At 38.0% G+C, this 140,333-nt stretch overlaps 5 protein-coding genes across 9 annotated transcripts; 3 read left to right on the top strand and 2 right to left on the bottom strand.

Moving 5' to 3' along the window:
• Positions 1–1,098: 1,098 nt before the first annotated feature.
• On the bottom strand, positions 1,099–2,237 carry LOC109011457 (protein N-lysine methyltransferase METTL21A-like). Its single transcript, XM_035687839.1, has one exon. The coding sequence runs from the start codon at positions 1,869–1,871 to the stop codon at positions 1,173–1,175; it is 699 nt and encodes a 232-aa protein (XP_035543732.1). The 5' UTR covers positions 1,872–2,237; the 3' UTR covers positions 1,099–1,172.
• A 19,176-nt stretch (positions 2,238–21,413) lies between these two features.
• Positions 21,414–87,933, top strand: LOC109004816. 3 transcript variants are annotated; one of them, XM_035686898.1, is made up of 23 exons: positions 21,414–21,524; positions 23,542–24,564; positions 31,369–31,484; positions 33,611–33,819; positions 42,325–42,444; positions 47,075–47,203; positions 47,311–47,436; positions 47,964–48,019; positions 48,116–48,215; positions 61,587–61,704; positions 61,904–62,113; positions 62,327–62,651; positions 69,428–69,521; positions 80,003–80,111; positions 80,200–80,465; positions 80,578–80,702; positions 81,054–81,288; positions 81,703–81,891; positions 81,998–82,284; positions 83,389–83,590; positions 83,683–83,922; positions 86,852–86,937; positions 87,415–87,933. In XM_035686898.1, exons 2-23 carry the CDS (start codon positions 23,717–23,719, stop codon positions 87,572–87,574), a joined length of 4,350 nt encoding a protein of 1,449 aa, XP_035542791.1. In that variant the 5' UTR covers positions 21,414–21,524; positions 23,542–23,716; the 3' UTR covers positions 87,575–87,933. The 3 variants fall into 3 exon arrangements, with proteins under 3 accessions (XP_035542791.1, XP_035542790.1, XP_035542795.1); XM_035686897.1 differs by having other exon boundaries at positions 21,414–21,627; XM_035686902.1 differs by lacking the exon at positions 21,414–21,524 and adding an exon at positions 21,688–21,936.
• Positions 87,934–99,704: 11,771 nt separating this feature from the next.
• LOC109004818 lies at positions 99,705–100,610 on the top strand. The gene has a single exon (XM_018983518.2). It carries the CDS (start codon positions 99,705–99,707, stop codon positions 100,608–100,610), a length of 906 nt encoding a protein of 301 aa, XP_018839063.2.
• Positions 100,611–104,176: 3,566 nt separating this feature from the next.
• Positions 104,177–108,760, top strand: LOC109004819. Its single transcript, XM_018983519.2, has 4 exons — positions 104,177–105,670; positions 106,277–106,465; positions 107,668–107,756; positions 108,622–108,760. The coding sequence occupies exons 1-4, from the start codon at positions 104,177–104,179 to the stop codon at positions 108,758–108,760; spliced, it is 1,911 nt and encodes a 636-aa protein (XP_018839064.2).
• Positions 108,761–112,555: 3,795 nt separating this feature from the next.
• Positions 112,556–135,205, bottom strand: LOC109004820 (lon protease homolog 2, peroxisomal-like). Of its 3 annotated transcripts, none has more exons than XR_004798370.1 (18): positions 134,989–135,198; positions 134,288–134,403; positions 134,071–134,179; positions 133,772–133,941; positions 132,489–132,580; positions 126,690–126,869; positions 126,504–126,587; positions 123,686–123,813; positions 120,180–120,381; positions 119,870–120,076; positions 118,327–118,457; positions 117,526–117,739; positions 117,015–117,317; positions 116,125–116,319; positions 115,011–115,256; positions 114,022–114,123; positions 113,361–113,725; positions 112,556–113,151 (listed from the first exon to the last, which is right to left on the bottom strand). XR_004798370.1 is itself a non-coding variant. In XM_035685606.1 (17 exons), the coding sequence occupies exons 1-17, from the start codon at positions 135,093–135,095 to the stop codon at positions 113,642–113,644; spliced, it is 2,670 nt and encodes an 889-aa protein (XP_035541499.1). In that variant the 5' UTR covers positions 135,096–135,205; the 3' UTR covers positions 113,205–113,641. The 3 variants fall into 3 exon arrangements, 1 of the variants encoding a protein (XP_035541499.1); XR_004798371.1 differs by having other exon boundaries at positions 112,556–113,139; XM_035685606.1 differs by lacking the exon at positions 112,556–113,151 and having other exon boundaries at positions 113,205–113,725; positions 134,989–135,205.
• Between the last annotated feature and the right edge of the window lie 5,128 nt (positions 135,206–140,333).

Here is a 140,333-nt window from a genome sequence, read left to right as displayed (position 1 = left end):
AAAATAAGAGAAAAAATTTAATAAAAATATTATAAAGTTATAATATTATTAGAATATTATTTTTTATTTTGAGATTTGAAAATGTTGAACTGTTTTTTATATATTTTTTTTAAGTTTGAAATAGTTATAATGATTAAATGAAAAAGTTAAAAAGTTAAAATTTTAAAATTTAACATTATCTGCAAGATTTTTTCAATAATAATTTGGTGCTTTTAAAAAAGTGGATTTTCATGTGCACTTTTAACATTATACTTTTTCTTTAAAAAAGTTTTAAGATGTTAAAAGTACTATTTAAGGTCTCATTTGATTATACAAATGAGATGAAATGAGATGATATAATAAATATATGAATGATAATAAGATAGTTTATGAATAGTAGTGAAATAGTTTGAGTTAAGATATTTTATGAGCTTTTAAAAAATAAGAGAAAAAATTTAATAAAAATATTATAAAATTATAATATTATTAGAATATTATTTTTTATTTTGAGATTTGAAAATGTTGAACTGTTTTTTATATATTTTTTTTAAGTTTGAAATAGTTATAATGATTAAATGAAAAAGTTAAAAAGTTAAAATTTTAAAATTTAAAATTGAAAAATATTTATATTTGAATGGTGTTTAGATATTGAGATAAGATGAGATGTATTGAGACCAAACGGAGCCTATAAATCTCCAAACTTTTTTTTTTTTTTTTTTGGAAGTATATTTCTCCAAACTTAAACTCAAACAGAAACGTTAGTCCTATAAAAGATACTGCAGTGTTAATTTCACGCAATGAATTTCTTTACCTTCTAACACTCTCCTTTCTCCTTTTATTTTTCTCTATTTTTGCGTGGGAGAATTTCTAGAAGGTAAATGCCACTCTCATCGAGAGATTGCCTACCGAAGAAAGCTACCGAAATTTTTATTTATTTTTATTTTTTATTTTTAGTTAAGGAAATATTTTTTTAATAATTTTGTTATTTTTTTTAAAATCAGATGGGTATAACTTTGTCTCGGCTATTGTTATATACAATCTTATAATGCTTTGCTTACTGCATTTGAAAAAATTGGAAAAATAATTTCTTTTTACGAGTATGATTAATTTGTGCTACCGCAAGAAGTGCAAAAAGGTTTTTTTCATTCTTTCGAACTGTAGGGAAGAGAGAAGCAAAATTACTGTAGTGAAAACTACAGAAATGAATAGGGAGCGGCAGCTTCAACGTCGGTCTCTTGGTTCGGTGGTATTAGTTGGAAAATGGCGAACATGTCAAAACTCTCTTCTTCCAGCGAATTGGAGGTGTTGGAGGGATTGAACTGACTCGACAACTCAATGACCCCAAAGCCCTGAGTCGCCAACGCATTCAGGCACTCAGCGGTCCATGGACGAACCTCGCATGCCGCCCAAACCACGGTATCTTTCCTTTCCCCACATACCCTTTTCAGCGTTTTCGCCAGGGCAGCCGTTTCCTCCGTGTCGAAAAACACGTCCGACATCAAGACCAGGTTGAACTCGTCCAAGTCCCCGGACTGACTCGTTGACTTGTCCGATCCCCAAACGTATTCCTTCACCTCGACTCGGTCCTGCAGCCCGTTGGCTTCCACATTCCTTATCAGCCCAGGAAGTAATGGCCCAATGTCGGTGAGCACGACTCGCCTGGCACCGAGAAGAGCAGCCGTTAAGCCGGGGAGTCCAGCCCCGGCGCCAAGCTCGAGGACGGTCTTCTCATGGAAATCAAAGTTCTGAGTAGCTATCCAATCGGACAACACCAGGGCAGAATCCCAAACCCACGACCCGGTGAGTGCTCGGCCGGTGACTGAGTCGCAGACGTCCTCGAGTTCGTGGATTGTAAGGGTTTTGCCTGCCACTTGGATTTCTCTGACGCCCATTTTCTCCGGAAGAGCTCCTTCCGTATCATGTTAGATGAGCTTCTGTGAACTTCTAGACGATTTTTATAAGCACCGAGTGTTTTGGGTATGCTGTAAAAATAAGAACCAAAAATGCAAGAAAAGCATAAACGAGAGAATATAGGCGATGAAAAGCTGGAGTCTTGTCTTGTATGCTGAAATTATTTCCAAGATTCTCTCTGTAGCTTAATGCAGCCTTTCATCTACTTCATTGAAATGGCATATGCATTACCAGGCCACTGCTTGAACATGTGGGATCAAAGTCTTGGAATGAGAATAAATACGAGAAGGAAAAGGAGTTCGAACATATTAAAGAGATGCTGGTTGGGGTTATGGAAAGGATTCTTACACCACTGTAAGGATGTAGTAGTGGCCAAAAAAAGCTTTCATCTCTGCTCTCTCACCTAACCCCGACCGACCCCACCCCACCCCATCTGTAATCTCGAAAGGTCAATCGAGCTTCGGGGCGTCCCCTCCCGCCGGTACAAGGGAGGCCAAGCGTCTCCCCTCATTTGAAGTCCCTTCCTTTTGTGCAGGTCTTTATTGGAAGTATTTTCATGGGAGCTGCTCTCTCTCTCTCTCTCTCATTCATCGAGCATGTGGGTCCGTGGGAGAGGTCTTTCCTCCTGGTCCTAGATTTGGCTCCATCTTAAAACCCTTTTGCCGATAGGATTTGCTTCTTGTCGATGTTGGTCGTTGGCTTTTTTTTTTTTTTTTTTTGGTTTTTAAACTTTGAAATTCAATATTGTTATGCGAAAACAACAAGAGTTCCCTTGTACAGAACTCAACAAAGGGCCAAGATTTGATAATAAAGTAAACGGACAGAACCAACAAGATTCAAGAATTAGCAACTCAGAACAGTATCTAAGATAACAAATAGAAACAGAAAATATCAAGAACAATATTAGCAAGAAATAAGAGAGTAAAGAATCAACACAGGAGATTTACGTGGTTCGACCCTAATGGTCTACGTCCACGGCAGGAATGGCCTCAGAGCTTTATTTATAATCAGCCCTCCACAGAGAAGTCTCAGTAACCATACATATTTACACAGCTTTCATCTCACCACAAGAAATCGTACAGATTTCCTTCACCAGTGAAACCCTAAGTCATGACAACAGTATAACCCTCTCTGCTCTCTCTCTCTCGAAGCCTCTCTCTATCTCAGAAGATAAAAATGATACACCACCCTTAGGATTCCAGAAAGTTAGCAATGAATATATAATACAAAACAGATGCCAACACGTGTCAAGATCCTGCGGCATGAGAGTGAATCGACTCTGGTGTAGAAAGCAAGTCATGTGCAGACCACGTGAGTAACCAGCTCAGTGTAATAAACCCCAAGGCTTTCAGACTTAGCCACTTGTCCATCATTCAGAGTCACAAGAGAAAGGATTAGAGATTAAACCGACAGATAATAATAAATGAATTGACATAGCATTTACAAATATCATGCCGGGTTGGCAATTTGTACTGTTTGTATGAATATTAGATTATGTAGATCAATTCAAATTCGATCCGTTTAATCAAACGGGTTAGATTTTAAAACTCAAACCCGACTTGTTTAATTAACAGGCTACACAACATACCAGTTTAACCGATTTAGTAATTAATTTTTATTGTGTTAAAATAAATACCGTTCATTTATATGTTTCATACAAATATGATAAGCTCACCTGCATCTTCATTTTTTAATATAATTAATGTAATTTCATATATTCTACAATGATAACTATATAAAAAATTTAAAATTATAATTGGATTCATGATAAAATATTTTATTATCAATTAATAATATAAAAAAGACATATAAAATTAAATATTTATAAAATTTAAAATTAAAATTTATTCATATTATATAAAATTGCAAATTTTACCAATTCGCGGCAATGAATTTTTTTATTAGTCATATTTTATCAAATCAAGCTTATATCACATATCGAAAATGATACCCTTATTACTAAGTTATACTACCGGTCTACTATCCCGTTTATTTTTTTAATTTCTTTCGCCTTTGCACGGTAGATTTTACTTCAGAATTTTGATGTCAGCTTTATCATTTCTTCTGTCTCACACTTATGTAAGATTTTGACACGAATAATGATAGAGCTACCGCTGGGCTCCCACTTCTGCTGGGGGCTCTGTATTTTTTTATATGTTTTTAATAATTTTAAATATTTTAAAAAATTTATTAAATTATTAAAAAATACTTTCTTAATTATGTCGTGATTAAATAAGTGTTTTTAATTTTTTTTTTTTTTTTTTTTTTACTTTCTGGTTAAGAAAGTATTTTTTTATGATGTTTTAAATTTATTTTATTTTTTTAAAATATTTTTAAAAGTTATTAAAAACATCTATATAAAAAATAACTTAAAAAAACACATGAAAAAACACTATGTTAGAGCCAGCAGGAGCTCCAACGGTGGCTCTAGCATCATCCTTTATAAAAAAATTCATAATATTATTAAACAATACTTTTTTAATCACAAAATAAAATAAAAAATATTTTTTATAATTTTTATTTTATTGTGCTTACTTATTTATTGTGGTTTTAGGAGAAAACCCCGTGATGAATTTTACAAGAAAACTTATCAAAAACATTTTTCTAAATCATTTCCTAAGAAAAAGAATTTCAAAAATTTCAAAGAATTTTCTCAAGGAAAATGTTTTAATTGCGGCGAAACTAGACATTTTGCAGATAAATGTCCCAAAAAAGCCCAAAAAATTAAAAAGAAACTTAATCAGTTGGACATTGGTAACCATGATAAAGAAGAACTATTTCGACTCCTAGAAATAGACTCGTCTTCATCATCGGATACCCTTGAGCTCAGTTCTAGTGATTCCGAATATCACTCTGACACTGAGACTCTTGAGCCTTCTGATCCAAAGCTGGGTTGCAACTGTAATTCTACTTGTTGTAAGCCTCCTAGTAAGACAATTAATGTCTTAACTAAGGCTGAGGAATAAGAAAATCTCTTACTAACCCTTATTTCCCAAATTACCAATCCTGAGCTTAAATAATAATACATTCTAAAGCTAAAGAAGACGATGGTTCGTCAAGAACCAGAAACGTCTAGACAAAGGATTAATTTTCAAGAAACCTTGGAAAGATTTCAAAAGAAAAAATCCAAGGATATTTCTACTTCTAATTTACAACATGAAATAAATTCTGTTAAAAAAGAACTTGTTGAACTCAGATCTGAAGTTAACAACCTCAAATCTGAAAATGAAGTTTTAAAACAAGAATTTTTATTATTCAAAATTGATAAACAACTTGATCAAGACATTCCTTCGGATAATGAGCAAACAGATGAGGCTAGTTCCAGCCAACATGAGAACAACCAAATTTGTTTGATTAAACACACTATTCCTCCAAAATGGTTTTCACGTGTTACTATTGTTATTTCTCATGATTTCCAATTTTCTGTGGTTGCTATGATTGATTCCGGATCAGACCTGAATTGCATTCAGGAAGGACTCATCCCTAGCAAATATTTTGAAAAATCTACAGAAAGACTATTCTCGGCAAATGGATCAGAGATGACCATTAATTATGAACTCAATAATGCTCATGTTTGCCAGGATAATGTTTGTTTTCAGATTCCTTCTGTTTTAGTAAAAAACATGTCTGACAAAGTGATTTTGGGAATCCCTTTTATTTCTTCTTTATATCCTTTCATGACTGAAAAAGACGGTATCACTACCGACCCTTTCGGACAAAAGGTAAAATTTCACTTTACTTCCCGTCTTGAAATTGATTCGGATAAGAGCAAGAAATCTTTACTTTTAGTAAAAGAAAAACATTTGAATTTCCTTCAACAGGAAATTAAATACAAAAAGATTTCTGAACAATTATCCTCTTCTCTGTTGCTTTCAAAAATTAATGATTTTAACAAACGTCTAGTAACGGATGTTTGTTCTGATTTACCCAATGCTTTCTGGTATAGGAAGAAACACATAGTTTCTCTCCCATACATTAAAAGTTTTGATGAAAAAGATATTCCAACAAAAGCCACCTCTGTTCAAATGAACAGACAAACTTTGGAATATTGTCAAAAAGAAATTTCTGATCTTCGTAAAAAGGGCATTATTAGGGATAGCAAATCCCCTTGGTCTTGTTCTACCTTCTATGTCCAGAAAAATGCTGAACTAGAAAGAGGAACTCCTCGTCTAGTTATTAATTACAAACCCTTGAACAAAGTCTTAGAGTGGATTAGGTACCCTATTCCAAATAAGAATGACTTAATTCATAGGTTAAGTGATGCAGTAGTCTTCTCCAAGTTTGACAGTAAAATAATTTTTATTTTACTTCGTGATTAAGGAAGTATTTTTTTCATAATTTTTTTTTTACTTTTTGATTAAGAAAGTACTTTTAATAATGTTCTAAATTTATTTTATATTTTAAAAATATTAAAAAAATCTATATAAAAAATAACTTAAAAAATATATATATAAATAGTAAATACATGTTGTAGCCCTAGCGGGAGCTGTAGCACTACCCTTTTGACATAAATGAAACGACCAGATTTAAACTCTATTTTTTTCAATTTTTTTTTTATTATTAATTATTCACATTTTGCAGCCACAATATCTATATGTTATCCCAACATTTAGATACGATTTGAATAATGAGTTGAGTTAAAATGAGATGAATTGAGATAAAGTTAAATAAAATATTATTATAATATTATTTTTTAATATTATTATTCTTTTGAGATTTTAAAAACTTGAATTATTTATTATATTTTATGTATGAATTTAAAAAAATTGTAATGATGAAATGAGATGAAATGAAATGAAACACTTCTTGTATCCAAAAATGAACTTAATTAAATTGTCAATTTTTGTGTTAGCTTTCTTTCTTAACAAGAGAGAGAAAGCACAAGAGAGAGTTCGGGATATTGGCTAGCCGTTGACAAGGATGCGAGGAGGACAAAACCACAGGGTGTTTTGAGCGAGAGTGGAAATGAGACCGGTTTGAATATTGACACAAAGGAATTGGATAATGATAGGTTACTACCTCCTACCACTTATTTATTATTATTATTTTTATTTAATAGTTAAGGAAATGACTATTACTAAAATTGTATATTTTTTTTAATTTTTTTAATAATTAAAGATATTAAAAATAATTAAAAAAAAATAAAGTTTCAAATAAATTATAGAATAATAAATAGGTACGAGGAATACCTATCATTATTTCAAATGAAATTTGTTTTTTTTGTTTTTTGGAATCGGACACTTCAAATCTTTGACAGAATGTGATGTGTCATGTGAGTAGAAAGTATAAAATGAGCTTATGAAGTTCTGACTACAGAGGAAAACATTTTAAAAAATAAATGAATAATAGACAGGTAGTATGACGTGGTAAGGGTATCCACTATGGAAAATGCTATGGAACCCGCTCCCCCTTCCCGCTCCCTCTTCCCGCTTGACGTGGAATGCCATGTTGTAGGTGTTTTAAAATTAAAAACTAAACAAACTAAACACAACACGCTTCGTCTTCCGTCTTCTTCGCACCTACGCAGCTGTGAGACTCATCCCCAACCTTCCTTCCCGTTCCCTCTGAGACCCATCCCGCATTTCATCTTCAGTCTTCATTTTGAGAGATCGAACCCATCCCGCCTTCCGTCTTCTGCGCACCTACGCAGCTCTGAGATTGCTGAACATTCATCTTCAACCTGTCATCCCGTTCCCTCTAATACCCATCCCTCATTTCTAGGGGTGTAACCGGTCCGGTCTGGTCCGGTTTTGGACAAAATCTAGGACCGAACCAGTATGTACCGGTTTTGTATTTTTTTAAATCGATTACGCACCGGTTACTCTCCTAAACCGGTACTTCCGGTTTTACCTGTTTCCGGTCCGGTCCGTTCCAATTTTTCGATTTTTTTAAAATGTAAGTTTCACAATTTGTTATTATAAATTTGTTTATATATAAAAAAAAAACTAATTTAAAAAATATTTTTTTTTTACTTTTATTATAAGTTATATATTAGTATTAGTTATAAATTATATATTTAATATTAGTATTAGTTATAAACTTTTAGTGATTTAGTATTAAAATTTTATGTAATAATTTATAAATTATAATAAGAAATTATTTCATATATAAATATATATAATTATATATAAAACTTTCACATAAAAAATTATAATTATACATAATATATAAAACTTATATATATTAATATATATATATATATATAATATTTTGTATAAAACTTATATATACAATAATATAAATATTTTTTTTTATATATTTTTTTATCAACCGGTCCGGTCCGAAAAATCCTAAAACCGAAACCGGCCGGTTTTCACATTCTAAGAACCGGTCTCGGACCGGACCGGTTCAAAATCGGTAAAACCGGTCCGGTCCGGACCGATTTTCTAGTTTCAACTTACATCCCTACTCATTTCATCTTCAGTCTTCGTTCTGGAGAGATCGACGGCAGCCTGCACCCACCATTTCATCTTCAACCTGTTGAGAGAACTGGGTATCGGGTACCATTGCCCATTTCGAGATCGAACCCATCCCGTACTCTATATTTTATCGTCAACCTACCTTCTTCAAGATCGAAAGCATCCCACACCCACCATTTCATCTTCAACCTTCTGAGAAACCCATCCCCCTTAAAGAGACCCATTTTGAGAAATTGTTGTCTTCCCGTCGCCTCTCCTTCAAGAATCTATCACAGTTCGAGAAACCCACCCTTCCGTCGAAGCAATTCAGTCTCCTCCGCTTCAAGCTTTCGTCGACTCACCATTTTCACGTCTGGTTTCCGGTAAGGACATTACCCATTCTATTTCTGCTAACAATAAATTTGGTTAAATTGGTTACGGTTTTGGAATATTGGTTGTAATATTGGTTGAAATATTGGTTGTAAATATTGGTTTGAAATATTGGTTGTGAGTTGCTCTTCCAATATTTGGTTGTAATATTGTTAGCAATATGCTCTACATAACTTGGTTAATTATGGAGTTTAATTGTTAGCAATCAGCCTAGTATAAATTTGGTTAAATTGGTTACGTGTTTGGAGAGAATGGCTGATATGGATTTTGTAGATGGGTGGCTGATATGCCTTTTGTAGATTGGAGGGTGATATGCCTTTTGTTTATGGGTTTATGGGACTATCCCTGGTTTTGGATAAATTTGGAGGTAATTTTAAGCTGATGCAAGGGGAGACATGGGTGGCCTACATTAATGGAAAGTGGGTAAAATTGTCCAATTTTATAGTTAATTGCCCAGCAAAACGAAAAGAAATAGTTGTATATTTCTTTAATTATTGAGAATGAAAAATAATATGTAGTTTCAACTCTTGGACTTTTCTTTTCAATGTTGGACTCTTCTTTTATGAGAATGTCTTTGTGTGGCTAGGATGTGGCCTTAACCACTGATGGTCCAAATTTTTAAGACTTTGAAAAATGGTCAAATGGTAAGAGTAATTTTGGATCGAGCAAATGGTTGGTTCCTGTATATGTTCTGGTCCCTATTTACTTCCACTGTTAAATCAATACCCATATGTTTAATACTTTGTTGGTTCTTAAATTTATATGAGGCCACTAATCAATCATTTGGTAGTTTAGAAATAGAGGCTGTTAATATTGACACAATGTCTGAAACACGTAGTAGCACTAGCAATATGTCACGCTCAAGAAACTCTTGTCAAAATGAATACCCAATATGCTTTTGTGGTATTAAAGCATGTCGGCGAACCGCGCATACGGAAGATAATGAGGGTCGTCGATTTTTCAGTTGCCAAAACTTTAAAGTATCTATTTTACTTGCATCTTTACTTGCATCTTTTATCTATTTTTGAAAAATCAATTGGGTAATTTTTGTAAAGTAATATATGTTGGTTGATTTTGTAGGCTGGGCATTCTTGCGGTTTTTTTTGTTGGTATGACCCGGAAATACCACCATATGGCGAGAAGAGAATCAACCGTTTAAAAACCGAAATTCAAAAGATACAACTTGCAATAGATATCCAAACAACTCGACATCAATTAGAAATAGAGACTGAAATGCGCAATCGAAAGTTTGAGAGGTTTAGTGTAGTTGTAGCAATTTCAATGTCATGGGTACTTTGTTTAGGCATGCTTTTTGAAAAATTCTGAAAAAGAATTTGTTGGTTGGTACATTGATGTAATATATGACTCTGCTTGATTGGTTGGTTACTTTTTGTAATAGGGCAAAGTGAAGGATGTATAAATTTGAATGTATAAATGGTTACTCTTCTTGGTTGGTTACTTATTGCACAAATTTTGCACTACCAAATTTTCTTCCTGAAAATCATTTCAAAATTAATAAAAAGAAACTAAAACAAGACACTAATCATTAATCAACCAGAATTAGACCATGTTGTCTCTCCCTTCATTAATCAACCATAAAACTGTGCCTTCATTACAAGATTTATGAGCAAATATACAATTGCTCCCTTCCAAAACATACAAAATATATCATTGGTTCATCCCAAAATATACCATTGGTCCCTCCCAAAATATACAAAATATAAAGGAACCAAAAATCTGCTATTACATTACAAAATATACAAAAGTTGTGTGGTATCTTCCAGAAGCATATCGTCTTCCAATCACCACATCTACATTATGTATGATTAATTTCTCGCATCATTATCATCTTCCGAAATATGCAATCCTCTCAATTGCGCCTAAAGTCACAAAAAGTCACAAGTATATACTTGACCAGTTCTTGCAAAAATGTTAAGATACACTTTTAAAAAAATAATATCAAAATAATATAATCAGTTGTGTGAATTACCTATGAAGGAGGAGCAGTCTGTCCAATACCAAAAAAATCCATAGTGTATATTTGATGAGGCGTATACTGGTCATAGCATAAAATTGTTAAATGAACAGTGTTAAAAAATGTGTTCATCATAATGTAGTTTTAATTACCTGTAAGGGAGGAGCAATCTGTCCAATACCAAATAAATTCGGCGCATATACTTGATGAAGCGTGTACTGTGAGTGGAAGAAGAGTTATTAAATGAACCGTGCTAACAATTTCTACATTATAATGTTTTTTGAATTACCTATGAGGGAGGAGCAGTCCATCCAATGCCAGAATAATTCGTAACAGTTGAAAGTGTAGCAAAAAAATCCGGCGCATGTGTCCAAACTTGACTTTGTTGATCCTACATCAAAAGTACATTGTTTTTAACTTGTTTATATGCATCACAAATCTAGGAATTGTGAAAGATAAAAAGTACCTGGGTTTGAGGAGCCTCATGATGTGTGCCGCTGACAGTGCATTCATCTGGAGCGTGACTACTCCGCTGTTCATTGGAATGAAATTATTATCATAAAAAAATATAATATTTTATTTACACCATAAAATAAATAAATAAACCTCAGTCGTGGTGTAATCGTCTCCTCGTACTAGATTTTTTAAGATTCTTCTCAGCAGGATGCACTTTTCTCTTAGACGGTGGTCTTCTCTTACTTCGAACTACCAACGGACTAAGAACTCTACCTGTCATGCCTCCCATAGACGTAACTGGATCAACTGTCATGCCCCTTATGGAAGTATCTCGATCAACTGTCGTGCCCCCCGTGGAAGTAACTGGATCAGCGATACCTGGCTACTGTACCTTCAACTGTTCTATCTGATTAATCAATTTCACACAACTACTCTCGGACTTTGAAGCATTGGAACACAGTTCATAGAAGCAATTCTGGATCCTATCGTACCTTCAGGCATCATCGATGCTACAAGTGTTGTAATTAGTTTTCACAAAAGTGTATTTACGCTTTATATCATTCCTCCACCGATCTAAGATGTATTTCGATGGTACTATATGCTTACCCAGCTAAGTGAAGATATGTAGAGTGTGCCTACATAATATGCCCTTAAACTCAAACAACTTACAACTGCATTTAACATCAAAGGGATCTTCATCAATTTTGACAGTGAAGGTTGCATGCTTTAACAAGTCATCACTAACTTGAATCTCATCAGCAACTTCGAATGTACTTCTACCACCCTCACATCCCAATAATGAAGTAGTTATATAAAGAAATCCTTGCAATTCCTCTTGTACTTCTTTAAATTAAGTAATTGTATATGCCTTTTGAAATTGCTTCTCAAGAAGATAGCGAGTGATGCACGGAATCTCCGTGTTAAATGAATTAAAATCCGCAATTGCTTCATTCTCTACCTTCCTCCTAAGGGCTGAATCGTACTGCTCAACAAATTATTTCAAAGTTGTTTTAGAGTTAACGTAATCATCAAAAAATGCATTCATGCCTTCACTCTACTGTGTAGTTGACATACCTGCCCAAAATGTGTCTCTAATGTACGTCGGCACCCAAAAATGGCGATCAGTATATAGTGATATCAACCATGCATTCTCATGTAAATCATAGGTATCGAGCATATCAAGCCACTGTGATTCAAATTCAAGCTCACTCAAAGAGTCATAAATGCACCTATGCAGAGTACTCTTGATTTCCTCATATCGAGAATGTGATCCAAACTTTTTAGGAAGATTTTTTATTATATGCCACAAGCAGAAGCGATGTCTAGACGTTGGAAACACCCTCGAAATTACAATTTTCATGGCCTTATCTTGGTCTGTGATGATTGCATTTGGTGGTTAGTCATTCACACACTTCAAACATGACTCAAACAACCACTCGAATGTAGTAGCATCCATATTGGATATCAATCCGCACCCCAATAAAATTGACTGACCATGATGGTTCACACCCACAAATGGTGCAAAAGGCATCTTATACACATTAGTCAAATATGTTGTGTCAAAGACGATGACATCCCCAAATGATTCATACGCAGCTTTACTGAGGGCATCTGCTCACATTTATTAACCGCATGTCATTGTCAACGTCTATTTTATAAAAAAGAAATCCGGATTTCTTTTTTGCATATCTTGAAAATAGTTACATAGAGCTGTAGAACCTCCAACCCCTAGGCGAAGTTGTCTAGCTTTGTCAATGTAGTTTCGACACTCCTTTTCCCCGAATGGCACATTCTCGTAACCAACAACCACAGCCTTGAAATTTTTTGACAATCTTATTCCTGCCTTATCATTTATTTCAAGTCTCTTTGTCACACGAGCATCAACCTTCTTAAAGCATCTGAAATGCCTTGCCTTTTTCGGACTGCAAACATGTGTATGATCCAAGATCACATTAGATAGGGTATATCCACCTTCATCATTCAATACTACTGCATTAATCCTAGCCATACATCCTATCTTCTCTTTTTGTCTTAGTTTCATAATATTGGCAGCCTTACTCTTTGATGTGCCTCCACGCACACATGCCAAGCAAATCCATCTGACATTTCCATCGTCATCTTGTCTAGAATTCCTTTTACACACTTCAAAACCCGTCTGCTTACCATACTTCTTATAATAAGACCAAACTTCTTCTATAGATGAAAAATTCATTCCAACCATAGGTTGTTCAATAGTTTCATCACATTCAATGTTTGTATCCTCAACAACCTCATCACACTCATGAGCTGAAGTACAATTTGTGTTGGCATCCATTGTACATCTGTTTGAATTGCCTACAATGATACAAAAAGATATAGGGTCAGAAATCAACTTCTTATATAAACCATAAAAGAAAACAAGTAATGGTCTTCTAGGAGTTACAAATTTGCTGAGAAAAAATCCACATCTAAAGTACAATCTATTTATAAAAAGTCAAAAGCAATCTGTCCAATTTTTGTATATAGTTTACAACTCTCTGTGTTGGCATGAATAAGTTGGAATCAACTTGGTTCGATTCATTGAACCAATTATATATATATATATATATACATGTGCGTGTGTGGAAGAAGAGTTTAGTGAGCTGCATATATATATATATATATATATATATATATATTAGTACTGGTTTCATAATATATATATACATGTGCGTGTGTGTGTAAGAAGAGTTTAGTGAGTTGTACATATATATATAACTACTGGTTCCATAATATATATATATATATATATATATATGTGCGTGTGTGTGGAAGAAGAGTTTAGTGAGTTGTACATATATATATATATATATATATATAACTACTGGTTCCATAATATATATATATATATATATACATATATATATATATATACATGTGCGTGTGTGTGGAAGAAGAGTTTAGTGAGTTGTATATATATATATACAAGTACTGGTTCCATTAAATATATATATATACACATGTGCGTGTGTGGAAGAAGAGTTTAGTGAGTTGTACATATATATATATATATATATATATATATATATAACTACTAGTTCCATAATATATATATATATATACATGTGCATGTGTGTGGAAGAAGAGTTTAGTGAGTTGTACATATATATATATATATATATAACTACTGGTTCCATAATATATATATATACACACACATGTGCATGTGTGTGGAAGAAGAGTTTAGTGAGTTGTATATATATATACAAGTATTGGCTTTACACACTATTGGAAATACTTGTTTTGTATATTTTAAATAGTACTATTACAAGTTTTACACTTTATACTCAGAATTATTAATACTGATACATTACATTCCTATATATATATATATATATTTATAGGAAAACATCAATGCCATATGTAGCATAATGTAAAATAATTTATTTCTCATCATGTTCCTTATACTGTAACAGAATAAGAGGTAGGAAATATTGCAGTATTTTCATGATGAATTTGTAATCTGGTTTTCTTTATGAAATAGGCTATTCATGTGGTTGTCAATCTAGTTGAAACTATAGGACAAGTATTCAGTTCAAAACAGTTATATTTATCAAGTTCGGCTTTCAAGAATTCAGTTCAAAACATTAATATGCATATTGTAAAACTTCACTTGAGCATCAATGCACTAGTGCTGAAAAAATAACACTATACAAAAATTAAAATGAGACTTTTTACTTTGCTTTAAGGCTTTTACATTGCTTTTAGGCTTTTAGCATTCCTGAACATGTACACTATACACTCTTGGAAGGTATTGCAACTCAAGGTATTGCAACTAGACAAGTCAGAACAGAAAATCAAAGACATTCTTGGCTTTTACCTTGCTTTTTTTTTTGGATCAAATTCACATAATCATGTCAGAATAGAAAATCAAGATATTGCAACTCAAAACCCGGTATTGCAAAATTAAGGAAAAAACATGAATCCAGGCATGACCTCATGAAAGGATGATCAAATAGCAAAAGTGAACTCCACCTAGGTAATGCTCTAAAACTATAATTGATAAATAATACTGATCAAGCAGCAGTGATAGGTTGGCTTTCAAGCAAAAGTGAACTCATGACCAAGGGCATCCTATATGTGAACTGTTTCAAAGCTTCCCTTTTGCTTCCATCAGTCACCATGACAACATTCCCAACATCAAACTTGATGAAAATATACAATTTTGTTGGCTTTCAAGTTCAGCTTGATGGTGTCATTGGCCTTGATAACTGGGTATCGGGTAGTTGGCCTTAATAGTTCAATACATGAACACCTAGCTGATGGCTATCCATCTCCCTCCCAACATAAGAAAATTATATTCTCCATTATATAATTTAGTTGTGTGTGTTGGAAATCAACGGCAGGTCATGCTTTCATTTTTTTATTTATTTTTTCTCAATTGCATCCCCACAAGAGATTTCTCTTTTAGTTCCTAAAGAGAATATTAATCCAATGTGAATTATGAAAGTAACAACCCATTGGGATGTGTAACCAAATTCAAGAGATAACAGTCAGGTCTTTCATTCCCCAATCCGCAAATGAACAGATTAAAAGCTGAAAAATCATCAAGTGTCGACTCAGCTCAGCATGTAAAGTAATGTGATAATCGGTATGTTGAAATAATCTCACCACCTGGGTGTGAATGCTTTCCTTCATAGCCCCTTTTAGCTATTTTTGGATATTTTTAAATCTACAAATTTCTAGTTTTACAGGAAAAATCCTATGATGTTCCAGTTTATAGGTTTTAACTTTAAGCATGAATAAACAAATTGCACGGTGCTCTGTTATCACATGCATCATAGGATTTTCATTCAAAAAAAAAAAAAACCCCAGAGCTTGTCCCAATATCACATAACACTAACACTAATTAGCTAAGAGCACTAAAGGTGAAGGCCATGGCTGAATGCCCTCTCAGTCAATCACCAAACCATGAAAAAAATTATTAGGAAATGTACCTCACGTATTGGAGGTTGGACAGAGGAGAGCAGGAAGACGGCGGCAGAAAGAAAGTGGCTAGCTTTCTTGGTTTTAAAACACGGTCAAGGTCTTCAGTCTAACTCGGAGGATGAATGTCTTCGTTTGGGATTTTCACTTCTGAACGTGAAAGAGCAGGGGAGGGAGGGGGGGTGGGTGGGTTGGATGGGAGAGATTGCTGTCTCTTCTTTTCTTTTTTTTCTAACAAAACGATTTTAAACAGCGTGGCATGCCACGTACAGTGGGAGACACTAACGGGAGAAAGGAGCGGTAACTGTAGCACTATCCATCTACTATATATTGTCCCGACAATGTGAATTGGGTCGGCTTCATCATCACACGCAGTTGATCTGTGCCCTGCGAAAGGTACCTGATCAAAGTCCATTTCTGATATGCTTTTCCAGTCAACCACTCATCATCATTTTTTCAAGGCACGTGGACCACTTGCATTTTTGTCGGCTCTCGTGGCTTCAATGCCTCACTGCATCCATCCCTTCATCTACGAATATGCTTTCTGACATCAACGCTCTTTTTTATAGGTTTAATTATTTTAAGCTCTTGAAAATAATCTAGGTAGTTTTCTGCAGAAAATAATGGAATAATTGAAACCAATTTGTACTGGATATTCGCTAAATAAAAGAATAATAATATCTATTCCCATCCCTTCACAAATTGAAATCAGTATTCTCATTCTCTTAAAAATGATAATACTCTCCTCGCAAACTAAACATGCCTTATAATTTTAATTGCGTATTATACGTGTAGTAAATGGGCACTCATAGTGGCCACCCATAGTAGGCACCCATTCTCCTTTTCATGGAGTTATGAAGTGGCTAATAATGATGCTTGATGGACTGGCTAGCCAGAGTTACACTTAGAGGGGCTATTTACACTATCCCATTTGGATGAATAACTTGTTACAACACAAATAGAAAATCTCTTTCTCATGTATGGTTCTCTCTAATTTTGATTTTTAGACTGCGGAATATATGAGTGTTTTGATTATTAGCGAAATTCTCAGAATCCATGTAGCTTGTATCCTGCGCGCAACAGAGGGTTGTGCTCAATGTAGCAACTCTGTTTCGTCCACAACGGAGTGGGGCGCTGTGCAACCAGCGCAAGAGCAAAGCTACCATCGTGAACAACGCTGCGAGATGACCTATGGGTTACCTTCTGCATAACAGCGTGCACCGCGATGGCACTATGTGCCCACAAGGATGTTGTGAGCACTGCAGCTGCTATGCACAGTGCTTCGAACACCGCAAATGATGCTATGTGCACTATAGCGTGTGCCGCATGGGTGATGAGCTTAGTGTGTTGCACGCCCAAAGTGATTGATATGAATCATTGCAGAGGGCTACGCTGCCCAGGAAGCAGCGGCAACCATTGCCTAGCACCATGCCTAGTTGCAGTTTCTGCCATGCAGGATGACTTATGGTGTGACGTGCACCGATGGTTTGTGCAAGCTTGCATGGCAGTCCCAGGCACCAATCGTGTTCTGTAGAGCTGCCATGAAACAATGTACACTGGAAGTTATGTCTGGCAGAGGTGCTGTCCTCTGTTGTGGGCAGAGCAGCGCGCACCATGCTGCGAGCTTTGCTGCAAACACGCGGGTGCAACGTTGACTACCATGCAATCCATGTAGCAAAACACCTATAAGCTACATGGTTACCCACAATTTATGTAGCATGTGGCTTAGTTAGATGCGAGATTCTCTTTGGTGCTTCAGATAGCGAGCAAATAGAGAGACTCGGGTTAGGCGCTGAAATAACAACTAGACTAAGATCTGTATGGTGTATTGAGATTAGATATATGTTTTTTTTTAAAAAAAGAATTTTATCGTAGCATGTATTTCATACTATATGTTCTTTTACTATCAATAGTAGAGGTGAGTAAATAGGTCCATGCTTCCTCACCGTGTGAGTCTTATATGTCATAATTGATGATTTTAATTTATCTATGCCTTTAAGAGACCTTTGACTATATCATGAAGTTGATGTTTTGGTGTCTGTTACTTTGGCATGTTATCTATGACCATAAATGATGCGATCTAAAGAGGCATTATTGGGAAAATAACTGGACTGAAACTGAATGACATGAGGGTGACGGGAAGACTATTTGGTAACACATGGATATTGGTATGTACTCATTGCCGGCAATTTGTGTTGTTTCTTGGGAGTTGCGACATAACTGTAAGTCCATCATATTTTATGGAAATTGAGCAACACTTTGAGTTATTTAGACTCAAGACGGATTATGGATGCTTAATCTGATGTGACCAAATGAGTTGGGGCATAACGAGACACTTTTAGGGAAGTTGCTATGATGGTCTTCTCTAAGAGATTTTGTATAGTGCTCTAATTTTTTTCTTTTACAGGTGTGTATTTGCTAGTATGAATAAGATTGAGAACATATTGAGAGATGCAGACCTGTGGGCTTGCCCACCATGTGCAAGCGGGAGATGTAGTAAAAAGGTATCCATAGTGGGCATCCCTTCCTCTTCTCATGGGGTTATGAAAGTGGCTTAATAGCCACTTCATGAGGCTCGATGGCTGGTCCTTAATGGCCAACCGGGGGTTACAATTAGATGGGCTATTTACATAGCCCCTTCTCCATTTGGATGAGTAACTTGGAACAACACAAGTAGAAAATCTCTCTCACGTATAGTTCTCTCTAGTCTCGATTTTTAGGCTGTGGAATATGTGAGTGTTACTTTGGTATATTACCACGTACCACACTCTAGAGGATTTCAAATGAACAGCGACGACGACAAAAATCTGTAGAACAACCGCACTGGATCTAAGATTTGCTGAGGAGGTAAAGTCACTTCCGCTGTATATTCTGATATAGTATTTCTAACTGTATGAGTTCTGATATACATGTAGCATTTTTTATAATTATATTTAAAATTGAGGATATTTCTATAAAAATAATATTACTTTTATAAATACTTATCAGTTATTATTCCTACACCACACATTTGTTAAGGAAAAAAAATCATTTATAAATGAGTTTATAAAAGTGATCAACATTTAAAACATAATTATATAAAGGATTATGAAAAAGGGATTGTATGTGTATCTTTTTCCTTCTCATAATTACAGGTCATGATGTTTCTCGTCAAAATTTAACTACAATAGTTTGATAAATAAGTAGTAAACCAGTTCTTTTTGCCACAAAATAGATAAATTTTTCTGATATGGTTTTATTTTATTTTTTACTTTTACTTTTTTTAATTTCTATTATTTTTATTTTTATTTTATCTTAATATAATTTTATGTTTTTATATTTTTCTAACAATTATATCTATTTTGTTTCAAATATTACATATCAATAATAATAATAAAAAGCAGTAAAACCAATTCTTTTTGCGACAAATGTGAAATTTACACATATTGAATCATGGATTCATTTACTATGAAAGCGATCTACAAGAAATGTTAACTTCAAGGAGCAGTTTTATATCATCATAAATTTCTTCTGTGTAAGATCTTTATTCTTTTTTTAAAAAATTATACAGTACTTACGAGTGTAAATATTATTTTTTTATATAATAAAAATAATTAATACAGGTGTCCCATGAATGATAATATAATCCGAGCGACCATGGCCCACCAATGTAATAAAAAAAAAACGGTCGTGATGATGTTGAGTGCGCAAAGACCCAAAGACTCATGTCCCTATCTTCCTCTAAGCATCTTTTTTAACCTCATACCCTTTTGAAAGGGGGAAAGAGATCTTATCGCATTATTCTAAAGTTGTTCACTATTTAATTTTGAGAATGATATTTATAATTTTGGAATTTGTAAGTGTCGTATAATTTTTTTTAAAAATAAATAAATATAAAATTTATATAAAAAAATAATAATTTTTTAATAATAATTTTTATTATTTTTAAAAACGATCGCGCGATATTTGTATATTCTACGACTGTATATGACATTACTTTTATACTTTTATAAACTATATGTCATTTTGTATATCACGTCCAAACCATTAATTTGAACCATATTATTGTTCATCTATTAAAAGCTCATAAAATGTACTTTTTTTCTTAGAATCAAACAATCATGTGTTAGGTAATCTATTTTTATATGCAAGTGAGACGGATGACCACTTTTTAAATGGATTAGAAGAAGTTTCCAATCCTCCAACCCAATATGTGATAAACTTTTTTTTTTTTTAAAGTAATGTTAAAAATATGTTAATCACGTGCCCAATAGATATGTGACAAATTTAAAGAGTTTCCCCTAACCTAAAACTTTGTCTAAGATTTAATACATTACAAGTGGGACAAAGTTTTCCTCTAAGATGAGTCGAAGGAAGTTTCCTCCAACTCGTTTATAAATATACAAGTTTTCATTAAGCACGTGATTAGTACATGTTTTTTTAGGTTTTAATTTAAAAAATTATTATCTGCCCATTCATTTTAAAAAAATAAAAATCTCTATCATTTGATTTTGAAGAAAAATTATAAAATTTAAATATTACAAATTAAATTTTATCATTTAAATGATATAAATATTAAAATTTTACTATGTATAAGCAAGTTTGTATACCAATCTGCGTATTAATATTATTGTCTTTATATTTTAAATTTAAATTATTACTGTTTTCAATAAAATCTACTTTCTGACCAATCATATTGAATATATATACGTATTAATATACAAAATCGTTTACAATTAGATTTTTCTTAAATATTGTGTTCTACCCACGACTTGCAAATAGAAGAATTCACACGTGTCATTTTTTTTAAATGTTTAAATGAATTGGAAGAAACTCTATCCTTAAATACGCTAGTTTAGATGTGACATTTGCAGTATAAGATTATAAATAATATTTAAAAAGTGTAAAATGTATTTTATTTTAAAAACTAGTTTTGCACTTGAAGGTAGTAGTACTAACTACTAATTTATAGGAGTTAAATTACTAAAACAGTAACGAATTTTACACTTTAATTTGTTTTGCTCCATTAATTTTTAATTTCTCCGTTTTAAACCTCAGATTTTAGCGTATCCGGCGTGGCCCGTTAGATTTTTTAGTAAAAATATGATAAAAAATACCTAATTAACAAAAATTCCAAGCCCGATAAATAAAACTATAAAATCAAAAATAACATAAAAGAACAGAATGAACGTATGCAAATTATTAATTTACCAATGAGGGTTTCACTCAAATCCAAGAAGAATGGTAATCCCGAAATATCTGGCAAGAAGGGAGGGTTAATGATATGAAGAGTTCTGTTTCCGAAAAAACACGCGCGTCAATCTCTATCGGTGTCCAGCTATTATGCGATATGCGAACGTAACTTGGACTTGTACAGACTCCCTCTCTCTCCCACGCACTTCAGTGGCTTTTCTCCGCTCAATCAATGGTGTTTTTATATGTATATGACAACGAAAAGCTAAGAGACAAAGCGCAGACCATTTCTGGCCCAGGTAGAGTCTTAAAGTTTCACGCAGATCGAAATTTCCCATACATTCTGCTGGAAATTTCCACTTTTTTCCCTTCCTTCTCTCTCGCTTTCTCGCCAGCCAAACGGTAAAGTTCTCTAACTCCCTGTCCGAGTATTTCATTTGAGCTTTTGCGCTGGAAGCTGTGTCATTTGTAAATTGCTCTAGATTTTGGTGTTTTTTCATCCTAATTCCGTGGCTGAAATGTGATTTTCTCTCTAGTTTTAATTTTGTTGTTGAACTTCGATGTCAGCTTTCGGTGAGGAGTTTTTTAACTGAGGGCATACGAGCGCGCGCACGCACGCAAATGTGTGCTTTTGAAAAGATCGGCAGTGGCATTTGCATGACTGATTGACTAATGTTTTGATATGGTTACACATAATTTTCTTCTCCTCTGGTGAATGTTCTTTCTCTGTCTCTTCATATGAGTAATCTGTGGACCATGAAACGGAAACTTGTATCAATAAATGATCATTTCAAATATCGTTTTGCATATGGAATTGTGGTTGATTCTTGTAAGAGATGGCTGAAGAGTAAAGGAAATGCTTTCAATTTACTTCGTTTAGTTGTGCTTGGAAATTTCATCGTGAAGTTTTCCTTAATAAAAGTCACTCGGCAAAACGTTTTATAATATGGAGTAAAAATTATTCCGCTGTGGATGTTTGATGTAAGCTTGATTAGCGTACTGTGGGTTAAGACAGGTGTAATGTAAACACTATGTGCCTTTTAGTTGATCCAGGATTTTTCAATGCAGCTTTGCAATCGTTGCATCTAGTACTAGTACTTCTCAGGTCCTTTGTGTACTAGATTTGTTGAAACATGCCTCTAAAGGCTGAGATACCACACTAGTAACTTATAGCATTGGGGTGGCAGTCTTGAGACAGGGCTAAAATGACAAGTGCACTTTAGTTTCACTCATGTCCATAGACTAGTTTGGATAGTGCTTGCAGTATGAGGCATTGCCTAAGTTAGTCCAAATCGGACGTATAACTGCTAGGCACGCAAAAATAAAATTGCTAGTGCCTCTAAACTTCCCTACAATGTTTATTATTTCCATTTCGTTTTTACCTAACTAGTGACTGAACTGAGTCTTGAAGTACTAGCTGTTACATACATCATGGTACTGAAAAGTTTCTTGTTCTCACCTTTTCCTCTTTACTTTCTATATTCACATATACTTCTACAAAGAAGCCTCCTTTGTTTTGTCCAAGGAATGGATGGTGTTCCTAATATTCCAAAAAAGTTCTGGATTTGGTTTGGCTTGGGTCATGCCCAGTAGAGTTGTGGATCAATTTTATGCGTGGAGAGGATTAGGGGGCAACCTGCAAATCGTGGATGTGTTGAAGATGGTTCCTACTTGCCTCGTTGGGTGCATTTGAAATGAAAGGAATGATAGAATCTTTGAGAACTGTCAAAGAACGGTGGAGGGTCTCAAATTTTTTTATTTATTTATTATCGATACTCTTCTATCTTGGACTCCTTCATAGATTTTAATGGCTCAATTCTACGTTATTTTCTTGTATCTTTAGCCTCTATCTAGCATTTCTTTTGAATTCTTCCCATGTACTTGAGTTGTGCCTTAGCTCTTATTAATAAAGAATTATTAATTATAAAAAATATCCAAAAAAAGGAAGTTGCCTCTTTACTGCAGTGCTACCATGTTCTTAGGAGATCTTTCATTTTTTTTTTTTTTACATATAGCACCATTGTTGTTTAGTTGTTCCTTGATTTGTGTATCATTTTGTTCAACATGTTACATGTTAGCTGCACATATGTCACTGATGCTGTTCAGAAAACTTATTTATTCTTATAATCTTCTCAAAAGTTCATTTCCCCATTGATTGCCAACTTTGGACCTTAAAACTTGATTCGCAAGCTCATTTTTGTTCTGGTTGCAAGTTACATTCTCCAGATTCCCACATTGGGAGATTTTTTATGTTTAAGTTCCTGCTTGTTCATATTCTCATTTGCCGAGTTATTTCTTGTTTATGGTATTATTCAGGATTCGGAACATCTGGCTATAGGATTGCATGAATGCTGAAGATGGTTTAAAGCAACTTGATATTTTTCTGATAAGTGTACGACATACGACCTGTTGATATTGAGTTGGAACCCATAATTTATGTGAAGTTTTATGAGAGTCTGACAGAAAATCTTATTATTACTTGTCTTGAGGGATGATGCATCTTATGCTAATGCACGGTTACCTTTGTTGGGGCATTCTGTTGGGGCATCCTTTTGTATCTGGGCTTAGTCTTGGCTCAGGGCAGCATAGAGGCAGAGGATCTGGGACAGAAGACTGGTCAAGTGACTTTGGTTCAGCTTTACGTAATGGTTCTGAAACCAGCATCTACAAACATGTCAAAAGATCAGGCTTTTCATCCCAGCCTAATAATTCAGTATCTTGTGAGGATCTGGAAGGTGTTGGCTCATTTAATACCACCTGCTTGCTAAACTCAAATTTTCAGTTGAATTCTGATCTTTACATCTATGGTACTGGAAACCTAGAGATTCTCCCACACGTTTCGATTGAGTGTCCTATTCAAGGCTGCATTATTGTTTTTAACATGTCTGGAAATGTTAATGTTGGTCAACATGCAACTATTAGTGCTGGTTCTATAATATTTTCTGCTGCAAATCTGACCCTTGAAAGCAATTCGTCGATTAACTCTACGTCCTTGGGTGGACCACCACCTTCTCAAACTAGTGGTACACCAGTTGGCTATGATGGTGCTGGTGGAGGGCATGGTGGCCGAGGTGCTTCCTGCTTGAAAAATAATGTGACAAAATTCTGGGGTGGTGATGTTTATGCTTGGTCATCTTTATCTGAACCTTGGAGTTATGGGAGTAAGGGTGGTGGCACATCTGCTGAAAAGCCATTTGGTGGGAATGGCGGAGGACGTGTTAAGCTTCTCGTCAAGGATATTCTATATTTAAATGGATCTATAACTGCAGAAGGTGGGGATGGAGGACAAAAAGGGGGAGGTGGATCTGGTGGAAGTATCTTTGTACATGCTGTAAAGCTGTGAGTACAAAATTGGTGCTCTTGAAAAGCATCACATAATTTATAAAATTGTATTATTGGTTCTCACACACTTACCACACATGCACACACACCACAGATAAGATTCATTTGTCAAAGGTAGAGATCAAATATTTGGATAGAACCTTAGTTTATGTTGTTACTAATAACTACTAGCTATAAAGGCACTTTTTCTTTTTTTTTTTGACAAGTAATAGGTAAATTTTATTGATACGAATGAAATATGCATAGCCCGTGTACACAGGGAGTATACAAAAGAACATCTAAATACATTCTAGAAATGATAGATTAAGGACAAGAAGTCATGAGCATTGTTCCCATTAAGTACAATAGCTGAAAATCAAAGCAATAGTGTGTGTACAAAAAAAATTCTGAAGCTCCGCCATTGTGCGCTCCCTATCTTCAAAGCACCGCTCATTCATTTCCGTGCAAATACACCACATAATGCACAGCGGAATCATCTTCAACACTGCCGCCACTTGAGGACAACCTTGAATCTCCTTCCAGCAAGTTAGTAAATCAACCACCCTCAATCGCATTACCCAAGCGACATCAAATCTTCTAAAGATCTCATCCCACATCACCCTTGTCACCTCACAATGCAATAATAAGTGATCCACTGATTCTCCTTGCTTTTTACACAAGTAGCACCAATTTCTCACGATGAGTCCCCTTTTCCTCAAGCTGTCCGTGGTCAAAATCTTTTCAAGAGCAGCAGTCCATACGAAGAAAATTACTTTAGAAGGCACACGAGACCTCCAAATATTCTTCCAAGGGAATGGAGCATTACCTTGTGATGCCAATATTTTGTAATACTCCCTGGCTGTAAACTTCCTGCTGCCTTTGGACCTCCACTACATCCTATCCCCCTGTGCCGTAGTGTTTCCCATGGAGTATATCAACCTGAAAAATTCTGAAAGTGTGCAATTCCCAATCATGAATATCCCTACTAAATAGGACATTCCACTGGTGAGAACCATGAGAAAATACCTGTAGATCCGCCACAGAAGCATCCCTGTTGGCTGCAATACGATAGATATCTGGAAAGCCCTATCAAGAGCGCAATCTCTACACCAAACATTATGCCAAAACCTGATTCTGGTGCCCTCTCCAGCCACAAAGCGGATATGGTTTTCGAAACTCTGCCATCCCCTCCTAATAAATTTCCATAAGCCCACACCATATCCCCCCACTTCGTTGGAGCACCAGCCCCCCCAAGCACTACCGTGTCTAGAGTCTATAACTTTCTTCCACAGTGAATCCCCCTCCAAGTGGTACCTCCATAATCATTTCCCCAATAAATCTTTATTGAAAGTCCTCAAGTTGCACACTCCCAAGCCACCATTCGAAATTGGAGAACAAATTTTCTTCCATTAAACACGATGGATTTTCGGTTCCTCCCCCATTCCCCCCACAAAAAAGCCCGAAATAATTTCTCAATCCTATTTGCCACCCCTGCAGGCAAAGGAAATAGAGATAAGAAGTAAGTGGGGAGGTTAGTTAACGTGCTCTTAATTAAAGTGAGTCGACCCCCTTTCGATAAATATAACCGTTTCCAACAAGCCAGCATTTTCTCTACTTTCTCCACAACCCCATCCCAAATAGCTTTAGCCTTAAAGGTTGCCCCCAATGGTAGGCCCAAATATTTCATAGGCAAGGATGACACTTTACAATCTAGAAGGCTTTCCAGGCTATTGATACTAGGCACCACACCCACTTCAATCATCTCGGACTTACCAAGGTTCACTTTAAGCCCCGACACGACTTCAAAACATAACAAAAGTGCTCATAAATTTGAATCTGGCCATGATCTGCTTCAAAAAAGGAGAGTATCATCTACAAATAAGAGATGCGAGATTATGATAGAGCCATTAGTACCATTACCCACTGAAAATCCAGATAAAAATCCACCACCCACAGTAGCCTTCACCATTCGGCCACCCACAGTAGCCTTCACCATTCGGCCAAGTGCCTCCATAACGATAACAAAAAGTAGAGGAGACAATGGGTTCCCTTGCCTCAATCCATGAGAGCATTTAAAAAAATCAGCAGGGGTGCCATTAACTAACACTGAGAAGTGAGCGGTAGAGACACAATGTCGAATCCATGAAATTCACCTATCGCCAAAGCCACACCTCCCGAGCAAGTATAATAGAAATTCTCAATTTATATGATCATAAGCCTTTTCCATGTAATGCTTGCATAGAATACCTAGAATTCCCTCCCACAACCTATGATCCAAGCACTCATTGGCAATAAGAACCGAATCAAGGATTTGTCTTCCCGAACAAATGCATTTTGAGGCTTAGAAATAATTTGTTCCAATACTGGGCTAAGCCGATTTGCAAGAACCTTCGAAATGATTTTGAGGGCAATGAACGTCACATTGAGGCATTTCTCAAATTTCTTAAAAGAGTGGAATTCAAGGAAAACCTGCATTACATCACATTTCACAATATCCCAACAAGCTTGAAAGAACCCCATCGAAAAGCCATCCGGACCCGGTGCTTTATCCTTTGCCATGCCGCAAATGACCTTATGAATCTCGTCTTCGTCAAATGGTCTTTCCAACCAACTTGCACTTTGCGGATCGATAGACTCAAATAAAAACCATCAAGCTTCAGCCTCCAGCACAATATGGTTTTCTAATTCAGAAGGGGAAGAGAGCACTTGAGTACATGAGTGAAGTGTCTCAATAACATTGTTGCGCCTATGTGAATTAGCCACTTTATGGAAGAATTTCGTACATTTATCACATTCTTTTAGCCACAGTGCTCTTGATTTTTGGCGCCACGAAGTCTCCTCCATCAACAACACCCTCTCCAGTTCTGTCACAACCGAACTCTTCCTCAATAATACCTCCTTCGAGGAGTGTCCCAACAATTCCCTCCCCTTTAACTCCTGTAACTCCTCCATAAGGGTAGTCTTCCGGTCATCAATGTTGTCAAAAATTTTCAAGTTCCACTTCTTTAGATCTTATCTTGCTTCAAAGTCTTAAGCTTACTTGCAAGAATGAAACGAGGAGTGCCAGTGAACTGATAAGAAGACCACCAAGAGGCAAGAACGCACATTCTCTGTAAAACCATTAGCTGCTAGCCAAATATTTTCAAACTTGAAATACTGGCATCTTCCATGAACACCTCCACAGTCTAACAAAATAGGAAAATGGTCTGAGCAAACTCGGGGTAATCGTTTTTGACACAGCTTCGGAAAGTGGGCCTCCCACGATGGGGAGACGAGGAACCTATCCAATCTGGATCAACCCCGGCTATTTGATCATGTGAACTCGCCTCCGACAAGGGGAAGGTCCATGAGGTCCAAATCAAATATGAACTCAGAGAACTCCTCCATGGCCAAGGAGTTGTGATAGCTCCCCGATCGCTCATTGGGAAAACGGGTAATATTGAAATCCTCACCCATACACCACGGCACATCCCATAAATAATATAGACCCCTTCCAACTCCTCCCAAAGTCTTCTCCTATCTCCATCTATGTTTGGCCCATAGGTGCCTACAAAAGCCCACTCCCACCCATCTTCAACATTTTTAAATTAACTAGCGACTGAGAAATTCCCAATACATTCCTCAACCGCCTTTACCACTCTTTTATCCCACATTAAAAGAACACCGCCTGAAGCTCCCCTAGTAGCCAAATAAGACCAGCCCACAAAAAGACACCCCCACAAACTATGAATGATTCTTCTATCAATAACATGCAATTTTGTTTATTGGAAACACAAAACATCAACCTTCCACGCCCGCAATAAAGATTTTATGCGAAGGCGCTTGTTGCGATCATTAAGCCCCTGCACGTTCGAAAAAAGGATCTTAGGTTTCATTCACAAAAAGAGCACCCCTCCCTTTCAATCTATCCCTTCTGCCACTCCCCTCCTTCGCTACATAATTAATGCTACATTTGAGTCTTTTGAGTTCTTTATCTCTCTTTGTGACTAGTTTCAGATGACCCTCTTCAATAGCTACAAGGAGGGCCCTAAACTACTCTTTGAAGCCTACACAAGAAATCCCAATACAAGTTTGTATCTCCTCAACCTTCTTACAAACCCACTCTGATATAAACCTCTCCGAGTTTGGGCTGGGTGGTATCGTGCATAGTGGGGTTGGTTCAGTAGTTCCCCCATCAATGCACTCTCCATCACAGGGAATCAATTGCAGGTTCGATTCATCTAACACCATAAAAAACTCCTCCATTCTCGGGTCCTTGGTAGAAGAGTTGGGACCATGACTAGATGCCATGGTCAAGCCAACACTGTTATGAAGCTGTGTATTACTTATAGGCACTAGTCTGGATAAAGAGCTTGTATTTAGCAAAAGTAGTAGGTTTATGAAAGTTTAGCTTATACTTGATACATTATACAATCAATTATTTTTACCAATTTGGATTAAAATATGTGGTTTAAATTTTTACCTAAATTAGAAATCGCATTGGCCATATTTGATTTTTTTTTCTTATTATGCTTTTCTTTTCCTATTTTTACCATGGGAACAGGAGTCTCTACACTTTCAAGCTGCATATGCATAATTGGAGTAGATACAATTGTCTATGTTAGCAAGAATTCATTTTTACTCAATTGGCCCTCCTCTGCCTCTGCCGTCTTTATTTTAGAATTGCCCCTCTAATTTTAGAATTGTCTTTATTTTTTCTGTTTTGGTGTCACAAAGCTTGGCCAGTTCCCAGTAAAGAGAGGCCCTAATCTGTCAAGGGAACATCCATCCTAGTGAATTCAATTCTTTAGATAATGGTAATCCCTAGGGGTTGGCTTAAGTGGTAAAGGCTTTGGGCTTGAGGGTATGCTCCCCCTAGGTAGGTCTAAGGTTCAAATTACCTTGGGTGCAAACAATCGGGGCCATCAGACTGGATGATTTTTTCCTTGAATTACTTGACGTGCACTTGCGAGAAACTCGATGCCGAGGGTCTGTGCATCTCTGAGATTAGTCGGGACGCTGTTCTTGGACACCAAGTGCCAATAAAAAAAAATTTAGATAATGGTAAAAAGACTGCATTAAAAGTGATCTCATCCATACTTACATGCAAATTTAATGAACCAATAGGTTTTCCTTGGTTGAGGTTTGGGAGTGCCAGCACTTACTTTGTTTTTAAGAATGAAAATGTTACTTGTTACAACTACAAAACAACTAACGAACTACCAAACCAACTACCAGAGGTAATGTATCTGTGTCTAAACACACAACCTTAAGCCTCCTAAGAACTTGAAACTCGCTAGTTATTGAAGTTTCCCAGGTCTGTGTCTTCACTTTTGTTAAAAAGTTTCTATGAGATCTCTATGCATGCACACAAAAATTCCAAATCTAGATAAAAGAAATTTATATATATATATATATATATATATATATATGAATGTAGGTATCCCATAGATCTACACATGAAGCTTTCAACAAACCTCTAGTTTGGTGGCACAAAACGTTCCAATTATGGTACATATATGACTTTTGGAGAGCTAAGGTATCTTTTCCTTTCAGCTCGATGACACTCTTGAGTTTTTGGCCTAGTTCATCTAAGTTGTCTCACAAAGATGCGAGCAGTCTAATAAACTGGAATATGCACGAATAGCAGACCCTACGGAACTGTGAATTATTTGCGTAGGGCAGTGCTTGTGCTGTGCGTGTGAGTCATCATTGACTAATCCTTACCAGCTAAGTGACACCGGATCAGAATAGAAGATTATTCTGATGGCTAGTTAAACAACGGAAACTAAAGATTGAGATTGAGAAAAATCGCAAACAGAGAGAAACTCTGAGATAAACTCTTAGATTTAAGGTTTTACTATAAAATAAATCAATCATCCCCTTTGAAACCCACAATCCGGGTTTAAATAGCTAACAAAAATGGCAAAACTGTAATTAAGGCGAAACAATAGAATTTAGAATAAGATAACTATGATTAAAATCTAGCCTAAGAATCCGGAATAAAATCGTTACTAAATATAAACATTGCCATAAAAGAAAATTAACCAAACTGAAATTGACGCTTTGGAGGTAAAAACAGCTGATTTTGGGGTCGACAAAGGGGCCCACCAGGCGAAGGATGGTGACCACAATGTGTGCGCCGAAGAAAGCTTTCCAGATTGGGGTCATACGTGCGATTCTGACACCTGTAGGCAAAGTTATAGTTAAAATACGGATTTCACCACTTCTCCTCGCCCAACTGAGGGATAAGTCTCCTCGCCCATCCGAGAGATAAGTCTCCTTGTCCAAATCTGCCGCTCCTTGCCCAAATCTTTATCTCTTTCCCCCTCTTTTGCGCTGGTCTACCTTCTCTAAGAAGTCCAATGCTTTTAATGTCTCATATGTCAGCTGAGCCTCATCGGCCCTAGATTCGGACTCGGAGCCCCCTGCATCACTAACTAATTTGGGTCACATGAATTTTGTTCTTGCTTCCACCAAATGATAGTTTTTGATAGGTTGTGAAATTCTCTTGAAAACTAGAGGAACAAGTACATCAGGAGGCTTACAAAGTATCTCAAAGCTTGTAAGCTTCTAAAACTACAAAACATTCTTGGTGCGAACAGACTAAGATACATTTTTGTCCCAGATCCTTGGAATATGTTTCTTTTTTCATATTTTCAAAACTATTTTATATATATTCTTTAATAAAGTTGCCATAGGTGAATGGTGTACTAGTTGTATTGTGCTCATTTCATTACAATGGACCTATGTTTTAGTCATGGATAAAGTATAGAAGTAATAAGTTCTGTCAATACTTACACAATTTGTGTTTGACTGTTTGTGTCATGTCTGATCGGCTAGGAAGGGATATGGAAGAATAAGTGCAGCAGGTGGGAGGGGATGGGGAGGAGGTGGTGGTGGAAGAATCTCTCTGGATTGTTACAGCATACAAGAAGATGTCAAAGTTACTGTGCATGGTTTGTACTGCTCACAAATCTGTATCTGGTAGTAGAATGCAATGATTAGTCAACTGCTAAATATAGATTTTTTACATGAGTCTTGACTTATAGATCTGAATTGTTACACAAAAAATTATTATAATGAGCCATCGAAGTTTTTTTTGAAACCAATATGTTTTGGCTGCATAATCATCCATAATTATATTTGATAATTAATAAGTTAGTGGGGTTAATACTCACTTTGCCACAATATGGAAGGGTGACCCTTATAGGGCAGCATGGAGTTGTTGCAATTGTGTTAGGCTGTTGTGGTGTCTTCAAGATTTGAATCTTAATGATTGAGATGCATCACTGTTAGTTGGTTTTTCAATGTTGGTGTTCTATACTTGAAACAAAGAGCTAATGTTAAGCATTTTCTGCATATTGGTTTTTGAAACCTTTAATGCTAACCATTGATAAATATATTACTAGTCATAATTCTTCAAGGCTTATTCTTGTCCGAATTGTCACATTTCTGGAAAAAAGTATGCAACTTTAGAACTATTATTTGCTTGAATAATTATTGTGCTAAACTAATAAGATGACTTTTTTTCCCCCTTTTCTGCAACCTTCCTTTACCCTATTATGTCATAACTTGGACTATATCATTTGTTGCGGTGGTATATTCTGTAGTTGGTTTAAGCATATTTGTGGATTCACATACATGCATGCACGCGTATTGACATACTGGCTACACGCACACACATACAGACAGATACAATAAAAAAACTTCATTGCACAGAGTGACAAACAACTGAAGGCCGTATAATTCTTGCAAGAATGACCAACAAAAAAAAAGGAAGTTGAGATGCTATATCTACAATTTGCTGGTGTAGATGCCAAGTTCTCCACGACCATCCTGACCAGTCTGCCCAAAAGTGAACAATTAGGTGGACTACCCAGACCCATTTTCTCTACACTGCTACAACCCATTTAAAGTTTCAAAGTTTTGCATATCACCTGTACCTGTGGTGAGCTACCCTAAGCTTTAGTCCACAGGTCAGATGTCTCATTCGACCTGCCTATGACTTTGATGCGGTGAAGATCTTCCATTCTGCCTACTTCATCTTGTGGTTTTCATAAGGCACGACATTTAAATTAGGATGGGGGGAGTAGATTTTAATACATTTAGTTACAGACAATTTAAAAACAACTAGCCAGTCAAAGCCTCTTTGTTGCGAGATAATTCATTTTTATGATTTACCATTGGCATCTTATATATAATCTTGCCAATCTAATGAATCTTTAGGATTTTTTTTATTGTGGGGACCTTGACTGATGGAAAACATACCTAAAAGCAAACCATTACATCATATTAGACATTAAAACTGAAGTATTATGATCTTAGCATCCGAGGTTTAGATAGAGAAATATAAGTTTTGGAAGAACTATGCGACCAATGTCAGGTGGCTTGGGTTGGTACTTGTCAAATCAGATAAATGATTGTTCATAGCTTGATTTTACTGGATTGAAGTTCTCTTGTTACTTAATAAAAAAAAAAAAAAAAAAAATTGCAGGATGAAGTATTTGATATTGGTGCAAAGATTGAGCATAAGCTTGCACAAGAAGCTGGAACATGCCCAGCAATTTTGTTTTTGGATCGGTAAACAAGATTATATCGATAGTAAGAATAGGTAAAAGCCCAAGTACACAAAACATATTCAAGAGCATCACATATGCATGATAATCTAGTGATCTAAGAAATTATGAAGTTCATGCTGTTAAAATCAATTATAATTGACCAATGAAAATGAAGTACTAAGAAAAGAAAATTCTAAACTCATCCATTGACCACTCATGATATTCAAAACCTCTTTCATTCCTCTCCCTCTAGAGCCACCACCATAGGCATATCGGAACCATCTGCCAGATTCCTGCATTTTGTGACTTGCCTTGAAGACCTCTCCAAGATGCTAGGTTCTGACCAATGGTATATCCATTTTCCACACCTCAAGTATATATTTATCGATTCCTAAACAGCTTGCAGATGTTTACAGTCAAAACATAATTGCAATTTATTTTTGATCGGGAATTGCAATCTGTAAATATTAGATTTTGAAACATGAGACTTCTAGAGTATATATATATACGTTGTTTGGTTTCAGGTGGTATGAGTATTGGCTGTCCAAGGAATTCTGGCGCAGCTGGCACGTACTTCAATGCAGATCTACTGAGTTTAAGGGTTGGCAATGACAATGTCACAACAGAAACTGAAACCCCTTTGCTTGATTTTCCGACCACCCCTCTATGGTCACATGTTTTCGTAGAGAACAACGCAAAAGTTTTAGTCCCTTTGCTTTGGACCAGAATTCAGGTTTCCATTTCTCCTTCAAATAATTACATATTTGTGAATTTTTTTGATAAGTACATATTTGTGACTTTTTAAATGTCTTTGTTCTCTTTACATTCCACTAAAAATTGGTGGTGAAAGGTGTGGTTGGATGTTCATATTACATTTGTATTTTTATGCCAATTTTTTTGTCATTTCTGCAGCAAATGAGTGCTTTCTTATACAGTTAAAAAATGCACATTGGAGAAAATTTTGCTATAGTCCTATGTGGGATACCTCTGTGTGCTTGGAGACATTATGATTGGATTTTTGCCTTTATTTTCTTCTTCCATCGTTAACCAAAACACTAAAGCATCTGAACTTAATATTTTTGGTTGAGCTTAGCTCAATCAGTTAAGATGTAACGACACAGGGAAAGACCAAGCCAAATATGGACTTATACTCCAAAAGAACTAGTCAATGTGACAATTAGAGCTCCTTGAAATCATTACAAAAGGCAATAACTTCTCATTCCCAAGCAATGTGAGATCTCATCCCATTCACCACACTCTCTTGCTAAACCTATGGAATTACAATCTTCTCTGCTTAAATCTCTGACATTCTCATCATAGGTGGCATGGTTCAAGTCCTATACTTCTCGTTGGGATTGGCTTTGGTACTATTTTTAACAACACAAGAAGACCTGAGTCAAATCTGAGCCTATACTCCAAAAGGATCAATCAATGCTACGATTGAAACTTCTTGAAATCATTATAAAGGATAAGAACTTCTCTGTACCAAGCAATGTGGATCCCTTTCATCACCCTGCCATACTAAACCCGGGCCATTTCATAAGGTTCCTATCACAACATGGGGACAACGATGATAGATTGCCTCAGCTCTATGGATAATTGAGGAGCTTGCTAAATGCTCACTAGCTCAACTGGTTTCTGGTTGAGCCTTGCTTGGGCACTTAAGGTTCCCATCACTGACATGGTGGTACTTTCTCCAATGAAGCATCAACCCTTTTGTTGGGCTAAGTCTTGGGAACCAAGCATTAATGGAAAACTATGACAATTCGGGAACATTTAATCAAGTGGAAATTCCTCTAATATGAGAGCTTGAAAACACTAAAATTTTTATTATGATAAAAGGTGAGGTCGATAAACTGCTTGTAGCCAAATTGATGCCTAGAATCCCATATTCGAAACGTATATTAATTAAAAGACATCTATCACCCGAGTAATTTTTTTCCGAGTAATATATAGAGCTTCTACATATAACTTATGAGACAAGTTGGCGACAAGCTTGATCAGCTGAGCTGAAGTGAGTATGGGCTTCATTGTTGTGATGAGCAACGGCTTGTTATTTCTATATAATGCAGGGCAGTATCGAGCTTGTCTCATTTGCAACCATAGTTGTTTCTATATACAAGGAACATACAGTGAGAATGGACATAATTTTGCTCTCACATCACTATCTTGTGGGATTTGAATATGAAGTTTATTCAATGTATTTGTAACAACAATATTGCAAATGTGTGCATGACGACCTTGATTTTCCTAAAATCCATTGTCTGCTATGTCAGTGTTCTGGCATGAGAATGAATAATGGGACCTTGTGTTTTTAACAACCAATTTAGATTATTTGGAGAAGATAGAAGTTATTAGTGCTATTGGGTATACTAACTTCAACCTTGGTTATCTGGTCAGAACAGAATTATTAGGATTTTCAAAGAGGCATATTGACCTTTGGACCATTTCTTGATGTGGTCCAATGAGTGTATTCCCTGAATCTGTCTCTGAGGGATTTTATGGCTTGGTTTCTTCTTGGCTCTGTTAGATTTTTGCGAGAGTTGATAATATATATTTTTTTTAATTCGGTAAGAATAATAATTTGATTGATGATAGAAAGTGGGCATAGCCCAAGTAGACAGGCCTGGGGATACAAGGAAGTCATGAATACTCATGCTGTTGAAATCTATTACGATCAACCAATAGAATAAAGTATTAAAGACATTCTAAGCTCGTCCGTTAACCACTTGTGATCTCCAGAGCTTCTTTCATTCCTCTCCCTCCAAACGCACCACCAAAGAAAAGTCGGGATCACCAAATTGCTATGATTTGTGAGTTAACATCAACAATACTGAATTTCGCTTCTGAATCAAAACTTTGTTTCGGAAGTCTGGATGAGTAAGAGCTGGTGTCTGCATGTAAGAGCTTAACTTAATCATGAGAAGGATTGCAATTGAATCGAAGGTGTTTGAGATAAGGATGGAGGGGCGTGAAGTGCTTATCATGGAGAGGGGTTGGAAAGGATTGCAAACATTGAAGTTGGGCTGGGATATAGCACGTTGGGTCTTAAGGGCTTTGGAGGAATGTTCTCAGCATGGAAGGAAGGTGTATTATTCTGCTTACAGGGATGGTAACAGGGGATACATCGCACAGAAGAGCTTCAATTCCCGTGGCTGTTTCTTGGCCATAGTGGAGTATAGTGGAGAGGGGCGTCGGAGCTTCATCTTTATCCCTGGGGAAAGGGAAGGAATGGGGTGGATGAGGCTTGCAGCAGTCGTGAGGGAGGTGAGTAACAAAGGTGCTCAGGGGAGAAGTCTTCCATCTTCGTCGTCGACAGTAGCTCGATCTTACTTGGAGGTTCTAAAGACACCTCGAGAGGGGAGAAACTTTGCTTCGGCAGGCTTGAATAGAGTAGGGGAAGCTCCTGTTGTGGTAGGTGCACAGAGGCGGGAGGGTGATGGCAGAGGCGTGTCTGGGCAAAATGATATTTTGAAGGATTTGCGGGATATGCATGCAGCTTTGGAAGAGATGGCTGTTAAAGTCAACGAGTACGGTGCGTCTTGGGTAAAGGAATTATGGGTTCGAATTTGGGCCTGGGGAGTGGGCTAGAGTCTGAGAATGAAGGTAAGGCTCAGTCCAAACATAATTTTGGATCCAAGCCCAACCAGCCGAAAGCTTTGGTGTGGAGGAAGAAGCCGCAGGTCGGGGCGGACTCAGAGGTGGGTGGGTCAGTGCCTCTGACGTCGGCGATGCCTCAAATGGTGATGACGCAGGCTCTCGAAGCTTCGTTGGAAGAAATGCTGCCAGTAGCAGAGTCCGTTAAGCAGGGAGGGGCGAAACCAGGCAGTTCTTCCGTAAGATCAGAATCAAACGACTCGGCTCCTGCACAGACTTAGTCGACGGTAGTAGTGAAGGAGATCCCGAAGTCAATCGTGAGGAGTAAAGTTGTTTCTCTCGGGAGCAAAGGCAAAACAGTTTCGGCTCAAGCCCGAGACTATGTATCGGACCCGATATCAGCACAAACGCTTCCACTATTGGCACAGAATATGTCGATAGACACAATGGAAGCTTCGGAGGAGCTTCTGGTGGTCCACCATGTTCTAGAAAGGGAGGCAGGGGAAATTGTTGAGGATGTTGAGGGACATTGTGAGGTTTTGACTTCTATGGTCACCCATACGAGGGAGGTTGGGGAAAATGGCGAGGCTGCTGAGGGACAAAATGAGATTCTGACCTCTATGGTGGAAAGGGGTAATTGTTTAGAAGATAGTAGGTAGATTGAGTTTGAAAGGTCTGAAAGAGAAGAATTGGAAGAGCTGGAAGAGCAAGTTAGGATGGCCTCGGTGCTAGAACTCGAAGTAGCTGTTTATGAGGAGGAGATGGATAGTTCATCTCCATTACAGATGACTCCTCTTCAGATTGTGTCGGAGGAAACCTCAGATTGGGTCTTTAAACAAGTGGAGAAAATTCAAAGCTGTGTGGGTCTCTTATATGAGGGTTATGAAGAACAATTGAGGGCACTTTTAGTTGCTATTGAAGCTGGTCGATCCACGGTAGAGCAGTCATCTGTGAAAAAGAAGCGGGAGTTGAGAAGATTACATTGTTCCATTAATTACGACAATAAGGAGGGTACCTCAGGGAGGAACATATTTAAGGGGAGGGATGCCATATCTATTAATGAAGCCTAAAATTATGTCGTGGAATGTAAGGGGGATCAATAATGTCAATAAACGCCTTCGCATAAGGTCTATTATTCATAGTTGGAAGATTGATGTTGTTTGTCTTCAAGAAACAGTGGACAAAAATGTTATTAGTAGCTTGTGGAGAGGTTCGTTTGTAGGCTGGTCTTACCTAGCCTCTTCTGGTGGAGTTCTAGTCATGTGGGATAGTAGAGTTGTCAAGATGGTAGAAGAGTGTATTGGAAATTACTTGGTGGCATGTGTTTTAAGGAACATGGAAGATGGGTGGTCGTGGGCATTAGCAAGTGTCTATGGTCCCAATAGGGATCGGGATAGGAACCTGATGTGGGATGAAGTATCAGGGTTATATTCTATGTGGGATCTTCCTTGGTGCATATGTGGGGATTTCAATATAGTTCGATTCCCAAGTGAGAGGGCGGGTCTTTCTTCTATAATTGCAGCAACGGAGGCTTTCTCACAGTTGATTTTCGACTTGGAATTGCTGGATTTGCCGTTGGTGGGGGGTGAATATACGTGGTCCAATTCTAGAGGCAGTTCAAGATTGGACAGATTTTTAGTTTCATCATTGTGGGAAGCTCATTATCCGAAGTTGTGCCAAAAACGGTTCCCAAGGATAGGATCGGATCACTTCCCCATTATTCTTGAGTGTGGGGGTATTCATGAGGGCAAACGGTACTTTAAATTCGAGAATATGTGGCTAGAAGTGGAGGGCTTCGTCGATATGGTAAAAAATTGGTGGCTTTTGTACCAATTTGAGGGGACTCCTAGTTTTGTTTTGGCTAGTAAACTTAAAGCTTTAAAAGCTGATATGAAGATTTGGAATAAGGAGGTTTTTGGGAATGTTGAGCAGCAGAAAAAAGTCCTTTGGGATGAGCTCCAATCCTTGGAAGCTGATGGGGATAGAGAGGAGAGTTTGTCTAGGATGAATGAAGTAAAAATAGAATTTGAGAGGGGACTCCTAGTTTTGTTTTGGCTAGTAAACTTAAAGCTTTAAAAGCTGATATGAAGATTTGGAATAAGGAGGTTTTTGGGAATGTTGAGCAGCAGAAAAAAGTCCTTTGGGATGAGCTCCAATCCTTGGAAGCTGATGGGGATAGAGAGGAGAGTTTGTCTAAATAGACTTGAGAGGGTTCTTTTGAGGGAAGAAATATCATGGAGGCAAAAGTCGTGAGTTCTTTGGCTCAAAGAGGGGGATAAGTGTACTAGCTTCTTCCACAAAATGGCCAATTCTCATAGACGAAACAACGCCATCGAGATGTTAAGAGCTGAAAATAATCTGCTTACATCACCGGCTGAGATCCAAGAGCATGCTGAGCAGTATTTTAGTTCCCTCCTTAGTGAGACGGAAGATTGGAGACCTAAGATATATGGATTGAACTTTGCAGCGGTGGATGGTTCTTCAAAAAGTTGGCTAGAAAGGCCGTTCGAAGAGCTTGAGGTGCATCGGGTGGTGTGTGGAATGAGGAGAGACAAAGCTCCCGGGCCGGATGGCTTTTCTATGGCATTTTTTCAGGATTGTTGGGATTTTGTGCGGGAGGATGTGATGAAAGTTTTTCATGAATTCTATGAGTTTCAGAAGTTTGAGAAGAGTTTGAATGCCACTTTTATTGCCTTAATTCCAAAAAGAGTGGGTGCTTCGGAGTTGAAGGAGTTTCGCCCAATTAGCTTGGTAAGTAGTGTCTATAAGATTATTTCAAAGGTGTTAGCAAATAGAATGAGCAAAGTGATGGGGAAGATCATTTCCAAATCTCAAAACGCTTTTGTTAAAGGATGACAAATTATAGATTCGGTGTTGATTGCAAATGAATGTGTAGATAGCCGCATGCGGGAAGGGGCTCCGGGGGTCCTTTGTAAGTTGGACATGGAAAAAGCATATGATCATGTAAACTGGAATTTTCTTTTGTATATGCTTAGAAGATGCGGTTTTGGTGATAAGTGGTGTGGCTGGATAAGTCACTGCATTTCAACAGTCCGCTTTTCTATTCTTGTTAATGGGCAGCCTTGTGGGTATTTTCCGAGTTTTAGAGGTTTGAGGCAGGGGGATCCCTTATCTCCCTTCTTGTTTGACATTGTTATGGAAGCCTTGAGTTGAATGGTGGAGGCAGTGGTAGGAGCAGGATTTATCTCGGGATTTTCAGTGGGAACCAATTCTAGTGGCCCCTCTACTATATCACACTTGCTTTTCGCTGATGATACCCTCATTTTTTGTGAGGCTGTTGGGGAACAAATTCAAATTTTGAGGGCTGTCCTGCTATGTTTTCAAGCCATCTCGGGATTAAAAGTGAACTTAAGTAAATCGGAATTGGTACCGGTGGGAGAGGTTCGTAATATTCATCACTTGGCTGAATTTCTGGGGTGTAAAGTTGCATTTCTGCCCATAAAATATTTGGGACTACCGTTAGGGGCATCTTTTAAGGCCAAACACATTTGGGACGGGGTGATCGAGAAGATAGAGAGGAAGTTGGCAGCTTGGAAAAGGACTTACTTATCTAAAGGGGGTAGGATTACTCTTATAAAGAGTACTCTCTCTAATATCCCTACTTACTTCCTATCTTTATTCCCTTTACCAGTTGGTGTGGCCAACCGTATTGAAAAATTATATAGAGATTTTCCTTGGGGAGGCTTGGGAAAGGAGACCAAATTCCTTTAGTAAGCTGGAAAAAAATCTGCTGTCCAATTGCTGATGGAGGTCTGGGTATTCATAGTCTATGTAGTTTTAATAAGGCGTTGTTGGAGAAGTGGCTATGGAGATATCATGGGGAAGAGGAAGCATTGTGGAGGGGGGTGATTGATCGCAAGTATGGTAGTGATTGGGGAGGATGGTGTACCATGGAGAGCAGGGATTCGTATGGAGCGAGTCTATGGAAGTTTATTAGGAAAGGTTGGGGTCGCTTCCTAAAACAAGTTAACTTCTCGGTTGGTGATGGTTCAAAAATCAGATTTTGGTCTGATGTTTGGTGTGGGGATATTGAATTGTATCGAGCATTTCCGGTTGTTTTCAGGTTGGCAACTAATAAGCAAGCTTCAGTTTCCGACGTGATGGTATCTTCCAATGGAGTGATGCTTTGGAATGTAGGCTTCTCCAGATCTGTCCAGGATTGGGAAGTAGAGGAGGTTACTGATTTTTTTAGACAGTTGTATTCAGTGGAGTTAAGAAGACAGGGCAGGGACCAACTTTGTTGGAATCAAACAGCCTCTAAGAAGTTTACAGTTCGGTCTTTTTATAAAGTGATACTAAATCAGCACCATATTGGCTTTCCTTGGAAGAGGATTTGGAAGGCTCATGTTCCGTCAAGGGTGGCTTTTTTTGTATGGACAGCAGTAATAGGGAATATTCAGACGATTGACAACCTGAGGAAGCGCGGAATGATTGTTGTGGATTGGTGCTTTATGTGCAAGAAAGAAGCGGAATCAGCGAACCACCTACTACTTCATTGTGAAATGGCTAAAGTGCTATGGGATGGTGTGTTTGGAAGGGTTGGGCTGTGCTGGGTTATGCCAGAAGCAGTGGTCGATTTCCTAACATGCTGGACCAACTTTCAAATGCATACTTGTTCCCAAGTGGCAGCTGCTTGGAAAATGTTGCCTTTGTGTATTATGTGGTGTATTTGGTGGGAGAGAAATGAGCGGTGCTTTAATGATCTGGAACGCAATAGAGATGCATTTTGGAAGTTTTTTATAAGCACTCTACTTAGCTGGTTCTCTGCTATTGTACTGAAGGGAGGGGCTATAAACGCGTTCTTGTCTTCGTTTTTCTAAGTTCTAGAATGTATTAGGTGTTTCTTGTGTATACTTCCTGTGTACTTGGGCTATGCCTATTATATTGATATTAATAAAGTTATTACTTATAAAAAAAAAAACATGAAGGCCTCTCCAATTTGCTAGAAACTCAATCACCCTTCTTGGCATCACCCAAGCTATTCCGACTCTAGCAAAGATTTCGTTCCATAGGGTCATGGCAACTTCACAATGAAGTAATAAATAATTAATGGACTCCCCATTCTTTTTGCAGGAGAGTTGATAATTCAACATCTCTTGATGGGTAAATAGTGTGATGTTGAAGGTTATTTTGTTTGGAGCTCATGTCAGCCTAGTACTTAATGATGTTTATTCAAATCACATTTGAGAGAAGATTTGGAAGGAGACTTTTAGGGTATAAATTAATGAAAAATAATGTAGTGTTATTTTGGGTACTTGAAATAGTTTCACATTTGACTAGAGATTCATACATTGTTTTCTGTACTAGGCAATAATAACATTGCAGAACTTGGAACTGAATTTCTTCCTTATAGGGGTGTTATCCTTTATCCTTTTGAATACAGTGGCATTCTCCTTTCCTATCATTGGCCTGGGCTTGACTTATTGCTGAATTCTTATCATTTTGTCTTTTAAGTTATAAAAATCATAGTTCAATAGTCTCTTTGGTCAGATATATTCATGTAGTTGTTTCTAAAGTTTATACTTTATATTCTGCATGAATCTTGTTGATTTTGTCTTTTTGGTTCAGTTGCTCCTCCAAACTAAATTCGTGATATCATTTTATTTCTTTGGTTGTGAAGGTGAGGGGCCAAATTAGTCTCTATTGTGGGGGGACAATTGTCTTTGGACTGTCTGAGTATCCAGTCTCTGAATTTGAGCTCGTCGCCGAGGAACTTTTGATGAGTGATTCCATCATTAAGGTATGTTACTTTGGCAGATTTTTGTGCCTTTGTTTTGATCAGTAAATAATAATTTTACTAAAATAGGCATAGCCAAGTACACGGGACATATACCAGAGCAACACCTATGCACGAGGGTCTAAAGATACAAGGAAATCATGTCTGTTCATGCCATTAAAGTCTATTACAATCAACCAATGAAGTAAAGTGTTAGAAAGAATTTTCTAATCTTGTCCATTGTCCATTCACAATCTTCAAAACTCTGACCATTCCTTCATCCATATGCACCATCATAAATAGATCGGAATCATCTTCCACAAAGCTGCTATTTGAGAGTTTTTTTTATTTTTAAAGTAAGATAGAATTTTATTCAACGAATGTAATAGGCGAGTCCATGTACACAGGAAGTATACAAAAGCAAACACATAATTGCATTCTATAAAGAGGAAAATGAAAAACAGAAAATCATCAGCTGAAGCTCCATTAAGCACTATTGCAGAAAACCTTTGAAATAAAGAAAATATAAAGAATTTCCAAATTTCCTCCATAGTGCTCTTCTTAATATTAAAGCATTGCTCATTCCTTTCCCACCAAATACACCACATGAGACACAAATGAACCATCTTCCACACAGCAGCTACTTGAGAACTTTGAAGCCCCATCCAGCAAGCAAGTAAATCTACTACTTTATAGGCATCACCCAAACCAGCCCAACTCTACTGAAAATACCTCCCACAATGCCTTTGCCACCTTGCAGTGCAGAAGTAAATGATCCACAGATTCACCATGTTTCTTACACATGAAACACCACTCCATAACAACAAAACCACACTTTCTCAAATTATTGATCGTCAAAATGTTTCCAATTGATGCTGTCCATGTGAAAAAATTTGAGAGTTACCTTGGATGCCTTGCCAGCTGGCCAGAAAATCAACAACCCTTCGTGGCATCACCCAATGGAGCCCCACTCTAGGAAAGATATCATTCCACAAGCTCATGGCTACATCACAATGCAATAATAGGTGATCCACAGACTCTCCACTTTTTTACACATATAACACAAATCCAACACAATGATTCGTTGTTTCCTTAGATTATCTAAAGTGAGAATCTTCCCCAATGAAGCTGTCCATACAAAAATGAAGCTTTTAAGGGGGCCTTAGTCTTCCATATGTTCTTCCATGGGAATGGACTTGTGGAGTGTGTCATAAGGGACTTATAGTACGACTGTACTGTAAATCTCCACTTCTTGGACTGTGACCACAAAATCTTATCAGCTCCTCCATTCACTCTACAATTATACACAAGATTGAAGAAAACTGTAAATGTATCAATTTTCCAATCTTGGGCATCTCTATGGAAAATGAGATTCCATTGAGGAGGGCCACTAGATAGATTTATGAGCTCTGCTTATCATACCTTTTTCCCCTGAACTATAACCATAAAATTTATATAGAATATAACTGAAAAATAATTTACTTGGAAATGAACCATTTAATTAAGATGTTTTACTTCTTTACATTTTGTTTGGTTAGCCACCCTTGCTTTTATATTTTTTTTGGGGGGTGTAAACTGTCTTGGTTTATATTCATCTGGTTTGAGTGCTTGCATTCCAAAGAATCCTTTAGAATAACAAAAGGTTACTGCTGATCTAGCGGTCTTAAAATTTTCAATATATTTTATAACTGCAACTTAAATTAGTAACAAACCGAAGGAGGGGTTGTTTAGTACACGGTTGGTATGCTAGAGAACTCTCGAATGGTCTGATATTATTGTCTGACCATTCTGTGCCACTAGGGAGATAAAATATTTGGGGTCCTATTTTGAGAGTTTCAGATAATGGAAATATGTTCTATTTATGGTTGTGAAACATATATGACACATAATAAATTATCTGTACACACACATTTGAGTGTTTTTGGCGGTCTTTGAGAAGTATTTGTTTTAAATTTGTACATCAGATATTGTCCTATCTGCCTTTGAAGCTTGTTTTCAGATTGAAAGGAAACATACCATCTCTTTATTTCATTTGCCAAAGAAGTAAAATAATTCTGCATATGGTGCTCAAATTTTAATGCAATTTTTCTGTGTGCTTGGATCCAATAGCTCCTTTTTTTGATAAATAATAATCTCAATTAAATCCAAGTACACAGGATGTATACAAGAGAGCACTTATCTAGAAGTAAAAAAAGAAAAAAAAAATCGTGAAAAATAAGCTTATCAAAGTCTATAGAGGCTGTCGACTTATAAAAAGAAAGGTCTATAGAGGCTGTCCAGAGGAGTAGGATATTAAAAAGTGAAGTTTTGAGTTCCTCCAACATTTGTACATGATCCTCAAAATTCTTGCCATTACTTTCCCTCAAAATACACCCATATTGGCAATTAGGACCACCTTCCACACACTGCTGAAATTTGTGGGCTTCCTCCTAATTCTGTCCAACAGTGAAAAAGGTCCACTACTTTTTTATGCATGACCCTAGCACTAGCTATCTTGCAATGAAGTAAAAGGTGTTCAATGGACCCCCAACTCCTTTTGCATATGTCTGTCTTAGATTATCCATGGTGACAATCTTTCTTGGAGAGGCTGTCCATGCGAAGAAGGCTGCTCTCGAAGTGGCCTTAGTGCACCAATTACTTTTCCATGGGAAGAATCTTTCACCATAGTTGTTACGATGCTTAATTTTTATAGTGTTTATTTGTCAACTTGGGGCACAATTGTTATTTATTTTTTTCTCGATGGCATGTTTTTTGGAATTGGGGAATTCATACTTGAAAACTAGAAGGTGTCTTAATACACATATATGTTATGCCTTTTGAAAAGGCATGTTTCAAAAGGCGTATCATTTTTTTTTTCCGATCGAAAAATGATATGCCTTTTGAAAACTAGAAGGTTAAGACACATATGGATATGCCTTTGCCAGAGTATGTTCATTTACTTCTGTTGGATTTGTCTCTGTTTGGAAGATGGGTTCCCAATTTGATAAGCTTTATGGTTTGGAAAGCCATGTGAGGTATTGACAACCCATGAAGCTTTAATAAAGGAATGCTGTATCTAGTTGACATGAAGGAAGGCGACATAGTCACATAATGAGTTCAAATTAGTTCTGTTTTGCCACTTTGCCTTAGAATCTCATAGGTTGTGTCAGAATGTAGTTGGAGAGATTCAGGGAATGATTTGATAAAAAAGAATTTTGACAGGGTTTCCCCTGGTGGATAAAAGTATGATAGTATCGGTGTGCTTTCTTATCCTCTAGGATAAGAGTGGTCACTTGGCAGCTATGGCAGTGAAGGCAGCTTAATTTAATTGGGCAAAGCAAGTTGAATCTCTTGCAGTTAGTGAGGGAATAAATATTTTGATATTGGCTATATGCAGATTTGGTTTGAAAGAGTTGCTTGGGATATTATAAGAAGCTTGCATGAATTAGATGATGGCTTCATTGCCATGGGTTCTAGGGCAACCCTTTGCTAAGCAAGGCTTTTCACAAGGTTGCAAATTATGCTCTTGGTTGAATCCTCGTGGCATGGAGGCAACCCTCTATGCCTGACATCTTATCTGTGTATGTCAAACACCATATAATAGTCTTTTCTTTCTTCATCAATAAAACTCTTTATCTTCGATATAGTGCGAAGATTGCCACTTCGAATAAATACATCTCTCTCTCTCTCTCTCTCTCTCTCTCACACACACACACTCCCTGTGAGTGTGTCTCTGCTCTAAAGTCTAACATCCTGGTCTAATCTTTCTTAACTTGACATTCAGCTGCTCTTCCCATTATTCTCCCACGCATCCATTTTCCTCTTGCCCCTCGGGCGGGGGAAACAAGGTGCTAGAGTTTGCAAGGGTTTTTCCGAAAACTATTTGTTCCAAACCTTGGCTGTGATGAATGAAAAAAAATCGCATGCTAGTTCTTTTCTATTTTTTAGTAATTCCGGCGCAACCATTTTATTAAAAAAATTGCATTTTAATTCTGCCATCGTTATTTTCTGTTAGTACTTTTTTCATCATTATAAGGCAAAGCAAAGTGAGCTGTGAAAATCAGTGAGGAAAAATAAGATTCTAACTTCAAATCAGTGTATGGGACGAATAGGTTGGATGGGGAGATATTATATATCCAGGCTTTTGGAAGCTCTTGAATTTGTCTGAAGGGGAAGAATTAGAAAAAGAAAAAAGGACAACTTTGTTTGGCTATTCATATGGAATCATCTATAGTGAAAAGGAGTGGTATTATGTGGAGCTAATGCTAACCTCCACAAAGAATGGTGAAGGTTTGACTTCTCCTTGTATTACCATCTAGTTCTTGTCTGTGGTGATAGGTATAGGATGTTATAGGGATCTCATTGCCTTGTAATTTAAATGTCCAAGCATTGTTTGTCACTATTCTTCATTTGATAGTAGAGATGTCATTACCTTGATGACAGACTATATGATATTAGGGCTAGATATGATACGTGCTTTTTTCTTGAAAATAATTTCTTTCTCCTTCTGTGCTTTTAAGAAAACCCGAAGGCTGCCTTATTTATTTCCTTTTTTGTTTTGCAAGGAAACTCCCAAGTATATCATATATAGTTTTTAGAAGTAAATTATTGCTTTTAGAAAGTATGTGTCGCAGTTAGTGTTGAAGTCTGAAGTACTTCCAATTTGTAACTGAAGGTTTTTGGCGCATTTAGAGTTGCCATCAAAATGCTGCTCATGTGGAACTCCAAGATTGAAATTGACGGTGGTGGAAATACTGTTGTTACTGCTTCTGTCCTTGAAGTCAGGAATCTGGTTGTTCTGAGGGTAAAATGGTCTAGACTTCAGACAAAATTGTGCTGCCTGTTAACTGATATTCTTATTTGTGGGTGAATTAAAATAGAGGGCCAACGATCATCCATTGTTTTTTGCAGGAATACTCTGTTATTAGTTCAAATGCAAACTTGGGTGTATATGGTCAGGGACTGCTGAAGTTGTCTGGTCGTGGTGATGCAATCCAAGGCCAGCGACTTTCCTTGTCTCTTTTTTATAACATAACTGTAAGCCGCCAACAAAAAATCTTACTCAGTATATTTATTTATGAGGTTGATTATATATATATTTTTATTTTTATAAAAGACTTTTCATAATTGGAAAGTGTTCTGGTTTGTGATAGAGACACCAACACCAAACATACACTTAAAATAAAATGATTTCTCCAACCCACCCCCCAAGAAAAAAGAAGAAAGAAAAAAAGCCCCAGATCTCCTTCTTGTTATATGTTTAACGATGAAATTCCTTGACCTTCTCATCTTTACAAACTCCTTGCCAATTTTGTACATGGGTTCACTAGTACTCGAGTCAACCAATGTGGGAAATTGTGGCAATCAACTAATGTTTCGAGATAATATGCGGAAAAAAAGTAGTTTTTTTCCTCAGAATGTTATTGTTCTTCATTTCAATCTAATATTTACTGTCATTTATAAACTTGTGATCTTTGGCATGCCTTTACTTGAACTTCTTGCATGCGAGATGTTTATGTTTGTTGTATGTGAGAAGCCATTTTGAATCTTTGTGCTCGTGACAGGTTGGCCAGGGTTCTTTACTTCAAGCTCCACTTGATGATGATGGAAGTAGAAGCCTGTGAGAATAAATTGTGATTATTAGGACTTTTAAGGTTGTTTCATGGATTCAGTGTTGGAATATCTTAATTTTATAAATCTGAATGCTTTTTTGTAGGGTAACAAACTCCCTTTGTGAGAGTCAGACATGCCCAGTGGATCTGATAACTCCACCAGATGACTGCCATGTCAATTATACACTCTCCTTTTCCCTTCAAGTAAGGGTCAGATTTTAATCATGGTTAATGATGATACTCTTTCCTCTTCTGTCATCAGTTGTGATCTGTTGTATAGCTCATGCACTTGGGTGGTATCCCCTTTCTTCAGTGAAATTTCTTACGAAACATAGGCACTTTGGTTTGAAGTGTTAGTGATACTTACAAAAAAGTGGTCGTCATAATACCTATCAAAAAATGGTAGTCATAATGTTGATACCACACATTGAGTAAAGGTGATGAGTGGGATCCCACATTACTTGGGAGGGAGAATCTCATGCTCTTTATAATGGTTTCTAAGGGTTTTAATTGTACCATTGACTAGTCCTTTTGGAATACGTGGAAGATGGCTTATGTGTGGCTTGGGCCTTACTTGGATAATTACAAATTGTAGGTATCAAAGCCAATCCTAACCAGATTTGTGGGACTTCAGCTGTGCCGCATATAATGCCTGACACATTGAGAATTTATGGGGTGGGAGATTGTGATACCCCATATTGAGTATAGGCGGTGAATGGGGTCCCACATTGCCATTGACTACTACTTTTGGAGTATGACTTAGATGTGGCGTAAGCCTTCCTTGGGTTGTTACATAGGGTCTCTCATAGTAAATATTTCTATCCAACTTGTATATGTCCCATGTACTTGGTCTCTTGCCAATTATTTTTTCAATAAACTGATGTAAAGCAATTATTTCTTATTCAACTTGTTTGTGAGGGATTTATCATTGGTGTTCACTAAGAGTGTTTCATTTTCTACCTAGTGTCTTCTGACCCTTGGGAACTTATTGAGTATTCCTTGAGAAGTAATTAAATTCTATTAGGGAAAAGGATGTAATTTAGTAGAATGGGAATGTACAAGAGAAGTGCTGGAAACACAGAATTAAACAATATCTAAAAATAAGTAGATCTAGTAATTCCATAAAGTTTGAACGGCCATTTGAAGAGATGGAGGTCAAGGGAGTATTGAAAACCATGGCTGGTGACAAAGCTCCAGGCCCGAATGGATTCTCTATGGCTTTTTTCCAAACATGTTGGGAAGTGCTCAAAGAAGACATAATGGGGATCTTTCATGAATTTCATGAAAGTGGGAGGTTTGAAAAAAGCCTTAATGCAACTTTTGTCGTGCTCATTCCAAAAAAATCGGGAGTTGTGGAAGTTAGTGATTATCGTCCCATTAGCTTGGTGGGCAGGGTGTACAAGATTCTTTCCAAAGTTTTGGCAAATTGATTAAGGTGATGGGTAAGTTAATATCACAGCCTCAAAATGCTTTTGTCAAGGGTAGGCAAATTCTTGACTCGGTGCTTATTGCTAACGAATATCTGGATAGTAGACTCAAGTCGGGAGAGTTGGGGCTATTGTGCAAGGAAAAAGCTTATGATCATGTTAGTTGGAGATTCTTGCTTCACATGCTCGAGAGATGTGGTTTGGTGTGAAATGGTGTACTTGGATCTATCATTATATTTCTACGCCTGCTTCTTGGCTTTAGTGAATGGCTCACCGAAAGGCTTTTTTAAAAGCTCACGAGGCTTGAGACAAGGTGACCCTCATCTCTGTTACTTTTTGTTTTTCTAATGGAAGCATTTAGCAAGATGATATCAGGCATTGTGGAGGGGGTTTCATATATGGATTCTCAATGGGGGGGAAGCCACTACTGGCACTCTCATTTTGTCCCATCTATTATTCGCCGATGACACTCTAATTTTTTGTAGGGCTCGACATGATGAAATTCGAGCCTTGAGGGCTCTTCTTTTATGCTTTGAAGGGTTGAAAGTGAACTTGGCCAAATCATAAGTAGTGTCGGTGGGGGATGTTCCTAATGTGGAGTGTATGGCTTCCATTTTGGGATGCAAGATATCTCAGCTGCCAATGAAATACCTTGGCCTTCCGTTGGGTGCTCTGTTCAACTCAATATCTATTTGGGATAATGTTCTAGAAAAAATGGAGAGGAAATTGGCTAGATGAAAAATGATGTATTTATTCAAAGGTGGGAGGGTCACCCTAACCAAAAGCACTCTTTCCAACTTGCCAACTTATTTCCTATCACTATTCCCGCTCCCCATCAAAGTGGCTCATCGCATGGAGAAACTTCAACGTGACTTCTTATGGGGGAATCAATGATGAGTTTAAATTTCACTTGATGAAATGGGCCAAAATCTGCTCTTCTATTCAAGGAGGAGGTTTGGGTATTCGGAACTTGCAGTTTTTCAGCAAAGCTTTGCTTGGTAAGTGGCTATGGAGATATCACAATTAGAGGGGGGGCTTTGTGGAGAAGCGTCATTGAAGTGAAGCATGGGGAGGATGGTGTACCAAGGAGGTGAGTGGACCTCATGGGGTGGTGCTATGGAAGCACATAAGAAGAGGTTGGGACACATATTCCAGATATACCCGCTTTAAAGTTGGTGATGGATCAAAAATTAAATTTTGGCATAATGTATGGTGTGGCGATATGGCACTCGAGGGAAACTTTTCCACAAGTTTATGGCTTAGCAAGCATGAAAGAAGCCTCGATTGCGGACCTCTTCATACTCTCTAACGGCACTCCACAATGGAATGTCACATTTCTTAGAGATGCACAAGATTGGGAAATTGAAGAGGTCCGCAATGAATCACCTCTTGAGATTCACGATCTTATAGTGCATTATTATGAAGAACTTCTCTCCGAATCTGCTTCTTGGAGGCCTAGAATTGATGGGTTGGTTTTTTATGAACCCCTTAGTGCAAGTTGGTTGGAGAGACAATTTGGTGAAGATGAGGTATTTTAGGTGGTTAGTGAGATGGTCAAAGACAAAGCTCTTAGACCGGATGGTTTTTCAATGGCCTTCTTTCAAGTTTGTTGGGAGATTGTGAAAGTAGATTTGATGCCGGTTTTTCAGGAGTTTTTTCTCCTTTAAGAAGTTTGAAAAATCTCTCAATGCCACTTTCATTGCCCTAATCCCCATGAAACCTGGGGCTTCTGAGCTCAAGGATTTTCGACATATTAGTCTTGTGAGTGAGGTTTACAAGATATATCGAAGGTCCTTGCTAATCGTATGAGCAAGGTGATGGAGCAAATTATCTCTAAACCCCAAAATGCATTTGTTTGGGGTAGAAAAATCCTTGATTCGGTGCTTATTGCTAATGAATGCCTAGACAATTGTTTGAGGGAGGGCGCTCCTGGTGTTCTTTGTAAACTTGATATGGAAAAGGCTTTTGATCATATGAATTGGGACTTCATTTTCTATATGCTTGGGAGATGCGGTTTTGGGGCAAGATGATGTTCATGGATTAGGCACTGTGTTTCTACTGCCCGATTTCGGTATTGGTTAATGGTAACCCTGTTGGTTTTTTCCATAACTCGTGTGGCTTGAGATAAGGGACCCCTTATCTCCCTTCCCTTTTGTCATTATTATGGAGGCGTTGGGTCGGATGGTGGAGACCGCTGTTTGGGGGGGGGGGTTTCTTTCTGGCTTTTCGGTTGGTATCCCATTAATGTGTCTATTACTCTTTCGCATCTTCTTTTTGCAGATGATACCCTCATTTTTTGTGATGCAGATCGTGGTCATATTCAAGCCTTAAGGGCTGTATTATTATATTTTGAAGTTGTTTCGGGCCTAAAAGTGAATCTTGGTAAGTTTGAGTTGGTTCCGGTGGGGGAGGTGTGTAACATCAATAGTTTGGCAAGCTCGTTGGGCTGTAAAATTGTCTCTCTTGAAATATTTGGGTCTCTCGTTGGGGGTGCCTTTCAAGGCTCTTGCTATTTGGGATGGGGTTGTTGAGAAAGTTGACAGAAGGCTGGCTGGTTGGAAGCGACTATATTTACCTAAAGGGGGTAGACTTACTCTTGTTATGAGTACTCTTTCTAATCTTGCTACTTATTTTCTGTCGATGTTTCCACTACCTGTAGGGGTGGCCAACCGGATTGAAAAGTTGTTTCGTGCTTTTCTATGGGGTGGTATGGGCGAGGAAACTAAGTTTCACCTTGTTAGTTGGAATAAAGTTTGTTCTCTATTTTGGTTGGAGGGCTAGGAGTTCGTAATTTGAGGATTTTCAATAATTCATTATTGGAAAACTAGCTATGGAGATATCAATTGGAGGGGAGTCGCTTTGGAGGGAGGTCATTGATCGGAAATATGGTGGTGCTTGGGGGGGTTGGTGCTCTAACATAGTTCGGGGGGGCTTTTGGTGTGGGGCTTTGGAAGTTCATTAGAAAGGGCTAGGAGAGCTTTGTTAGTTATGTGAGCTTTGCTGTTGGTGAGAGATCTAGGATCCGTTTCTAATTTGACGTTTGGTGTGGTGATCGGGCCCTCACTAGTGTGTTTCTGGCCATTTTTCGATTGGCTTCAGATCAGTTTGCTGCCGTTTCGGATTTGCTTTGTCGTTCTAATGGTGCGATTTAGTGGGATATTTGTTTAACTCGAGCTGTTCAGGATTGTGAGATTGATGAGTTTCAACTTTCTTTAGCTTTTTATATTCCTTGAGGCTTGGTGGTAATGTTGTGGATAGGATGTTGTGGACGTCGAAGGGGTGTAAAAAGCTCACTGTCCATTCGTACTATAAGCTATTGTCTTTTCAGGATAGTCCTTTTCCTTGGAAGCGTATTTGGAGGTCCCATATACCTTCCAAATTGGCTTTTTTCATTTGGACTGCATCCCTCGGGAAAATCTTAACGCTAGATAATTTAATGAAGTGAGGAATTATAGTTATGGAATGGTGCTTCATGTGCAAAAAGAATGGGGAAACCGTGGATCATCTTCTCTTGCATTGTGAGGTGGCAAGGGCTTTGTGTAATGGCATCTTTCGTAGAATCGGCTTGGCTTGGGTGATGCCGTTGAGAGTGGTTGTGTTAGGGACCCTAGTCTTAACACTAAGGACTACAAGCTTGCCTTGGTGAAGATGATGACAGAGTGACCTTGCCAACTTGCTTGGCCTTCAACAAAGGGTTGATGCTTGAGTGATGGAATTATGAGGATGATGATGGAATTGGGTAGGCAAGTGTTTAGTGGAGGCAAATCAATGTGGGCGGTTAGACTTGTCCTTGAGTGGGGCGTCAAGATGATGGCCTAGGGTTGGATGAGTGAGGTGATTCAAGGGATGAATATGGGTGTTTGATGCTAAGTAGAATGGCTTGAAGGTTGCCCTTGATGTTGGGGCCACTTGGAAGATGATTATGGTTGGTATGGTGAAGTGTAGCTAGGGTTTTATGTGGTGGCCAAGGATGATTTCGAGATTGGGAAGAGATGGGTTAGGGTTGGAGTCTTGGATGAGATGCTAGGGTTTGGAAATGATGTGGAAGAGTGAGACTAGGGTTTGGAAGGTGTTTGAATGAGTCTAGGGTTGCTCCTTGACTTTAGGGATTGGTTAGGATAAGATAAGGAAGTTATGATTTGAATATGGGTAAGGTGGCTAGGGTTGATTGTAGATGGTAAGATGCATGAGAGTTGTTAGGAATTGGGAGTTTGACTAGGGCAATGGATGTATTTCGAATTTGGAGGAATTGGAAGATAGAGGTGATTGAGGGAAGATTCCTAAGTGGTAGGAATCTATCAAGGAAAGATATGGTTTCGGTTTTGGTAAGTGAAGAAGGTCTTTGTTGACTAGAGTGATTCTAGGGAATGAGAGATTTAAGGGATTGGTTGAGTGATTGGAGTGATGAAGTGATTCTAGGGAAGTTCCTAGAATTAGGGGATGAGATTGGATTGAGTCAACTTTCCTTGAATTAAGGAAGTTGCCAAAGAGGTCTCTTGATTGGACGGCTAGGGTTTGAGTGGGTGGAGGCTGTGTATTTCGGCTAGGGCTTAGTTGGATGAGGAAACAATTCATGGAAAGTTGACAAACTTATGGAAAGAATGACAAACAATATGGTGGTCGAGTATGTGGTATGGAATGGATTGAATGAGCAATGGAATGATGAACATCGAGAACAAAATGATGAACACGATGAACAAGTGATGAAGACTCAAGAACAAAGTGAACAAAAGATAGCCAATTCAACTATGATTCACGAATTGCGCATAGATGAAATAAACCTCTTTATTGATAAACTTGAAAATAACAAAGATAACAACTTGGATTCACGAATTGCACCAAGTTGCAAGAACAAGATAAGTGAATCACGCCTATTCACGAATTGCAAGGTGATGATTCTCTACTAGGGATTCACGAATTGCACCCAAGTAGCCCAAGTGCCAAGCATCGAAGGATGATTTCAAGAACAAGTCTACCCACTTAGGGAATTTGCCAAAGGTTCAAAAGATATAAACTAATGTGCTAAGGGTCCTATTTATAGAGAATACAAAGTGGAAACCCTAATTGGTCAATTGATAAATAAAATAAATAAATAAATAAGTGATAGTGGTGTGGAGCCCATGGGGGCCCACTGCATTGGCCCTTGGTGGCCTTGGCTGGCCCATGGGCATGGTTGGCGTGTGGCTGGCATGGCCCAGGTAAGGGCCTTGGCACTGGGCCGTGCGTGCTGCGCGCGCAGGGCGTGTGCGTGCTGTGTTGTGTGTGGGCTTGTCTTGACATGGCCCTGGCGTGCTGATGGCCAGGCTATGTGCTGCTGGTGCGCGCTGAGGCATGTCACTAGCCTCACATTGGGCTGTCAAGGGCATGTCATGGCAGGGGCCATGGCATGTCAGTGGGGCTGTCTTGGGCATGTCATGGCAGGGGCCATGGCATGCCTGTGGGGCTGTCTTGGTGCTGTCAGGTGGGCGCCATGGCATGTCTGTGGGCCTGTCCTGGGCATGCCATAGCAGGGGCCATGGCATGCCTGTGGGCGTGCTGATGGGCGTTGGGGCTGACTGCTGGGCGCACTGGTGGGCGTTGGGCTGCTGCTGGGCGTGCTAGGGCATGTCAGGGACAGTGTCAAGGCATGTGCCATAGGGCTATCAAGGCATGTCAACGACAGTGTCAAGGGGCTGTCATGGCATGTCAGCGGCAGTGTCAAGGTGCTGTCATGGCATGTCATTGGCTGTGTCAAGGGGCAGTCAAGGCTGAACCATGGCATGGTCAAGTGGGCAAAAGTGAGCCATGTTCTATGACCCATGCCATTCTTGCAATCTTCCTAGGGCATTCACTAGACCCCTAAGGAAGTCCTCCAAAGCTAGGCTTGACCCTGGAAGTGGCCCATTCTTGGTTGTCCATGCATGCCTAGGACCATATTGGGTCTTAACAGGTTGACCTTCTTACGTGTTGGAACGAGCTTCATGGTTGTTCTCAAGTGGGCGTGGCTTGGAAGATACTCCTTTGTGTCTTATGTGGTGCATTTGGATCGTGTTAACAGCAATGCGGAAAGCATAAAAATGCAGAAACAGAAGATGGAGAAAATAAGAAGACTACGGAAATCCAAGAAGGAACAAATTAATTGTATTGGAATTGTTGATTCTGTATTGGTAGTGTACTGCTATTTATAGACTACTAAAAATAGAATGAAATAACAATAACAAATAAGAGGTAATTAATAGTGCATAACAGAACGCATAACAGAACGTATAACACAATGGCCTCATGTGATTGCTGCATTTCTATCAGGTGGAACCGTGGGCACTATATGCTCAGTTGCACCCTTTAATCTTGATAGCCCCCCGCAAGATGGAGAGTAGACGTTCAAAACTCCCATCTTGGACAAACATCTAGTAAGCGCTGGAGAGTGCACTGGTTTGGTAAGAAGATCAGCTAACTGATCAGAAGAAGGGACGTGTGCAGTAACTATTTGGCCAGCTGAAACTTTATCACGAACTAGATGACAATCTAGTTCGATGTGCTTGGTGCGCTCATGGAATACGGGGTTAGCAGCTATGTGTAACGTAGCCAAGTTATCACAATATAGAGTAGCTGGATTATGAATTGGAATGCAGAGGTCGTTGAGAAAGTATCGAAGCCATGTGAGCTCACAAACAACAGCAGCCATGGCTCTATATTCTGATTCAGCCGAGGATCGTGAAATTGTGTTCTGCTTTTTTGATTTCCAGGCGATAAGAGATTGACCAAGAAATATGCAGAAACCAGTAGTTGATCGCCGAGTATCGAGACAGTTGGCCCAATTGGCATCTGAGTAAGCTGTAAGTGTCAATGGCGAATTGGTTGAAAAAAAAAGTCCTTGGCCTGGTGCATTTTTGAGATACCGAATAACTTTAAGGAGAGCATCATAGTGTGGTATCCGTGGGGCTTCCATGAACTGACTTAGAAAGTTTACGCTGTAACTGATGTCTGGTCGCGTATTAGTTAGATAGAGTAACTTACCAACCAGCTTCCTATACAGAGTTGGATCATGAAAAACTGCTCCTTCCTTTTGAAGCTTGATATTTGGTTCCATTGGTATAGGCGAAGGCTTGGCAGCAAGCATACCTGTTTCGGATAAAATATCCAAAGTGTATTTGCGTTGGCAAATCTTAATTCCAGCCCGTGATCTAGCGATCTCCATGCCGAGAAAAAATTTGAGTGCACCCAGATCCGTTATTTTGAATTTAGTGGACAAGAAGTGCTTGACTTCATTAGCGGATTTATGGTCTGAACTCATTAGAATAATGTCGTCAACGTAGATCAACAAAGCTGTAAAGGATGAGACCGTGTGTTTGATGAATAGACTGTAGTCAGATTTAGACTGCATGAAACCAAATTCTGCAAGGGTGGATGAAAGCTTTGTGTTCCACTGACGAGATGCCTGTCGCAGACCATAAATACTCTTGTGTAATTTGCACACTTTGTTTGCATGGGGCAAAGCAAGACTAGGTGGAGGTCGCATATACAATTCTTCATTAAGCTCTCCATATAAAAATGCGTTGTTCACGTCTAATTGCTGTAAGTCCCATCCCTTTATGGCAGCCACAACAAGAAGAGTTCGGATGGATACCATTTTAGCAACCGGTGAGAAAGTATCATGAAAATCAACTCCCTCACGCTGAGTAAAGCCCTTTGCAACCAATCTTGCTTTTGCACGTTCAATGGAGCCGTCAGCTTTGAATTTGTATTGGTACACCCACCTGCAATCAATCGGCTTCTTGTTTGGGGGTAAATCAACAATGGACCATGTCTCATTTAGCTCTAAAGCAGTGAGCTCTTGATCCATTGCCTTACACCAAATGGGATCTTTAAGAGCTTGGATGTGCGATGTTGGTTCGGTGTGAATGGAAATGGAAGCTGTAAAAGCTTTGAATGATGGTGATAAAGAGTCGTAGGATAACACAGAAGAGAGAGGAAACATAATGTTCTTACCTGTGCTTTTGCTTGATTCAGTAGCTTTCAACCCAGAATAGGACAGAGATGGAGATAATGCATTGCAATGGAACTCTTTGAGGTATCTGGGAGCAGTTCGAGTTCTGATGGATCGACGCAAGGGTAATTCATTTGATGCAAGGTTTTGATTATCAAGTGAGAGTATAGAAGGTGCTTGATGAGAGATATCAGGAATTGGTGGGGATGGGTGAATTGGAGAGGTGTCACAAACATTTTGGTTGTGAATGAGGGGTGTAGGACTGAGTTGCGTGGAAGGTGTTTGATGGTTGTGAATGAGAGGTATGGAGTTGAGCTGCACAGGAGGTGTTTGATGGTTGGTTTCAAAAAATGCCGTAGGTGAAGGAGTAGGAGATGAGACTTGCAATTCTTGAGATTCATTGTTGGTTTGTTTCAAGGGAAAGATATCTTCATGAAAGATGACGTTGCGAGAAAGAAATATTTGGTTTGTGGTGATGTCAAGGAGTTTGTATCCCTTAACTCCATAGGGATAACCAAGAAACAAGCATTGTCTGGCCCAAGCATCGAACTTGGAACGTCCATGTGTCAATGTTGAAGCAAAACAGAGACATCCAAACGTTTTGAGGTGAAGATATGATGGTTTCTTGTTATAGAGCACTTCAAATGGAGACTTTCCTTGAAGATTTGGAGATGGAGTGCGATTGATTAAGTAGACAGCAGTGTTGATGAATTCGGTCCAGTATTTCATAGGTAGGCCTGACTGAAACTTCAAAGCTCTTGCAATGTTTAATATGTGTTGATGTTTGCGTTCAGCAAGAGCATTTTGTTGGGGAGTGGCCACACAAGTGAGTTGATGCAATGTTCCTTTGGAGGCATAGAATGAGGGCATATTGAACTCGGCACCATTATCAGATCTGATGGTTTTGATCTGTGTATTGAATTGGGTAGTCACAAGAGAAAAGAAGTTTTGAATGGATGTGCGAGCCTCAGATTTATTTTGGAGTAAATATATCCAGGTGCATCTAGTAAATTGATCCACTATTGTGAGAAAATATTTGACATTATTGTATGCTTGGATTGGATTAGGACCCCAAATATCAACATAAATTAATTCAAATGGATTTGAAGCTGTGGTGTGGGATTGAGGAAAAGGTAGTTGACGTTGCTTTGCAAGTGGACAAATTTCACAAGGAGTGGTTGACGGAATTATGGACTTTGAATCTGAATTTTGAATATCATTCAACACATGCTGTGTCATGGAACTATGCCCAAGTCTGTAATGCCATAGTGTGAATTCATCAAATTTTGAAGCATTTACAGTGTTAACATAGCTTGAACAGAAAATGGAAAAAAAAGAGTGTAAAGCCGTGGGATCTGGTTTGATATTTTGAAGATGATAGAGTCCATTATGCAGTGTCCCCATGCCAATCGTCTTCCAAGAGGAAAGGTCCTGAATGTAGCAAAAATTAGAAGAAAAAATGAGACAACAATTGGAATGAATTGATAAGGATTTGGCAGAGAGTAAGTTGAGTGAAAAAGCAGGCACATAAAGCACGTTTTTGAGAATAAGTTGATCAGAAAGGTGAATGTCACCAATGTGTGTGGCAGGTGTTGTGGTGCCGTTTGGTAACTTGATTGTGTGTGAGATGAGGGTGATATTATGAGTAAAAAGATTAGGAGTACAGATCATGTGATCTGTAGCCCCAGTATCTATGATCCACGAGTGAGTGGATTTTGTGATGGTGTGTGATGTGTTTGTGGAGTTATGACAAGTAGTACCAGAAACGGGAGAAGTTCCAGAAGAAGATGAATCTGAACAAGTGTGATTTGCAGCAGATGTAGGAACTGAGAGTTGAGGAGATTGGAGTAAGGCAAGGAGACGAGTGTACTGCTCTTGAGTAATTGGTGAGCCATTGCCGATTTGTTCCTGTTCAAGTGAAGATTGATTAGCATGTGATTTAATTTTGGAATTATTTTTGTAACCTGGAGGAAATCCATGTAGCTTGTAGCATTTTTCTCTGGTATGTCCTGGTATGCAACAGTGAGAACACACAGGGAGATCAGGATTTGCTTTGAAGCATCGTTCCAACGAGTGTCCTTGGATGTTGCAATGAGTACAGAACAGTCTATCTTTACGTGAAGAGGAATGGTTGCGTTGGTCAGGTCCTCTTGCTGCCATTGCAAGAGGTGCAGGAGGTGAATTAAGTTGGCGTCGCCTTTCCTCTTGTTGTATAAGAGACAAAACGCGATTTAATGCTGGGAGAGGATCATGGAGTAATATTTGAGCACGAATGGCATCAAATGATTCATGCAGTCCATTGAGAAACTGCATAACCTTGCTTCGGTGAGTGTAGTCCAGCAGAATCTTCACTGCTCCACACGTACAGGATGGCATAGGCTCATATATTTCTAACTCATCCCAGAGACTTTTGAGTTTGTTATAATATTGACTAATCGATTCCTCATCTTGAGTAAGTGCTGAGATCGATTTAGTAAGCTGAAAAATCCGTGGGGCATTTTGGATTGAAAAACGCTCACGTAGATCATTCCAAACAGCTGCTGCAGTGTTTGCATGAGCAATGCTTGCTCGATGTTCAAAGCCAACGGAGTGTTGAATCCAAGCTATCACCATATCATTGCAACGTTCCCAAGCAATATATAGAGGATCAGAATCAGTGGATGGTTTAAGAATCTTGCCATCGATGAATCCTAATTTGTTTTTGATATTCAAGGCTCGGCGCATGGTCCTTGCCCAGGTGACATAGTTTTCAGTTGTTAGAAGATCAGGAACCAATGGAGAAGAGGCTCCTTCACCGGGTTGGATATAGAAAGGACTGGCTGGGTGGTGTGGGTTATTTTCTGGATTGGAGAACATATTGTTATCTTTGGTTGGAGGTGTTTCTGTCATGGCTCATGATACCATGTTAACAGCAATGCGGAAAGCATAAAAATGCAGAAACAGAAGATGGAGAAAATAAGAAGACTACGGAAATCCAAGAAGGAACAAATTAATTGTATTGGAATTGTTGATTCTGTATTGGTAGTGTACTGCTATTTATAGACTACTAAAAATAGAATGAAATAACAATAACAAATAAGAGGTAATTAATAGTGCATAACAGAACGCATAACAGAACGTATAACACAATGGCCTCATGTGATTGCTGCATTTCTATCAGGTGGAACCGTGGGCACTATATGCTCAGTTGCACCCTTTAATCTTGATAGATCGAAAGGAATGAGCGGTGTTTTAATGATAAAGAGCGCTCTCTCGAACAAATCTGGAATTTTTTTGACATTCCTTGCTTTTTTGTTTTCAGCTTTAGCGAATAACAGATCCTCTGTTCATGATTTTCTGATGTCGCTTTCCGTATTCTAGAATGTAGTTAGGTGTTTTCTTTTGTATACTTCCTGTGTACATGGGCTTTGCCTATACATTCGTTTATAATAAAATTTCTTATTACTTATAAAAAAAATCTTGAAATGACAGCAATGATAAGCTAGTAAAAAAAGGTCCTCACAACATGACCATCAATCTAATGAGTGGGATTTCAATGCCCTAATGTCTTCGCATTTTGTTCTACCCAATTGTAGTCATATGGCATTAAGAACTAAATTATGAATTCTTCTATTTTGGAGCCTATGAAAAAAACCTTTCCAGCAAGCAAGTCAACAGATTATTATTGGAAACTCTAAACAGATTTATGGTTTTCATAGTCTGATTTCCAATTTTTTTAGTTCGGTGCATAATCTTGAAATCCTTTATTCATTTGTCTCAAGCCATCTGGCTTGGGCCCTTGATTCATTGACATTACCTTATCTTCTGCATCTTCTATTCGAACTCATATTCTACTCCCTTCAGTATTTCCATGATAACTTGTTCACATTTTGGCTCGGCAACATATTCTGCTGTGTCTACCAAACTAGGGGTATTTTGTTTGTGTCTAATCAAGAGACTGGTGATATTTTCATTCAAGTGTGGATATCTTTAAACAAGTTATGGTCCATGGTTTTGGGCCTACATCTATCATTTGGGTCCTGGTCTTTTTCTGTTCTTAATTAGGCTTTGTTTTTTCGCTTGTTGAGTCTTTGACATCTTGGATGGAAACTGTTTTTTATGACAGCTTACCATGAGAAGAACAATTTTTAGTCTTACCTGTAGTATTATATAAAAGAAATGGCTTCTGCTGACCCTTGGCAGATATGTCGTGTTGAGGATCTTCTCGTGAATGGACTTATCAGAGGCAGTATAATTCACATCCACAGGGCAAGGACTGTCATTATTGATACTGGTGGTGTGATTACTGCTTCAGAATTAGGTAAAAGAGTCTCATTATTACTGTCTTTAGATTGCTGTCTTGTTTCCATTTTGTTTCCCTTGTTGCAAGATTGGAATGCTAACAATTTTTCATTTTCTCTTGATGAAATTTATTAACTATAAAAAACAATTTGTCTATTTCTTGGAAAACGAATCACCTTATGTTTAAGGCTTCTAATAGTCAGAGATCCCTTTTTCAGGTTGCAGTGAAGGTATTGGAAGGGGAAATTATTCCAATGGAGCAGGTAGTGGTGCTGGACATGGGGGCAGAGGGGGCTCTGGGAATTTCAACGGGAGGGTGAGCAATGGGGGTGACAAATATGGTAATGCTGATCTCCCCTGTGAATTGGGTAGTGGAACTGTAGGCCCTAATCAATCATATGGGCATGTGGTTGGAGGTGGGATGATAGGTAATGTTTATACAATGAAACCGGTGTTTATCAACCAAAACGTTCTCCTTTGGTTTTGATTATTTACCTATGAATGCTCTCTGATGTTGAACTTAATGAGCAGCCAACTTTTTGCCCTTTTCTTTTGCTTTATGGGTTTTACATCAATCAACCTGTATCTCTGTAAGATTATTCCTAGATAATGTTTACAAATTCATGTATCATTTTTACTAGTAATGGGATCAATCCAGTGGCCACTCGTAAAGCTTGATGTTTATGGATCTTTGAGGGCTGATGGTCAAAGCTTTGGTCGAGCAGTGAGATATGGCAACGGTTCTTTGATTGGTGGACTTGGTGGAGGTTCTGGTGGGACGGTCCTCCTTTTCCTTCAAGAGCTTAGGCTTTCAAAGATGTCGTCTTTATCTATTGTTGGGGGCAATGGTGGCCCTCTAGGTGGGGGTGGAGGTGGCGGTGGGAGAGTTCATTTTCACTGGTCTGAGATAGATGTTGGTGATGAATATGCTCCAGTTGCAAGTATAAATGGCTCCATAAACAATAGGTATCCCTATTATTCTGAGAAATAGCTTTCAATTTCAGTAGATACATTTTCGGTACGTGTACTTATTGTTCTAGCAAATCTGAGATTTCCTTTTTCCCTTATTAGCTGAAATTGTAATATGCATGGGTGGATACCCTGTTTCAATGTATTATTCATCGTATCCTGATACTAACCCAAAATAGGATGCATGTATATGAGATTTTATAGGTTCTCCATAAAGTGAGCATTCTCATTTAACAAGTGATAGAGTGGGTGAAATCAAAATGATATTTCCATATTTTCTGTACATGCTAGTGATCTCTATTTAAGATACAAGAGAAATATAAAAGAAGGAAAGAATTTCCTAGAATAAGAGCAGGAAAATCTGCCTAACTAATTGACAGGAAAACAGAAACTTCCTAAATAGAAACTTCCTAAACAATATCTACCATAAATTACTCCACTAATTTCTCTACTAATACAATATCTCAATATCTACCACTAATTACTCCATCTCCATATTTATCGGGATTTCCACACTCCCCCTCAAGTTGGATCATAAATGTTGATCATATCCAACTTGCAGAGGAAATCATCAAAACTTTGTCTAGATAGCCCTTTGGTGAAGATGTCTGCTGTTTGCTCTTTTGTAGGAACATAAGTCATACATATGGTTCCTTCTTCAACCTTTTTCTTGATAAAATGTCTATCCACTTCTACATGCTTGGTCCTGTCATGCTGAACTGGATTGAGAGAGATGTTTATGGCTGCTTTGTTATCACAGTAGAGCTTGATAGGGAATTTCATTGTGATATGTAGTTCTTCCAAGAGTTTCCGTAACCACAGTCCTTCACACATCCCTTGTGCAACTGCTCTAAACTCAGCTTCAGCACTACTTCTGGCCACTACATTCTGTTTTTTGCTTCTCCAAGTTACCAAATTTCCCCATACAAAGGTGCAGTACCCTGTGGTGGACCTTCTATCCTCTGCTGAACCTGCCCAATCAGCATCTGTGAAGACTTCTACTTCCTTGTTTTCAAATTTTTTGAAGAATAGTCCTTTGCCCGGAGAACCCTTGAGATATCTGAGGATCTTGTACACAGCTTCCAAGTGTGTTTCCTTTGGTGAATGCATGTGTTGGCTCACCACACTTACTGCGAATGCAATGTCAGGTCTGGTATGTGATAGATAGATTAGTTTGCCAACTAATATTTGATATCTCTCTTTTTCAATAGGTCTTCCAAAGTCTCCTGCTCTTTTTCCTGCTTCGATGGGAGTGTCACTTGGTTTACAACCAAGCATGCCAGTTTCGGTTAGGAGATCAAGAACATACTTGCGCTCAGAAACACTAATTCCCTTCTTTGATATGGTAACTTCCATTCCCAAGAAGTACCTCATTTGTCCCAGGTCTTTTACTTCAAACTCAGTGGATAAGACTTTCTTCAACCTCTCCATCTCCACTAGATTATATCTTGTTAGGATTATATCATCAACATATACAATTAGAATTGTTTTCTTTCCATCTTTGGATTGCTGGAAAAACATAGTATGGTCTGATTGTCCTTGCCGATATCCTTGACCCTTTATCACCTTTGCAAATCTATCAAACCATGCTCTTGGAGACTGTTTGAGTCCATACAAGGTTTCTTGAGTTTACATACTCTATTTTCTTCATCCTTCTTACAAAAACCTAGTGGTACTGTCATGAAAACTTATTCTTCTACTTCGCCATTCAAAAACGCATTCTTAATGTCAAGTTGTTGAAGTGGCCAATCCAAGTTGGCTGCCAAAGACAAGAGTACCCGAATTGTATTTAACTTTGCCACAGGTGCACACGTCTCGGTGTAGTCAATGCCATAGGTTTGTGTAAAGCCCTTTGCAACAAGACGGGCTTTGTACCGTTCTACTGTCCCATCTGCTTTATATTTCACAGTGAAAACCCATTTGCAGCCCACTGGTTTCTTCCCTCTTGGCAAATTCATCACCTCCCAAGTTTCATTTTTTTCCAAGGCCAGCATTTCTTCCATAACTGCCTCCCTCCATTTTGGAATCTCCAAGGCTTCCTGAATATTCTTTGGAATTTTTATACTATCAAGGTTAGAAGTAAAGGCCCGACACCCTGTAGACAAAGTATTGTAAGACATGAATTTTGAAATAGGATAGAGAGTACATGATCGAGTTTGTTTCCTGAGAGCAATAGGTAACTCAATATCAGTAGGCTCAGATTTATTAGAGGACTCGTGACAATTTTGAGCTATTACCTGGTTGGGATTGGAAAGAGACTCATGGTTGCTTGGATCTATCATCGGTTCTAACTCTCTTGGTGCCTCCGGTGTGAGATTCTCCTTGTACCTTAATTTTGGCTTCCTTGAATAAACAAGTATTTCCTTGTCATTTTGTTTTTCTGCATGTCCCCCTGAGTTTAACAGGCAGCTTAGAAAAGGTTGGGACAGATTCAACAATAGGGACAGATTGAGCAAAAATGGTTGGGACAGATTCAGCAATAGGGATATTAAAGTCAGAAAATCCCAAGGCCGAGTTTCACTCAAATTCTCCCCCTGAAGAGAAGGCTCTTGGAAATAAGGAGTGGTCTCAAAGGAAGTAACATCAAGGCTAACAAACATTTTTTGTGTGGCTGGATCATAGCATTTGTAGCCTTGTTTGGTAGGAGAATAGCCAATAAAAACACACTTGAGAGCTCTAGGGTCCAGTTTATTCCGATGGTTATCATGAACATGGACAAAGGCTGTACAACCAAACACTTTGAGAGATAGACTTGAGCTGAGCCGAGAGGTAGGAAAAAATTCCTAGAATTTTTTTAGAGGTGTTGTAAAAGAAAGGACACGGCTAGGCATTCTATTAATGAGATATGTAGCTGTTAAGATGGCATATCCCCAGAATATTTTTGGCATGTTTGTAGTGAACATCAATGCACGAGCAACTTCAAGAATATGACTATTTTTTCGTTCGGCAACCCCATTTTGTTGGGGGGTGTCGACACATGAACTTTGATGAATTATCCCATGCTATTGAAGATAATTTCTCAAGATACTATTGAAATATTCTGTGCCATTATCAATACGAAGAATTTGAATTTTTGTTTGGAACTGTGTTTGAATCATGGAATGAAAATTGATAAACACAGAACGAACTTCAGTTTTGTCTTTCAACAGGTAAACCCAACAAATACGAGTATGATCATCAATAAAAGTAACAAACCATCTTGTGTGGGAATGATTAAGAGTACGAGAAGGTCCCCATAAATCGCTGTGAATCATAGTGAAAGGTTTGGATGGTTTGTATTTGGATTTTGGGAAAGAAGTACGCTGATGTTTAACAAGTTCACAAATTTCACATTGAAAATCAAGAGGCGTTTTATTCAAACAAATGGAAGGAAATAAAAGTCTAAAATACTGAAAATTGGGATGACCCATTCTAGAATGCCATAACAAAAGTTCACTATGCTTAGGAATAGATGCAAAATCATAAATAGCAATTTGACTTTGCTTGGTCACATTAGCTTCCTCAAAGTAGTAGAGCCCCTCACACTCCTTAGCACTGCCAATCGTCTTCCCCGATAATAGGTCCTGAAAGACACAATGAGAGGGAAGAAATTTAGCTGAGCAATTGGAATTTTTTGTCAACTGGCTAATGGATAACAAATTGCATGATAACTTAGGGACATGAAGAACAGATTCTAGTGTTATAGAGTCAGAAATTTGGATACTCCCTTTGCCTGCAACAGATGAGAGTGAGCCATCTGCAATTTTAATTTTCAGATTTCCAGCACAAGGTGAGTATGAGGAGAAAAGATAATAAGAATTAGTCATATGATCAGAGGCACCAGAATCAATTATCCAAGGAGTTTTGTGCCGAGAGGTGATACTTAAGGTTTTCAAAAAATTACCTCTGTGTGCTAAAGAACCAGAAGAGACACTTGTGGAGGACTGACCCGATGCATGAAGGGTAGAAATCGTTTTATAAAGTTGCTCCAACTGTTCAGCGTTAAATGCACTGCTTGGAGTGGGATTTTGGCTCTTTTCTCCTTGAGGTTGCTCAATTTGATGATCAACAACAACTTGGTAACCACGGTTTCGGTTGTTCTGCCTTGGTTTCCAATCAGATGGTTTTCCGTGTATCTCCCAATAATTGTCTTTTGTGTGTCCAGGTTTTCGGCAATGCTCACACCAAGGACTTCCCTTCTGTTATCTTGAACCTGATCCAACAAGAGTGCCCCGAGACACCATGGCAGACATTTCAGGTCCAGTATGTCCAGCAGAGACAATCTCCTTCAGCATTACCTTACGCCTATTTTCTTCTCGCCTCACCTCCGAGACGACTTCGTGTGTTGAAGGCAGGGGACGTCGGCCAAGAATTCTTCCGCGAACATCATCTAGGTCTCGGTTAAGACCTGCAAGAAACTCAAAAACTCTTTCATTTTCGAGTCGCTTCTTGTATCGCACACTATCGCCAGTGCACTCCCATTCTTCTTCGAAACTCAGATCGAGTTCTTGCCAAAGGGTTGTCATTTCCATGTAATAATCCATGACCTCCCTCTCCCCTTGCTTCATTTGCCATAGCCGAGTCTTAATCTCAAATATGTGAGAGGAGTTTTCAACATCAAAATATGTTTCACGGACAGCTTCCCACACATCTTTTGCTGATGGCAAGAATAGATAGGTCTTGCCGATGGAGGGCTTCATGGAATTTACAAGCCAAGCAGTCACTATTGAATTTTCTGACTTCCATTTTTTGAGGGAGGAAGCATCGGTTGAGGCTGGCTTTTTTGTCTCCACGGTAAGGTATCCCAGTTTGCCTTTGCCGTCAATTATGAGCTTAATCGATTGGGCCCATTCACGAAAATTCTTCCCATTTAACTTCTCCACCATGAGTTGAAAGGATGAATTATCAAGTCCAGTTGAACCCATGGTGGAAATAGCTTCTGATTCACTATCGTGAGTTTTAGAGGTCATCGACCAGTTGCTGTTGACGGCAGTTTCCGTCATTGATAGCTAGGTTTAGGAAAAAAACACTAGCTCTGATACCATGAAATCAGAATGATATTTCTATATTTTCTGTACATGCTAGTGATCTCTATTTAAGATACAAGAGAAATATCAAAGAAGGAAAGAATTTCCTAGAATAAGAGCAGGAAAATCTGCCCAACTAATTGACAGGAAAACAGAAACTTCCTAAACAATATCTACCATAAATTACTCCACTAATTACTCTACTAATACAATATCTCAATATCTACCACTAATTACTCCATCTCCATATTTATCGGGATTTCCACAGTGGGTACTTTTATTTAGAGAGCCTTAACTAGAAGTCTAGAATGCCAGTTTTTACTTCTAAAAAATTTGTCTACCATTTTTTAGTGGAGCATTATTTGATATAACCTATATTCTTATAGTAGTTTCCTAGCACATATGGCTCTGATACCAAAAGGCACATATGTACTAGGGTGAAAAGAGTTGGACTAGAGGGAAAGAGAGTTAGTATATTAAGAGAAGGCAAGAGAATGGTTGAAAAGGAGAGAAATGGATTGTAGAATAACACATTAAGAGACTGCCACTCTCTTTCCATTGCTTCTTACACTGGGGTGAGGCCCCTATTTATAGATTGATGGGGTTTAGGCTTAACATACTTTGATGTCTGCATTGACAGTGCGCATATTGAATTATTGCCTTGACAACACCCTTTTTATTGAATGTGAAGATCCCAGCTGCTGTGGGGGCATGGAAGACTTGCCTATGTCAGAACATGACACAGGGAACAACAATATACACCGTTCCGAACTTTAGTTTAGCCAGTAGTAACATTATTTTGAGCCAAACTGATCTATTAAAGTATTTTTTTTGGTAATTAAATAATGCATGGCAGAATATATACTCAACCTCAAAACCACCACATATCTGTGGGGTTTGGAAGTGCTGTTAGCCACAAAGGCAATTGGCAAAAAAAAAAAAAAAAAAAAAGGAAAATATATCACACACACACATAAGAAAGGTTGATTCTCATAAGAAAAGAAAATAGTTGTTAAATGAATACTTCATGATTTTTTTAAGGGTGAAATAATGTTAGTAATTACTTTTATGATATTGTCTACTATTTGTCATCCAAATAATATCATAATAGAATGTAAGATCATGGGATGATTTTTGAAGTGAACTTTTCACGTGGACCAAAATTGACATATTACTCATTGAGTTGCTTCAGTATGAGTTCATTTAAGAATTTCATATTTGATACTTCTGCAAGAAGTCTATATAAGTTACTAAATCAATTGGGTTAAGGCTTGCTTGAATTTAGTCGAGTGTGCGACATATGCCCAGCCAATATTTGGCTTTACTGTCTTGCAACTTCGCAAGTACCCAAACTAGAAACCTTAGAATCATCACAAATATCTGCGACATATAGAATAGTAAAGAAAAATGGATCCACTTTTGAGAAAGTGAAGGATTAGTCAATGAATAAGATGAATGGGAAAAACAGATATGGTTTTCAGCATAGATTTTGAAGAAATTAGCTGCTTTCAAGATGCTTGAATTTCTTTCATGTATTTATGCATTTTTTCTTGAAAATGAAAAACTGCTCATCATGTCTCTGTGTTAATCGTTTCTTTTAGGTCTGAATGTGTCATCTTAGGACTCTTTAGTACAATAAACAAACTTAAATTTTTGTTTTATTTTAAATAGCTCTTAAGAAGATGGATTTAGGACCTGTTCATGTAATTACTGCACGATACTTGTGCCTATGAAAAAAAATAACCGCATGATACTTGTGACTAACAGCGGAGGTGCTGGGCACAATGGTGGTCTTCGTGGAGAGGAAGGCACAGTTACTGGAAGAAAATGCCCTAAGGGCCTCTATGGTACTTTCTGCAAGGTATGCCCCCATTCAATTTTATAGTCTTACATTGACACCTTAATACTTGACATATGCATCTACCTTGCCCTACTAAAAGGATCAGTGTTGCCTGTATAGCATCATGTCTTAGAAAGCATTGGGTGTTTTTCCATTACATTCTATGAATAGCTGTAAGTTTGAGATTATTCCAAATTTGTGGAGGGTCATAAATTTGAAACCTGTCTACCATCACAATACAGATCTCTTACATCAGAAAGCTACACTCCCTTGTTCTCTTTTTTCAATTTCAAATTATAAATTTTTCGAGAAACTTGGGTATATTTCCGATGGATTAGAATCCTTAGAGTTCCTACCCAAACTCTAGACCCTAGAGTAAGAGAGAGAAAGAGAGACACATGAAGTGGGTCCTGAAACATTTATTGTTACATTTTTTGGTAGGACCTACATCATGTCTCTCTCTCTTTTCACTCTAAACCTTAGGTAAGAACCTTTGGGAATCTTGATCTATTTTATGTGTACATGACTTCCCTCCTTTTTGGGTAAAGATTAAAAGGCAAAAAATCGGGTAACCCCTAGGGTTGGTTCAAGTGGTAAGAGCCTTGGTCTTGGTGGTATTCTCCTTGCAGGTGGTGTAAACAATTTTTAGAGGCCATCGGATTGGGAGAGTGTCTCATTGAATTACCCAAGGTAAACTTGCGAGGAACTCCTTGCGGAGGGCCTTTGAACCCCATGATTATTCAAGAATTTGTTCTGGACACCCAGTGCCAATGAAAAAAAAAGGCAAAAATTGGGTGAGATTAGTAGCAATTTCCATGTTGTATTCAAGGAAGTTTTAATGTTACCTAATTCCCTAGTGAAAATCGAGTGAGGCTCATTTGCTTCCACCAGTGGCAGAGTTTTCAGGCTCGTTTGCTTCCTTCAGTGGCAGAGTTTTCAGACTTCAGTTTTGAGGAACCTTCTTGATATCCCACCAGTGGGAGGAGGCTTTTACATGGTCGAATAATGGGTATGTCCCTGCGTACTCTAGATTGAATTGCTTTCTCATCTTCTCAAAGTGGGAAGTTCACATTTCTGGTGTGTCTTAGAAGCAGATGGTTAGAGCTTGCTCTGATCATTTCCCCATTCTTCTTTACTGTGAGCAGTTTTAGGGTGGCCAATGATATTTGAAGTTAAAAAATATGTGGCTAGAACTAGAAGGTTTCATGGAATAAGTTAAGCAGTGATGGGATTCTTGTAGTCTTCTAGGCTTTCCAAGCTATAATTGGCACATAAACTAAAAGCTCTTAAAGTGGATTTACGAGTTTGGAATGCGGAGGTGTTCTGTGTAGGGCTGAGCACCAACAATGTCGGAATCGGAGTGCCCTACCTCCGACTCCGACTTTGACTTTGTCGGAGGTCGAATATGACCTTTGACTCCGATTCCGATTCCGATTTGCATAGCCTCTAATCCGACTCTGACTCCGACTTGTCGGAGCAGAGTCGGATTTAAGCTTTTTTATTGGGCTTTTTTTCTTTGCCCATTTGAAATTTCAATTTGACAATCTTGGACTCTCACTAATCGGATTTGGGCTTCCAGATTTTAGTTTTTTTTAAAAAAATATTTTTTCAATTTCAATTTTATTAAAACATAACCAAAATTGAAAAAATAAATCATTGTACAAATTAATGTTATTATACATTAGTATTAGATGTTATTATATGTTAATGTTTATATATTAGTATTATATGTTATTATAAATTTATATATTTGTGTTTATACATAATACATTAGTATTAAATGTTATTATACATTAGTTATTATATAATTAGCATTACATGTTATTATACATTAGTGTTTATGCATTAGTTGTTATTATACATTAGTCTTACATGGTAGTAATAGTTAATAGTATGGTATTTACATATACTAAACTATTATTAGTGAATTTAGTCTATTTATGTTATAGTATAAGCATATTATTTTATAATAATTTGATCATACTAGTATATTATTGAATTTTATTAACTATATAAGTTATAGTTATATAAAATATATATGATTAATATATAAAAAAATACATATATTTTTATAAGATATGTACAATATCGGAGTTGGTACATCGCCACCTCCGACTCTGAGTCCGACTTATTGGAGTTAGAGCGGAGTCGGTGCGAAGTTAGAGGCGGAGTTGGATTTTTGCTCAGCTCTAGTTCTGTGATGTTAGTAAAAGAAAGAAGCTTCTCTTTGAAGAGTTATAGGTCTTTGAAGTGATTGCAGGGAAGTTGAGGAAAGAAATGCGTATTGGTCATTTGGAAAGGACATTAGGGATGGTATTATAGAGAAGAGGGAACGTCACTTGGCAGGTTGGAAATGGTTGTACTTGTCAAAGTTGGTAGAAGGACATTGTTCAAGAGTATGGAATCCAACTTGCCTACCTATTATATGTCGTCATTCCCACCGCCGTTTGGAGTTCCAAACCAACTTGAGATGTGATTTTGTCTGGCAGGAATGGATGGGGGCAGAACATAAGCTACATCTTGTCAAATGGAGAAAAAGAGTATTTGCCAACTCCCCACCCAAGGTGGGGGGTAGGCCTGTAACCCGACCCGCCCATACTGGTTTTGGACCCGACCCATCCAGGTTGGGTCAGACCCGAGTTTTTTTTTTGGGGGGCGTATACTGAATTGGATGCTGATTTCCAGACAGCCTAGCAACAAAGAATTAATTTACAAAGCTTATATCAACTCTTTATTACTAATGATTACACTCATTATCTCACAAACCTAATCTTTTTTCATATAAGATATGCAGAAGATAAGAAGATTGTTTGCAAAAGTGATTTTCTGAATTATGACTTACAAATAAAGTTTCCATGTACTTAGCCAGCTCTGATAATTCTGATTTAAACATATTGAACATTTTTTTTTTATAAGTAAAAATATTATATATATATATATATCAAAAGGAGTAACCAAGTACACTGATGTATACAAGAGAACACCTTGCCTATAATAGAAAACCCCTAATAACTAAAATGTCCGTAAAAAACAACCCAAAATACACCAAGCTTGACCCTAACCCCTTGTTTCCCGTCTTCACAATGCTCTCCCTTTAGACTTCCCTTTGGTTGAGCTACCACCCTTAGTGTCGTAGTTGATTGTCGAAAAAAGACACTGTAACTCCCTGCTTTTCTTGAAACTTGATTTGGTTTCAAGCGAGTGGCTTGCCTCAATCGCAGTAATTAATTCTTTAAATTGGTCTTCACATCCTCCATGTGAAATTCCCACGAACTGCTGAATCTCGTTAACTTTAGGCAGAATCCAATCTACTATTGGAGGAAGAGAGACCAAGGGAGGCACAATATCCCCAGACATAGTATCCAGCTGCACTCTCGACTCTCCAACGCCAAATCCATGTTCAAATCCCGTACTTCCTCAGCAACTCCATTGGTTATCTCCAATGGTATGACATCAAGTCCCTTCACCTCTGGTGACCCTTTATGTGCAACTTCAGCGGGTCCCTTCACCAATGGTATGACACCATTTTCCTTCAACTCTGACGAGGGAGCCATAGTCTCTACGCCGATGCCCGATGTAGAACTCACTTCAAATAACCCAGACTTCCTTTTGACCCGCCATACTCTTCTAAATTTAGTTATAGGAGTAGGGCCGAATCCGATTTTCCGAAACTTATTGAACATGGAAACAATGTCTCAAATTCCTTGCATATTAGCATCTCCTTTTCAGAATGTAGCATAACCATGCAAAGACAAACACATGGATAGGGGCACAAAGACACAAAAGCAGGCGTACACATGATACAAACATATTACTATCAACTTTACAATCTTTAAAAGTATTTGCAGCATCATTGATTACCCAATACAACTACATAGCCAGATCCTTTACCTAACTGAAAAGTTTCCACCATTTGTACTGTATCAATGTGTCACACTCCTCCACATGGCAAGTCATAAGGTTATGGCCTTGCAGGTCATGCTCTTCATGTAAGCATGATCCAGCACATAGAATATGTTCAATTCTTGTGCCATAATTAAACACTTCAGCACCTGTATTTTACGGCCAGCATGTGTATGCTTCTCTTCTGTGTGAAAACTCAAGGTGGACAAACAAAGGACAAATCAAGAAAGGTCAAAAGTCAGATTCTAACAACAATGATGAAAGTGCCCACTCACCACAAAATATGTGATAGCTGTCTAAAGAGAGAATAAATTGTGAAAAGGATGAAAAAAACCAATGAAAATGAGATACAAACTACACACTACAAGAACTCAAATATATTGTACTTCTACATTTTTCTGACAAAACAAAACTTAACAGTCAGATCAAGATTCAGTTTTTTGTTAGGAAACTAGTAGTCATTGATCAACTACCGATGTGGAGTTCTTACCTGTCAGGATGTTTTGTTCTAAAAACATCAGAGAAAGTGCCTCCACATTCCACTAGTATGCAAGGCTGAAAACTCTTCCAAACAATGAAGAGTTTGGAACGACATAACAATGAAGTATTAGTAACTCCTAAAAATGCATTAAGTGCAATCTATACCTTAGTCTTAATTTGATTCTTCATTTTTTTTTATAAGTAAATAAATTATATTAATCAAAGAATAGACAAAGCCTGATACATGTATAGTTTGTCCTATCTAAGTAGGAGCAATAAAGATAAGGAAATCATGAAAATCTAGGCCATTAAAGTCAACAACAATGACCCAAGTGCAAAGAGTTCTAATAAAGAAAGCTTTCAATTCCTCCATCAATCTCTCTTTGTCCTCAAATGTCCGTTCATTGAGCTCCTGCCACAAACACCACATGATGCATATAGGGATCATCTTCCACACAGCTTTAATATGTCGAATACCTCTAAAGTTTGTCCAGCTGGCCAAAACCGCCACAACTGTCTCAGGCATAACCCAAACCAAATCTACTCTACCAAGAACCTCATTCCATAACCCTCTAGCTAACTCACAATGTTGTTGGAGATGGTCCACAGATTCACCCCCCTTCCGACACATACAACACCAATTTGCGATGATCACCCCATGTTTCCTCAAATAATCAGTTGAGGATCTTACCCAAGGAAGCAGTCCACACAAAAAACGCCGCTTTGGGTGGCGCCTTATGTCTCCATAGCTTTCTCCATGGGAACTGAGTATGAGGCTCTTGAGTGATAGACTTATAAAAAGAGCGAATCGAGAAGGAACCTTTAGCTGCAGGTATCCACTACAGCCTATCATGTGTGTTGCCCGGGTTTATGGAATACAAAAGGCTGTAAAAGGCTTCAGAACTGCTCATTTCCCAATCTTGTGCAGCCCTACTGAAATTGATGTTCCATTGAATTTGCTCCTCCGATCTCCCCATGACTTCTACAACTGAAGCATCTTTATCACTTGCAACCTGGAATAATGAGGGAAATGTATCTTTTAGAGCACCGTTGCCACACCAAGTATCATACCAAAATTTAATTCTAGTTCCTTCTCCTAGGCAAAATCTAGTGTGACGAGAAAAGACCTCCCACCCTCTTCTTATATGTTTCCACAACCCCACTCCATACGCTCCTCTCACTTCTTTTGTGCACCAAACCCCCCAAACCCCCATATTTTCTCTCAATCACCATCTTCCAAAGAGCTTCGGATTCCTTATGGTATCTCCACAACCATTTTCCAAGTAACGCCCGATTGGAAGATCTCATATTTCTAATGCCCAAACCACCATTCGAGAAAGGGCTACATACCTTCTCCCACTTGATGAGGTGAAATTTGAATTCCTCTCCTATTCCACCCCACAAGAAGTCTCTTTGAAGTTTCTCAAGACGAAGTGCCACACTTGCTAGAATAGGGAACAAGGACAAAAAATAGGTCGTTAGATTAGATAAAGTACTCTTGGTCAGGGTAATCCTACCACCTTTTGACAGGTACAATATCTTCCATCCTGCTAGTCGGCGCTCTACTTTCTCAATCACTATGTCCCATAATGTAACCGCTCTTGAGGCGGCTCCCAATGGAAGTCCAAGATAAGTCATAGGTAGCGAGGTAATCTGACACCCCAGAGTACTAGCCAACTGTCTGATACGCTGTACCCCTCCAATAGGCACCATCTCTTATTTGTCCAAGTTAACTTTCAACCCAGATGCTACTTCAAAACAAAGGAGAAGGGCCTTTAGAGCTCGAACCTAGTTATGATCTGCCTCATAGAAGAAAAGTGTCATTTGCAAATAACAAATGCAAAATGTTAATAAGTCCCCTATCCGGAGATCCAATTGAGAAACCCACCACAAAACCATTCGCAACCAAAGCCGAGGTCATTCTGCTCAACGTCTCCATTACGATAACAAAGAGTAATGGGGATAACGGATCTCCTTGCCTTAAATCTCGTGTGCTCTTAAAGAAACCAGTTGGGCTTCCATTTATCAGTATTGAAAATTTCACCGTTTTTATGCACCACCGAATCCATGAACACCATTTGTCCCCAAAACCACATCTTCCCAGAAGATCAAGAAGAAAGTCCCAATTAACGTGGTCATACGCATTTTCCATGTCTAGCTTGCAAATAATCCCTGCAATGCTGGCTTTTTGTCTACTATTTATGCATTCATTTGCGATAAGAACTGCATCTAGAATCTATCTATCATTTACAAATGCATTTTGAGGTTTTGAAATTATCTTCCCCACAACCTCACTTAGGTGGTTTGCTAGCACCCTAGAGATAATCTTGTATACCCCATTCACTAAGGTAATGGGCTGAAACTCCTTAATCACCGAAGCCCCCACCTTCTTTGGTATCAAAGCAAGAAAAGTGGCATTAATGCTTTTCTCAAACTTGCTAGCCAAGTAAAATTCCTGGAACACCTTCATAAGATCATCTTTTAATACACCCCAAGATATTTGAAAGAAGCCCATAGTAAAACCATCAGGACCCGAAGCCTTGTCTTTAACCATTTTCCTCACAACCTCATAAACCTCCATCTCCTCAAAAGGCCTCTCCAACCGATGGACATCATTAAGCCCAATGGAGTCAAAATCAAGCCCTTCCAGTTTAGGTCTCCAACCCACCTGCTGGAAAAGTAATTGCTCGAAGAAGTCAACTATATGATTGTTTATCGCTTGCTCTTCTCGACACTCAACACCATCAATTTGCAGCATCTCAATGTTGTTGGATCTCTTGTGTGAATTAGCTACCCTGTGAAAGAACTTAGTGCTTCGGTCTCCTTCCTTCTACCATAGCGCTCTTGACTTTTGACGCCAAGAAGTCTCTTCTAATAAAATAATCATTTCTAGATCTGCTTCCAGCACTAACTTTTCTACTAATTCTTCCTGGGTTAAAGTCCTCGCCTCTTGTATCCTTTCTACCTCTTGGATCTCCATAACCATCATTTTCTTGTGTTCCCCTATGTCTCCAAAAGACTGCCTATTCCAAAGCTTGAAACCTTTTTTAAAGCTTTCAATTTACCCGCAAAGATGAAGCTAGGGGTTCCTTGTATTTGATATGATGACCACCACTGCTAGACCTTGTCCTCAAAGTCTTCTGATCTCAACCACGTGTTTTCAAATTTGAAGTACCGTTGCCTCCTTTAGAGCCCACCACAATCCAACATGACAGGCCAATGATCCGAACACAAACGAGGCAACCTCTTTTGCCACACATCCGAAAAATGACTTTCCAACTCCGGAGAAATTAAGAATCTATCTAATCTTGACCACGTACAAGAACCCCCCCGCAAGTGGTAAATCCACTAGATTCAAATCAAAGATGCACTCTGGAAATTCTGTCATAGCTGGCCGTACTCTTCTATTTCCAAAGCCTTCACTTGGGAATCTTATCACATTAAAATCTCCGCCAATGCACCATCGAAGGTCCCACCAACTATGTACTCCAGCTAGTTCATCCCACAATAATCTTCTATCATTGTTTACATTAGGTCCATATACACCTGCAAAAGCCAGCATAAAATCATCTGACACGCTTCTAAAAGAGCATGCTGCCATGTATACCCCAATAAAATCCTCTCTTTTCTCCACCACCCGTCTATCCCACATCACCAAGACACCGCCTGATGCCCATTTAAGCAAAAAAGGCAAAAAAGCAAAAAACAACATAGTTAGCCATCCCACATAAAAAAAGCCTTAATAACATAGTTAGCTTTTTTGTTCTTATATCCCACATCACCAAGACACCGCTTTTTTGCTCAAATATAAGAACAAAAAATATGCAAAACAGGCATACTGCAGTACAGAAGTTATTAGGATACATGTTTCATGAACAAAACAACATCCCTAATGCTTATGAATTTTATGAAACTACTCATATAAGGCAGATTAGTAGTGATTTTTCTCATGATTCTTAACAAATGTATAAAGACATAGCAAATCAGAGACCAGCAATCAAACTTTCCAGTACTCAAGTTAAGATTAAATTTTTAAACAAAAGATATCTAACAATAACCCCATACTCAAGCCATTATATAAGTAGCAAAACAATGCCCAATGGTTTTATATATGATAAAGATATACAGCTTCTTACTGAAGCTAGTTAAACTTTGGTTGCGGCCATAAAATCCTCTGTCCTCCCTCCCATACAAGATACGATTTACACTCGGTCAATTTTCACGTCTATGCATTCTCTAGCTAAAGCCCGATCTGAGAATGTGGCTGTAGAAAAATATTGACATCATTACTCATAAAAAGAGTCAAAGCAAGCAATCCTAGAACTATAATAGAATACCCATTTTTAGTAGATCGATCATGTGATCCACCACCTTCATTGTTTCCTACTTTTAAAATTGCTAAAAAAAGACAAAAAGAAAGATATACCCATCTGTCACCACCATCCATACACCACTTGGGAGTACGATTTCTTGATCCACCTAAAGCTCTTCCTCAAAGACCCCTTCATCTTGCCCTCCACATAATAGATCTTGTATCCAGCAATCCTCTTCTTCCTCTGCAATTCTGGGTCATCGAAGCTCCATCTTTTAGAAATAGACCCAAGTCAGCTTTTCTCTTTCTTAATCTCCACTTTCTTTCCTATCTCATTCAGCTATGCAGATGAACCGGCATAATTAACACAAAAAGTCAGAACCTATGAGCGCCTCCACTAGCCCCCTTGGCGTCGGCAAGAGTTGCTTTGAGAACATCAGGATGTGCAAACTCGCCTGGAGATCCAATGGCAATCTGAGAAGGAATAAGGCGGTGACAAACGGAGGGGAAGGAATAAGTGATGATGAACGGAGGGGAATAGAGGCGATAGGAAACGGAGGTGACAACGAATGGAGGTGATGATGATGACGAAGAGAAGTGGGGAGGGCTAGCCGGCTAGGGTTTGATCTGCAAGCTTAAGGTTAAAATGCATCACTGCCAGGTTGCTTGAGTTGAAACCAACATTTAGTGGGTTCTACCCAAAAGTTAGTTCAAACTGATTTTAACAGGTGAATCGGGTTTGGTCTCTCAGACAGACCGGGTCTACGGTTTTTCTGCATAGGCCTGGGGTGGGTGTAGGCGGTTAGGAACTTTGTACTTTTTAACTGAGCTCTTTTGGGGAAATGGCTATGGCAATATGCTTATGAAGGAGAGCCTTTGGAGGGTGCTTGTGGACACAAAGTATGGTAGGTTGGGTGGCAGTTGGTGTGCTCTTGAAGTAAATGGGTCTTTCAGGGTTGAGCTTTGGAAGTTAGAAGGAGCTGGGGGAGTTTTTTTTCATCTTACTAAATTTGTGGTGGGTGATGGGTCCAAGATCTACTTTTGGCATGATGTGTTTGTTGTGTGGGGGTCAATCAATGAAAGACGCATGTCGGAGTTATCTTGGATCACACGTTTTAAGGATGGTTTTGTGGTGAATCACTATCACCATAGCCTACTTTACCTTGACCTTGTGTTTCTGCAGCATTTTGATTCTTACTCTTCCATGTCACATGATAACACGCAATGATGGTATATCTTGATTTATACCTCTAACTCTTGTCGCCACAAATCTAATCTGCACTACAGTGTTTACTACTACATAATGTGTCTTGGCAGTCCAAAATGCTGTGCACCATTTTGGAGAATTCCTTGTGTTCAAAAAAATCCATTGAGTTGACCCCACTGCAAACTCAAACTTAGTTGCAGCCTTATTGACAGAATCATGCACCTAGGGTTCATTTTTTTCTGTGAAAATACCATTGTTTACATCCAAGGCCTGTTTCTTAGTTTTGTTGTAGGTTCTTAAAAGATTCCTAGAATGCGGGCTGCTACTTATGTTTATACCAAATGGCAGTTACTATGTAATGATCTTGTCTGTTTCAAATACTTGAAAACACTTGGATTTTTGTGTATACAGATGTGCATGTAAGACATCCATTCCCATTTGTTAGTGTCATTGGGTAATTATAAATGTTCACTTCTTACTCCTTATATGATGTTTCAATATGGCCTTTGAGTGTACATCATGTTTATTATTGTTATTATGCATTTGAACATTGTGAGCTAGTCTTGGTATGTTAAAGGAATTTTGGACAATGTCATATAGGAATGCCCTATTGGAACTTACAAAGATGTTGAGGGCTCTGATGAACATCTTTGCACGCCATGTTCTATTGAACTTCTTCCCAATCGTGCTAATTTCATATACGTGCGAGGTAATATTTATATGTATGATTCTACTCTAAACTCTCTCTCTTATGTTTCTTTGAGCTTATATCTCACTTGTGGGTTCACTTTCTTCAGGAGGAGTTAGTCAGCCATCTTGTCCGTATAAATGCCTTTCTGACAAATATAGGATGCCAAGTTGCTACACGCCTTTTGAGGAGCTCATATATACTTTTGGGGGGCTCTGGCCTTTTGCACTTGCGTTGTCATGCATATTGGTCCTTCTAGCTTTTCTCTTAAATACTTTGAGAATAAAAGTGGTTGGATCAAGAACTTATCATCGGGAAAATACAATTGAACACCAGAGTCATAGCCATTTTCCGTACCTTCTTTCTTTATCAGAGGTACATTGGTGATTATAACAAGCATTCCTTCCTTTTTATCGGAGAGGAAAAAGCTTTCCTTCGTTTCAGCTTATGTATTTTATGAGCCTGATCATATACCACTTAAACCTAGGTGCGGGGAACAAGAGCCGAGGAAACTCAAAGCCATGTTCACAGAATGTATTTCATGGGTCCCAATACTTTTAGAGAACCATGGCATCTTCCTTACTCTCCTCCCAATGCAATTATTGAAATTGTGTAAGACAACCTCTCAACTTCTAAGGGATTATGATGGCCTAATCTACTTTTAATTTCATATTGTGATGTTTCAGAATATTTATTCCTGATAATCTCCAACTTCTTGGTACGTACTATATGAGTCGAACTGTTATTTTGGTGATATCGACACCAAAAGAAACTATTTTCTTTATGCATTACCGTATTGGAGTAGTTTTCATCCTGATATACACTTAGTGACAGCATTTTATTGAACATCCATACGAAATATAACGTCCATAAGATTACATTGCACTTGTAAATCTGCACCAACTTGTTACATCTCATGTCTCACAAATTTATCTATCATGTGCAACGCTTCTTGGCCTGCAGATATGAAGATGCTTTTAACAGATTTATTGATGAGATTAACTCTGTTGCTGCATATGATTGGTGGGAAGGGTCAGTTCACATCATACTTTCAATTCTTGCATATCCTTGCGCCTGGTCTTGGAAGCAGTGGCGAAGGAGAAATAAAATTCATCGCCTTCAGGAATATGTCAAGTCTGAATATGACCACTCGTGTCTGCGCTCATGCAGATCCCGAGCTCTGTACAAGGGGATGAAGGTTTGACTTTTCATGTAGAGCCATTTTTTTGTATAATTCACTCGGATATTCCAAAATCATATCAGGGGATCTGATATTAACTAAGAACTACAACAATACTACTGGTATGTTAGTGTTCACAACCCCGGCTCATAACCTCATTTCTGTCTGTAAGCTCTGCTGGTTCACGTAGTGTATTGAGTTTTAGCGTTGAAATGCTGGGAGTTTCTTCCTTGAATGATTTTTAGCAAGTTATCTCCGTCCCTCTGACCTGGAATGTCGGAAATGAGATGCGGGCATTTCTACTACTACTCGCTGCTTTATTAAGAAAATAGCATTTAGAAATCCCTTAAAGCATTCATTTCCTTTCAGATTTGAATGTTCTACCAGTTCATTTACTTTATCATGTCTTTTTAAGCATGGACATTGATACAGGTTGGGGCAACACCAGACTTGATGGTGGCATATATTGATTTTTTTCTTGGTGGCGACGAGAAGCGTTTGGACATGGTGTCAATTATACAGAAGAGATTCCCTATGTGTATAATTTTTGGTGGTGGTGGAAGTTATATGTCACCTTACAATCTTCACAGTGATACATTGTTGACAAATCTTCTTGGCCAGGTCTCTTGGTTGTTTATGATCTTTTAATGTAGCTTCAAAACACTTCTTTCTCTTGTAATTATGTTGGTAGCTCTAAATACAAAGACAAATGTACTTTTTTAAACAGCATGTCCCAGCAACTGTTTGGACTCGTTTGGTGGCTGGTTTGAATGCTCAGTTAAGGACAGTGAGGCATGGATCCATCCGCTCTGCACTTATTCCGGTTATTAACTGGATAAATAGCCATGCAAACTCACAACTGGACTTCCATGGGGTTAAAATTGAGCTGGGATGGTTCCAAGCAACAGCTTCGGGTTACTATCAGCTGGGTGTTTTGGTAGCTGTCGGTGATTATTCTATCCACAATTTGCACCCACCGGATTTGTTGGGCAGAAGTGCTGATGAATCTCCAAGGTGAATTTAAATTGTAGTGCCTACAAAATTGCTGAACCACAGTGTTTTCTATTTCTTACAAATCCTGCAGTGCCAATTCTATTCATTTCATGACTAATATGACATAAGCCGTTAATCTTCTATTTAAATTTTATAGTGCCATATGTTAGATGGATGTAGATTTAAATTTTATACTGCCATATGGCATAAGCCGTCAATCTTCTTTCCCGGATGAAGTGTACTTCGACCTTCTGTACTATGCCATGCATGTAGCCGGATAAGGATCCCTTATACATATGGTATTCTACCACGTAGGACTCTTACATCCCAACCATTGCTCTCAAATCAAAGGACAGATTTTAACACATTAGCATCCATTAATTATGTCAACCTAACATTTATCATCTTAGTACTTACCATATTTAACATATTTGAAAATGATAAATGTTGATGTTGTAAATCCCAAAAATTTAGTTTGAAAGGAAAATATTAGGATTTCTTCTAAATCTATTTGGTAAAATACCCAAAAACATTCTAGAGGATCTTAACAATTGTGTACCCTACCTTTGAAACAAATTAATTTTTTATTTTTTATTTTCCTGAGGATGGAAAAGCTGATAAATATGATCTGTCATTCTGATGGACAAATGAGGAAAAAAGAGAGAGAAAAGAAGAAATGAAATAAGCTGCACTCTGCAAAGCGAAATTATTAACAAGTGTTGTCTGGATAATGCTATAAATTAGTCTAATTGTCATGATTTGGATACTAGTTTCATCACTAGTTACCTGCGTAGCACAAGATTTTGCAGAATGGTTCAGGATCTAGTTGGTCCACCCTTGCATGTCGGAATAGGGCACTTCCATTGGTCTACAGCAATAGTATCCTTAGACATAGGCCTTTAACTGGAACATGTGGTTTGGGTAAATGATAATCAGACTTCTAACTTAATTATTATCTTATGCAGTTAGGATATGTAAAAATTTAGCTCTCATTCTAGACCCTAGAGAATGTGATGGCGATTATCATAGGACATAGTTGCTGATTATTTAGTCTTGTTCATATCGTTGTTGGTCAAAAAAAATCTATAGTTGACTTGTTTGGTCATTTATTGGTTAATATTTCAGGCAAAAGGTTGCATGCCCAAGAAAAAGTCTTAAGCAGCAAACTTGGGCATGTACAAGCCATGCATTATCTCTCAAAACAGTCACTGGGGGAATTAATGGAGGACTTGTAAATGATACTACATTGAAATTTCTGGATTATAAGAGGGACTTTGCCTTTCCCCTTCATCTCTTACTGCACAATTCAAGACCCGTTGGTCGTGAGGTACTCTAATGATGATTCATATATCGCCTTAACTGTTTGGTGAGTAATTATTTTATTGTTCATTATCTAATACTTTAATTTCTGGGTTCCAGGACAGCCTGCAGCTGCTGATCACTATCATGATTTTGGCAGATCTTTCTGTCACTCTACTTATGTTGCTTCAATTCTATTGGATTTCTCTTGGGGCTTTCCTTGCCGTGCTGCTCATTCTTCCCCTATCCCTACTTTCTCCCTTTCCAGCTGGCTTGAATGCCTTGTTCAGCAAAGAACCTAGAAGAGTTTCGCTTGCTCGTATCTATGCATTGTGGAATGCTACATCTCTATCGAATATTGTAAGTTATACCAAGTTTGCAGTACAATTCACAAAAAACTTACCAGTTACCTTTTCCTTTTCTTCTTTTGTAAGTGCTGGTCAGAAGCACTTAAGAATTTGGACAAATATGGAAAAATACTGACCACAAGCCATATTAGATGCCATTATGATGATATTCATAGGATTATTGCATCCTTAAGAAAACTACCTGTGTGAAAATTATTTCATCTTTTCCTACAATATTATTTTATGGAAGTAACTAACGTTGATATGACCTACTCATGCTTCTTACTGTAATTGCATAATGGTAGATGGTAAGTAGTATAACAATCTATAGTTGAGAAGTTCACAGACCAATACTCTCAGATTAAACAGTGACCATACGGAGAGAGTTCAAAATGGATGCGTAGATAAAGCTTCAAGATCCTTAAAAAATTTTACTGTTAGTTCTTTTTAAGAAGTTCCTCCAAACTGGGTTAGAGGAACACTGTATTAAATGGCCACGTGTTCTTTGAGCATATGAAAGGTACATGTCTTTCTAATAGGATTAATGGCGTTAGATTAATATAGAGAAATTTTTTTTTTTATGTTAAATGAGAATATGTTGACGGTGGACAAACAATATTAATTCCATTAAAAAATGAAAAATTCTATTCTCAGACCCCTTGTAACTGGACACACCACACACTCATGATCTGGACGGCCACGTTAGAGGTTTAAAAAAAATCTGGCTTGCTTCCTCCCCCTCAAGCCCATGTTCTCTCTCTACCAAAGTCTCTCTCTCTCTCTCTCTTCCCCCCCACCCCCCCCTCGCGCGGGGAAACTCACACTCTCTTTGAAGCTCAGGGATTCACACTCAAACTCTCTTTTGAAGCTCTGGGATTCAAATCTCATATTAACTAGGAAGATCAAAGGAGCCCTAGATCCTTAATGTATGAGTGTTTGGGCCAAATACTCTCCTTGAGTCTCTTTGGGCTTGTTATTGTACATTGTCCTAACCTAAATTGGTACTCTCCATTCGGTTAAAACAACCCTTGAGTTGGAGTACCTGATAAAAATGGAGCAGCAAAGTTGATTTGGCAAGTTTGACAGAAGGATGCAGGTTGGACTTTGAGGTGGAGTTGAGTTTAGGTTTGGGAGATTTGGGGAGGTTGGGATTGGATTTTGGAATGTGGGAGAGATTAGGTTAAGGAGATTGGTGGGTGTCAGGATTTAGGGCTCATTAATGAGATAGGAATTGTTTTTCCAAATAGATCCAGCAATTGTCAAATTAAAAACAAAATTCTGAACTTGATGACGCCATGTAGGCGGTGTGTGGCTTGAAACAGGGCCTTAGAATAGAAGAACACTAAAAATATATGCCTCTCATATGCTTAGAAAAAGATAATTCTACCTTACCCATGACTTATCTTGGTCTTCCATTAGGAGCTCCCTTTAAAGCAAAGCTGTTTGGGATGTTATTATAGAACAGGTTATATATGTCTACAGGCAGTAGCAACTCCTTGATCCAGAGCACATCATCCAACTCACCCACTTATTACATGTACCTTCCCACTACTGGTGGGAAGCTGCAACGCAATTTCCTATGTGCGGTTGGGGGGTTACGGGGGTGGAACATCATCCTCATCTTGTGAAGTGGACCAAGGTATATTTGCTGATGGAAGGTGGGTTAGGGATGAGATATAATTCTCTTCGATCGAGCTCTTTTTGGTAGGGGGACTTTTCCTGCTTTATTAGATTTGTTGTGGGTAACAAGTCCAAAATTCTATTTGCCATGATGGTGACCAATCATTGAAAAGCACTTTTACTGGGTTATTCAGAACCTTCCACTCAACAGATGTTTATGTGCCAGATCATTATAATCTCTTGCATGATTCTAGCCATTGGTGTGTCAATTTTGCTAGGGAGCCTAATGACTAGGAGGTGGATCTCTTCACATCGTTTTTTGACCTGTTGTATTCATTTCAAGGGGGACATAATGGCGAAGATAAAATGGTCTGGAGTCCACCTAGGAGCATTCAAAGGATAGTCTTTTGCAATGCTGTGTGTGTCCAGGATAGAAATCCTTTCCCTTGGAAACGTATTTGGAGTAACGACCCTCCTAGAGTGATTTGCTTCACTTAAACAGCGGCCTTGGGGAAGATTCTTACACTAGATAACATGAGGAATCAGCAAAATTACGGTGACATATCAGTTCAATATGTGCAAGAAGCATGGGGAAACAATGGATTGCTTTTTCTTGTATTTTGAAGTTGGCAGGGCTTTATGAAATGTGGATCTATTAACATGTTGGAAAGGGTAGTTTTGTCTCCACCCGTGCACACTAATGAGCACAACTTTGAAGATTGTGAAAAGTTGTTGGGAGTTCAAGACATCCTTTCAAAATACCCTCTTTCATTGGACAGTGGTCCAAAATCTGTGTAGATTTCCTTTCATAACACCCTCTGTTTCTGTTTCTCTAGATTTCCTAGCACTGTTTCGTTTCTATGGTTTGGTGGATTTCTTGTATTCTTCCTACGTATGACGGAAACAATCTTTTTGAATATTTATGAAATCATTATCTTATTAAAAAGTAAAGTTCCGTGGAAATTTGTTGTACTAAACCTACAAGCTGATTTATAGAACAAAACTATGCTGTGTAGAAAACTCGATTTTCCGTAACTTCTACTTGTTACTCTCGGACTTTTTAACAGTTTATAGTATTACCATTCTGGAAGGACTGGGCTGCAGCAAAAATGATAAATTGTGCTCAAAGCATCTCTGATGCATGTAAAAGAATTGGGCACTCGACCTATAGGCAACTACGTAGGGTTCTAGGCATGTTTCAAAAGGCTCATATGTTTGATGATCGATGTTCATCTGGTCGTATCAAGTATCTTTGCTACTAGGGTAATGTGCCTCTAAAAAAATCTTTTGCTATTGTAATGTGATTAGTTCTTTTTCTGCAGGTTGTGGCTTTTATCTGTGGCATATTCCATTATGGATTTTCCTCTTTCCAGCCGCTTGACAAGCCAAGTGCTAGGAACACTAGAAGGTGAGCCATTCAACTTAAAAAAAAAAAAAAATCCCTTCATATAACAACTTTTTTAGCAGATAGCTTAAACTTCTTGCTAAAAATCACAATCAGTATTTAGGATAGCGCCCCAGGCAGAAATAGCTTTCCAGTGACTTATATTATCAACAGAATCTCAACCTGTTTTCTTTCCAAGTATGAGGAGTAAAAACTTAACAAAACTCCTTTTACTAAGAATGAACTGTCCCTACCACCACCACCCACCCCCCCATAGCATTGGTCTTATGCTCCAAGGAAATCTTTAACTTGCCAGCTTGTATCTCACGTGGATCAAGCAGCCTCAATGTAAGCACATTGAATGGTCTTAAATGAATAGCCTACGTGCTTAGGCAGTTTAGCTTCCTTTCTTGGGTTTGTTTTATCTTAGTACCTTTTTCCCTCTTTGGTCAAATGTCTTAAATGCTCGTTTTGTCAACTGGCTTCTGTATTTGCTTATAGGGACGATGATAGATGGTGGCTTTTGCCAACCATCCTTGTGCTGTTCAAGTCAATACAAGCTCGTTTTGTCAACTGGCACATTGCAAATCTAGAAATCGAAGATTTGTCACTGTTTTGTCCAGATCCGGATGCTTTTTGGGCGTACGAGCCGAGTTCATGACTAATGAAAAAGAGTTATTGCATTGTGAGTATCAATCTCAGCCCCTCTCTCAAATGCTGAAGGTCAGGGATCCTCTGCTTGGGGGAAGTTACATCTACTTTGCTTTGTGAATATATTGATAGTCGTATGTAGGAAGGCATCAGACTATAGTTTCCAGTTTTGTCCATTGTAATTAATAGTATTCATAGCGACATTGAGTGCAGAATTTTTTTATTTTTTTATTTTTGAGTGATCATTAAGAGGTACTTATGTAAAGAAGGAGATAGAGGATAGATATCATTGTTCAGTTTTCACAGATTGCTCCATTTTCATATAATACTTTGTGTTAAAATTTTATCTGTCAAACACTTGTGGCCTCTCTCTCTCTCTGTAGTTTTTTGGTACGTCACTAACCGACCAGAGTTCATCTCCAATTCCATCCAAGCAATATAAAAACCACTTCCTGCAAACATTGAACGAGGTGCTTTTGGATATATAAGTTTTACGGGGCCTCATGAAAGGGGATCAGGAGAAGAAGAAATAAACATGGGATTTTGGGTTCTGAGGAAGACGAAGACAGAGGAGGGAAAGAAAGAAGCAAATATGGGATTTGGGAGCGTTGGGAAATCTTATCAGTAGTCAAAACAGTGCAGCTTAGTTAAGCCTTGAATGGCGTCACATTTGTAAGCCTTAAACGGCGCAGCTTTACTTTTATGATTAAACGATGTAGTTTTCATTTGTGTTAAACATTGCATTTTGACATTGAGGTACAGTAAGTGTAAGGGGTTATTTTAGTATTTTCATCTTGAATCAATTAGAGAGGTGATCACACCGGTACTAAACCCAGGGCAGGCAAAGGGGGAATCATTCTGAAATATGTTATGAACTTGTAAGACAAAATGGAGGAATTGGGTTGCCTTGAACCACCCATACGTATATGAATTACAATTTTATTTCTATCTGTTCTTTAATCTCTAATTTCCTCCATACTTCTTCACTTCCATTACTCTGATTGGAGAGTAGCATAGAAGGAGTTCAATGAGAGCTTTAACAAGTGGTATCCCAGAGCCAACGATCCAGATGGCTGAAGGCACTAGACCCAAACAACAGCAAGAAAACATGCACCGACAACTGGAGGCATAGTAAGGGACTACTCAGGATCTCAAAGACCACATGGAGCAACTGGCAGACATGATGCGCGCCTTGTTTGAAAATCAAACGCAAATGAGCTACCAGGGAAGCTTTCCCAGAACATCTTGAGGTATAGACCCTAGAAGAATAGTCACAATGGGGGTTAAGTTAGATTTTCCTCATTTTGTAGGAGATACCTGCTAGCAAACCAGTACTTTGAATTTCATCAAACTCAACCAACACATCGTTTATTAATGACATCCTACCATATGCAGGGAGAAGCACTTATCTGGCATCAGGATGCATGGGACAGTGGCCATTTTGACACGTGGGAGACCTTCACCCGAGCTCTGCAAGTTAGATTTGGTCCTACTGCTTACAACGATCCAATGGAAACTCTAACAAGGTTGAAGCAAACTAACACAATAGCAGTTTATAAGGCACAATTTGAGACTCTTAAACAAATTGAATGGACTTTCTTATGTGCCCAAACTCAACTGTTTCCTCAACGGGTTGAAAGATGAAATCCGCCTGCCAATGTGAATGTTAAACCCAATGAGTTTGAATGCAATGTTTGGATTAGCCAAAATCCAAGAAGAATACTTGGTCAGCACCAAGAACAGCTTCAAGGTAGGGGGAGACAAGGGAGAAATAAGTGGATGAAAAATAAAGAAGAAAAGGCTTCTACTACCACTGTGATGAGAAGTGGAACTCAACACACATATGCAAATCTCCCAAGATTTACTTACTGCATGGATGTGATGAATCAAGGCAAAAGAATGTTTGAAATTAATGATGAAATCCAATATAATGAGGAAGGAGTGGTGGTGGGATCTGGTGAAGTGGAACCTCAAATTTCTCTTAATGTTATAGCTAGAACTTCTAGCCCTACCATGAAGAGGTAGGTAGAATAGATTGGTGGAGAGCATGTGGTCATTTTGGTGGACTTGGGAAGCGCACATTGTAATACACAGCTCCTTCTTTTTACGTACACTTCTCTCTTCTGACGTATGTTTCGCCTTGATGACGTAAGCAAATCCTGAAGGCAGAGATTATGTGATCATCTGCCTTTCTCACTAGCAACTGTGAGCCGCATCATGCGTGTCGAACCATGATGGCGTGTCTCGAAAGATATCATGTGACTTCTAGGGCACGCCCAGTATTTTAAATATGCTGGAAATATTTATAAGGAGTATTTCCATCATTATTGAATTAAGATTTGATTTTAAATACGACAATCATAATATTATTGAAGAGCTCCAAAAATATTATAATTGCCGGAAATCATTTTAATATTATTATTAAAATGATTTCAATTATTTAAGATATTATGATATTTAAGTTATGTTGAGAACTTTTATTAAATAAATGGTTTAACCCTTTTAAATATGTTAAGTGAGACTTCATCATTCTATTAATGATGAAGAATACTATTTTATAAACTAAAGTTAGTTTAAAATAATATTTACCTTAATTCCTCTAAGTGCTTTTAATTAAGTTAATGTTTTACGCATCTTCAAATCAGTATTTCAATTCATCGTCGTTAGATCGTCGTGTAGACCCCCAAACGAAAGGACTGGGTTAAATACCCAGACCCTTTCTCTTTCCCACTCATTTTCCCCGTAACTCTCTCTCTCTTCCCTCCCTCCCTCATTTGGCGTACGTAGTACGCAGCTCCTCCACGTCGAAGCTTCTCCCGCACAGCCCGGCGCCACCGTGCGTCGGTAGCTCTCACCACCGGCACCATTGGCCTTCTCTCCCTCCGGCGAGCTCCACCATGGCAGCCCCTCCCTCTCACGCTCTCCCTTCCTCTCCCTTAGAAGTGTGAAGCCCGAACGGGCTTGTGCGCGTAGCGCCACCGTGCGCCGCCCAATGGCTCCACTGCTCCCACAGCGAGCTCCTTTCCTACCGGCCATCATTCTCCACCGAAGCCAGCCCCTATGAAGCAGTCCTCCCTCTCCTTCCACGACAAGTACCCGAAATGGGTCTCTAGCCCATTTCCCACTGTGCGCCGCCGTACGCGGCCACCCACAATCGCTATGCGACGCCATGGACCTCCTCTCCCCTTCCCCTTCCCCTTCCTCCTCCACGTGACCCGAGGCCAGAAGCTCTACCTCCACCTCACGGTTCCCCTCTCACGCACGCACGGGTTGCATGCCGTGCACCACCGTACACCGCCACCCACGGCTAGTAACCACTACCTCCAGCCTCCTCAGGCCGTTACCAAGCCAACCCAACCTCCCACGACCCCGATCTGCCACCCACGAGAGCACACTCTCTCTCACTCTCCCACGGCTTCTCCTCCACGGTATGGCCAGATCTGCAATCGTGAGCCACCGTGGCGCCGCCTCGACGCCACCACGAGATTCACCACACCTCCCTTAGCTAAGCCCTAGGCCCAAACCATCACTTTATGTGGTGGGTAACCACTGCACGTGATGGACAGTCACTTCGTGTGATTGACCGCCACTGTACATGGCTAGATTCGCCGTGTTATGCCCCTCGCCATCATCACAAGGCCATCACGAGCCTTTCCAAGACCACACCTAGCTATCCAAACACCTAAACAGTCACCGTACGTGAATTAGCCGCCACGTACGACTCCTCCGACATCATCGGCTATGACGATCAGCAAGCAACGCACGGGTTATCCCGTCGATGGTATAACCCTCTATCCCTCGTAATTATGTTAGGTATTGATTAGTTGACTAGGTTGTGGACTGTGCTGTTAGTATTTGTGGAGTTGTGGCATTGTGATGAAGTGTTGGGCATTATGTGTAGTGAAGTGTTGGGCTTATTTATGTTGTATGGAGGTGCATTGTGCCGTGTAGTGTACTGTGATGTGTTGGGTGTAGATGGGAAGTGTTGTGGACTGTGCCATGTAGTGTGATTGGGGAATATGTGCGGTAATGGTGGCATGGTGTATGTGAAATGGATACCGTGCACACTGAGTGTACTCTGTGTGCATGTGACGTGTTGTATATGTAGGGAATACAAATTGAATGTACTCCATGTGATGGTGAGATGCACCATATGGCGGGTATGCCATAATGGTAACATGCCGTGATATGTATAAATGGAGTGTACGATGGGTGTACTCTGTGTGGGGTATAGTATATGTGAGGAGTACACGTGAAGTGTACTCTATGTGGTGGAGTAATGCACCATGTGGCGGATATGCCATAATGGTGATGTGGTATGTGAAATGGGAATAGTACGCGCTATGTGTACTTTATGTGTGGCGTAATGTGAGACAATGAGAGTATATGTAAAATATACCCTCCTGGCATATTGTGAAACGGGATGAGTACAACTGGAGTGTACTCAGTGGCGTAATGCGTGTAAGAGGAGTACATGTGGAATGTACTCTATGTGGTGGACGATGCACCATATGGCGTGTATGCCATAATGGTGATGTGGCGTGTTGTATATGTAGGGAGTACAAATGGAATGTACTCCATGAGATGGTAAGATGCACCATATGGCGTGTATGCCATAGTGGTGATGTGGCGTAACATGCATGGAGTATATGCAAAGTGTATTCTATGTAGTGGAGCGACGTACCATATGGCGAGTATGTCATAGTGGTGATGTGTCGTAGTGTGTATGAAGGAAGTATACGATGAGTGTATTCCATATGATATGGTGATGCACCATATGGCAGGTATGCCATAGCGGTAATGTGATATGTATGTGAGGAGTACATGTGGAATGTACTCTATGTGGTGGAGTGATACACCATATGGCAAGGATGCCATAATGGAGATGTGTCGTAGTGTATGAAGGGAGTATACGGGCAGTGTACTTCATGTGATATAGTGATGTACCATATGGCGGGTATGATATAGTGGTGATATGGTGTGTATGGATGGAGTACATGTGGAATGTACTCCATATGATGGGTGATGCACCATATGGCGTGTAGGCCATAGTGGTGATGGAGCGTATGTAAAGGGAGTACGAGTGCAACGTACTCCATGTGATGGAGTGATGTACCATATGGCAGGTATGCCATAATGGTGATGTGGTGTGTATGAAAGGAGTATACGTGGAGTGTACTCCATGTAGCAGCGACACTCCGTGTGGCGTGTCGTAGAGATAAGGATGGTTATGTGATTGATGGGCGTGGAACGTGATGGATAGTGTCTGGAACTGTAGAACAATGTCCCGAAGTAGTTATGGCATAGCCTGTAGTCTGAGGTGACAAGTATCACTGCGATGGACTTATGGCTAAAAGTATGCGTGAAGTATCAGAGCAAGTATAAGAATGCGCAGCGGAAGCGTGACTGAGGAATGTCACGAAGTGACATGACTACTGACAGTCGTGCTTGTGATGGGTGAAGTAGTGGAATAAGTGTAAGAGTACGCAACGAAAGCATGACTGGGCAACGTCACGAAGTGACGTGGTTATTGGAAGTCATGCTTATGATGGATGAAGTGTTAAAGTGTAGGAATGGCGTAACGGGAATGTGATGAGATGTCACGATGTGACGGGAGTATTTGAGGAACCGTACTCGTGATGAGTCAGGAGTTGATGTAGTAGAATGTTAGGTAACACGACAAGGTCACAGTGTAGCTTTGGAGCAATCTCGGGCTATATAACGTGACATGAAACGTAGTTATGAATGGAGTCTTGTTGTGTTAAGTGTTGGGATGAACTGTCAAAAGGGACGGGTAGCGTGAAGAGTCATGCTAGCCGAGTTAAGAGGAGATTGGTATCGGAGTATGGCCATTGTCCCTATGAGCAGGCGATCAACGTGTTATATACGTTGATCTTAGGTGATAAAGGGATAAGGTACTTGTGTAACATGGTAAGAGACACGTGCCGGACGGATTCACCATATGTAATGGGTAATCTGTCATGAGCATAGTTGCACGGTGCTTAAGCCTCAGAGTTGGCTTAGAGCCATGTGTCTTGTATGGATGGGAATGAGGATTTAGTGTGGGCCAAGATGCATGAAGGTAGTGACGGATGCATCGTTAGGATTGAGATGTGTGATTCCATCGGTCGGAATCATGCGTCGAATGTGGTTCTAAGAAGAGTAAGACGAATGTCCTAGTGTCTTAATCCTAAGGTGAATAAGGAGTTCACTTTAGTGGATGAGCACTCGAGACAAGACTTTGAATTGGAAGTTGTGGTGACCGTAAGTGGTCCTCGAAGGGTTTAACATAGTGAAGGGCACGTAAGTGCACGAGATAGAAGGAAAGTGTTCTAAGTTTAGCGTAGTTCTATTTATAGTTTAAGTTACTTATGCCTTAGATAGAGAATGATGCTAAGGTTATGTGTATGCATGTAGGTTGCCATCTGACAAGCACGTGAATGGACTGAATGACATGCAAGTAGCATGGAGTCCAGGTAAGTGTTACGTTCATACTCTTCTAGAGTTATCAAAGATACAAGAAACGATTTTCCTCTAAAATGCTCGCGAAAAGACTAAAGACGTTTTAAGAAAGAAAATGCTAAATGTTCAAAAGTATAAGTATGTACGGCCCCTCCTTGGCAGCCCCTTTTTACGCACCCAAAGTATTAATTGCACGCATGTGAATGGATGACTATACGCTGTATCTATTGTATGTATTTTCTAAGAAAAACCCATAAACTGATGAAGATGCATGAAAGGCATAAGAGCGGATGCTTTTGTGAATCTTACGAACCGATGCTCTCATGTGCGCCACGAGGTGACGCTCGTGGATGCCATGATTGACGACGTTCAAGGTGACGCTTATAGGATGCCACGGAAGCTGACGCTTAAGCCCATGTATGTTCCTAACGAAGTTTTCCACGAACGAACTGTTAAAGAGAAGATAGAGCTGAAATGAAATTGAAAAACGAAAAGACCATTTTCGGGCTTATGCCCCGAACGATATTTTCTCACGAAAAGAAATATTTTCTCATAAAAAAGAAATGACTGTTAAATGAAAGAAAGAACTGAATGAAAGCTTCAGCTCATTCGAGCTGACATGAACGAATGAATGAAAAGAAAGAAAGAAAGAAATGAAAGCATGAATGTATGAAGACACGTAACGGCCACATGACATGAATGAAAGGGTACTGATGAATGGGCAGATTGCAATGCCGGGTAAGTAGTGCTGGAAGTGCACCCAGTACTACCCCCTAGGAAAAGGGGTTCCCAACTCATGGCCACGGGCGGAATCTGGGTCCAAAGGAAGACCGCTAACCCCAAACACACGGGGCGTAATTGTGTGTACTGGCCTACGAAAGCGATAAGAAAGAATGGATGTACGCACGCATGCACGAATGCACATGTATGCACAAGAGCACAAGAGCACGGGCTCTTTAAGAAATGAAGGCATTGACGGGGGAAACGTTTTACGACGAGAAAACCCTTTTTCTAGAGTAAAACTCCGTACAGCGGCTCTTGAAGAAATGAAGGCACTGACGGGGGACACGTTTTAAATAAAGAAAAGCCTTTCGAAAGAAAAGTCCCGTCCAGTGACATTTTCAAACGAACGCACACAAGACACGTAGGCACACACGTAATAGTACGTATGAATGATGAATGCATGAATGAAAACCTATGTTGTTATATTTTAACCGTATGAAGTAATGCTTACGAGTCTTCAACTCATTTTAGTTTTTATGCATGTCCCTCCCCCACAAGAACTGCATGATCAGGACGGACATTGCCCATGGGGAAGAGCACGGAAGTCTAGGCACGAGTTTTAAACGTACGAGAGACCTTTTTATTATAAGATTTATGTTTTCCGCTGTAACCCTATTTTATTATCAAAGCACATTTTATTTATAAACGTGGAGTCTCGCACCCTGGGGATGCAAGCGAAAAGTTTTAAACAGGACGGTAATTCCCGTTGTCCTTTTTTATAAAAATATTTTATAAAAAGTCCCACCACAAGGACGGGCGTTACACACATAGCTTCCTAGATCCATCTGTGACACAAAGAACCAGATTATTGGTAGATAAATCAGCTCAGCTCTTAGTAAGGGTGGCTAATGGTGCAATGATACAAAGTGAAGGTTACTGTGATGCAGTCAACAATAAGATACAAGGTAACTAGCTCTCCCATTCTCTCTATATTCTTGAGCTGGGAGGATGTGATTTAGTATCGGGGGTTTATTGGTTGGAAACCTTGGGCCCCATTATTTGGGACTTTTCCAAACTATTAATGGAGTTTAGTAGGGGAAAACATAAAGTAGATCTTAAAGGACTCAGACTTGGAGCCGGTTTGGATTGAGAGATCTTTACTCATCTCACTACTATTAACTAGTATTCATAAATTTCAACTCACAAATCTCATTACTATTTACAAACCATCTCAACTCATCTCATCTCTCAATTTAGACGGGGCCTTAAGCCTATAACTTTGAAGGTAGTAGCAAGGCTATATTGGCCTTGATAGCAAAAGGGAAAGGGTTATTTTGACAGATAATTCTAGGAGAAATGGACAAATAGGGTGTTGTTAACAATGCAGACATTGAGAAGTTGTTGAACATCTTCAAGGGTGTTTCTGAAGAACCTAAGGGGCTACCTCTGCAAAGGAGCTATGATCACGCGGTAGTATTAAAAGAGGGTACCTAGCCCATTTCCACTAGACCTTATAGGTACCCCTACTACCAAATATATGAGATCGAAAAAATAATGGCAGACATACTCAAAACTGGGGTAGTGAGGCCCAATTCTAACCATTTTTCATCCCTTGTGCTGTTAGTGCATAAGGCAGAGGGAGTTGGAAATTATGTGTTGATTATTGAGCACTTAATCAAGAGATGGTGAAAGAAAAATTTCTAATTCCAGTGATAGATAAGTTACTGGATGAGCTATGTGGGGCAGTGGTGTTTTCTAAATTGGATCTTAGATTCGGATACCATCAGATTAAGGTAGTGTCGGAGGGCATATCTAAGACTACTTTTAAAACTCAAGATGGACACTATGAGTTTTTAGTTATGCCTTTTGGGCTCACTAATGCCCCTTCCACTTTTCAGGGGCTAAGGAAAAATGCATTCTTTTAGACCCCAGAAGCTAATTAAGCCTTTATCAAACTAAAGGAGGCTGTTACTCAGTCCAATGTACGTAAACTTCTAGGTTGTTTTATACCCATTTACTATAGACTGTGATGCTAGTGGGAAAGAGATTGGATCTATCCTAATGCAGTCAGGGCAACCCATAACATTTTTGAGAAAGATGTTGAAAAGGAAAGCCCTACTCCTCTCCACCTATGAGAGAGAATTGCTGGCCTTGGTAACAGCTGTATGGAAATGGTACCCTTACCTCTTGGGAAAGTCATTTGTAATTAAAACATATCAACAAGCTTTAAAGCTTTTACTAGAACAAAGGGTGGGAATTGAAGCACAGCAAAAATGTCTCACAAAATTGACGGGGTATGAGTTTAAAATAGAGTACAAGAGGGGTAAGGAAAATAAGGTGGTCGATGCTCTATCTAGAAATGAATATGATGAGGAAAACACAGAAGGGGTGCTGGCTCATATCACTTTTCCTACTCTAGATTGGATTGAGGAATTGAAGCAAAGTTACTAGCTTTCTACTGAGTTCACAGATCTGCTTGTGAAGCTCAGGGACAAGCAGGAGGTTCCTAAGGGGATCAATCTACAACAGGATCTTATTTTGAAGAAAGGGAGACTCATGGTGGTGCATGACGCCTCTTTCAAGGCAAAAATCCTTCAATACATACATACAGATCCCATAGCTGGTCACTCAGACTACCTTAAAACTTATCAAAGGGCAAATAGGAATTTTTATTGGATAGGCATGAAGAAGGACATCAAGAAGTGAGTAAAGGAATGTGACATATGTCAAACCATTAAGTATGAAACCCTCCCTCCAGCTAGGCTATTATAGCCACTCCCTATACCTCAACAAGCCTGGACTGATATTTCTATGGGCTTTATAGAGCGTCTGTCAGACTCTAACGGGTCCACTATCATCTATGTGGTTGTGGATTGATTTACAAAATATGGTCATTTTATAGCACTGTCCCATCCCTAAATAGCCCAAGATGTGGCCCAGTTGTTTATGGTCTTTGTGTTCAAACTACACAGATTCCCTAAATCTAGGGTCAGATAGGGATATAGTGTTATTGAGCTCGTTCTGGAATCGTTTGTTTACCCTACAAGGAACTACCCTTAACTTCAGCTCTGCCTAACATCCACAAAGTGATGGATAAATAGAGGCTCTTAAAAAGAGTCTAGAGGGATACCTAAGGTGCTATGCAAGTAAAAAACCTAAGGCGTGGAGTGAATGGTTACCACTGGTGGAGTGATGGTACAATAGCACTTATCACAATTCTACAAAGTTGACACATTTCGAGGCACTATACAGGTATCCACCCTCAAAATTACTAACCTATGTTCCTGGAACCTCAGCCAATGAAATTGTGAACCAACTATTGAAAGGCAGAGCCCAAATATTGAATCTTCTAAAGAACAATCTCGAAGTAGCACATAACAGAATGAAGATTTATGTAGACAAGAAAAGAACCGAGCGAGAATTTAAGGAAGAGGACTGTGTTTACCTTCGTCTCTAGTCGTACTGCCAAATATTGAATCGTCGCTCTGTGCTTCTCTCTCTAGAAGTTCGGAACCAAAAGTTAGGCGATTCTTGAAGTGAAAGATCTCACTAAACTCGAGATAAATGAACTTATTAGGTCACTTAATACCCATGACACATTAAAAGGACGAGATGAAGAAGGCAAGTTGAAGACAAACTTGATGTTGAAAGTTCTTCCGCAGGAAAGCGAAAGTGAAGAAAATGAAAAAAACCATGACAAAGATGAAGAGATCTCAATGTTAAAAAAAAAAAAATTAGAGATTCTTGAAGAGAGATAAAACCTTTTCCAGAGAACTCCTCAAAGGTATTTCCCAGAAAAATATAGATAAAAATAATTTTTCAACATATTAAAAGTGTAATAAGTCTAGACATACCAAGACAAAATGTCCACTACAAAAGAAAGATCAAAACAAGAGCAAAAAACCAATGAAAGCTACTTTGAGTGATGAATCAAGTGGATCAGACAGCGAACCAAGCAATTAAGAAGCAGCAAATGTTTTTTTTATGGCTTAAGATGACCTTGAGGTAATAGCTCTTGACAATATTTTAATCGAAAATCCTTCATATGAGGAATTGTATAATGCTTTTGAAGAGGTAAATGAGGAACTTAAAAAGTTGGATATTAAATACACTGTTATGTAAAATAAAAACTCTTCTTTAAGAAGAAATGAAAATATCGTTTTATAGAGTGAAGATCGTGACTTAAAGAAAAATGTGACAAAATTAGAAAAAATTGTTGAAAATTTTTCTGTGTAAAAATAAATTTTGAAAAATTTCTTGGAAATCAAAGGATCGATCATCTTGACAATGTAGGTCTAGGATATATGCTAAAACAAAAATCCAAACCTTACAAAACTTCTTTAATAAATCTTGTAATCAAATACTAATACTCAAAAATCTCTTTATAAAAAAACAATTCTTCAAATAAAGATATTATTAAAATTATTCATGTTATTCATATATGTTACAAGCTATCTACAGTTTTAAAATTAAAAAAAAAAGTCATAATTATCAGGTAACTAAAAGAAACAAAACATGACTATTATGATTGTATGGGTAGCTAAAAATTTATTTCTTCTAAATACTAATAAATAAAGGACCTAAAAGATCATGTGTACCAAGAAAAATCATTTAATTACTTTTGTGGGTATGCGTGAAGTTTTTTTATAAGCAAAAACAAATAGTTTCTAGACAGTGGATCATACTCAAGACATTTGACCAGAGATAAAAACTTCTCACTCTTAAAACCAAAGATATGAGGCACTTGACATTTGGAGATAACTCGAAAGGAAAAATTGTGAGAATATGTAAAATTAGTAAAGAATATTCTTTCGTAATTGAAGAGTTACCTCTTCAAAAGGATTAGAATTAGAATTTTGCTTACATTTTAGTGATAAGTTTAAGATCCAATACAATGGTCATTAGACTACAAATATATTTATCTTACTAAATAACTATAAACAAGACTTCTCGTTATGAATCCCTCCAATTCAAACTTGGAGAAACTCATCACCCAGGTAGAAGCCCTCTCTTGGAATGACCTAAATCTGGAACCGGAACCAGAGGTGGCGAAGAACTTCTCTGAACTGGCACTAGTTGGCAAGCTTGTCTCCATGAAAGCCCTTAACAGACAAACGTTCCATGCAACCATTAGAGCTAGCTGGAGCTTCGTGCCACACCTTTCCATTGAAGATGTAGGGGAAAACACATTTCTTTTCACCTTTGCCTCTCATCAGGAAAAACACCGAGTGCTGGACAATAGGCCCTGGAATTTCAAGGGCTTTCACATGGTTCTAAGGCAGTGGCCCCCAGGATTAAGCATCCATGATATTCCCCTTCATATGTCCATTTTCTGGATACAGGTCCACGGGTTACCATTAGAAATGTTGACTAAACCAAATGCGGCAAAAATTGGTCAAGTCCTTGGTAATCTTCTAGAAGTAGACTTTGCATCCATCTTTGGTGTCACGATCAGACGTTACCTCCGAATAAAGGTGGAAATCAACATCAACAACCCATTATCAGAAGGATTTGAACTTCTCTGTCCCAATGGAATCTCTCACAGGATCTATTTTAAATACGAGCGTCTCTCGGAGTTCTGCTACACTTGTGGAAAGCTCGGTCATATTCAGCAAGCTTGCCCCACTTACGTCAAGCACAACACTGGTTCATTGTATGGGCCATGGATGCGTGCCCCCTCAGCAAATAATCGTCGAGGGAATCCTTTTGATCTTCCTCGAAATGCATATGAGCTGCCGCCGCATGCAAGCATAACATGTGAGCAAATGATGCGAGTTACCAACCCCACCTCCATGCATGAAAAGAGAGTCTGTGATGAACCCCTGCCCATTACTAGAACACTCAAGGACATTGCTTACTAGGTAAAAGGCAAAGGAAAGATGTTCTCTGCATCCAACAGTCATCAAACTGGAGAAAGTGAAGATGATGCTTCTGGCCGCCATCTCCAAGAAGGAACAGTTCCACTTACAGCAAGTCAACAGTTCATACAAAGTCAACACTCCAACAGTAAGTTCCCCTATGCAGGAAGCTTGTCGTTTACTGAGGATAAACATACAGAAGAATTAAATGCAGAACAAGACATACATGCCACGGAATTAAATGCTACCTATAGATTATCCTCTGCTTTCGGCAATGCAACCCAACAGTTCCACGTCTTGAGTTCAGAGGTGACCTCATCTGTGCCACGTTCACCATCAGTTTTAATGCAGCACTCATTTGTCCCCCCCAAGTATATCCCCGAAATGGAAGACCTTTAGCCATCCAATATATCTCAGAAGGGACAAAAGTCGTCAGTTTTCAAAAGAATTCTCAAGCAATTTGAAGATCTGCAGGGGCCCATTCATGCATCAAGCCCAGCGCTCTCTTTACTTGTCAGCCCAACGGGAAAAGCATGTCTAGCCCTGAAGACATCGGCCTCTGAGACTCTAATTTATTTAGACAAGCCTCTTAAGCCTGTCCCCAAAAAGCCCATAGAGGCCTTATGGCCGGTTGCTATGCTTCATGCGCTGGAGCAGGAAAACCACCTTCAACTTTCATTAGCTCCTCGACAAGAAGTAGAGACCATTACCCTACCCTTTGAATCCCAATCTTCCATCACATCGAAGCACGTGGGTAAGAAGCGGTTGCTGGAAATCCCAAATAGTGCTATTCCTCCAAAGAAACGAGCAAACCTTGTCATTAGTGATTCCACGCAGACAATTGTTGCTGATAAAGCTGCTGTTAATGAAGTTGTTACCGTGCAACCTAGAGAAGACCCGATTCCAGATGAAGACATGTCGCTCAATGCATATATTCAGAAGATTAAGAAGGAGAACACGGAAAAAAAGGGGAAGCAACAAACTCGCAATCTAGGCAGATTCCACCCATACTCAAGGAATGAGGGCTTCGGCAAAGGGGGTAACATCTCTCAACCCTCCTCAACTTTTATTACTCCCAATATCCAATTGGCCAAGGCGGCAAGGCCTTATCTGCCCCAAGATGATATATGAAGATCTTCTCAGGGAATTGCAGAGGTCTGGCCCGACCTACTGCAAAACAAAGCCTGAGGGCCCATATTAGGTCTCACCAACCTGATGTGGTCTTCTTATTGGAGACTTTTTTGCAGGAAAAAAATACCACTGGTGTTGTAAATACTTTTGGTTTCTCTTTATCTATAAGTGTGCCTTGTGTAGGAAAAAAGGGTGGCATTTTGTTAATGTGGCGCCCTGGTGTGGATATGGAACCAATCTTTGTCTCTAGTAATGTTATCGTTGTACTAGTGTACTCTGATCCTGTATATATGCTATGGCTCCTGTTATTAGTCTATTGTCCTGTGCAATATTTGCAAAAGCTAACCTTTTGGAATATACTTACTTCTATAGTCAATAGTTACTTGGGTCCTATATTGGGTTTAGGAGATTTTAATACTCTTCTGAGCCAACAAGAAAAGTTGGGTGGAAGGCCTTTTGCTTCTTCATCTTCACCCTCTGGCCTTCAAAAGTTTATGAATCTCAATGGGTTTGCAGATCTAGGCTACTGTGGGCCTAAATTTACATGGTCTAATAATAGGCAGGGCAGAAGTCGAATTAAGGAGAGGCTGGACCGTGCCATTTCAAACTCACATTGGACTTTGCTCAATCCTGACTCCAGACTCTTCCATCTTCCCATACATAACTCTGATCACTCGCCCATTTTATTATTTACTCAAGGAAATACCAAAGTCAAAAGGCCCTTCAAGTTTGAGGAGTTTTGGTCCGGAGATGAATCATGTGCCTCAGTAATTAAGGCAGCCTGGTCTGTTGCAGTATATGGCACTCCCTTCTTCATACTAGCTCAAAAGCTCAAAACAGTGAAAAGAGCTATTAAAGATTAGAATGCTAGGCATTTTGGTCACATTCAAACTAGCATCAAGAATCTCACTGACCTGCTTAGTCAAATACAACAGCAAGATGGTCAATTGCAAGATCTTCCAACTAATTCACTTCCTCAAGAGGGATCTATCAAAGACTGTCTTAATGAATATCTTCGAAGAGAGGAGCTCTTGTGGAAACAAAAATCAAGAATCCAATGGTTGACAACTACTAACTTGAACACCAGATTTTTTCACATGTCGACTACTATTAAACGCTGGAAAAATGAGATCCACTGCTTGAAGAATGACTCCAACCAATGGGACTCCAATCCTCAGAATATTCAGTCCATGTTTCTCAATCATTTCCACAAAATATTTCAGTCCTCTAATCCAATTTTTCCAGCAAACCTCGAAAACTTCTTCCCAACAATTATAACAGACTAGGAAAATGAACTTCTTTGTCAAATTCCATCAGAAGTGGAAATTCTGAGCACCATCAAGCAAATACCTTCTTCAAAGGCCCATGGTCCAGATGGGTTCACGGGGTTTTTCTACAAAACATACTGGGAAATTGTCAGAACTGACTTGATTCAAGCCATACAGAGTTTCTTCATACATGGAAAGTTGCTTAAAGAGATGAATCATACACATATTGTCCTTATTCCCAAGAATAGCTCTCCTAACACAGTTCATCAATACAGACCCATTAGCCTTTCGAATGTAAGCTATAAAATCATAGCCAAGCTTCTGGCTAATAGGCTAAAGGGGGTCATGCACAAGTTTATTTCTCCAAACCAATCAGCTTTTCTCCCAGGGAAAGTAATTCAAGAAAATATCATCCTCGCTCAAGAAGTTTTCCATGTTATGAGGAGAAAGCAAGGGAGACAAGGTCTTATGGCAATCAAAATAGATATGGAAAAAGCATTCGATTTTATGGAGTGGCCTTTCATCCTTAATATCTTCAAATGTTTGGGTTTCAATAGTATTTGGATTCAATGGATCAAGGAGTGTATTACCACAACCTCATATTCAGTAGTCATCAATGGAAGCCCCCATGGATTTTTTCATCCTTCAAGAGGCCTCAGGCAAGGGGACCCTCTCTCCCATTTTCTCTTTATATTAGGCTCAGAAGCTCTCTCTAGGTTGTTACTAAGGCAGGAACAAACTGAGTCTATTAAAGGTGTCAGTATCAGTAGGAATGGACCATCTCTCTCGCATTTGTTATTTGCTGACGATCTAATCCTTTTTGGTTCTGCCAACTGTAACACTGCCTCAGCTTATGACAGAACACTAAATACCTATTCTCAGTGGTCGGGACAAAAAATCAATAACTCCAAGTCTTCCATTTAGTTCAGCAACAACAGTAGACAAGCAACCAAAACAGATATCAGGAATATCCTTCATTTCAAGCTCTCCTCTTCAAAGATTAAATATCTAGGAGTGCCTCTCAACTCTGGTAGTCCAATGAAATCACACCTTAATGATATCTTGACCAAAATTCAAGAAAAACTCGCAGGATGGAAATCAAAACTTCTTTCTCAAGCTGGGAGGATCACGCTTATCAGAACTGTCGCAAGCACAATACCTTCTTATACTATGGCTACAACTCTTATACCTGTAAACATGGCAAAAAAACTTGATCGTGCTTTGATGAGGTTTTGGTGGGGCTTTGAAACTCACCAACAACATAAATATACTCCCAAGGCGTGGTCCTCTATTTGCATGCCCAAATCTTTGGGTGGCTTAGGAATCAGGCTTACATCCCACTTCAACAAAGCCCTCCTGGGCAAATTAGTCTGGCATCTTATTAGTAATGAATCAAGTGCATGGAAAACAGCTATTTTGAACAAATATATGCCAAATAGCGATTGGGTGACTGTTAAGGCCAAAGACTCAGATTCAAGATTTTGGAAATTCATGATAAAGCAAAAGGATTTCATCTTGTCCAGTGTACTCATTCAAATTAATAATGGCACTGCTACGCATGTGTGGTCGGATCCTTGGCTCCCTTCTCTACACCCCCTGATTCCTACACCACAAAGTCCAGGTATATACCATTATCCAGATCTTAGAGTTGCTGAATTAACACTTGAAAATCCTAGAAGATGGAACATGCTTCTTTTGAACACTTTGTTCTCTCCTGCAACAATTGCTGCAATACAAAGCATTCATCTTTCTCAATATCAATTCCATAATATCAATGATCTGCCCAAATGGAAACATCACTCTTCAGGCAATTACAGTGTAAAGTCTGCTTATGCAGCTTTAGTTCTTAACACAAATACAATTGCACCTGATATCATTTGGAAGAAATTGTGGGATGTCAAATTACAAGATCGATTGAAGCTTTTCCTATGGAAAGTTTATAATGAAATTCTTCCCACTCAACTCTCTCTTAGTCACTGCCTCCCACTCACAGAAAATCAGGTTCTCTGTTCTCTTTGTCATATGGAAAATGAAAATCTGGATCATCTCTTTCTCAATTGCATTTTCTCTAGATTTTTGTGGAGAAATGCTCCATGGCCACTAGATATAACTTGCTTCACACAAGCTGGTATAAGGAACTGGGTTAATATTATCCTAAATCCATCAGACAAACTACAGATTTCTGCTTCTGAAGTTCATAACTTTCAGCTTTTCTCCACATTAGCTATGGATACTTTATGGTTTATACGGAATCAGACCACACATAATATTGCAAACCATACAATCCACTACTTCATAACAAAAACGCAGGAACTATACAGAGAACATGCCAAGGCTTGGGAGATGGAACCAATCGAATCACAGCATAGTTGGAGACCCCCTGAATCCGAGGATACCTTCTCCATCACCTTTGATGTGGCAGTTAGAAACAATAGCAGCACCTCACTGGCAGTATGCAGAAATAACCAGGGCACCTTCCAATTTGTTGTTGCACAAAACAATCGGCATGTTGATCCAAACCTCGGGGAAGCAACGGCTGCCTTCATAGGTGTCCAAGAGGCATATACAAGACAGATTGCTAAAGTTGTTCTTCAAGGAGACTCTCTAAATACCATTCGATCCATCAATAATCCTCATAAGGCCATCAATTGGGAAATAGAAGGGGTAGCTCGAGACACAAGGTTTTTGCTCCAAGACTTTCAAGCATGGCAAGTTGAAAAAATACATCGATCACAGAATCGATGCGCACATTCCATTGCGCAATGGGCTCATTCCAACTTAGAGTTTGAAAACATCCCACTTATTAAAATACCTACCTGTTTGGTGGAATTTCCAAGTGGGAAAGACCCACCGTCTGTAACATATTAGTTTTCAACTCTTCTTATGTTTCTGTACTTCATGTTTTTGTACTTTATGTTTCTGGACTACTTTAGTGCTGTAAGGAACCTTTTAAGTTTATGGAATGAATCAACTACTTGCTGAGAAAAAAAAAAAGGGATACCAAAAGAGAGACCTCCAAACAACTCACACAACACCAAAAGCGATGGCATTTTTGGTAAAAGGACACACCTGACAACTCCTCAGACAATAGGGTAGCGATACCAATAATTACAAAAAAAAGGAAAAATTTGCTGCAGAACACTACGAAAACCATTAAAGACCTCAAGGGTAAATCCATCCATTCTATTACATGAATTACTACTAAGTAGGGTATATCCTCATTTTTTTTGGAAGTATAGATATATCAAGATGCTCTCATGTGTGTTTCAGGTTGACATGGTCATAATACTAGTGACAACAGGGCAAATGGGTGTTTTGCCCAGACATGTACCTATAATTGCAGAGCTAAAGCCTAGAATCCTATCAGTGCACGAAGGAATTGATGTGACAATGTATTTACTAAGCAGAGAGTTTGCTTTTATCCATGTTAAATCTGTTGTTGATATAGTCACTATAGAGGTTGTTCCAATTGATTTTATCTACCCAAGCTTGGCCTAAAAAGGCCCTATTGAGTTGAGTTTACCCAGACGCTCAGTTTAACCACAACTGACTTGGAGAAAGCTGAAGCCAAATTGGTATTGACATTCACAGTGCTCTGAACTCTGCTCTCTCAGGCTAATGGTTATCGACATTCCACTTTAAGTTTTTTTTCTTCACTTTACCAGTTTTGCTTCAGCGACTCTGTTCTTCACCTAATAATACTAGATCTATCGTTAAGGAGTGAAATAAAGATTTTTCAGAAGGAATCCATGCTTTTATTTGGTCAAGATGCCTCTCTCCTTTTCTTTTCCTCAAACAAAAAATATATATAAATAAAGCAGAGTAGCTAATAAAGAGTACAAAACAAAGAGCTAAAGGGGATCAAATCCAGTATGAGTCAAATATAGAGTCATGTGTGACTGGGTCTTGGGTAATGATGTTACATCGAAGTGAGTTAGCAACCTTTGAGCAAGCTCATGTGCCTTATGGTTGACACTCTAGGGAACATATACAGATCTCCAATCCTTGAGATGCTTGATATGTTGTCTACAATCCTTAATGATTGTTAGGATGGACCAGTTGACTTCTTCAAATCAGTCGCTAAGAGCTTTATGAACCAATAGGGAGTCTCCTTTTAGAATAATGAAATGGCCTTTGAGCACCAGAGCCTTTTTGATAGCTAATATTGCTGCTTGTGCATCTCCATAAAGGGGGGCGGATGCTTGGATGCTTTTGGCCCAGGACTTCAGAGAATATCCTCTAGAGTTGCTGCAAATACATGTTATGATGGTTAAGCTTTCTCGAATAGTAGCATAGTTAATCTTCATAAAACCCGAGGGGGGGTCCATTGTGTTTATTGGAGAATTTTGGGTTTTTGCAACCAGGCTAGGGTATGTTATTTGAAATATCAACAGTAGAAGGAATAGTTTGCCCTTGGTTGGTTTTATTTTGGAACATCCAAATTTGATCCATGGCTACAGATGCAAAGATTTGGAACTGATGGATCAAATCAGGGGGGAGCTTTAGAGTGGGATTGGGAGAGATGATAATATCCAAGTTTTGAATAAATTGTATAGAGAAAGGTTCAATATTGATTGGCCATGGGGATTGGCGCCAATAACACAACAGTAATGGCAATTTAGAAAATTTTGTTCCAAGGTGTCTTGGGAGGTATGTCACAGGGGACACAAGATGTCAGAAGTAGGTGGGAGTTGGAGGCGAGAGGCTATGTTGCTTTTTGTACGAAGGGAGTTCCAGTTGATTTCCCAAAGTAAGAGTTTGAGGTGAGTTTGAAGTTTGAGTTTCCAAAGTTTTTCCAGTGAGTTGTGTGGTTATCTAAGGTTTGAAGAGGGATTGTATGATTGGTGATGAGGTTGTAGGTGGATTTGATAGAAAACTTACCAGAGAGGGATGGGGCCCAAATGAGTTCATCATTGATGTCATGTTGAGGAAGATGAATCTTGAGAATTAAGTTTACATCTATCCGATTGCTTTAGATTGTTTTGAAGGAAGGTAGATACTATGGTTGAGGTGTTTGGGTTGGGATTGAGAGAGTTGGGAGGGAATTGGGAGATCCAATTGTCGATTAAAGCTTTAATAGAACGGCCATTCTTAACAATGTAGTGGGCTCCCTAAAAGATAATGGGCTTGGTTAGGCTTGACTTTGGATTCTAGGAAGTGTTCATTTTTTATTTATTCGGCTTTGATATTTGTAGCCCAAAGTTTATTGCTACCTACATTGAGCTGCCAACTAAGTTTTGATAGGAGAGAGATTCAGGTTTTGCATCTTTTGAATACCTAGACCGTCCATTGGTTTTGAATAATAGATAAGAGTCCCAACTTTTTAAGAAAGGGTTCTTTTCATGGTCTAATTTGTAACCCCACGAGAATCTCATAAGAATATTATCTAAATCATTGCAAAAGCTCTTTGAGTGAAGACAAGAGGACATACGGTAGGAAGGAATGGTTGAGGCTACCAAGGTGATGAGTGTGGTTCTAGCAACTTGGGAAAGTAGTTTTGCTTGCCAACTTTCAAGTTTTGAAGTGATGAGATTTTTGATAGCTTTGAAAGCTTCATCTTTGTTTCGTGCAAGGATGAGGGGTAATCAAAGATTTTTTTTTTTTTTTTTTTTCAGATGCAATGTGTTGAGGAGGGACAAGGCTGTCTGGGGGAGCGTTGTTGCTGATGAAGGCAGTGGATTTGCTATTGTTGATGCTTTGAAGGACTTCATCCATGGCCCTAATTCTCTATCCATTGCTGAGAATGGCTCTTAATATCATACATGTGTTTCGGGGAGGCGCTAGAGAAGGAGAGTCACTTCAAAATTTTAGCTCTTTAAGGAGTTTTTACTAAGATGCCTTGGAATATAACTCACTACCTTGCTTTTGAAAAGTTCATGTCATTTTAAGTTATTTGGTTTAGATACCACATAGACTGGAAAGTAATGTATTTTGTTGTGCAGATTCCGAAGTCATGTAATTTTACTGCTAATTACCAATGTAGGAGATTCAGCAACATTTTATTTCCTTCTCCATTTCCAGCATGGCATATATATTTCAACGCCAACAAGGACAATAGAAATTAGGTTATGCGAGTAAATTTGCAAGTATCCTACTATTAGGTTATGCCAACAAAGACAAATTAGAAATGTGTTGGGTTTGTAAAAATAGGCTAATAAATAATAGCTTTTCTTAATTTGCAATAATTCCTTTGAGGAAAACCCATAAAACTCAAAAACTTAGGATGAACGATCAAGATGACAAAAATGTCAAATACTTGCATTAGTCTAGAAAATGGGCATTAGTGCTGAGCCAAAATCTGAAAATCTAACTCCGAATCGAATTATGCTCCGACTCGAATTTGTTTTTTAATTTTTCAGTCAGAGTTGTAGACTTGTTGTAGGTATCGCTGGACTAACTCCAACTCCGATCCAATCCAACTTCGACTCCAACTTTGACCTTTGAACATGACTCTGACTTTGAATCCGACTCTGATATTGTACATATGTTATAATAATATTTATTTATTTATATATATATCATATATACTAATATATTTATATAACTAGAACTTATATAGTTAAATTCAAAATATACTAGTATGAGCTTATTATTATAAAATAATATACTTATACCATAATGTAAATAAACTAATAATAGTTTAGTATATATAAACATCATAGTGTTACTACTATACATAATCAAATATAGAAATAAGTTAGACACTAATATTGAAATAAGCCTAGTATAATAAGTTAATTACATAAAATACAAATTTAACAAAATATAATAACATGTAATTAGACAGTAGAAAATCTAGTATATGATTAAGTTAGAAATAAGTTAGACATTAATATAATAACATGTAATACTAATGTATAATAACATGTAATTAGACATTACAAATAAGTCTCGTGTAGAAAAAAATTATAAATAAGTTAGACACTAGTATAATATAATAACATGTAATATTATAATATAATAACATGTAATTAGACACTATAATATAAGTCTAAGTATAGAAATAAGTTAGACACTAGTATAGGCATAAGTCTAACATAATAAGTTAATAACACATAATATTATAGTATAATAACATGTAATTAGACATTGAAATATGTAATACTATAGTATGATAAAATGTAATTAGACACTTTAATATAAATCTAGTATAAAAATAAGTTAGATAATTAGTATAGAAGTAAATTAGCAATGAATGATTTATTTTTAGTCGTTAATTTTTAAAAAAACTAAAATTTGAAAGCTAACAAAAACTTCTTTTTAAAAAATGGGCTAAATATGAAACTAAAAAAGGAAGCTCCAATTTGACTCCGCTCCGACAAGTAGGAGTCGGAGTCAGATATAGGAAAATCCAACTCCAACTATGTCTGTGCTCACCAGGCACTACACAATGAGAAAATTTCACAAAACTTAAATATGAGTTTTATTTGCCCGACCTCTGCGGTAGATTTTGGAAAGATGAATGTAAGCCCTAGCACACTTGATGTCCAACACATCATATCAAGACTCGGAAAAAAGGATTAGATTCAGGCCAATTCAAATTGAATCGATCAGAAATTGAACAAGTTTTAGTGAACTTTTAAAATCGTTCACTGAACCACTTCAATTGGTCGATTTAGGCCGATTCAAACCGATTACAACCAATTGAGGCGATTTCAACCAATTCAAAACTATATATATTTTTTAAGTTGTCTGACAACTTAAAAAATAAACGGACCTAGTTTGCTTTCAAGACTAAAACCTAAAACTTTAAAAATTTTGAAAACCTCATATCTCATCTTTACAATTTTTCCAAATTCTCATACAAAATAAAATAAACAATTCAACTTTTTCAAATCTCAAAACAAAAATAATATTAAAAAATATATCATAACAATATTTTATTTAATTTTTTAACTTTAATCTCAACTCATCTCATCTAATCTCTAAAAACAAACGAAGTTTTCTTTTTAATTTCTTGTACAACAATATGATATATATTAACTATTTTATTATTATATTTAATAAGAATCACAGAAAAATTGAAAGATAAAACATGTAGTTCTTTATTTTCAACCATACTCAATCATTATAAATACTATGTAATAATTGGTAGATTTAAAATTATCAAGTTCCTCAAAAAGTTAAAACCATCTTATTTCAGTTCAATATTTGAGAGGAAACTTAAACATGACTCGGTTGAATTGTTTTTGGAATCTGCAATGTTTTTTTTCTCTCTATAATTTTTTTTTTAAATCTCAATTATTAATTCATAACTCGGATCATGTAATTCCAAGATGCAAAATATTATCATGCATCATTGGGTTAAGAACAAACCATGTTCAACCATAAACAGTATGCAAGTCAGGACTTGTTTTGTGAGCTTGCTCTACATACCACACGTCTACAACGTTCAAGCTTGAACTTGTTATTAACCAAGCCTCAAAGACGTTTTCACTTGATCGTTCAGAACGTACCAGAAAGTTCTACGTTTATTTATAGCCCAAACGATGCATTGTGATTTGCTCTAGAAGGGAAAATATCATATATATACATATATATATATATATATATATATACATACTAGCAGTATATAACGTGCAACGCACGTTTGTCCATTTGTCTAATTAAAAATGATGTGTTTAAAAAAATAATATGATATGTAAAAATAATATATTTTTTTAAAGAAAATTAATTAGTTAATAATTTAATGTTATTAATAACAAATAATTAAATATTTTTCAACATATATTATTTTTTTTAATGAATTTATAATGATTTTTTTTTTTTCCTCATGTTGTCTCTCTGTGGCCCGATTCTTCCTCACGGTCAGTTTTGCTTTAGCCCAGCACGGCGCCGCCGTGCGCCGGCCAGTCTCACCACCACCACCGGGGAGCCCCTCTCACGCCGACGACCACCCGAGGCACCATGGATGTCCCCCATGCGCAGCCCTAGGTCTCTCCCGCGGAAACCCATCCGAAATGGGTTTTTCCCATTTCTCTCAACCGGCGCCGCCGTACGCGGCCACCTACCGTCACGACCACCACAGGCGACTCCTCACGCCGGCGACCAACCCAACTACCACCGATGCCCCCACGCGCAGCCCTATATGTCCCCCGCAGAAACCCATCCGAAATGGGTTTCTCTCATTTCTCTCAACCAGCGCCGCCGTACGCGGCCACCCAAGCCACCAGACCTCCAACACTTCACACTGGCGACAATTTCTACCAGACCCGGCCACCACGAACTTCCCTTTCCCTCTCCGTCGCACACTACCATTGAGACGCAGACAGCAACTCTCTCTTCCTCTCGTCAAACCAAAAACAAACACAGAAGAAACAAAACAGAGATGCCAAAATACATTTGAAATGAAGAAATAAATCATACGGGAAAGAAGGGAAATGAAGAAGAAGAAGAAGAAATATACCTACGTTGTTGAGCTGAAGAAAGAGCCGAAGAAAGAAAATGTGATTGAACCGTAAAAAGAAAATGTGACTGAAATGAAATAAGATAGGAAGGAAATGAACGACAGAAAAAGACGACGCTGTTGAATCCACTAAAGTCACTGTTCATTACTGTAGATGTTATAGGCGCTTTTAAGTATAGGCCAGATATATAAAGAGAATAATCTCCCAATTATAGAAATGGAAGTTGGTATTCAAATTCATATTAGGACTCTACTCTTTTATAAGATGCCATGCCGCCACTAGGACTCGAACAGAGATGCTCTAGCAGTGCTTTCTAAGAGCAGCCTGTCTACCAATTTCACCATGGCGGCTATTCGAAATCATAAAACCTATCTAACAGAACCAAGTCAACTCTATTTTTTAGAATAGCTTAGTTCCAATCCATTTCAATGATGTTTCATAAAATCAAACTAACCAAATTTTAGACACATTTCTGTGACCAGATAACAGTATATGTCTACTAGCGTTCACTGCATTTGAGGCTCCTCAATCCCTCTGAAACTGAGCAGCCATCTTAGGTCCTGATGCTCCTTTAAGAACCCCTCATACAGGGCCTGCTGCCTCCATAAACAGCTTTAATTTCAATGTTCCTCATAGCTTGGCTTCCCATTTCTGCCCATGGCCCATTTTTTTACGAAAAAAAGTATAGTATACTTGGATGCAAATTATATTTGTCTACCACCCAGCCTGCAGCGAAAGCTAACACAAAAGGCTAGATCACAACGTGGAAACAGTTGCAGATCCCTCCAGAATGAAGAGAAAATATGAAATCTTTTAATTGGAACAAATGAATCGGATAGCAAGTACTCTCTTGCTTAAATAAAAGCTATTTATACACAGTAAGGAATCGATTAATTTATGATTACAGCGGGAAACAGTGTTAAAATAGAAAGGAGGCAGATGCTCACCCACAATAATCAGAGATTAACTATTTGAGAGGAGATAGTAGTACATTGGAAGAATTCCATCCAAAGCCCCGAAAGAAACACCGATCATTGAGTCTCTCCACATCAAGTTAGAATTCCCTTCTGCTAGAGTCTGATGTAGTCGAGTTAATTTTCCGGTCCCCAATTACCAAAGGCAGCTGCATGCTGAACGGGAGGGAATCTTGTGGGCCGAAAGAAGTGGCCACAGCACAGAAATTTCATCACCAGCGATTTTGTTTCCTTAACATGCCTTGAGGGTCCTGTCATAACTTTGAGTGTTGTCTCCAAGGGCACCCACCTTCAAAAGCCTGCTCCAACACATCTTCCATTTGCTTAGCAAGTAGTATCTGCAAAAAGTGGAATACAGGCATTACTCATTCATACGTTTCATACAACAAAAACAAAGACTTAATTGGATACCACAAATTATGATTAATGCATGCAAGTTTTGGAGCATAATTTATTGCCTTTCAAAAGTTTATATAAATGTAATATCCTTCTTGCATGCACTCATACGCTATTTCTCAAGTTAAGGACCAAATAATTAAAACTGGATAATGCATTCCCACAATGACGTGTGTTTTGATTCACACATGCAGTAAAACTTGAAGATGACAACTGGCCAAAATGAAAACAAGATTACCTCCATATTGGCAAGAACTTCAGTTGGTACTTCAACCAAGTCTTTCAAATTTCTCTCTGGCAGGATAACTCTCTTGACACCACAACGGTGTGCTGCCAAAATCTGCGGTGTATATTCAAATAAGTAATTAGAAAAATGAACTTCGGTTATACAAAGATTTGTTTCAACTCATTGACTACAAACACAAACACCTATATATTTCTATGCGTGTACATACGTCTATAGGGATGTATGTCTCTACATTTTTTGCAGTTAAGTTCCATAGGCAAGAGATCTAATTCCATCGGGAAGGGGGAAAAAAGGCTTAATTCAAGTTTATGACAAATGACATCATCTCATATGGATAGAGATAGATGTGTGTGTATATATAGGTACATATGTATATATGTATGTTTGTATACATGAGTTTCTAAAGTTCATTTTCACACATGGTGTACAACAATAAGCTTTGAATGATCAACGGTCACCTGTGCAGTCCCCCAAAGCATGCTTTCACAATGAGCACGTGTCAGACATGCACATGGCATAAGGTGATGTATGCATAGAATGAACGAACATGTATTCATTAGATGTCTACAAGCTATTTCACATTGATTAAACTTCATGCGTCTCATTTCAAGGAACTCTGAAAGTCAAAACAATTTTTGCATTTTACACATAATCTCCGATTGTTATGAAAAGAAATTCAAACCACTGAGTTATCTTATGACTAAAAGAAAACCTAATGAATTTACATCTTCCCTACTTATCAAAAACTTTACATCTTCCCAACTGCTTGGGTGGATGCTGGTTAAAAAACCTTGCAGAAGAAACAGACCTGACACAAGTAATTTGACTGAGACACCATTACGTGCCGTTCGATTGTGTGGATTATATAAAATGAAAAAAGAAAAGGTCCAACAACAAGTAATAAAGTCCAGGATATTATTCGAGTTTCCCCCTTTGGAAATGAGAATAATAAGATATGAAAGGCATGGAGTAACAAATACCTTATCCTTGACACCTCCAACAGGTAGGACAAGACCCCTTAAAGTCATCTCTCCAGTCATTGCCGTATCTGCTCTCATTCTTTTCTGACTGAATAGTGAAACCAGTGCTGTTACCAAAGTCACACCTGCTGAAGGTCCATCTTTAGGGACAGCCCCAGCAGGAAAATGTATATGAACATCCCGGCCCTCCAAGAGACTGATTCCTTCAGAAGCTGCTAATTTAAGATCGGTCGCCCTAGCTCTTACCTAAGAAAAATGAGGAAAAGTTCTAATGTCCATAATTTCAAACAAACATTTGAATGAGTAGGAAACAGGTTGCTTATCAGTCAGACAGAATTTCATAAGTACAATCCGCAATCAGAGAATACAGTGCACATGGACACATGCTACTGTTTAACACTATATTCGGTTCACAGCAAGAGAAGGGGTTGAGCAGGGCTTTTTTTTTTTTTTTTCCCCTTCCTTTTTCTGGTTGTGGGCAAGGGGAAGGGGGGATTACATCTGTTCATTAGTAGTCATCAGTTATCTCTAGGTAATAAATTTCACATATGAAGCGTACACAATTGTGAGATAGGAAAAATGGCAGGATGCCAAAATATATCTAAGCAGTCACTAAGTTCAGTGAAACAGCCATACATGTGGAACCCCCGAAGCTTCAGGAAATAAGCTGTTCAGTGGAAATTGCCAGTGGTAAATTAAACAAAAAAATGAAGGGGTAATAGTTTTAGCTCATCTCTCAAAACAAAATGACAATAATCTGAAATATAATATTTTTATGATGATAAAGAGAAGGAAAACTTCTGCAAAATCAGTTAGAGATGTTATTTGAGAAATTTACACTAGATGCAATTGATCTTGAAAGTATCAATTTGGATTCTTCAAAAACTCAACTATTATACGGTTATATTTACATATATATATATATATATTATATTTACATCGGTTATCATAGCTTATCAAAACAGATACTTTGGTTATTATAATTAATTGGAACATCGGATATATATAAATAATCAATCAAAATAGTTTAAGAGCACACGCAAGGAAGAACAACAAGACTGATGGCTGGTTAGGAACTAAATAATTTACAATGCAAGTCAGAAGAATAGATTACCCATGTTAGTGCTATTTGTGCTGATTCTTTGATAACATCACCGAGTTGCCCAGTGAGATGTAATTCTCCCTTTCCCACCGTAGCTGTAGCCTCTACAAACTGGACCTCTCCACCAAACGCAGTCCAAACAAGCCCAACAGATACCCCAGGAGTTGCAACCCTCTCTGCTGCTTCTCTATCATCAAACCTTGGAGGCTGCATTACAGTACAAACAAACCCAAATGCTACTTAGAAATCAAGAAAATCCAAAAGTAGTTTATAGCTTCTGGACTGCATTAAACATGATGCGCCCATGCCTATATCAACAGAATAGGGCATGATATGACCCAGAGCAGCAGAGAAAAATAATGCTCTAACATATATTTTTAGCTACAAGGATTTTTCTTCAATCCTGTGTTGAGATAAATTATATACCACACCAGCTAATAATGGTTTTTAGACACCAAACACATTCTACAGGCCACAGGGACAAAGATGAACCACCTATATGCCCACAATGCATTTCCTGTCCTTCAATAAATGTTTTCCTCCAAACATAAGCCTTCTTATAATTTATTAAACGTTGCAAAATACAGATTAAAATTTTTTTATATCCAAAAGAAGGTTACCTAAGCAGCCATCTAAGTTTAATGATCTTCAAATTGAGCCTGCTGCAAAGACTCATCATCATCAAGAACAACTTCAAAGTGAAGTTGCAGCAATAAGGACTTAGAATACCCATCCACACAGTTCAGACCAGTCCAACAGTGCACGATCCAGTTTGAATGTGATACAAATTGACTGACTAATTATGAGTTCTACAAAAATCTAACTTAACCCAAACATGAAGTATTTTAATGATGGAAAAAGAAAGGAACAAAAAAAAAATGAAACAATGATAAGATCATTACCCCCAGTACTTTTTCCAGCATAGCCTCATCCACAACCAAGGGTGAAGCAATCCTAAATGCACTTGATATCTCATGATTATTTACAGCCATTGGAATGACCTCCATTTCCACTTCACCTCCATCAGCAAGTCGGTTTTCCAGCAGTGGCGAAGCAAGCCGGTGCACATCTTTGCTTAGCGGGACAGCTTGCTCCTGCTCTGCAACTCTCACTGCCGCTGCACGAGCTAAGGCAGCCAAGCTCCTTTCGAGATTCCTGACACCAGCCTCTCTGGTGTACCGCTGAATGACATGTTTCACCATAGCCTACAACAATAGAATGCTATTGATAACATATACAGTAGGGAAGTTTAAAGAACCAAACCGAGACTGTAAAAGATGATAATGGCATACAATATGATCTTATAAAATAATAAAGCATGCTGCCTTTTCATTTTGAAATAAGATGTGATAATAATGGGAGTAAAATTTTTAACCTCCATGTTACTCGATAACTATATAATGAGTTAATTACCTCTGGAATTTGAAGTAACTCAGAACTCAACCCATGCTGCTCCAGAACTCTGGGAATTAAATGTCGCATGGCTATTTTAAGCTTTTCTTCAGGTGTATATCCAGGCAACTCAATGACTTCCATCCTGTCTAAGAGTGGTGGAGGTATAGGCTGCAGCCTATTTGCAGTTGCCACAAAAACCACCTTTGAAAGGTCAAATGGAACATTCAAATAGCTATGGACATTCAGTTAAGGAATTGTAAATGCTGTACAACAATAAGGCTTTATAGCGTGGCAATGCTTTCAGCACATCTATAGTCTATATGATGCATCACTGTAGAATTTACATAGTTTTTTCTTTTTAATGTCTGTAAAATTTACATGGTTAATTTTGTTGTACACTATATCTAACATTTTAATTGTCTCATGAGTTCTAACTTTTTTAGCAGTTTTATAACATGATACCCTGTATTGAGATTAGTAGCAAGGCAATATCAAGCAAAAAACAATTGTCAAAAATCATAATGGCAGTTGAAAACTACTAAAAAGATCGGGAAAAAGTGCCGTTTTAGGTTTTTACCAACAGATCCTTAAAAATTTAGTCACCAAAGTCGCAAGTGGAGATCACACAATATTTGTAAGACATATTCAAGGGTTGGAAAGCAAGATTACATTTTTTTTTCAATCTGACATATTATCAGATCACTGAAAAAATGTAAAAGCAAGATTACGTTTTCTCAGTGACCTGATAATAGGTCAGATTCAAATAAAAATATACACAGCTAGCTACTCATAAGAAAAGAGCCACAGAAAATAGGATACTGATCATTAAATGCATTGTTCTGTTCTGGATCAAGAACCTCCAGTAGAGCTGAAGCCGGATCCCCACGCACATCAGAACCTGTTTTGTCAATCTCATCCAGCAGCATGACCGGATTACAAACTGCTACTCTCTAAAACAAAAAAAGAATAAGAAAAATTTCTGTCTAAGTCAATCTCATTAAATTGAGATTATTAAATAAAAGAAGGAAAAAACAAAACTGAATAGTAAATCATCACTCTGCTAGATGCCCAGAACTATACATGGTCCAAAGACAGGATCTACTTATCCTCATTAAACTGTCAAATCCGGGTAACTTGTTCATATAGAACAGCTCCAATGCCAAACTAAACCAGGTTTTCATGTGGCACATGGATGTAATTCTCTAAGCTGTATAATTCCAAATATTGAAAAACTGAACAATCTATCTGTAGATGATACAAATCCGAACAACCAATATCATTCCTCAGCAGTTTCTGAAGAAAAGTTTCTTCGACCGAGTTGTAAGCCCCTCTGGGCCCTGTCAATCCTTGACATGTAAATAAGGGTGCAACAACTTTCCTCCATGGTTGTACGAATAGAAATAAAGAAGTAAGGATACCTTCATGGCTACACATATTCTATTGCCTGTATGACTAGACATGATATTTACAGTAGGCATTTACAACCTCTAAACTGAAAGAGGAAAAAAACTAAGACTTGACGATCAATGTATAAATCAGAGCTAACAACAATTACAGTGAATGAACAAGGTTGAGTATGAAGATCACTAACTGGAGAGAACAAAGCTCATTTACCCATTCAGGGCCCAGTGGTGGATCTATTGGGTTGTTGGAGGAAGATGCAAGACTGTCATCAAGTGGTAGCGGTGTGGAAGATGATTCCGTTGTGCATCATGTGGTGTATTTGGATGGAAAGGAATGCGCGCTGCTTTGAAGATAAGGAACGCACATTGGCTGAATTGAAGAATTTTTTCTTCCACACTTTATTGTCTTGGCTTTCCGCTATTGTATTGCAGGGGGGCAATGTCCATGATTTCTTGTCTTTAATTTATCGCATGTAGAATGTATTTAGGTGTTCTTCAGTATACTTCCTGTGTACATGGGCTATGCCTATTTCATTCATATATATAATATTTATCTCTTACTTATCAAAAAAAAAGTAGTTCTAGAGTTTTCCGAGGGTGAATGTGCTACACATTTATCAGTACTTCCATAACAATCAGCTGCTTGTATAATTTGCACAATCCTACATTGCCAAATAATAAAATCTGGGCATTCTTCAATCTAAACCATCTGCATTATATCTTTCTAAAGGCTGGGAGGATGAACCTAGTCCTAATTTGAAGATGTTGACTCACTGCAGTTTTTCTTCTTCTTTTATTTTGGTGGATTTCTTTATTTTTATGTAAATTTTCTCGATGCTGTAGGCCCACTTATAATCTATAAACAGACAATTAAATTTCCTCAAACCATTGCAGGCATATGATTAAGCATAAAATAAGTAGCAAGAAGTCCAGGATATTATTCGACTTAAGAAAATTACCTTTAAGCCATCAATCAGACGCCCAGGCATGCTACCAATGTATGTTCTCCTATGCCCTCTAATATCAGCCTCGTCCTTAACACCACCAAGGGATATGCGTATAAACTTTCTGCCCAAAGCAGCAGCAATAGATAAAGCCAAAGATGTTTTCCCAACACCTGGTGGGCCAACAAAGCACAATACTGGACCTCTTGCATCTGGTTTAAGCTGCAACCACCCCCCAAAACAATCATTCCATATAACCATCAAATTCAAGCAGAACTTCAAGCCTTAAAACACTCATGACAACAAGACTTAGATGATTGTTAACCTTGCGAACAGCTAGATATTCAATAATCCTTTGTTTGACCTTGACTAAACCATAATGGTCGCTATCAAGATGTTCTTTTGCAGCTTTCAGATCCAACTCATGTTCTTCACTGGCCTTTTGCCAGGGCAGATCGGCTAGAAGCTCCAAGTAAACACGTGAACTATTATACCCAGGTTGCTGAGGTTGCATCTTTTTAAGCCGCCTGAATTTAAAAAAGAAATGGAGAAAAAATTAAAAGTCTTGACACTTCTGACACTTACGGGCATGCTTAATGAGTGAAAATTTTGAGCTGTTTTTTATTGGGTTTTGTCAAAGTTAGGAAAGAGTAATTTGGGAAAAACAATTATGCGTTTTGAATTGGGGTTTGTGAAAATGGGTAGGTAGATTTGAGAAGTTGTTTGGATGAAATTTTTGTAAGTTTTTTTTTCATTTTTTGGGAAATTGTAATGGTTTCTGTGTTTCTTTTTTTTTCTTCTTGAAAAACCTACGCCAATGATTAGATGAAATTGTTTTTTGAGAAATAGAAATCTTTTTTTGGTGTCTAAAAGATGTTGGATTAAAATTGATTTGTTCTTTGAAAAAATTAAAAAAAAAAAAAATTGGAAACCACACATGGCCTTAGTTTCTATAAGTTGAAATATGAGAACTGTGTCACTTATCAAAGAAGAGACGGTATGTGAATATAGAGACAAAATTAAAAAAACATCAGGAATTAAGCAGAGCTAATCATAGCAGGTCCTTTAGATATGGTATCTTATGATATTTCAAAAACTTAAGATCCCTTACAAAAATTCAATTAGTACATCAAGCTTCCCAAACCATCCCAAGGAAAGTAGGCAAATCTTTCTTGAGTGAGAAACAGATGTGAACAATGTAAATTTAAACATAACCATTAACTAAAATTATTTTCATTACATCTTGGGGTAGCTGACAAATATAGGTTCTCAACCAATATAGACTAGTAAATTGTTCAGTATGATGCTTGCATAGTAAGTGGAACTTAATAAAGAACTAAGTAGTGTGTTGTTGGAAATTTCTCTCTTTCATAGGGACGAGCTAGACTCCAAATATCTGACCCAACAGGATACCAGCCAAAATCAGTCAGTTACCAACAATTGCAGGTCAACATTAGTTATGCAAGCCAAAACACCAAAGCTGTTGATTCATTCGTCAAAATTTTGACGAATTCTGACCCAACCAGCACCTTACAAGAAGTACCCTTCTTAGTCTTTCTCTTCTCATTTCGAACAAACAGAGACCACCTTCCAACTTCTTCTTTTGTGCCAAGCTCACTATCAGATCCAAACCCTCCCTCCCTCCGTCCTTATGACGAACCACCAACTAAACTTATCCTACAAAGTCACATTGGCATGGTGCCCTCACAGCCTTCCACAACATCTGGCTCCTGAAACAGCTATCTCTCACCTTCATGGCATTTCAATCTCTCTTACTAATTCTCATCGCTCACTTTCAAAACCTGTCAAGGCCCCAATCTATGGTGATTGAGCTTGTGAAACATCACCAATATGTGAAGGGTGCCACTCACATCTCTAGCTCAATGTCAATCTGTGAATTCCCCAATCCAAGATCCAGCAGTTCAAAAGCACCTCGTAGTGTTGCCACCACTCATCGAGATGGTGAATCCACTACTTTGCATGCTCCAAGCTGACTCCCCCGCCTCCCACTGAATCAAGGTAGACAACCACCAGGTTCAACCATCAAGGTATGTTTGCCCCTCTCATAATTTAAAGTTGAAGATCAATGATACATAGGGTCAATGAGGGTACTAGCAACAGCTAACAATGGGCCCAAACAGGCCAAGATAAAACCAAAACCCTACCCAAACCAACTAACGGACCGACAATTGACCAGCAGCAATTTTTTTATAAGTAAAATAACAATTTATTGAAATTAGTAAAAAGGCATAGCCCGAGTACATAGAAGGTATACAAACAGCATACACCTAATTACAATATTAGGAGCTAGAAAGTGATACAAGAAAATCATTTAAGCAAGCTCCATTAGAAACACAAGATGAGGTCCAAAGAAATAAAGTATGGAAGAAGAAACTTCTAAGCTCATCTTGAGAACGCTCCTTATCTTGAAAACTTCGACCATTCCTTTCAACCCAAAGAGACCACATGATGCATAGAGGAATCATTCTCCATACATCCGCAATAAGTGAATTGGTCTTACACCCTTGCCAACAAGCAAATAAATCAACCACCCGCTTGGCATCACCCATGCAATACCCATTCTATTAAATATCTCCACCCATAACATCCTTGCCAACTCACAATGAAGTAAAAGGTGATCCACTGACTCCCCATTCTTCTTACGCATATAACACCAATCCATTATGACAAGACCCTGCTTCCTCAAATTATCCAAACTCAAGTTTTCCCTAGAGATGCAGTCCAACCAAAGAAAGCAATCTTTGGTGGCACCTCACTTTTCCAAATACACTTCCAGGGGAATAAAGTATGATTTTGACTTGACAAAGCCATGTACAAAGATCGTACAGTAAACTTCCTACTCCCTGTCCAAAGCATCCTATCCACCATATTATTACCAGCAGCAATTTGTGGCGATGCAATTTGTTCATCTCATCTTCATCATGGCCCTATTGGTTCAGTCTGGGAGGACATTTCCAATGGTCTACACCATCAGTTCAACAATTAGAAATAGCCATAAGTTAACATGACCAGTCAGTGTTTAGGCCTACCCTTTCATTTTCTCCTCTTGATGTCACTTGAAGATTTACAAAGCAACAAGATAATAAATAAAAAGGAGGAGAGCTCCTTAATGACAAGAAAAAGGAGAAAGTACCTATGAAAGCTATTTATGATAGCTTGGCTCTAGAGGAGCATCACAATCCTGCCACAAGATAACTCTATAAAGGCCTAATGTCTCCCCAGAATTGACTGATTACAATATCCTAGATGATGAAAGTATACAATTAATGATGTTCAAAAGAGAGTTGTGCTGAATTACGATATGCACAATGAAAGGCCATGTTTGGTTAGCTTTTTTTTTTCAAAATTCTTCAAAAAAAAAAATCAACTCCAATCCAAACATCTTCCAATCTCAAAAACCTGTTCTATTCAACTTTTAATCCAACCATTTGCCTAGATTTCAGTGAAGTAAAATACACAAACCAAAATAATTTCTACAAAACCAAAACAAAAACTACCCCAAAAAAATTTAGCCAAACAACTTTTCAACGTTACCCATCCCCTCTTACAAACCCCAAGACAAAACATATTTCAAAAAAAATAATTATATATTTAAATTTTCCTATCTACTTGCACAAAATCCAATAAGCAATACATCTCAAAAAAATTCTCAAAATTTCTCTCAAGCAAACACACCCAAAGACTAGTCAAAGCTCAACTAATATGCATGGCCTGAAAAGAATCTACACTTTTATTGCCACACTGTAACGTTATTTGGTCCCTTGTCAGAAGACGAAGTCCTCTTTATACACATTTCTTCATAGATCATACCTTAGCTCCCTCTGTGCATGCTTCCAGATATTTGAAGGCATTCCTGCACTTTGCATCTTTCTCTCCAAGGCAGCCACATCATCCTCATCATCATCATTATCACCAAGCTCCTCTTTTATAGCTCTCATCTGGAATATGTTTCAGATGAAGTAGCCAAGATAGAGGAATAATTAGGGCAGATAAAGAAAAGTAACAATATAAATATTTTCTACTGCAGAACTAAAGATAAACAAATACAAAATAGAAATGTTAATAACAACAATGATAAAATAAAATACGCCAAAAATGCGAGGTTGCAACATACTGAAGGGGATAAGTTTAAGTTACTCTTCTCTTGTGTCCTTTGTAAGTATCAGAGGTCTTGATTGCAATCTTTCGTCAAGAGAAAGTTCATTCAAGCTTTCTGATTAAGGTACAGGGCACCACTAAACTGTCAACAAATGGCTCTTGGCCTGGGACCTCATGAAAGTGCATTTACTTTCCTTTTAACTAAGCCTTCCCGCTCTACTTGAAAACATCCTTTATCAGAAATCTCAATATCACACAGATTTTTAGTTTTGCTCGATCAATCGAGAAAAAGAAGGTCCACGGGTAATCAACTATCAGATACATGTGTCACGCATACCTATGAAAAATGGAACAATACTGACTTTAAGTAGGCATGTAAGAATTTCGTCCGGACGGAAAAACCAACCAGACTGACCGGTTTCAATTGGTCCGGACCGGACTTGTAGTTATATAAATTGAAAGCAAGTAATTATATAATTTTCTTCTAACCTAATTGTTTATGCTTAGATTATATAAAATATTAAATGTTATGAATTTTAAGAGAGGCTATTAACTATTAATTATTGATGATACACATGCTATTAACATTATTAATTTATTACACTTAATTAAAAACTTAGTAGTTAAGTATATACATAGTAAGAAAACTTAGGGTAAATCTCTCACTTAATTACTTTTTTTTTATCATTTTATACAATTTTTTGTCAAAAACTTGAACAAAAAAGGGGGAAAAGTAGCCCGGACCAAAATACACCAATAAGACTGACCAAACAGAACCAAAGTGGTACAGTCCGGTCTTTTGGTGGACCGAAAGAATCGCTCCGGTCCAAAATTCTCCTCCCAAGATCGATCGGGCTGGACAAATTACACCTCTAACTGTCAGCATTCATCTTTCAAAGTCCATTTCTTTTATTTTTTTTCAAGAGTTAAATACTAAACTTAAATTAATATCATTTAGAAAACAAAAAATTAGAAAAAAAATATAAAAAAATGGGCAATCCTCAAGCATTGCCTCAGCCCACTTAAGCGTGCACCACACCTAGATCACACCTAGGCAACATCTTGGTTGTGCGGCCTAAGTAGTGCCTGGGCATAACCTACACTATCCCACCTAGATGGAAAGTCCCAAGCCTTTTTTATTTTTTCTAATATTTTTAAATGATATTATTAATTTTTATTTTTTTTCATTTTTACACATGGCACCAATCATTGGTGCTGACATGGCATTTTAAAATGTACCAAGGGAGGGACTAAAATGATCAAAATTAAAAGCATAGGGAGCAAAAAGTTCAAAACTAGAATATAGGAACCAATCTGTCCCAGGAGTAACCTATAGGGATTATTTTAGTATTTAACTATATTCTTAGCAAGTAAGGCAAATGCTGAAAAGTAAGTTTGATACATGTATCTGATAATTGGATGTGTGCCTTAAGAGATATGGGAACTCTTAAGACTATATATTTTTCCTAAAACTTCTATATGGGGAAAACCTTCACCCATATTTTTTTTTTTATAAGTAAAAAAATATTATATATCAAAGGAGAAACCAAGTACACAAAATGTATACAAGAAAACACATTATCCAAAATGATCCAAAAAGCCCCTAATGACCCAAAAAGCCCGTGAAATAAACAACCCAAAATACACCAGACCAGTCCCCAACCCTTGTTTCTCGTAGACCTAAAACTCTACCCAAACACCCAACCCCAAACCCTTGATTCTCGTCTTCACAATGTCCTCCCTTTAGACTTCCCTCTAGTTGAGCTACCACCCTTAGCGTCGTAGTTAATTGCCCAAGAAAGACGTTGTAACTCCCTGCTTTTCTTGAAACTTTTGGTTTCAAGTGTGGCTTGCCTCAATCGTAATGATTAGTTCATTGAATTGGTCTTCACATCCTCCATGTGAAATGCCCACAAACTGTTGAATCTCGTTAACTTTAGGCAAAATCCAGTCCGCTATTAGTGGAAGAGACACCAAGGGAGCAACGTTATCCCCAGACACAATATCTAAATGCACTCCCGACTCTAGGCATTCATCTACATGAGACACCAACTCCAAACCCTTTGGTTTTCCAAAAACTCCATTGGTTTGCTCCAATGGTATCATGGTCTTCATTGGAGATTCTGGGGTGATAGCAAGTCCCTTTACCTCTGGGGTTCCTACATCTCCTTCAGACCTTGGCAGTATACCATTTTCCTTCAACTCTGCGAGGACCAAGAGTGTAGTACCGACTATCCGTCTATCCTGTGTTACATGAGGCGAATGACATTTCATTACTGATGTCTCTACACCAATACCCGATGTAGACCCTGCTTCAAACAACCCAAATTTACTAAAAAATAAAGTCGAAATAAAATTATCCTGCAACCGTTATGGGGATGGGCACTGTGAGGTAACTTCCATTAAGAAATGTTGGCACAAAACGAGGGAGTGTGGGGGGCACAACCTTGTAGATTTTCATATCTATTCTTTCCACTCCCATGTATGCATTTGAAAAAAAAACTAAAACCATAATTTCATGAGAGCTAACCTGCTGACGCAAAAGGAATTCTTTCTGTGATTTCGATAACTGTCCCTCGACCTTCTGTGTAATCTTCTCTGCCACACGTATTGACTGTACAAGTAACCATTATCGTGACTAAAAAAAGCTGAAGGAAGCATCAAAATGACCAGGATGCAATGGCACAAGATGTCAACCACAAATGAGTGAGAGTACCTGTAAATGCCTATCAACTAATTCAGTAGCTTTTGAAAGCCTTACTTTCAGATCAACTGAATCCAACATGGATAGTTGCTCTTCAAAACTTATCTCAAAGCTGGCAACAAAGATATCAGCCAATTTGTGAACAGGAACTGTCTCCAAAAGAACTTTTGTCCTTCCTTCTGTTTTTTGTTTCTATGAGCAGATATAAAGACATGAATTATTGACAGATAGAATAATAACATAAATGTGCATGCAGGAAATAACAAGATGATACTTTTTCCAACTTTGAGATAAGAGAAGTGTTACATGTACTTATAAATTTTATGTACAAGACTAATTTTTTTATTTTTCTTTTGAAATTCAAATTTCATAATTCTCATCATATCAATAGCTGACAAGTGGAAAAAAATTTTATAAGTTTTTTTTAAGTACAATTAGCATTTATCTTGAGCAAAATCAGGAATCTTATTGAATACATCATACAGTCAATAAATCAACCAAGAGTATAAATACATGCATATTTGTGTGTGTGTGTGCGAGCGCGCGCGTGTGCGTACCAGCCAAGAGTATCTACATTTTTCATTGTCAATGCTTCTCCTTTTGCTGTCAACATCCAGCAAAGAAAAAAACCATGGAAACCAAAAGATAATTGGCCCAAGGTCTTGTGCTCCCCAGCCTCCATGGATGGTTTAGGTATAAGTTGATTACATTCAACCAAACCCTATAGAGGAACTGGCTATGGTGGCAATGCCAGCAAAAGAGAGCCTGTGGAGAGCAGTGAATCATCTCGTAAATCTCATTTGCCAATAGTGATAGACACAAGGATGGTAGTGTTTGGGGTAGATGGAGCTCTAATGAGGTGAATGAGGTTTTTGAGATTGGACTATGAATAAATATTAAAAAAGGTTGAGAAAGATTTCCCAGCACAGCAGATATGAGGTTGTAGTTAGATCCATGAAAAAATTATGGTATGATGTGTGGTGTGGAGATCAACATCTTAAAATTTCTTCTCCGGATTAAGGATTAAGGATTCATAGGCGGTAGATAATTTACAGTTCTCATACAGTTCCCCTCGATGGGAGATGGACCTATATAAACACATTCTATGCTCGGGTGTATTCTGCTTGCTTGAGACAAGGCTGGTTAGACAAAGTGCATTGGGCCATATACAAGAGGGGAATGGTCTAAGTTGAATGCTTCTGTAATACATTGATTCTTTACAATAGTATCACTTTCCACGGAAGTGCATCTTGAGGGACAAGGTCGGTCCCCTTGAGAGCGGCTTTCTTTATTTGAATGGCTACACCAGGGAAAACCCTTACATTGGTGAACTAAAGTAAGAGACTTCTTGTGGTAATCATGGGGTGCTGCATGTATAAAGGGCGTGGGAAAACCCCCGATCATCACTTACTCCATTGTGAGATAGCTAGTGCTTTGTGGAAAGATGTTTCAGTCCTTTTAGGCAACTGGGTGAGATGCCTAGATGGGTGGTATACCAATCAGCATGCTAGAAAGAACATTCGAGAATTACCACATGGATATTTGGTAGAAAATGATTCAAATCTATTTAATGTGGTGCATACAGAGAGGAAGATATGATCAGAGCTTTGAAGGCAGCACAAGAACAATGGAGTATTTCAAGGCTTTCTTTAATAAATTTTACTATAATGGCTGGCCAATTATGTTTCTTTAGCTGTAACTTCCAAATTTTTCTGAGTCTCGTTAATTTCTCCATTTAGGTATATCTGATGTATTCTCCAAGTGTGCTTGGATAGTTCTATTTCACTCATTGGAAAGTTTCCAACTGATGATAGATCAACCGGTGATGACATGTTGGAAAGTTTCCAACTGATGATTGATGGACTCTATTATTTTGATGAGACCCTATTCAACATTAAACAAGCTCAGGGTTTGAGTACTAGTAGTACTAGTTCAATGCCTGTACGAGAACAAATTATGCTTTGGCATCTTAGACTTGGACATCCTAGCTTTCTCTATCTATAACATCTGTTTCTCAGCTTATTTAAAATTGTTGATTGCAACTCTCTTCATTGTGATACTTGTCATTTATCCAAGAGTCATCGGAACACTTATCAATCAAAAGGTTATCGCGCTTCAAAACCTTTTTATTTAATTCATAGTGATGTTAGGGGTCCCTCAAAAATCACTACTGCATCTGGAAAAAAATGGTTTGTGACGTTTATTGACGATCGTACATGGTTGTGTGTGTACTGAATACTTTAACAAATGTTTAGGAACTTTTTTGTCAGCAAAAGGTGTTCAACATCAATCTACTTGTCGTGACACCCCACAACAAAATGGTATTGTGAAGAGAAAAAATTGTCATTTATTAGAGGTTGCACGTGCCCTAATGTTTTATACGCATGTTCCTAAATATTTATGGGGTGATGCTATTTTGACTGCCTCATATCTCATTAATAGGATGCCTACTCGTGTTTTAAAATACATCACTCATTTAGCCTGCCTAAAGGAGCTTTTCCCTTCTTGTCAAATAACATCAGATTTACAACTAAAAGTTTTTGGGTGCACTGTTTTTATTCATATACCAACCCATCTTCGGTCCAAACTTGACCCTAGGGCAGAAAAATGTGTTTTCCTCGGATATGCTCCTAATAAGAGAGGGTACAAATGTTTTAACCTTATTACAAAGAAAACTCACATCAGTATGGATGTCTTTTTCCTTGAAATACAGCCTTACTTTAGCCATAACTATCTTCAAGGGGAGAAAGAGAAAACTGAAGATGAGTTCTGGCAAACTTCTAATCTTTTTCCTAATGTTTTCATTGACATTGACATTGACATGAACATCCATACTCCTTTAAAAGGTCAAGAAACATAAAATTTATCTAGTTAAAATAATGGAATTTCGAGTCTAACTGTACAAGGCATAAGTGATTCACAGCCAGAGGGAAAAATACTACCAAATATTACCTCATCTGAACTTCGTGTTTATACTAGAAGAAGAGATCGTCAGAATAATAGAAATCCTTCTTCCAATCCGGAGCAAAGTCAATCATCATCACTTCTACAAGTTGGTCCTTCCAATACACCAGGTAACTCTTCCACTCCTACTCCTTTTAAAGACAATTATGCTGATCAAGACTTACCTATAGCCCTTAGGAAAGGAGTTAGAACCTGCACCACACATCCTATTGCCAAACATTTATCCTATCATAGACTCTCTGATACTCATAAGGTCTTTACATCCAATATTTCTCACTTGTTTATTCCAAGAACCATTTAGGAAGCCTTGGATCACCTAGAATGAAGATTGGCTATTCAAGAAGAGATGAATGCACTTATTGCTAATGGCACTTAGGAAATTGGTGATCTACCAAAGGGGAAGAAGACTGTGGGCTATAAATGGGTATTTATAGTCAAATTCAAGGTTGATGGTAGTGTAGAGAGGTACAAAGCAAGACCTGTGGCAAAGGGGTTCACTCAAACATATGGAATTAACTACAAGGAAACTTTTGCTCCTATAGCCAAGATGAACTCAATCCGTGCGTTACTATCCCTAGCAGTCCATTCCAACTGGCCCTTGTATCAATTAGATGTGAAAAATGCCTTCTTAAATGGAGACCTAGAGGATGAAGTTTTTATGGATCTACCACCAGGATTTGAAGGCAAAGAAGGCAAGGGGAAGGTGTGCAGATTGAGGAAGTCTTTGTATGGACTCAAGCAATCTCTTAGAGCTTGGTTTGAACGCTTTGGGAAGGTGATAAAGAGTCACGGCTACTGCCAAGATCAAGCTAACCACACTATGTTCTATAGACACACTGGTGGAGGCAAAGTAGCTATACTTATTGTCTATGTTGATAATATTATTCTGACCGGGGATGACAGCAATGAAATTGCAGATTAAAGAAGATTCTTGCTAAGGTGTTTGAAATCAAAGACTTAGGTAACTTGAAATATTTTCTTGGCATGAAGTTTGCAAGGTCAAAGAAAGGTATATTTGTTTCCCAACGAAAATATGTTCTTGATTTACTTGGAGAAACAGGTTTAAGGTTTATTAGGGTGTAAAGCTGCAGAAACACCTATAGAGTCGAATCTCAGGCTTCATTTGGAACCTAAACTCATCTCAACTCATCATTACAACTTTTTCAAATCCCAACACAAAATATAATAAACAATTCAACTTTTTCAAATCCAAAATAATAATAATAAAAAACAATAATATTCTAACAATATTTTATTATCTCAATTCAACTCAGTTCAACATCCAAACGCACCCTAAGACTCCAACCAGTTAAACCTGAAGAAGTAATCAATAAAGAACAATACCAAAGATTGGTAGGGAAACTCCTGTATCTCTCTCACACACAGCGTGATATAGCCTTTGCAACAAGTGTGGTAAGCCAATTTATGCACTCACCAGGACCTGAACATTTTGATGTTGTATACAAAATCCTAAGGTACCTAAAGGGAACTCCAGGTAAAGGCTTATTGTTTGGAGGTCATGGGAGTTTACAAGTTGAAATATACACTAATGCAGATTGGGCAGGAAGTGTCACTGATAGAAGATCAACTTCTGGCTATTGCACATTTGTTGGAGGAAATTTAGTAACAAGGTGAAGCAAGAAACAAAATGTGGTGGCAAGGAGTAGTGCAGAGGCTGAGTTTAGGGTTGTTGCTCTTGGAATTTGTGAAGCATTGTGGATTAAAAGATTGCTGGAAGAGTTGAAAGTTACTAGTTCATTACCAATGAAACTGTATTGTGATAATAAAGCTGCAATAGCTATTGCTCACAATTCAGTTCTTCATGACAAAACAAAACATATGGAGGTGGACAAGCATTTTATCAAGGAAAAAATAGATAGTGGGGTAATCGGTTTGCCCTATATTTCTATAGCTGAGCAAGTAGCAGACATACTTACAAAGGGACTGCCTAAGAAACAGTTTGAAAACTTAATCAACAAGCTGGCTATGGAAGACATCTTCAAACCAGCTTGAGGGGGAGTGTTGGAAAGTTTCCAAAAATCTGCCTAGTCAACTCTGTTGTATTCTAGGAGATATGGGCTGTAAATGTGTGAATATTCTAGGAGATCGTTTCCTTAGAAGTTAGCATTTAATTTATTATTTCCTACTTTATTCTTTCCTTTTTTTTCTTCAGCTGTAATCTATATATACTCCTTGTACCTATATTACAAATTTAATGAGAATAATTCCTACAAATTACTCTCTCATTCTAGATGACAGGATCACACATTATTCATGATATTTTCATTACACAGTAAGCAAAATTCATAAAAAGAAGGGAGTCTCATGAAAAACTAGATACCATATAAAAGATCCCAAACATCAGATTTAGGGCAGGTTTGGGGGGTGAGATGAGAATTTTGTGTTTTTTTTTTAAGTTTAAAATATTATGTTTTAATATTATTATTGTTTTGGAATTTGAAAAAGGTGTATTGAGATTTGAAAAAGTTGAATTGTTTATTATATTTTTTATGGAAATTTGAAAAATGTGTAATGATGAGATGAGATGAGATGAGAATTTTGTGTTTTGTTTTTGTTACCAAACATGCCCTTAGTACAAGAGATATTTGTCATCACAATTCATAAGCTGCTAATGATAATACCAATATCTTAAAAATTTCCAAAAACACAAAATCAGGATAAACATTATCATGGAGAGTAACTGCTTCCAGAAGATTCCCTTGAGCATGCTTTTAGGATTATACAATTATATAACACAACCAAAAGAGAAATATTCACAGACATTTGCAAATTTCACTCTCAACAGAGTTTCCAGAGATGTGAAAAAGAATCTAGCCAAAAGTCTACCTGCTCAAGAACAGAAATCAACTCTGTGGCAGCTGCTTTAAATTGACGAGACAATGTCATGAAATCTGGATCTTGCCCCACTTGCTCCATCTCTAGTTAAGATTTCAGCATTCAAAAGGAATTCAGCATTCCAGCAGACAAATAATAGTGATCTCATCAGAAACTTAAAAAATTTTGCGACTGGGAATAAAAGCATAAACTGCACAGTGGAATCTAAACAAGAAGTGAAGTAGGCAGGATATACAGCACAAATCACCCATCCTAGACAGTAATTCGTATCTAGCAGCTAGCATCTTAAAAAAAATTCATGTAAAACCATGAGTAAAGAAATATTCCGTATATTAACCATTTGAAAACCCCTTTTCTAATCTATGTTTCATGTTTGGACCTCTGAGTATAGAGTTAGAAACGGACAGGATTGGGGAAGGCCTTATTGGGTTAGAGTGACAAGGGAACAATTCTGTTCCAATTATCTGTCAGTATGTCAGGATATCCAATGCTAGCCTACTTCCTAATAGTTTAGGCTTTTGGGACTGATGGTTTCCAACATTTAGAACCCAGTTTGTCGAAATTGGTCTTGTATTCCAGATGGGGGGAACCTCCCTTGTCAAATTCTATTATAAATATTTGTCTATTGCAAATTCTGATCCTGATCCTATTCCTGTTTCAGGGTCCATGTAAAGTTTGGGCATGCACATGAGGGAATTAGGATGTTGGTGTGCACTTGATATGCATAGATGCCATGTGTCCAGATAGTTTAAACTTATTGACGCCTAGCTAGCCTTTAATTTGTGACCATATATGAACTCAAAGTGAAATTCTTCCCATAAACCACGACTAAAGAATCATAATGTTTGCAACAGTCAGCTTTAGGGCCGACACTAGTGGGCCGCGTTCATATGCAATTATTAAGTTTTTGAAATGATTTAACATATTATCAAAGTGGTGAATGTTAATTCAAACTCCAACTACATTCTATACTAATTAAATAGTTGAATTCACCTCTTCTGTTCAAACTTTTATAATGATTGGTGATTAATACACAATATCAAGTGTGTGTGTGTGTGTGTGCATGTGCGCTTGCATTTGCACACTAGAAAGATTATTATGGATGCTAGGAAAAATAAAAGTAACAACACATTACTTACGTGTTAAACTTGATTTTAACCATTAATTTAACAGCCAAAAATTAAGCATAGGAATAAAACCAGGAAAATAAAAGTTAAAAAACAAGAGATTGCTAAATATTATTATCTTTTATCTCTTGTGAAACAAAAACTTACCAGCCTTTGTCATTTCAAGAGGAGATATCCGTGCAGTGTAATACGTTCCTCTGGTGCTAAGTTCCTGGACACTGAATCTGCACAAACCTTCAAGAACGACTATGTATGTAACTCTACCGCTTGGCTTCTCCACTCCTCTTGACAAATGTAAAGCACGAGCTGCGACTCCCCTGAGAAATAAGATATCAAATCACTATGAGCTCACAGTTCACATTCTGGTTTGTGTAAGCACCTAGCATTATCACAGTTAACCAAAACATTTCCAGTGCAGCACAAATATATGCCAAAGTGAAGCATACCTGGTATGCCAATGCATATTTTCCTGCTGATTCTTGACATCAAGCCTGTGAGAATCAGATGCGCCAACGTGAACTCTCGAGCTTCTCTCACTAGAATCACTTCCGACATCTAACAATTCAACAAATAAAAACAAAAAAACAAAGAAACATAATTGTTTGTCATCAAGCAACAGACGGACAAGTATGTACTCAAAGAATCAATGGGTCAAAAGATCACCTTGAGATAGCACGGGGCCTATTGCTGTTGTTGTCTCGGCAGCATCACGAACTGGAAGAATACCAATCAACCCCTTCTCTTCCCGCTGCCACAGCTCTTGCTCCACTAATTTCACACTACATATATCAACACTCACATTAAGCGATATATCTATATATACATATATATGTTCCTCCACTTTGATTGCAGAAAGAATGTGAGAAAATCTAAGAAAACTTGGCCAATCACAAAATCCTCGTTGAAATTAGAATTTTCAAGTTTCACGTTTTCTTTCTTTCTCCCATCACTGCCGAGCAACCAAAATCAGAATTACCGCATATCTCAACGACAGGGTTTCAAATACAGTAAATCAAACAATCGACTATTGAGAAGTGCTTTTCACCAGGGAAAAGAAAAAGGAAAACCATAACCTCCATTTGATTTCCGAGAAAACCAAAGGAAAAGAAAACAAACCCAAAAAATTAAAAGAAGTTGACTTCGAAGTCGATTAGTTGTGTTACGCCCAGCTTGCCGCAGCTGGAGGTCTCGGTTTCCTCAAGTTCCCAATCGACAAAGAAAAAGTTTGAATCATCGAGAATCTAGTTTTTCCAGAAGTTCCCTCAGCAACCAAACGGAAAGTATAATAAAAAAAATAAAAATTTCAAGCTGAACATAAATCCAGCGGAGAAATTTGAAAGCATAAAAAGAGAGAGGGAGGGAACCTGCTGGGTGAAGTGCATCGAATCCGAATGATGGCACCAGGCAAGAGAACCTTGTTACGGAAGGGAAGGATGCCGAGGCGACTCGGGAGCTCTACCGACTCAGCCATCTTTGCAGCTCAGGACACAGACTCTAGGGAGAAGAAAAGAGGAAAATGGAAGCTGGGGGGTACGTAACGAAAACGTGTGAGTTGGTTGAAGAGACAAAGTAGAACTTAAATAAACAGGCTTTTTCCATTTTTGTGCACAATTTAAACTCAATTTGCCGTCAACCCCCTTGTCTTTTAAGGTATATCGATTTACCCCTCCACTTTGAGCTTTTTTTCTTTTCTCTCATAATCCCATGCCACCCCACCTTAAGGGGTAAAATGATACATATGAATACAATTATTTATTTAAGATAAGTAGAAGAGTAAGGTGGGTGGTGGCTTCCTTGGTATAACAATTACAAAAGAGGTGGGGCAGTCTTTGTGATGTGAGAATGCATCTAGCGATATCAATATATGTCATTTTTGCAAAATTATGTGCAAGAAAAGTAACACCATGATTGATCTTAGTCCAATAGTTGTTTGCTAGTTTAGAGTTGGAGTTTTTTTATGAACGGGGCAATAATGATGTTAACGACATTAATGGAATCATTTTCAGTGATAAAATTATGCATATTAGAAAAGACAACTCATCAATTTGAGATTTATTTAAAAGTATCAGAGATTTAACAAATAACAAACATTCAGAGACATGATAAATTTGTGAACGTTTTATAAAAAATTACTCAAAATAAATCTCCATAATAGTTAGAAATGAGTGGTGTATGCTATTATGATGTGGATTGTGCATAGGCGTACAATTATTACCACTTGTATTTTAAGTAATCAAAATGACCTTAGAGCTAACTATTGAAATAAGTTACATGTATGGGAGAAAAACCAAGAATATTAGAATAACAACAAGAATGAGGATTCTTATGGAAATAGAAAAGAGCAGACCACATGAATGATTTCAATGGGGATAATACGGCAACGTCGTCGTTGTCTTTGGGCAGTTCTGAACAGTCGGATCCCCGGATAAGGTGGACGATACGCGTCAACGTGAGGGTGGGGGTAACGGGCTTTGTTGCGTCAACAAGGCCGACGTCAGCTCGGGACGCGTGAACTGTTGGGACGGGAAGGTCGTACACGACGCAACAAGCTCGTCTGCAAGGAGCTACGTGGCAGATGAGGATAGGGAATGTGAGGATACAAGAAGTTGTAATGACAAAAAACTGGATGATATCATTCATTATTTGTCAGAGTTTTCCCCCGCGTTTTTCGCATCTGATTAATTTGTCCACTTGCAACCTGTCCTAATAAAAATAAACTAAAAAAAAAAAAGCACTTTACTTTTAGCGACAGGAGTAACATCGTTCTCATGACCCTTAAAAAAATTTTATAATTTAATTAAAAATTATATTTTTTAATTTGTTTTTTAAATTTTAATCATCTGTCAAAAATCTCATATATCTCGTTTTTTATCATTTTTTTATTCTATTAAAATAATATTTTTTTATTATTTATTTATTACTTTTTTCTCTCATTTTTATTTACAAACTTAACCACTCAATATTTTTTATTATATTTTAAACTATTATTCTGGTGAATATTTTAAATAAAAATTTAAATTATTTTTTTCACTTGAAATAATATTTTTAAAATTAATTTTTTTTATATTTTCATAATTATTTAAATTATTTTTAAAATTATTATTTAAAACTATAACAAATGTGAGTATGATAGAAAATGTAGATGATTGAAAAAATAATTTATTTTATTTATTATAATAAAATATTTATAAAAAATGATTTAAGAGATGAATAATGATTTCCTATATTGAAAAATCATTGTTCATCTCTTAAATTTTTTTTCCTAAAATATGGATTCGGATGTAGTAGAGATTTTAACCAAAATACCTAAACTTTTTCTCAAATTATAGAGAAAATGTACTTTTGCTAGGAATGCTCTAAAGAGTAACCGATGTACTTTTTCGCATTTTTTTTTAAATTGTGATGTTTATTATTAAAAATTTAATATTTTTATATGAATCCTATATTTATTTAATTTTTTTAAAAATAGTGCACGTAATTTATACATTTTATAACTGTAAATATCATTTCTCCTAGAGTAGATCGAGCCCCTCAACAATCTTTCTTCATGCTAGCACCATGGGATAGAACATATTATCAAAACTAAAAAATAAAAGTTTTTTTAATTCTTTTTTTAATAACACTGGCTTAGAATCGAAAGAAATTATATGTTCTAATGTTAAGAAATTATAATATGCACGTTTATAGTAATTTAATAATACCTTATACTAAAGTGAAAATTATAACTAGGACAATTGAATAATCAAAAGGGAAAATGTTTGCCTCTAACAAGCATTATGGTAAGTAAAAGTGTTCATTACCAAGGTGAGTATCATGAGAGGCAAAATACTTATCACCTCGACAAGCACTATGACGATGACAAGTAACGTGGAAAAAGAAAGTGCTCGCACTTTGATGAGCACCACAAGAAACAATTGCTCGTCATCTCCGTGAACAACGTAAAGGAGCATGAAGCTCAGCATTGAACCCAGCAAGCAACATGGAAAAAAAAAAAAAAAGTAAGTGTTTACCCTTAGGTCAAATACTATGGAAAGTATCGCATAAAGTAAATTATTTGCCACCCAAACGAGCACTGTAAGAATAAAAGTGCTCACCATCTCAACGAGTAATTTAAAGACAAAATATTTGATACTTGGTGAGCATCACAAGAGGCAAAACACTCATCAATCAATCAATATAAAAAAGAAAAGTCTTCGCATTCCAAAAGATAAGATCGCACACGCATGTCTCAAATTATAGAAGTTAGAATCCAAAAAAGACTTAACACTCTTGGGAGAGAGAATTCAGAGTATTGGACATCGACTCCAACCCCAACTTTCTCATCTTATCTCTATTCTTCTAGAGTTAATGTTGCTAAGAAATATTTGCCCATCATACACTCTCCCTCTTGTCGTTTACTTGGAATTTTTTTCCCCTCGCCAAATATCAACATCGTTTGAAATATAAAAATTCTTGAAATTGATTGAAGAGCCATGAGTTTACAGCAAAAATAAGTGGGATGCTAGCTCCAACTAAATACCAACCTCTTTTACATAATAATTTAGACGTTTAATGGAGATCAATAAGGTTCGTTTGTTTTTAGAGATGAGATGAGATGAGATGAGATTAAAATTAAAAAATTAAATAAAATATTATTAAAATATATTTTTTAATATTATTTTTATTTTAAGATTTAAAAAAATTGAATTGTTTATTTTATTTTATATAAAAATTTAAAAAATTATAATAATAAAATAAAATAAGATATTTTTTAAAAATAAACGAAAAATTAATTGTGTTACGAAGAAATAAGAGGAGAAACCAAAGTAATATAATATTTGGTAAATCTTTCCCTTCCTTCCACGAAACTTCCGCTGTCTAACAATAATAATAGATATTTTAATTTGCTCTCCGAAATGCCGACATCATTTGATTTGTGGCTGTAAAGAAATCAACGCACCAACGTTCATTAAAATAATTAAAAACACGTTTCTAACTTTTTTATTCTCTCTATTGGCCGCTAAAAAGAGAGCCATCGTTCACATGTTTTTAGCGATGCATGTTTTTGTCGGCATGTTGATGTCTAGTCTTTAGATTTTTATCACTTTTAATAAAAATATATTCACGTAGGTTTTTCCTTATTCTGAGACTTGCGTTTGGATTATGAAAAACAATGGGTTTTAGATAGTATTGGTGAAAAATGGGTTGCTGTATCATCTCTAAAATTGAGAAAGATGAAGCTCTTCGTGCTGTAGAGAACAGAGGAGATTCATCAAATTGGCTATTGATCCAAGGCACTTCCTTATAATCAGAAGTGATATTTGTACTAGTTCAATCGATACCAATTAGTATATTGGTGTGCTTTATATATTGAGAGTTACAGGTTTGTTCAAACCATATAATAGGATAAGGATAAGGATCTCCCTAGATACATATCAAATCAGTACATAATTTAAAGGAGTTTAAACTAACTATAAATATGATCAGTATTATCTAAAGGTTTAAACTTTAAATAACAGTTATCATGATCTTTGATTTTTTGTTATTATTATTTTTTTAAGATCAATGAGATTTATTAATAAATACTCACTTATGGTGGAGGAACTACTATAATTACATCAAAGAATCACCATCAAAGCCCCAAGATAACTTAACGTACAACATACGGAATACCCAACCTATCCGTTCTAATAAGACCCCTAAGCCTTTCCAACCTGCACTCATCACCCAAGAAATCTCAATTCCCACCACTAGTACCAATTTTTGCCAAAAAATCTGCCATCATATTTGTTTCTCTAAATATATGAGCAAACTGAATGTTAAGGGTATAAATAATAGACTGACCTTCTTCCCAAAAATATCATAAATACCAATAATTACAAGACCCCGAGATGAACCAACCAATAACAACACTAGAATCCGACTCAACCACAAAATTCCTCAATCCCAATTGTTGACAAAGACGTAACCCATTTAGGAAGGCACAACACTCAACAATGGTGTTAGTAGCATGCCCATAGCAATGTGCAAATCCCCCAAGTATCCGACCATTTGCATTCCGAACAATACCTCCACCACCAGATACACCCGGGCTCCTAATTGAACTCTCATCCACATTAAGCTTGACCATACCCGCTTCCTGCCGAGACCAAGCAATCGGCCTAGGCCTACGCTCAACAACCGGCACCAATGGACAATCAAGATCACACAAAACCCGTCTATCATGTGAGCCCAAATTCTTGAACTTCCTCATCTACGTAGACAAATCAATGACCAACCCTTTGGCTGTCCGAATAATTCCCCTCCAATCATATTTCACATCCTCCATATGAGACGCACACCGAGCTCTCCAAAGAGCCCAAGAAATAAGTATAGGAATAATACCACGAAGCCAACGAACTTGTGAGCAATAGGAAGCATGATTCCACCAAATATTTACAACCCCTAGCCAAACCCGCATAGAAGGTAGATGAATACCAAAAATAGCCGCAAAAAAATCCCAAACCTTCCTTGGACCCTCCCCATCACAAAGAACATGATCTAAAAACTCAGCCTTATTTGACAAACAACAATGACATTTGGAGGCAAGAGAAATACCAAGTTGTTGAATAGAATCATCCACCAGAATGACATTTTGGCGTGATCGCCAACATAAAGACGACATCTTCTTTGGCACATGATCTTGCCATAGCCACTTCCGCCAATTACAACCAGTACCATGAGATCTAAC

The sequence above is a fragment of the Juglans regia genome, chromosome 2 (genome assembly GCF_001411555.2).
Source record: "Juglans regia cultivar Chandler chromosome 2, Walnut 2.0, whole genome shotgun sequence".
In the NCBI taxonomy this organism is placed as follows: domain Eukaryota; kingdom Viridiplantae; phylum Streptophyta; class Magnoliopsida; order Fagales; family Juglandaceae; genus Juglans; species Juglans regia.
This window is presented reverse-complemented; position numbering and strand designations above follow the sequence as displayed.

Bases quoted from the DNA above. Each gene is read 5' to 3' on its own strand.
- LOC109011457 (XM_035687839.1), bottom strand. From the start codon at position 1,871: ATGGGCGTCAGAGAAATCCAAGTGGCAGGCAAAACCCTTACAATCCAC.
- LOC109004816 (XM_035686898.1), top strand. From the start codon at position 23,717: ATGATGCATCTTATGCTAATGCACGGTTACCTTTGTTGGGGCATTCTG. The intron at 81,892-81,997 runs GTCTCTTGGTTG...TTTTTTAAACAG, and splicing joins TGACAAATCTTCTTGGCCAG to CATGTCCCAGCAACTGTTTG. The intron at 83,591-83,682 runs GTACTCTAATGA...TCTGGGTTCCAG, and splicing joins CAAGACCCGTTGGTCGTGAG to GACAGCCTGCAGCTGCTGAT.
- LOC109004818 (XM_018983518.2), top strand. From the start codon at position 99,705: ATGAATCCCTCCAATTCAAACTTGGAGAAACTCATCACCCAGGTAGAA.
- LOC109004819 (XM_018983519.2), top strand. From the start codon at position 104,177: ATGGCTACAACTCTTATACCTGTAAACATGGCAAAAAAACTTGATCGT. The intron at 106,466-107,667 runs GTTGTTCCAATT...GGTATGTCACAG, and splicing joins TTGATATAGTCACTATAGAG to GGGACACAAGATGTCAGAAG. The intron at 107,757-108,621 runs GTAAGAGTTTGA...TTTTTTTTTCAG, and splicing joins GTTCCAGTTGATTTCCCAAA to ATGCAATGTGTTGAGGAGGG.
- LOC109004820 (XM_035685606.1), bottom strand. From the start codon at position 135,095: ATGGCTGAGTCGGTAGAGCTCCCGAGTCGCCTCGGCATCCTTCCCTTC. The intron at 126,870-132,488 runs GTAGACTTTTGG...ATCTGCTCATAG, and splicing joins TGATTTCTGTTCTTGAGCAG to AAACAAAAAACAGAAGGAAG. The intron at 117,740-118,326 runs GTATCCTATTTT...GAATGTCCATAG, and splicing joins AACAATGCATTTAATGATCA to CTATTTGAATGTTCCATTTG.